At 35.3% G+C, this 144,179-nt stretch overlaps 3 protein-coding genes and 1 pseudogene across 4 annotated transcripts; 3 read left to right on the top strand and 1 right to left on the bottom strand.

The window, feature by feature from the left end:
* The first annotated feature begins 24,063 nt into the window (after positions 1–24,063).
* On the top strand, positions 24,064–25,068 carry LOC145805524 (uncharacterized). Its single transcript, XM_082900679.1, has 2 exons — positions 24,064–24,110; positions 24,555–25,068. Exons 1-2 carry the CDS (start codon positions 24,064–24,066, stop codon positions 25,066–25,068), a joined length of 561 nt encoding a protein of 186 aa, XP_082756805.1.
* A 32,274-nt stretch (positions 25,069–57,342) lies between these two features.
* Positions 57,343–58,140, top strand: LOC114278191 (ethylene-responsive transcription factor ERF023 pseudogene; annotated as a pseudogene). The gene has a single exon (XR_014348039.1). The product of XR_014348039.1 is annotated as an ethylene-responsive transcription factor ERF023 pseudogene (transcript).
* Positions 58,141–71,375: 13,235 nt separating this feature from the next.
* LOC145805525 (uncharacterized) lies at positions 71,376–71,980 on the bottom strand. The gene is made up of 2 exons (XM_082900680.1): positions 71,439–71,980; positions 71,376–71,388 (listed from the first exon to the last, which is right to left on the bottom strand). The coding sequence occupies exons 1-2, from the start codon at positions 71,978–71,980 to the stop codon at positions 71,376–71,378; spliced, it is 555 nt and encodes a 184-aa protein (XP_082756806.1).
* Positions 71,981–131,945: 59,965 nt separating this feature from the next.
* On the top strand, positions 131,946–135,708 carry LOC114321987 (3-oxoacyl-[acyl-carrier-protein] synthase I, chloroplastic). The gene is made up of 8 exons (XM_028269249.2): positions 131,946–132,554; positions 133,426–133,784; positions 133,889–134,320; positions 134,463–134,636; positions 134,749–134,862; positions 135,029–135,130; positions 135,217–135,283; positions 135,397–135,708. The coding sequence occupies exons 1-8, from the start codon at positions 132,392–132,394 to the stop codon at positions 135,462–135,464; spliced, it is 1,479 nt and encodes a 492-aa protein (XP_028125050.2). The 5' UTR covers positions 131,946–132,391; the 3' UTR covers positions 135,465–135,708.
* Positions 135,709–144,179: the final 8,471 nt, after the last annotated feature.

A 144,179-nucleotide genomic window follows, 5' to 3' on the forward strand; every position in this document is an offset into this window, starting at 1 on the left:
TACGATTATATTAGGAACCATTGTGGTTGTGTTATAAATATTTTTTAAAAAATGAACCCTTGTGATAAAAAAAATTATGATTTCATTTAAAACTATAACTAATATATTTTCCCAATGATACTTTAAATCAAAGATTAAAAATAAAAATAAAAATAAGCAAAAACTTAAGAATAATTTTTAAAAATTATACCAAATGGACTGATAATGTCATTTTAAATATTTAATTTTAGGTGCTATGTACAATCCCACATATCAATTTCTTTGTCTATTCAAAAAATAAGTCCTTAAAAGAAAGTGTACATTGATACAAATTAATAATTTAAGGTGAAAAAAGTATAGCATTTTTTGTTGAGGAGGTAAAATGATATTGAGTAATAGTTCAATGAGACAAGGTGTAAATTATCCTATTTCGATGTCTAAAATTTATAAAAAGTTAAGTTATTTATTCCTCTTATAAAAGAGAGAACACAAGTGATTGGCCTAAATAATTTAGTTAATTAAATTTTCATACAATTTTTTCATTATAATATTTAACCCATGCCTTGTACGAGTGTTTTGTAACTAGTATATAAATATTTATCACGATTTCTTAAGAAAAAACCCTATATCACTGAAGGAGGATGCTATTCAAGTTAATTGTTTGTGGTATATTCTTTATGTTATTATGTCATGGGTAGGGGTGTGCGCGGTGCGGATCGGTGCGGTTTGAGAGAAAAATAGAAATCATATGGTAGGTGGCAGATTGATAAAAGTGTCACTAGAATTTGCTATTTTCTTTATCAAAAATCGACAGTTCGGTTGGCAAATAATGGTGGATTTGCCTTGGCAGTTCGGACGGATTGGCGGTTTATAAAAAATATAATTCAAATTACAAAACTTAAATCAAAGAGTAAAAAAAAGACGAGAGATACTGTGATATTAAGCATCTTGCGAAGCTTTCTTCGGATGCAGCAAGTGTAGCAACAACATGATAATATCAACGATTATGCCATCAGTTCATTACAAGCATCTGTGGAGGCTAAAATGATCAAATACAATACATAAAATTAATATCATTCAGGGTTTACAATATATTGAAAATGTTTACTGTTGAAAAGTATTTAGATTGAAAAGTGAGTTGATGCAAGTTTGCAACATGGCCAGAAAAAAAAAAAAAGATTGAAAAGTGAATTGGAATCCAACTTTATTTTAGATTACTGACATCTTGAATTCCCCTCCAGCAGTAATGTAATACTATATTCTAAGGTATAGAACAACAAGCAAGCTTAAGTAAAAAAGAATTTTTAAAATCTTATAAAATATGATTTAATAGCGGTGCGGGTCGGTGCGGTTTGGAAGAAAAATAGAAACCGGCGGATTGATAAAAGTGTCACTAGAATTTACCGTTTTTCTTACCAAAAACCGGCAGTTCGATTGACAAATAATAACGAATTTACCTTGGCGGTGCAGTTTGGTGCGGTTTTGGCGGTTTCGACGGTTTCGGCGGTATTATGCACACCCCTAGTCATGGGCATGTCTTAGGGCTATTTTGGGAAGTTGGCTTTTAGCCACTTTTTTTGGTTTGTAGTAAAAGCTAAAAGTTGGCTTTTTTGCCTTTTTTTTCATTTGGAAAGTTGGTTTTTAGCCAACGGTGAAATTACAATTTTACCTTCATGGGTCAAAATGTGTTACATTGGTGAAGTTGTAAATATTTTAAATAAATGGGGGTAGTTTGGTCATTTTATTATGATTTGACATCATAAACAAACATTAATCAAAAAAATCAAAAGTCACTTTTTATTAACTTCCCAAATTATTTGTCTAAAAAAATCAAAAACTTAATTAAAAGCTAAAAAGTTACTTTTTATCATCTTCTCAAAATAAGCCTTAATCTGAACATATAAAACAACAGTATACCTAGTGACCACCCAAGTTTAAATGATAAGATGATATGCAGTCAGTCCAACTTTATGTTGTGCCAACACACGTCTTCAACAATTGCCATAATACTCCATCTAGTTGCATTAATTTATGAAATTCAATTAGGTCAAGTTTGGCATAATTGAAAAAAGATAAAAAGTCAAAAAGTCACTATCCTATTTAAGTCACATCATCTTATTTAAATTACATCACCTCTCTAACACATCACTTCAAACCCAATCCAAACCCAACTCATATTTCATAAAAAGTCAAAAAGTGCACTTATTTAGTCTTCTCAAACTAGGCTTAAATTAAAAAAAAGGCTTGGCTAGTTGGCAGAAAATCTAAGGCTCTATTTGATTAGAGTTTTGAATCATAGTTCCACTCATTGATTTGAGTGTATTATTTGTTTTAAACTTTCAAATCATAATTCTACACCTATTTCTCAAAACTTAATTTAAAACATAATCATTACTTTTCAAAACTCATAACAAACACATAATTCAAAACTCTTTTTAAAACTAAATTCAAATCAATATTTTGATTTTTTAAATATTTTAATTTTGTTACGATTTTTTCAATTTTTTGAATATTTTTAAATATTTTAATTTCAAAATATTATGATTTTAATTTTTTAAAATTTAAAATATTTTACAAAAATAAATTCAAACTCTAATTTATAAAAATATTTTTAAATATTTTAATTTTGTTGTTATGTATTTGGTTAAAATTTGAGTGTAGAGTTGTGAAAATAATATGAAATTTTGAGTTATGTGTTTGGTTATGAGTTTTAAAAATAATTTCTTAATTGAGTTTTGTTTTATGTGTTTGGTTACAATTTGAGTATATAGTTGTTTTTAAAATTAAAATATTAACATTTTAAATTATTTAAATTTTTATGATTTAAGTTTTTTGAATATTTATTTTAATTTTTTACTTATTAAAGTTTTTAGATTATTTAAATATTTATGATTTAAATTTTTTGAATATTTATTTTGAAAAAAAATTATTTCCTTTGTAGTATTTTCAATTAAAAAATTGATTAATGTTATTTTCTGTTAATAATAAATTTTTTTAATTGAATTTTAAAAAGAATTTGGTTATAAGTGTTGATCAGAATTGTTAATAGTGTGAAAGTAGTGTGTTTTGTTATGAGTTATAACAATTTGAATTAAGTTTTAAAAACTCTTTCTAAAACTCATAACCAAACAAATTTTCTTACTTTACATGTCAAATCAAACTTTCAAAACTCAATTCAACACTCTATTCAAAAATCATAATCAAACAAATTTTCTACACTCAAATCATAATTCTACAACTTACAAACTCAAAATACAACTCATACTCTAAACACATTACAACATGTAAGACTTTTAAGAACTAATTGATTTTGTCATTAAAACTAAAATATTTGTTGCTAATTACATTTTATCATCCGGAAAGCCACGTTCGGTAAAGTGAAATTACATTTCCAAAAGTAATTTTTTTTTGTTTCTATTTTTAGAAAAACATATCTGTAATCTTATATTTTGTCCTTAAAAGATATGATTTTTGGAGAGGGATGTTGATGGTGGCTATCTGTTGTGGTTGTGCGCATGAAGCTTAGCACTTTCTGTGAAATATCAGAACACCAAAGAACTGATCAACCTTAATGGAGGTATTTAAGATGCTATAAAGCCTATACTATACCTATACGTTAACCTAAATTATAAAAGGCGCCTACATATATAGGGAACACAAAGTACTAGGACGGTGATATCTCATGGTTTCCTCGGAAAGACAACAGAATTGGTACAGACCCCTACAAACGCTCAATTTTCACGATTTCACACACGTGTCAAACAGATAGAAAAAAATAAAAAATAAATAAAAGAACAAAAACATATATAACCAATTACAATTATTTAAAGATCATAAAGATCTCCTAAAAGAGGGGTCTTAAATATTTTCTTAAAGACAATGTAACCCTAATACGATAAAAAATGCTGTATATCATTAATTTTCTTTTTCTTGTGGATAAAATATACATATAATTTCTAAATATTATCTACAGATACATTGCTCACGTTTGAGAAATTACGCAGACCCTTTATAAGTGTTTGTCATTTAATAAACGTAACAAATTTCATAACAACTTTAATATCGTCCACTAAAGTTATGAATTTACAATTTTATTTTTTTTCTGTTTTCTTCCCACAGTAACACATTTCAGTTTATCTCCTATCCTTACCCTACCTTTCAACCACATTCTTATGCCACTATCATACTCATCAATCATCCATTCTAGTCATCGCCCCACCAACACCCCATTCCTCATCTACCATTCCCCTCCACCATACCACCCAACCTTGTCACTCCCTTAACTGTCAACAACTTTCTCTATCATTACTCCACCTCTAACTACTGCCCCACCCATAGTTCTAAAAATCGGCCGATACACTACATATCAGCTGGTTTGTATCAGAAAAAGGAGTACCGCAACGGATACAAGCCGATATAGCGCTAAGATCGAAATGTATCATGACCCTATTTTGTTTAAAGCTACCTTAATTGTATATTTTAGGTTTATCGCTTCCAAATCTGAGTTTTGAGACCTAAGAGCTATTGAATATTCATCTACAGAGCTTTGCTTCTATTTCCCATGATGATTTTGTGAGTGTGTTGCCTCACATGGATTGAATTGGTTATATAAAGGGGTTTGTTACTAATGAACCTTTTTAGAGCGTTCGTTGGTGGATTTCGAAGGGCTTGAGCTTAGAGGTTTTGAAGGTGTTCGAAATAGCTCATTGTCGTGGATTCGACATGGGTGTTGAATTGTGTTGTGGATTCAACACTGGGCTGATCAATTCTAAGACGAAAATGTTGATGGAAGAGGCACAAGGAATGAAAGTTAATTCTTGAGTGAGCATTGGGTAATTGTTTGTACTCTTGTGTAATTTCATTATTTTCATAGTGGATTATTTAGTGGCTTTTAGCTCATGATTTTTTTTTTCCCACGTTAAATCCTTTGTATTGATTTATCAATTATGAAACAACAAGTTAAATCACTTTCGTACGTGCTAGATGATTTAGATTGTTTGTGCTAGGTTTTTGTAATTGGCAATCCCGCTTGACAAAACTCATTTCAGTTGTAATTTTACTTGCTCTTATGTTTCAGTGCGGATGTGAGTGTTTAGATGCGAATCTAACCCCGAATTGTGTTTATGCAGAGGAGGCTATGATCTTGAGGCTTTCATGTTTGCCACTACGCTCCCAAAGCCAAAGTTGTTTGACCACTTGAGCGGTGAATGACATCATCCATTATTTTTGCAAAACAACCTGAACTTCTGAGAGAATCCATTTTGCGCTCGAGTGGTAAAGTCTTGGCTTGATCAAGGGGCACATGTTTTAAGGAGTTCGCTTGAGCGATGAAATGTGCGCTCGAGTGGTGAATGACATCATCCAGTATTTTTGCAGAGCAATCTGAACTTCTCAAAGAATCTGTTTTGCACTTGAGAGGTAGAGTCTTGGCTCGAGCGATGTGCACACGTTTTAGTGAGTTTGCCCGAGCGGTCATGGTGATTCAGTTTACTATAAAGTGTGTCGTTTGCTATTTTTAGGGTTTAAGCCGTCCAAATTCAGAGAGAGCAAAGCTACCAAGGTTTTCTATATTGGAGGATATTTTTATGAGTGTTTCCTTGATGATTTAAGAGTGATCAATGGATCTATGAACTTCATATTAACATCATCAAGGGGTTTATTTATTTTCTTTTATTCACAAAAGAAAGAGTTATTCTTCAGTAGATTTTGACGAACTTGAGCCTGAAGCTTTGGTGGATTCCAGGGTGGCTTATCATCATGGATTCGACATCAACATTGTAGATTCAACGTTTAGCAACACAATTTCGAGGTGAAAACGATGGTAAGAGAGGCACATCGGGATGGGTTTAATTTGGGCATGGATTCGCTAGGTAATTGAGGATACACATGTGTAATTCCTTTTTGTCTTAGTAGATTATTTTGTGGCTTTGGCCTGTGATGTTTTATCATAATTCAAAGCGCTCCAATTATGGTTTGTTCCACATTAAATCATTGTGTCGATTTGTCTTTGATTGTTTGATTGAGATTTTTATTCCTTGTTTGAAATTGAAACATAATTATGAATCAATATCTCATAATTTTAGATTTTTTAATTGGTATCAGAGCAGGTCACTCTATCTTTGTTTTGTTTCAAAACAATAGGAGGTAGATCTTGTTTGATTTGTGATAATGGATTCAATTCGTGAAGAGAATTCTATGATGCGACCACCTCTACCTGACTGATCTAATTGCCTTTTTTGAAAAGCTCAGCTAAGAGCGCTTTTGAAATCTTTTGATGAAAAATTTTGGCAATTCATCATGTGTGGGTGGACCAAACTGACGATTACCATTGATGGAGTAACATTCCCCAAACCAATTGATAAATGGGACACAGCCGATTACCAAAATATAGCTAGAATAGTAAAGCAATCAATTCTCTCTTTTGCGCCGTCACACCTGAAGAGTTTAGTCATATCTGTAATTATGAAGTCATAAAAGAGTCTTGGGATATCTTACAAACTATTCATGAGGGCACTTCTTCTATTTAATGCTCAAAACTTCAAAGGCTCACTTCTTGTTTTGAAAACCTTTCCGTGAAAAATAGTGAAACCTTTGATGAATTTTATGCGAAGTTAAGTGACATTGTAAATTTCATATTCAATTTAGGTGAAAAAAATATTAGAATCCAAGATTGTGGAAAAAATTTTGAGGTTTTTACCTGATCAATTTCAACCAAAAGTTACAGCTATTGAGGAGATTCAAAATGTTGAAAATCTCCAAACCTTTAAGGCTCATATGAATTTCAAAAAGAAACAAGAAAATGATCTTGCTGTTAGTAGTGCTCATAGAGTTGGAAAGGATTTCGATGAGGATTGTGAGGTTGATTCCATGATTACAGATGTTTTTGTTAAACAATTTAACAAGTCTATTCGAAAAATGAAACCTAATCTTGTGGAATCAACTCACAAATCCAAGAGAAAAGAAAAACTAGAAATTGATCCTAAATTAGAGAAGAAGAAAGGAAAAATATAACGGACCTCTCAAAGAGACCAATGCCATGAATTTCAAGGTCTTAGCCACTTTGCTCAAGAATGCCCTAATTGTTAAGGAAGAATGAAGCATTTGCTATCACTTAGGATGATGAGTCTGATAAAGATGAAAGTTACAATGAGGCTCAAGGCGAAGAGGAGCATTGTCACGACCCAAACCTAGTACCTAGGTGTCACGACCCTAACCCGCCCCTGTAGGTTTAGCACCGTAACCGGCCAGTAATCCGTGGATTACCAAAGGTCTCTGAACAGATTAGCAAATATTAAGGGGCTACGGAAGCAATAATACAAAATAGACAAGGTCCAATGAGCTGTGATAACGTACATGGGACAGAACATTTCAAAACTTACTTATAGATATATAAACAGGTTAGTCCAGATACACAATATTTACCAAATATTTACAGAAGTGAACTTCCCAAGATCTGACTTTACAAACAGTTACAGAGACTAGCATAAAATACAAAAACAGCCATGGCATTAGACATCGATCGGAACCTCCTCAGGAGGCACAATGGTTGGCTGACAAAACAGTACAAAAGGCCGTCAACTTTAGCCCTGGTCATGTGCCGGTTCACCTACATACATAATATAAACTGTGAGTGAAAGCCCAGTGAATAACAATAGCGTAAAGGGGTTATATGAATGATGTCCAGCACAAGTTAGAATCCATCATTTAAATCAGAGCATAATCAAACTTCCAAACAGAAACAAATTCATATACATTTTCATATTCAGATTTTGCATAAGATCATACGTGGTACACCTATTAGCTATCAGAACAGATTGGTCCAGAGACCCATATACATAGTTGGTACCAACGACCACAAAGGTCCATAACTTGCGCGCAAGTAGCCACGGTATTATTACCCCCAGGCAAGGGCCACGTGCAGATTAGCCGCGGTATTGTTACCCCCAGGCAAGGACCACGTGCAGATTAGCCGCGGTATTGTTACCCCCGGGCGAGGGCCACATGCAGATTGGCCGCGGTATTGTTACCCCCGGGCGAGGGCCACGTGAACTAAGGGTGCCACAAATACTTTTCAGAAAATTGGACATTCATTCATCATTAGTAAGATAGCATTTCAAAAAACAGATTATACCATACCAGTCAGAAAATACTTAGGTTAAACATAACTTTATAGAGTTATTACTCACAGTGGGTCTTGAGTCAGACAGACGAAGTAAACTTGGTCAAACGGTACGTGGCACGTGACCTACACAACACATAACAGATGCACACTTGAAACACACGTTCTAATTGTACAAAACTTATTTCATTGGCTCTTAGTGTGTTTTTAATCTCTTACCCTCACTATAGAGTCTTAAACATGGCTTAGGAATGCCTAGGATGGAATGAGGATGCAAAGATGCGCTTTAAAACACTTTTCAAAATTTTGCTGAAACAGGGGTCTCGCTCGAGCGTGGCCTTCTACCCTTGAGCGGACATGCAGACAAAAGGAATCCGCTCGAGCGTGGATTACTCCGCTCGAGCGAACTGCAAGCTACAGTAAAAGTACTGGATGCATGAAATTCACGCTCGATGGGCGCTCGATACCTGCTCGAGCGTGAGACATAAGTCCTCGCTCGAGCGTGCATTACCTTACTCGAGCAGACTGTAAACACAGGCAAAGTACTGGATACACGAAATTCCCGCTCGAGCGTCATTTTACCCGCTCGAGCGTACTGCATGAACTCAGTATGCATGCTCGAGCGTGGAGTTTCCCGCTCGAGCATAAGTCTAAAATCTGAAATTTCCAAATTTGAACCTCAAGCTCAAAACTCAACTACAATGCATCAAATTCGATCCTTTTAGGCTAATTTTCTGGAAAACTCTTGTAAACTCATAGTATGACATGTTTCAAAGATCAATTTGAGAAATCAAAGCCCACAGGTAGTTCAATTAAACACAATTTTCAAATAAACTTCAAGAACATGAAGAACAATGCAAATTCAACACATGCATGGGTTCTTTGAAACTCCAAAATTCTAAAACATGATCAAATGCAAGATTTAACTTCAAAACATGGTGAATTCATGGACTATAACAAAAATGTGGACATGCATGCAAGAATTTCTATGAAAACAACCTCAAACTTCATGATATACACATGCATGCATTATTTAAGCTTCAATTCAACAATCTAAACCAAAACTTGACTTTAAACTCTAATCTTCCATGAACCATGCAAGAATTAAACTTAAATGCACAATTGAAAGGGAAATCTCCTACCTTAAGCCTTGAATTCCAAGTCTAGGAGCTCAAATATGCAAAGCCTCTTCAATTCTCCTAAGTTCCAAGCCAAAACTCTAGATGAATTCAATTCCTCCCTCACTCCCTCTCTCTCATGGTTTTGTCTTCAAAGTGGTTAAGGAAATGTTGTATGATCAAGTGTAATAAGGCTTCAACATAGTCTTAGGTAGTGGCCCACTCAAGGGCAATTTCGTAAATAATTGGACTAATATAATTTAACATTATTTAATCTAATTTAATCGCTTCGAACTGAATTTTAATTAAACCTATCATAAAATTCTATAAATCCTAAATAGCACATAAATCAAGTCGATTTCTGATTCGGACGCCGATAAGGCTTTCAATTCGCAATTTAAAGTCAAAGACATGAACAGATCATTTTATCGCAAACAGATAGAAACACATAAATAATGCAATACACATGCAAATAAATCCCAAATCCTTCCTAAATTACTATTAAGCATAATTAATCATGAATTAGCATTAATCGGAGGTCGGGGTCATTACAGTCTTCCCCCCTTAAAAAAGTTTGGTCCTCCAAACTCGAATTACCTTCATTCTGAATCAACATTGGGTCCAATGGGAACAATTCCGGATATATTTTCATCATGTTTTCCTCGGTTTCCCAAGTTGCATAGGTTCCTCCGTGGTTTTGCCAATCAACTTTTACCAACGGTATTTCTTTATTTCTCAATCTTTTGATCCGGCGATTCACAATCTGGATAGGTCTTTCCTCATAAGTGTAGTCATCTTTCAAAAGTACATGTGTCGGTTCAATGACTTGGAGTGGATCTCTCAAATAGTCCCGAAGCATCGATACATGAAAGACGTTGTGCATATGTTCCATCACTGGAGGTAAGGCTACCCGATACGATACCGAATTGATCTTTTCGAGGACTTTATAAGGTCTAACATATCTTGGCGCCAATTTTCCCTTAACACCAAACCGAGTTTGACCCTTCGTCAAGGTCACCTTTATAAACACATGGTCCCCAACTTCATATTCCCTATCTCTTCTTCGGACATCGGCATAGCTTTTCTGCCAACTCTGTGTAGTTTTCAGGCGTTGCTAGATCAGTTTCACTTTCTCGGTTGTTTCTTGCACAAGTTCTGGTCCTAACAAAGGTCTATCACCTACTTCAGCCCAACATATCAGAGAACGACACTTTCTTCCATATAAAGCTTCGTAAGGAGCCACTTCAATACTTGAATGGTAACTGTTGTTGTACACAAATTCAGCTAATGACAAGTGGGTCTCCCAATTCCCTTAGAAGTCTAACACACACATTCTGAGCATATCCTCCAGAGTTTGGTTCGTTCGTTCAGTTTGACCATTTGTCTGTGGGTGATAGGCACTGCTCAGTCTCAATTCAGTCCCCAAAGCCTGTTGCAAACTCTGCCAAAATCTCGATACAAACTTTGAGTCCCTGTCAGACACAATAGATACTGGCACTCCATGCAATCTCACAATTTCAGTCATATAGATATTGGCCAATTTATCAGCATTATAAATGGTTTTGACAGGCAGAAAATGGGCAGACTTAGTTAAACGGTCAACTATAACCCAGATAGAGTCCATACCTCGAGAAGAACGAGGCAATCCCACAATGAAGTCCATGGTAATGTGCTCCCATTTCCATTCTGGTATTGGGAGTGGTTGTAGCAAACCAGCGGGTCGTTGATGCTCAGATTTAACCAGTTGGCAATGTAGACATCTAGCCACAAAGTCTGCAATACTCATTTTCATTCCAGGCCACCAAAAATTCTGTTTCAAATTATGATACATTTTCGTGTTCCCCGGATGCATAGCAAATTTACTACTGTGAGCTTCGGTCATAACCCGTTTCCTCAAATCACAACAATCGGGCACACAAAGACGGTTTTGAAATTTCAGCACACCATTCTCAAACACAAATCCTGGCCTTGGCTTCGAATTAGATTCCTCTATGATCTTTTTCAAGTATTCATCTTCACATTGTTTTTGTTTGATCTCATCAAGAACAGCAGGTTGAGCAGACATAGCAGATAACAGCCCATCTTGTTCTAGGTCCGTCAACAATTCCTTTCGGTTGAATAGCAAACATGACAAATTCGCACTGAATTTTCGGCTCAAGGCATCTGCTACAGTATTAGCCTTTCCCGGATGATACAAGATTTGCAAATCATAATCCTTGATTAGTTCTAACCATCGCCTCTGTCTCATGTTCAATTCCTTTTGGGTGAAGAAATACTTCAAGCTTTTATGATCGGTATACACCTCACAAGTTACCCCATACAAATAGTGACACTATATTTTCAAAGCAAACACCACAGCTGCTAATTCAAGATCGTGTGTTGGGTAATTCTTTTCATGAGGTCGAAGTTGTCTAGAAGCATAGGCAATCACCCTTCCGTTTTGCATCAGTACACACCCTAAGCCTTTATAAGAAGCATCACTATACACTTGAAACCCATCAGTACCATTAGGCAAGGTTAAGATTGGTGCAGTCACTAACCTGGTTTTCAACCCTTGGAAAGCTGCCTCCCTTTGTTCATTCCGGTCAAATGGCACATTTTTCTGAGTTAATTGAGTCAATGGCAGGGTAAGCTTGGAAAAGTCTTTCACAAACCTCCTGTAGTAACCTGCAAGTCCCAGAAAGCTTCGGACTTCTATCACATTTGTTGGTCTAGGCCAATCCACAACGGCTTCAATTTTCTGAGGGTCGACAGAAACTCCATCCTTGTTGATTACATGTCCCAAAAATGCCACATTGTCAAGCCAGAATTCACACTTCGACAATTTAGCATACAATTTCTTTTCTCTCAAAATCTGCAAGGTGATTCTCAGATGGTTCACATGTTCTTCCCTATCTTTAGAATAAATCAAAATGTCATCAATAAATACAACAATGAAATCATCCAGATATGATTTAAACACCCTATTCATTAGGTCCATGAAAGTTGCAGGTGCATTGGTCATCCCAAACTGCATTACTAAAAACTCATAATGTCCATATCTAGTTCGGAATGTAGTTTTCTCTATGTCCTCAGCTCTAACCTTTAGTTGATGATACACGGACCTGAGGTCAATTTTGGATAACACTTGGGCACCATGAAGTTGATCAAACAAGTCATCTATTCGGGGCAAAGAGTATTTGTTCTTGATAGTTACTTTATTCAGTTCTCGGTAATCTATACACAATCTCAAAGATCCATCCTTCCTTTTGACAAACAAAACTGAAGCACCCCAAGGTGAAGTATTCGGACGGATAAATTTCTTATCTAACAGTTCCTGCAGTTGGGTTTTCAATTTTTTCAATTCAGAGATAGACATTCTATAGGGAGTCTTGGAAATAGGTTGTGTCCCCGAAAACACTTCAACAGTGAATTCAATCTCCCTATCAACTAAGTTCCCAGGTAAGTCAGTTGGAAACACATCAGGAAAGTCACAAACAACAGGGATTGTTTCTACAGTAGTACTATCAGATGGTGCAGTCAGTATACAACACTGGTAACCCCTACATCCCTTCCTAAGGAGTTTTACAGCTTTTATAGCCGAAATCAAATACGGGGGAAGAACTACCCCATTCCCAATAAAAGTAAATTCAGGCATTCCCGGTGGTCTAAACACAACAGTTTTATTTGCACAGTCAATAGTAGCACAATATTTAGTCAACTAGTTCATCCCCAAAATACAATCAAAATGACTAATATCCAAGGGTAATAAATCCATATATAACACCATATCACCAATCATAATATCACACGTCGGATAAACATGAGTACACATCATAGAATCCCCAGACGGTGTGGATACAGATAACACATATGTCATTTGTTCTAGTGGTCTAGTCAATTTTCGAGAGAAAGCATGCGATACAAAGGAATGTGTAGAACCAGAATCTATTAGTCCACATGCATTTTGAGAACATACAGAGAGTGTACTTGATACCACAGTATAGGTGTTGGGTACGTCACCAGGTACTAAGGCGAACACTCTCCCTTGCCTTAATGTTTCATTGTTTGCATTCCCCCTAACATCGGCCCTTGCATTTGGTCTTGCTGCGGAAACAGACTCGGTGGAACTTGTCATAGGACGGTTAACCTCATTGGATCTCATTGGGCAATCCCTCACCATGTGGCCAGTTTTGCCACAGCGAAAACACGCACCTGATGCTCGAAAACAGGCACCCCTATGCTTCTTTCCGCAGTCGGGGTAGTTTGGAGTAGATCCGCCACTTTGGCTAGAGCTGCTGGAGGATCCTGTATATTGCCTTTTCGAAAACGACCGACCTTTCTTGAAACTGGATCCAGTCCTCTTTCCTCTCCATTCTGTTGTTGGTGTTGTTGTTTGTTTCTTAGCTGCTATTGTGGCTTCTGCCATCAATGCCCTGTCAAGTACCTCCACATAAGTAGGTAACTTTAGGACACCCACTCGGTCAAATATTTCTAGGTCCAGCCCTCCCTCAAACTTCCGTGCTTTCTTGTAATTAGTATCCACCATATGTGGAGCAAAACGTGCCAACTCGGTGAATTTAGCTTCATACTCTGCTACAGTCATTCTTCCCTGTTTAAGTTCTTGGAATTCCGATACTTTCCGATCCTTGAAACATTGGGGAAAGTACTTGTTGTAGAAGATAGCATTAAACTGTGCCCATGTCATATTCCCATTGCCATTTCGAATCAATAACCACCACCTGCGAGCTTCATCTTTCAAAGTGTAGGTGGCTAGGAGGACTTTCTGAGTTTCGGTACAAGGGAACACTTCATACAACTTCTCCTTTTCAAGTAGTCACGTCTCTGCTTTCAAAGGTTCAATTCCACCATAGAACGTTGGTGGTTTCATTTTCATAAATTTCTGTGTCAGATTGATGATGTCAGCATTATCTACCTCGGCTTGTGCCGATGGAGGCGGAGGGGCAAAGGTTGTTGTCTCTGTTGTTGTGTCCAGGCTTCAGTCAACGCTGTCAACATCTGTTCCATTTGGCCCATGCGGGCCTCCGAAGATTCACTTTCACCACTTCCCCTTGCATTGTCCATCTTACTATACAGACATCAAATGATAATAAACAAAGGCATAATCTTATTCGTTTCCTTCAATTTATTTGATTCAAATGTATATTCAGTTTTCAAATTCAGTTGCATTACCACACACTCACATATGCAGATGAAATGCCCTTAATGCTTACTAGGACATCCTAAGCTCATACGGACCTGTGTGTGCAGTAGATCACGTGCTCTAATACCACTCTGTCACGACCCAAACCCGCCCCTGTAGGTTTAGCACCGTAACCGGCCAGTAATCCGTGGATTACCAAAGGCCTCTGAACAGATTAACAAATATTAAGGGGCTGAGGAAACAATAATACAAAATAGACAAGGTCCAATGAGCTGTGATAACGTACATGGGACAAAACATTTCAAAACTTACTTATAGATATATAAACATGCCAGTCTAGATACACAATATTTACAGAAGTGAACTTCCCAAGATCTGACTTTACAAATAGTTACAGAGGCTAGCATGAAATACAAAAACAGCCATGGCATTAGACATCAATCGAAACCTGGCTGACAAAACAGTACAAAAGACCGTCAACTCTGGCCCTAGTCATGTGCCGGCTCACCTACATACATAATATAAACTGTGAGCGAAAGCCCAGTGAATAATAACAGCGTAAAGGGGTTATATGAATGATGTCCAGCACAAGTTAGAATCCATCATTTAAATCAGAGCATAATCAGACTTCAAAACAGAAACAAATTCATATACATTTTCATATTCAGATTTTGCATAAGATCATACGTGGTACACCCATTAGCTATCAGAACAGATTGGTCCAGAGACCCACATACATAGTTGGTACCAATGACCACAAAGGTCCATAACTTACGCGCAAGTAGCCATGGTATTGTTACCCCCAGGCAAGGGCCACGTGCAGATTAGCCGCGGTATTGTTACCCCTGGGCAAAGGCCACATGCAAATTGGCCGCGGTATTGTTACCCCCGGGCAAGGGCCACGTGAACTAAGGGTGCCACAAATACTTTTCAAAAAATTAGACATTCATTCATCATTAGTAAAATAGCATTTCAGAAAACAGATTATACCATACCAGTCAGAAAATACTTAGGTTAAACATAACTTTACAGAGTTATTACTCACAGTGGGCCTTGAGTCAGACAGACAGAGTAAACTTGGTCAAACGGTAAGTGGCATGTGACCTACACAACACATAACAGATGCACACTTGAAACACACGTTCTAATTGTACAAAACTTATTTCATTGGCTCTTAGTGTGTTTCTAATCTCTTACCCTCACTATAGAGTCTTAAACATGGCTTAGGAATGCTTAGGATGGAATGGGGATGCAAAGATGCGCTTTAAAACACTTTTCAAAATTTTGCTGAAATAGGGGTCCCGCTCGAGCGTGGCCTTCTACGCTCGAGCGGACATGCAGACAAAAGGAATCTGCTCGAACGTGGATTACTCCGCTTGAGCGGACTGTAAGCTACAGTAAAAGTACTGGATGCATGAAATTCACGCTCGATGGGCGCTCGATACCCGCTCGAGCGTGAGACACAAGTCCTCGCTCGAGCGTGCATTATCCCGCTCGAGCGGACTGTAAACACAAGTAAAGTACTGGATACACGAAATTCCCGTTCGAGCGTCATTTTACCCGCTCGAGCGTACTGCATGAACTCAGTATGTACGCTCGAGCGTGGAGTTTCCCACTCGAGCGTGAGTCCAAAATATGGAATTTCCAGATTTGAACCTCAAGCTCAAAACTCAACTACAATGCATCAAATTCGATCTTTTTGGGCTAATTTTCTGGAAAACTCTTGTGAACTCATAGTATGACATGTTTCAAAGATCAATTTGAGAAATCAAAGCCCAAAGGTAGTTCAATTAAACACAATTTTCAAATAAACTTCAAGAACATGAAGAACAATGCAAATTCAACACATGCATGGGTTCTTTGAAACTCCAAAGTTCTAAAACAAGATCAAATGCAAGATTTAACTTCAAAACATGGTGAGTTCATGGACTATAACAAAAATGTGGACATGCATGCAAGAATTTCTATGAAAACAACCACAAACTTCATGATATACACATGCATGCATTATTTAAGCTTCAATTCAACAATCTAAACCCAAACTTGACTTTAAACTCTAATCTTCCATGAACCATGAAAGAATTAAACTTAAATGTACAATTGAAAGGGAAATCTCCTACCTTAAGTCTTGAATTCCAAGTCTAGGAGCTCAAATATGTAAAGCCTCTTCAATTCTCCTAAGTTCCAAGCCAAAACTCTAGATGAATTCAATTCCTCCCTCACTCCCTCTCTCTCACGGTTTTGTCTTCAAAATGGCTGAGGAAATGTTGTATGATCAAGTGTAATAAGGGTTCAACATAGTCTTAGGTAGTGGCCCACTCAAAGGGCAATTTTGTAAATAATTGGACTAATGTAATTTAACGTTATTTAATATAATTTAATCGCTCCGAACCGAATTTTAATTAAACCTATCATAAAATTCTATAAATCCTAACTAGCACATAAATCAAGTCGATTTCTGATTCGGACGCCGATAAGGCTTTCAATTCGCAATTTAAAGTCAAAGACATGAACAGATCATTTTATCGCAAATAGATAGAAACACATAAATAATGCAATACACATGCAAATAAATCCCAAATCCTTCCTAAATTACTATTAAGCATAATTAATCATGAATTAGCATTAATCGGAGGCCGGGGTCATTACACTAGGGGTTAGGCATTACAACAAGACAATAACTGAGATCATAACAAATTAATAATGTAGTGGAGTAAAATAAAAGGGTACCCGAATATTTTTAAAAATATATACATTAATACTACAGCAAAAGTAACCCATGGTGACGAAAAGTAGTGATGAAAATAAATTTCGTCACTAAATAAGAATAATCTGTGACGAATTATAAAATTGTCACATATAATAAAAAAATAAAAATAATAGGTGAAGAAATTTATTTTCGTCAACAAATACTTCTTTTTAGGTGAGGAAAAAGTAAGTTTTGTCACTGAAGGTTTTCACTAATTTTGTTTTGGTGGCACCAAAATTTTGAGACTTTTGGTGAGAAAAAAATTTGCCACCAATTATAAAATTATTAGTGAGAAATATATTTTTGTTACAAATAATTTTTTATATATATTTTTTGAGAAACTTGATTTTAAATATTTTAAGACCATTTGGTGAGAAATATATATTTTTCACTAATAACTTTTAATATTTTGAGACTTTTTAGTGAGGAAATTATTTTTTCACTAATTTTGGAGGGAAAATTTTTACATTTTGGGCGGTAAAAAAAAAAATAGACTACTAAGTAATTAGCTCTCTAAGTTTTCCTCTCCCCGCCTTCTTTCTCTCCCTCAAAACAAAACACAAGTTAATCATCTTTCTAAGTAACCTATGGTGACGAAAGGTAGTGAAGAAAATAAATTTCGTCACTAACTAAGAATAATCTGTGATGAATTATAAAACTTTGTCACATATAATAAAAAAGTAAAAAATAGTAGGTGACGAAATTTATTTTCGTCAATAAATACTTCTTTTTAGGTGAGGAAAAATTAAATTTCGTCACCAAAGATTTTCCTTCTAATTTTTTTGGGTAGGGCCAAAATTTTGAGACTTTTGGTGAGAAAAAAATTTGTCACAAATTATAAAATTATTAGTGAGGAATATAATTTCGTCACCAATAATTTTAAATATTTTTTTTTTGAAAAATTTGATTTTAAATATTTTGAAACTATTTGTTGAATAATATATTTTTGTCGTCAATAATTTTAACATTTTAAAATTTTTGGTGAGAAAATTATTTTATCACTAATTTTGGAGGGAGAACTTTGTGATATTGGCGGTAATGGAAAAAAAATAATAAAAAAAAAACCCTATCCTTCAGCTTGTTCTCCTCCTTCAGTGCATACACTTAAACATTTAGCGACGACAAAACTATCATCGGCCAAAGTTTTGTTAGTGAAACATAATGGTTTGGTGATTTGCATTTTTATTACAACTTTCCAAGGGGTTTGGATTCTCTCAAGTTGGCCATCTAACTTAAAATAGGCTTGCTGGGTGCATTTTAGAGTTGACCTCGATGATTTGAACCATGTTTATTTTAAGACTTATCGAGTATAATTTCATGTAAAAAATTAAGATGATCGGACATTGATAGCTATATGTTTGAATCACATTTGTTTGAAGTGACCATGTTTAGTTTAATTTTTTAAAAGTTGTTTCAAATTTTTAAAAAAGAAATAAAATTAAAAAATAAAAATTTAATTATCAATTTTTCGTAATTTTACAAAGGATATAAGTAATTTTTAAACATTTAAAAATGAAATAAGAAAAAAAATTAGAAAACAAAACTCAAACCAAATATAGACCTTACTTTTTTACAATCCCTCCCAAATTCCCCTCTATTTTTTTGCTGGTAGGTAAAATCCCCTCATCGCTCTCCACAATTTTCACCCGTTCTTTCACGATTGGAAGTTCTCTCTCTCTCTCTCACGGTTTCCGCCGTTTGCCGTTGTTGTCATTGTGTTACAGCTCGCTACTTTATTATGCTTCGGTAGGTGGTCCTCTTTGCTCTGTATCTGTAACATGCCAGAGGGATACCCGTGCGCGTTAAATAGTTCGGACCCTCGATCTCTTTGATCTAGTCTCACGAGCGCAATGTGAAACGTAGACAAGAGTCTAGATTTGGCAACTTTTAGAAAAATCCGTTTTATTGCAAAACATTTTGTCAGAAATGGACTGCGTCATCAGAGCTTAGAGTCGCCATCTAATCTTTTTGGAAAATTGGGAAACCCATGACTCGTGCCAAGGCCACTGTTCGTCATAACCAAAGTTGTCTCGGTTCGGAACCTTAGGTATGAGAGGGGAAGGTCATTAATTGAGCACCCCCGCTCACCCAATCAAAAGATCGGCCTTTACTAAACCATGATATGAATTTTATTTACTTTATATGTTCATGTTCTGATTATTTAATAAATCCTAAATATTACGATGTGAAGCATACAAGTATAGACTATGTCATTTATTTTGGAGTAATTTGATTTCATGTATTTTGAAAGTGTTTTGAAGATGTACAACCCAAATAAATTGAGTTTACAAACATGAAAAATTAACATTATTCCAAATTAAACAACACAACCTCCATCCACTGGCATTCATACAGTTATATCAAATAAGCAAGTAGCCACATGATAGGATGCTTAAACATAATAAGAAAAACACACACAAACGGGATGCTAAAGCATAAAAACTTACATGTTTGACGTCCCGCGAATAAGCTACAAAACAAAGTTTGTAAATCATGCATGGTCTTATATACAAAATCCTAATGCAATTCACTCATGAGATACAACTAAAGATTCGGCTTCTAAAATATAACATGTGAATCATTTCAAGAACATGAGGTAGCGCACTTAATCACATAGGAATTGATTAAATCCACAAATGCAAAATTAGCCGAATGAAGATGCATGAAACATGGATGTAAAGCAAGGATATACTAAAAAAATAAAATAAAATAAACATGATGCATGTCCACAAATAAAGAAAGCAAGTAAAAGAACGGGATATAAAGAAGTGGGGATGGGAAATTATTACAACATTTTGAATAAATTATTACAGATCAAATGAGAGAGAGAGAGAGAGAGAGAGAGAGAGAGAGGAGGGAATATTTCAATAAAATAAAATAAAACCTCATGTTCCATAGAACCGTCGGCGAAAATTGGTCAACATTGGAAGATTACGCCATCTTATTCGAAAGAAACTAACCGACCGGCCAACTAGGCTGAGCAAAACTTGTCTTGTTACGAAGCCAAGAAAAGAAACAAACAAGAAATAAGTAGGTGGCTCAACTAACCACTACCGGTTAGCTTACAGCACAACTAATATGAAACAAGAGCAAGCAAATAAGTAAATAATAATAATAATAATAATAATAATAATAATAATAATAATAATAATAATAATAATAATAATAATTATGAGCTAAACAAACCACTTGGATTATAACAACACACTATGAAATATAAAGTATGAAAATAAATATGAGATAAACATACCACTTAGATTATAACAAAACACTATGAAATATAAAGTAAGAAAATAAATATGAGATAAACAAACTACTTGGATTATAACAAAACACTATGAAATAAGAAGTAAGAAAATAAATATGAGATAAACAAACCACTTGGATTATAACAAAACACTATGAAATAAAAAGTAAGAAAATAAATATGACATAAACAAACCACTTGGATTATAACAAAACACTATGAAAATAAATATGAGATAGAAAATACAAGAAAATGAAAGACTAGAAATTCACTTTCCAAAGAAAGATTGAACTTCTTGATTTCCAAACTTCCTCTTGATCACCCTCAAGTTTAGGAAGTGTGTTCTCAGTCCTCAATTCAAAACTAGAATTTAAGCTTGGAATGACGGTTTTGAACAAGGGTGTGATCACTCTTTTCTTGGCAAGAATACTCTCTCTTGTTTTTAAGACTTTCTTTTCTTTCAAATTCTAACACAATTTTAGCATTTTCTCCTTACACTTCTCTTCTTCAAAATTCCATCTCAAATTCAGGACTAAAGCTCTCATTATATAGCCAATGCAAGTAGGCAATGGTGGGAGACAAAGTCGAGGACCAAGTGGAAGACAAAGTGGAGGACAAAGTGGAAGACCAAGTGGAGCATTTTTGGGGAAGATAATGAAGTTAATGGGGGACAATGTCTAATGGAGGTGAATGATGAATGGTGATAGTGGTGTGTAATTATGAAAGTAGATGATGAGTTGGGATGGTAGGATGTGATTATGAAAGTAGATGGTGAATGGAGATAGTGTGTAATAACCCACATTCTTGTCTTAGTCATGTTCATGTGCATTCACATGATTTTGTCTTGTTAAGCTTGCATTTGTAGACTTTGACTTGTTTTGCCTAAGTAAAAGTTCCTGTCTTGTTTTGTGCTTATGTGTTTTGCCTAAGTGTTATATCCATGCTTTGTTCCTTGCTTGCTATCTCAAGCCTAGGTCATGTTAAGCCTAGGTCATGTCAAGCCTAGGTCATGTTAAGCCTAAGTTATCTTAAGCCTAGGTCAATCCTTTGAACCTCTTACACCTAGGACCATCTTGGAAACACCTTGGTTGACCTCCCCCGTCGCCTAGGCATATTGGCTGACATGTCATCATCTAGGCCGAGGTGTGCATCACCTAGGCCAAGATGTGTATCATCTAGGCGTCCTAGATCTTTGATCCTTGCACCTAGTGATCTTGTTCCTGGACTGGTATGACCTACCGAGGTGTGGCACGTCTAGGCCAAGTGTTATCCTTCCTAGCTGAGATTATTGAAACCTTTTTCCCGAAGCCTTGTCCTAATCCGAGATCATTACCTGCCAGAGTGCCCATGCCACCTTACTTGTTATACACACTTTGTCATACTCTTGTCTTGTCATTCTGGCACCTTTTTGAGGTTATCCAATCCGGCGTTGCCACGTGTCTCAGCAGAGGGTTAAGTCATGTGCTAGCTGAAAAACCCATATCATTTTGTCATATCCTAGCCTTGTAGAGAGAGAAGCTCTAGGAAGAAGAGGAAGAAGTTCTTAGAGAGAGAGAGCTAGATTTCTAAGCTTGATCCTTAGAGTTTGAACCGTTGGATTTGCATTTTGAGGTTAGATTCTTGATCTACTCTTGTCGTTCTTTATGTTGATCTGATCGCATTACATGATCTAGCATGATTCATAAGCCATGCATTGATTTAAAGTTTGGTTTTAGAAAGAGAAAATGATGTTCTTGTGTTCTTGAAGAAAAACCATGTTTTAATCCAAAAGTCTGTAACAAGTTCCATATTTTTGTGTTTGTTTTCATGAAATCTCCAAGTACGGGTACCCAGGTCCATGTTTTTGAACTCATCTCATGAAATCTCAAATTCTGGAATAAAAGTTATGGTTTTAGCATTCATATTCTTCATGTTCTTCATGTTTATGTTTTTCATGTTCTTCAAGAGGAAACCCAGATTTCCAGACTTCATTTGCCTAAGTGTGGTCACTGAGATCCACTCTTGCCTAGATCTCACACCTAGGCCAAGCATCGTATTTCACCTTGGCCTACCTTGCATGATTACTTGCACCATTAGTCTATCTTGCATGCACACCTAGGCCGACCATGGTACACCCTTGCCGACACCTTGTAACACCTCGGCAGGCAGCTGCACACCGAAGCCTAGGTAACCACACCTCAGCCAAGAGGTGTGAGACCTCGGCCAAGACCTCCTGAGTTCACCCAGCTAGGTCATTTTAGCCTAGATCATCTCTGTGCATCCATTCCAAGACCTGGTTGGTACCCAGCATGTTTTTCCTAGATGAAAAACAATGATTCATGTTTTGCTTTGTCTTGACTTGGTTTTGGAAAGAAATGCCGGGATCATTTTCATTCATGTAAAGCTTGTTTTAAGAATGTATTGCACAACCATCTTTGAGCATTTCTTCTTTTCTTCTTGAAATGCATTCAATAGACTTTGCTATATGATTGTAGGTCTTGGATTCTTACCTTAATCCCTACACCCGAAGATGTAAGTGAGTGGTAGTTTTAATAAAGCTATGTTATAATGTTTTGATAAAAGCTTTGCTTTACTTTGTTTTGGAAAAGTATTTGATCAAGCATGAATGATTATCCTCTAATTTTTGTATCAAGTATTATGTTTGTTTTGATGACATTCTTGGAAAGTCCTTAGTGCTAGAGGACTATAATGCAACTAGTACCCTTGTTTGAGATATCTCCCTTGCCACCGACGGTCTTGTACGGGTGGGTTTGTCTAATCGATTCCGGGTCGACTATTCCCTTGTTTTGCCACGGATGGTTTTCCGCGTGGATTGTCTAACCAATTCTGGGTCAGCCACCGACGGTCGTGAACGGGTGTGCTTGATTCGGGTCAGTTATTCCTTTGTTTTGTCAGGAATGTCATCCTTTGTAATATGTAGATGTTATTAAACATCCCAAGAAGCTTTGAAGGACTTTGATTGATGGACTTGATTCATCCCATGTTTTGTTACAAGCTATGATATGTATTGTCTAAATAAAGATCTTGGATATCATTTATTCAAACCTTTATTACTAATATCATTCACTGAGTATCCAAGCTCACCATTCCCTTTATATCTATGTAGGTGGCAAGCAAGAAGGCGGTGAAGCCTAAGATGTTATTTGCAAGATGTTTTGATTCATGTTTTGTATCATCTTGAAGATTATATTTCTTAGTTTGTAATTCATTTCTTTTGTATATTTCGGCTTGAGAAGCCTTTTGATCAAGATGTAATATGTACTCCATTTTATTTTGTATTCAAGTTGTAAAACCATGTTAAGATGTATGTTATTTCATTTGATCTATGCACAGCTCTTATGGACTACTTAGATTTAAATTTATTACTTCTGCACATGTAAGCCCCATATGTATACTCTGATTGTGTGTGAATCTTTGTAAGTTGGCCTTTGGTAATCTCGGATTACTGGCCATCACGACACTATTCTACTAGGGGCGGAATGGGGTCGTGACAAAATGATATCAAAGCACAAGTTCCTTATAATACGTTATTCGCACACACTTTGAGTCCTAAAGAGCATAGGATTTCCTTTAGAATGATGTTAGGACTGCATTACATTGCTTGCTACTTGACAAGATGTGCATCATTTCGGCATGATCATATTTACTTGCATATATGTCTCTTTGTTCATTTTGTTTTAAAGTCACATTTTGCATACTCCTAGCATCATGAGAAGGGGAAGACCTTCAATTAGCCAAGATCAATCTGAGGACAGGTTAGACAGATTAGAAAGGATGGTAGAGGGTTTGGCCCATGAGTTGAGGCAAGCAAGGCAACAGAACACTAGTACTACATCTACTTAGGCTGAGCAGACAGATGGCCGACATACAGTTCCACCTCCACCTCCTCCAGTACCACAAATGCCTCCGCAACCAGCTTTGTATGGGGATGGCACGCTGACCTTAGTCAAAGAATTCAAGAAGATGAATCCACCAAAATTCCATGGAGGTATAGAGCCAATGAAGGCAGAAGCATGGGTTCTTGAAATGGAGAAGTTGTTTGAGATCTTTCCTAGCACCGACGCTCAGAAGGTGTCATTGGCAGCATTCACACTGGACGGCGATGCTCATAGGTGGTGGATGATGATCCGAGAAGGTAATCCAGACTTGACTTGGGCCAGATTTTTGGAGTTATTCTATGACAAGCATTTCCCTCTTAGTATCCGAGATCGCAAGACCACAGAATTCCAGACTTTGACACAGGGTAACAAAACAGTGGCTGAATATGATCGTGCTTTCACCGAGTTGGCAAGGTATGCACCCCACATGGTCAATAACGAATACAGGAAAGCTAAGAAGTTTGAGAGTGGACTTCGGGGACCAATACAAGATCGGGTTAATATGCTCAACATGCTGACTTATGCCGGAGTGTTAGATAAAGCTATACTGGCAGAAGCTAACTTGAACAGAAGTCAGAGTTTGAGAGAGAATAAGAGAAAGAGGCAGACCTATGACAATCGCCAAGACCCGTGTGATGTCGAGAAAAAGGCAAATGTGGGCAATTCCAATAACACGAATCAGGAAGGTGGCACTAGGCCGACATGTACAAGTTACGGGAAGCAACATTTTGGGGTTTGTTATCGGGTATCTGGAGCATGTTTTGAATGCAGTGAGATGGGTCATCGTATTAAGGATTGTCCCAAGGAAAAGGCTAAAGATGATAAGAAGAGATGAGAATCTGACATCCGGAGTTGTTTTGGGGCAAGGTAACTTAAGTTTGGGGACCAAACTTCTCTAAGGAGGGTAGACTGTAATAACCCACATTCTTGTCTTAGTCATGTTCATGTGCATTCGTATGATTTTGTCTTGTTAAGCTTGTATTTGTAGACTTTGACTTGTTTTGCCTAACTAAAAGTTCCTGTCTTGTTTTGTGCTTATGTGTTTTGCCTAAGTGTTATATGCATGCTTTGTTCCTTGCTTGCTGTCTCAAGCCTAGATCATATTAAGCCTAGGTCATGTTAAGCCTAAGTCATCTCAAGCCTAGGTCATACCTTTGAACCTCTTACACCTAAGACCATCTTGGAACCACCTTGGTTGACCTCCCCCGTCACCTAGGCATATTGGCCGAGATGTCATCATCTAGGCTGAAGTGTGCATCACCTAGTCCGAGGTGTGTATTATCTAGGCCGAGATGTTATCATCTAAGCGTTCTAGATCTTTGATCCTTGCACCTAGTGATCTTGTTCCTGGACTTGTATGACCTAGACCGAGGTGTGGCACAACTAGGCCAAGTGTTATCCTTCCTAGCCGAGATTATTGAAACCTTTTGCCTGAAGCCTTGTCCTAATCTGAGATCATTACTTGCCAGAGTGCCCATGCCACCTTACTTGTTATACACACTTTGTCATACTCTTGTCTTGTCATTCTGGCACCTTTTTGAGGTTATCCAATCCGGCGTTGCCACGTGTCCCAGCAGAGGGTTAAGTTAGGTGCTAGCTAAGAAACTCATATCATTTTGTCATATCCTAGCCTTGTAGAGAGAGAAGCTCTAGGAAGAAGAGGAAGAAGTTCTTAGAGAGAGAGCTAGATTTCCAAGCTTGATCCTTAGAGTTTGAACTGATGGATTTGCATTTTGAGGTTAGATTCTTGATCTACTCTTGTCGTTCTTTATGTTGATGTAATCGCATTGCATGATCTAGCATGATTCATAAGCCATGCATTGATTTAAAGTTTGGTTTTAGAAAGAGAAAATGATGTTCTTGTGTTCTTGAAGAAAAACCATGTTTTGATCCGAAAGTTTGTAACAAGTTCCATATTTTTGTGTTTGTTTTCATGAAATCTCCAAGTACGGGTACCCAGGTCCATGTTTTTGAACTCATCTCATGAAATCTCAGATTTTGGAATAAAAGTTATGATTTTAGCATTCATGTTCTTCATGTTTATGTTCTTCATGTTCTTCAAGAGGAAACCCAGATTTCCAGACTTCATTTGCCTAAGTGTGGTCACTGAGACCCACTTTTGCCTAGATCTCACACCTAGGCCAAGCATTGTATCTCATCTTGGCCTACCTTGCATGATCACTTGCACCATTAGTCTATCTTGCATGCATACCTAGGCTAACCACTGCACACCTAGGCCGACCATGGTACACCCTTGCCGGCACCTTGTAACACCTTGGCAGACAGCTGCACACCGAAGCCTAGGTAACCACACCTCGGCCAAGACCTCCTGAGTTCACCCAGCTAGGTCATTTTAGCCTAGATCACCTCTGTGCATCCATTCCAAGACCTGGTTGGTACCCATCATGTTTTCTCTAGATGAAAAACAGTGATTTAACTCCCAGCATGTTTTTCTTTGTCTTGACTTGGTTTTGGAAAGAAATGCCAGGATCATTTTCATTATGTAAAGCTTGTTTTAAAAATGCATTGCACAACCATCTTTGAGCATTTCTTCTTATCTTCTTGAAATGCATTCAATAGACTTTGCTATCTGATTGTAAGTCTTGGATTCTTACCTTAATCCCTACACCCGAAGAGGTAAGTGGGTGGTATTTTTAATAAAGCTATGTTATAATGTTTTGATAAAAGCTTTGCTTTGCTTTGTTTTGAAAAAGTATTTGATCAAGCATGAATGATTATTCTCTAATTTTTGTATCAAGTATTACTTTCGTTTTGATGACATTCTTGGAAAGTCCTTAGTGCTAGGGAACTATAATGCAACTAGTACCCTTGTTTGAGATATCTCCCTTGCCACCGACGGTCTTGTACGGGTAGGTTTGTCTAATCGATTCCGGGTCGACTATTCCCTTGTTTTGCCACTGACTATTTTCCGCGTGGGTTGTCTAACCGATTCTGGGTCGGCCACCGACGGTCGTGAACGAGTGTGCTTGATTCGGGTCAGTTATTCCTTTGTTTTGTCAGGAATGTCATCCTTTGTAATATGTAGATGTTATTAAACATCCCAAGAAGCTTTGAAGGACTTTGATTGATGGACTTGATTCATCCCATGTTTTGTTACAAGCTATGATATGTATTGTTTTGATAAAGATCTCGGATATCATTCATTCAAACCTTTATTACTAATATCATTCACTGAGTATCCAAGCTCACCCTTCCCTTTATATCTATGTAGGTGGCAAGCAAGAAGGCAGTGAAGCCTAAGATGTTATTTGCAAGATGTTTTGTATCATCTTGAAGATTATGTTTCTTAGTTTGTAATTCATTTCTTTTGTATATTTCAGCTTGAGAAGCCTTTTAATCAAGATATAATATGTACTCTATTTTATTTTGTATTCAAGTTGTGAAACCATGTTAAGATGTATGTCATTTCATTTGATCTATACACAGCTCTTATGGACTACTTAGATTTAAATTTATTACTTCCGCACATGTAAGCCCCATATGTATACTCTGATTGTGTGTGAATCTTTGTAAGTTGGCCTTTGGTAATTTTGGATTAATGGCCATCACGGCATCATTCTACTAGGGGCGGAATGGGGTCGTGACATAGTGGGATGTGATTATAAAAGCAGATGGTGAGTAGGGATGGTAGGGTGTAATTACGAAAGTGGTTAGTGAGTGGGGATGGTGGGGTGTGATTAGGAAAGTAGATGGTGAGTGGGGATGGTGGGATGTGATTATGAAAGTGGATGGTGAGTATAGATGGTGGGGTGTAATTATGAAAGTAGATGGCGAGTGGGGATGGTGATGTGTGATTATGAAAGTAAATGGTGAGTAGAGATGGTGGGGTGTGATTATGAAACTAGATGGTGAGTGGGGATGTTGGGGGATGAGTAGGTGCACTTGACTGGATCAAAAAATGGCTCAATGGGGTGTCTCAACCAAACCAAAACCAAGAAAAACGAGGTTGCTGCTGTTTTGGGCCTAGTCAACAAAATCTGCTATTAAGCCCAACTTCAAATGGATATATCTCTCTTATCCGGACATGGTTTTAGGTGATTATTGGGACTAAATTGAAGCCCCAAAAGTCCACTTTCCAATGGTGGTGGCCTCACATTCAAATTTCAAGTGTACAAAGAGATATGCCTAATTTAGTGAAAGCTATTCATTTCTCTGGGGCCATGTCAACAAAATCTGCTCTTAAGCCCAATTTCAAATGGGCATATCGCCCTTATCTAGACTTGGTTTTAGGTGGTTCTTGGGTCTAAATTGAAACCCCAAAAGTCTACTTTCCAATGGTGGTGGTCTCATATTTAAATTCCAAGTGTACAAAGAGATATGCCTAATTTAGTAAAGGTTGTTCAGTTCTCTCGGGCCAGGTCAACAAAATCTGCTCTTAAGCCTAACTTCAAATGGCATGTCTCCCTTATCCAGACTTGATTTTAGGTGGTTCTTGAGTCTAAATTGAAGCCTCAGAAGTTTACTTTCCAATGGTTGTGGCCTCACATTTAAATTCTAAGTATACAAAGAGATATGCCTAATTTAGTGAAGTCTGTTCACTTCCCTCGAGCCAGGACAACAAAATCTGCTCTTAAGCCCAACTTCAAATGGGCATATCTCCTTTATCCGGACTTGATTTTAGGTGGTTCTTGGGTATAAATTGAAGCCTCAGAAGTCTACTTTCCAATGATTGTGGCCTCACATTTAAAATTCAAGTGTACAAAGAGACATGTCTAATTTAGTGAAGGCTGTTCATTTCCTTCTTAACAATTTGATGCTCATCCTTTCCCTAAACTAGTTTTCTTCTATCCCCTCTTGTTTCCTTCAAATCCAAACCTATCCAAACCTATAAAGAAGATGTTTTAAATATTTTTTTAAAGAGTTCACCTCCCTTCCATTTATTTCTATTTTGTCCTTACTCGGTTTACTGAAAAGTGCAATATTTTTATTGAAATGGGAGCCTCGGAACATCGTAGAAACATTGAGAAAAATATTTTGAAAAGAGGGTTTTAAGGTCTAAAATAGTTTGGCCAAAAATGTATGAAGGTTGGGATTAAAGCTGAAATTCCATTTTTCTTGTTGAGGACTTTGTGAGAAATACATTCTAATTGTCATCATCGGGTAATCAAAAGAAAGTGCCCAAGTCTTAGGGCGTCAAATTGGGGTGTCTACAGTATCCCACCCAAGGAATTTTGGGTTGGTTTTATTTATATTAATACATTGTTCCTCCACTCAGTTTTGGGTTGGAATTCTAGCATTGACCCAGGTTTGTCTAGTTCTAGATTTGATAAGAATTTGTATGGAACTGAGTTGGTGCAATCTTATCCTTAAGCAAGAGATCACCCATGAAGATGGATTAATGGCTCTCTGTTTAGGAAATACATTAACTTGTTATATATCATACAAAAATTAAAAAGAATGTAGTAAATTGAAAAGGATATACGATGACAATGATTTCTACGGTTTTAAATGCCCAAAATTGCTATTCTATATTTGAAGAATATAGGGTCATGGGTGCGAGAAATTGATTTAAAAAAAAAGGCTACAAAATATTTTTAGCTATTATATTAGTCCATAACAAAATCCACCTAAATTTAAAAGGACTCAACAAAATTCAATAAAGATTCAAAACTAATAAATGGCTGATGTGGTGAATTATTTAAACTAATAGATGATTGTCTTTACCTCAAAAACTCAAAAAGCCTATTTATTTGATGAGTTATTTGAAATTAATGGATGGTTGTTTGCCAAAGTTATGAATTGTATATAGACTATGATTAATTATACCAATTACAATTATTTCTAAAGGGAAAAAAAAATCAAATTTAAAATTAAATAAATCTTATCTATGTCAGTTCTAAATATGTTATTATTTTATTAAAAAAATTGAATTTAATATTTTAAATAAATCTTACCCTTGTTGTATTATTTTATTCAACGGCTAGTTAGTTCTAAATATTTTGTTCAACCTTTGATTTATTTATTTTTTATATGATTTTGTGTGGATTATGAATCTCCTAAATTTTCCCAGTTTTATTTGATTTGAATGTGTTATGGTAGGAAAAGGATACAAGGTTTGCATGTTTAATTTGCAAGTTTAAGTTCAAAATTTACCATATATTTTTATTTAATTTTATCCTTTATAAATTTATATATTGTATAATAAATTTTATTTTTTTTTGAATTTCCTGAATAAAATTAATTTATACAGTGATGTAGTGGCTTTTATTTACCCCATCAGTACATTAGGGTACGTAGCATTGTTCCTTACTCTATATGAAGTCTTCTTATGCCATCTTATAACTTACCATATTTGATTTCTAATGCCCAGCGGCATTTTGAGGTTTGCCTTTCATTAGCCGATTGGTAAATGTATGCTTTAGAATCTTCTCTCTTTTCGCATATGTTATTGTGCTTTATGTACACAATTTTTCTTGTAGTTACTTGGCTTAAAACTATCATGTTTATTTTCTTGGACTTCTCATCTTATTTTTTAAATTAGCTGCAATGTCCACCATATATTTGAATCCCTCCACAAGGAAGGTTGTTTGCATACATACCCAACAATTTCTATGTGGTTATTCATATTCTATAATGCTTGTGAAAGTGAAAAAAATGAATAGATCTAGCAAGCATTCCGGGGTTAGTTCCAAGCAACAGTGTTGGGGAGGATGCATCGGGTGTAAAGGAGGATGAAACTTCTCTCGGTTGAAATAGAGGTAAATTTGACACCTCATTAAACTGATTTATTTTATTTAACTTGAATAACATGTGTCAACAACCTAAGATTATATAAACTTACAATATGCAATACATTTCTATAACAATGTAAAACATAACACTTTAGGTTTAAAAATAGAACACAAATCTAGACTACGAAAAGATTCACACCACTTAAACACAGCCCCCAAAGTAGCCCTTACTCACACTACCTAAACACAACCCCCCAAAGCAAGCCCCATCAATTGCTAGAACCCTTTAAAATCTGTCAGTTATGTCTTTAGCATTATATGTGCTTATTGGTAGTTTAAATTGTAGATGGTGGTCAAATTTTCATGTTTGCAAATCTTATATCTCTGACTTCCCTTTTTGTCCTTTTGTTTTCCACTATTACAACTTTATTATTTGGAATCAATATATCATCCACTTTGTGAAGAAAATAACCAAATAAAATAAAATAAAAGTAGTTTTAGTACTACTTCAAGGGTAATGACATTGAGATTATGCTAACATCAAGTTCAATATTAATCTTGATTTTTGCTAATAAAATCTCTTAATCGCTTATGTATATGGTCAATTAAAATAAGAAAAAAATTTAAGAGAAGTAAGAAATCAAGAAACTAAAAGGAAATTAATAGAATGCAAGTTAGAACTATGTATCAAGACACAACACATATGTAGCCACTTCTAACAAATGGTCCAACACATGGCACTCTAACCTTATTCTTGTGCAGTCCATAGTAGCCTTTAGTATAGACCCAACCTAGCTGGGAATAAACAAAACTAGATGCTTGATGTTACCAGCAACAGTACCAAAAATATCCAAGTAGCATTAAACACTTTGTGGCATGATTGCTACTGCATTGGGGCTGGTTTGATTGTTGTGTTTGGGTGCTAATTTATGGTGCTTATATGGCAGGTTTGATGTTGTTGGTTTAGGTCTTAAGTATTGTTTGTTGCTTTTAGCTCGACTTTGAAACAGGGGAAGCAAGGTTTTGTTAGTGTTTGTTGTTTTGATTGTCTTTTGTTGTTGTTGGCTTCTTGCCAACCAAAAGTAAGCATATAAGTAAGAACAAAATATTTTTTTTAGTATTTATGCTTGAAAATAAACATTTAGAGGGTAAAATCGTGAAATAGTCACGGAAAATGCCCAAGAATCAGTACGAACAACTTAGTGAGGATCAAACTAACTTGTAGAAACTCATGGAACAATCATAGGATTCCCTATTTTAAAATTAAGCTCAAATCTGCATTTTTTAAACACTTTTTTTGGGTGGGTACATTTTTTGAACACTTAAGGTTGAAAATTGGCATCCAGAGGGAAAATTTTGAATTAGCCATAGAAATACCCAATGATTAGTTCAAACACCTTAGTAAGGACCAAAGTGACTTACACAAACTCACCGAACAAGCACTAGACTCCCGATTTAAAAAGTAAGCTCAAACTTACATTTTTTGAACTCTTTAGCTTTAAAATAGGGAAAATAGTGTAATAATCATGAAAAATGCCTAGGAATTGGTTTGAACACCTTATTAAGGACAAAAGTGACTTGTAGAAACTCACAGTATAAGCACGAGACTTTTGGTTTGGAAACTCACAGTACGAATGGAATATATGCTAGTTCAAGGGATGACAACTTAGGGGGTGTACATTGGTTTCATTCCTTCCTATGTTTATTTGTAGTTGTTTTATTATGTTTTTGGTTAGTTGCTCACCACCTGAGTATGATGCTTTCATAATAGTGGACCACCTTTGATTCCAATTTTCAAGTTTCATTAAACAATTCTATATAACAATAAAAATCATCATGTTGCTTGATTGTTTTCAACATTGGCAAGTTCATATGTGTTAGGTTTTTATTCTTGGCAATCCTAGTTGACAAAACTCCTTTCAGTTGTACTTGCTTTCGCATTTTTTATTTCAATGAGGATATGAGTTTTTAGATGCGAATCCAACCCGAATTATGCCTTGCAGAGAAGTTTGTGATGTTAATACTTTCAAGATTGCCACTTCGCTGATTATGACGGGGATCAAGATGCCCGGTCAGCTCGCGGGGGTCGAGGGGGCAGCGCCCCTTGGCGGGTCCGGGGCAGCGGCCAGGCGGGGTCGAGGGGCAGCGCCCCCGAAGAAAAATGCAAAATTGCATTCGAAGTTGCCTATCCACCCTTGCTCGCTCGAGCGAAGGCTGCGTCCGTATAAAAACCTGAAAGAGATGATTTCACGCTCGAGCACGGGTTGTTTGGCTCGAGCGAAGCCACTTATGGAAAACACGCGTTTTTGGTTCCTCGCTCGAGCAAGAGAGTCTTTGCTCGAGCGAGCTTTGCAGTCCCAGATTTCTATAAGTATTTGTTTTAGTCCAAAACTAGGATTACGCCTCCAGATCTTCTTCTATTGGGTTCTAGGGTTTATATCTGGGGCTATTTTGCTAGTTTTCTTTGATGTTTCATTGAGTATTCAACTCATTGTTAAAGAAGCATACATCAAAGGTTTGTTTGTTTATTCTACACAAAAGAGAGTTGTTCTTCAGTAGATTCTGGGGAATTCGAGCTTGAAGCTTTGGTGGATTCTAGAGTGGCTCATCGTCAAGACAATTCCGAGGTGAAGACGGGGTTGGAAGAGGCACATAGGGGTTGGTTCAATTCGGGCGTGGATTCACTAGGTAATTGAGAATATACATGTGTAATTCCTTTATATCTTCTTAGTGGATTGTTTTGTGGCTGTTGCCCGTGGTTTTTTTTTTTATCACAATTGGAGGTGCTCCAATTGTGGTTTTTTCACGTTAAAATCGTTGTTTTGATTTGTCTTGATTGTTTAAATGGGATTGTTATATACTGCTTAAAATTGATACAAAATCACAAATCAATATCTAGGGGATTTCTAGATTTTTCAATATGTGTTTATTTCACATGATTCACTTGCCCCTAGTTAGATCAACTGTTTTTTGTGATTTAGGACAGATGAAAGTCCAATATTAAAAAAAGAATGCATTTTTGCTAAATTGATTTATAAAATAAAATTATTTATATATTAGTTTAGATGTAATTGATAATATATTAATGTTTTTCTTTTTTGTTTTCTTTGCAAATTGGGTTTTGATGACATTTGGAAGCATACTTACAAATCAAGATCAACTGTTGATATTTTTTATGGATTGATACTTAGTTCTACTTGTAAATCAAGATCAAGTGTTATTTTTTTTGTCGACTAATACTTAGTTCATTTTGAGATTAGTTGTGATGGTGTTTTTGTTATACTTAATGAATTATTATTAAATTTGTTTGATGGATATATTTTGATTTATAATATAAATTGGTTACTGAATTGTTTTGTGGAGTGATGTATAATAGCTAATGATTTCTTAGTATATTTGAAGGCTATTGAGATATGAGTAGAGATATTTATGAAATAATAATTTAAATTGAATTATAAAATAGGGAACAATAAGTTTTGTGATGAAATTTATCGCAACTTATATATGAAAAGTTTTGTTGATTTTGTTGTTTGGTGACTAAAAATTTTGTCACGTATACATCTTTTTGCCATGAAATATATTTCGTCACCCATGTCTAACTTTTGGAGATGAAAAATTTCGTCAACTTTACGTCTTACTGTGACAAAATTATTTCCTCACCAATGATCAACATATGTGACAAATTTATTCGTCAACTAAAGTTTTATATACGGTACTGAGTAATTGTTTGGTGACAAAAATGATGATTTTTGGCGATAAAATGTTGTCTTATTGGTGATAAAAAATTTCGTCACTAAAGTAATGTTATTGGTGACGAAATTATTTTTTGTCACAGTCATTTTTAGTGACAGATTCAATGACGAAACTGGTGAGGAAAATATTTCCTCATAAATATATATAATGACGAAATTAGTTCTTCGGAGACAAAAAAAAAAAAATGTCATTCAAGACCCAATTTGTTGTAGTTAGAGCTTTTATTTATTTACATAGTTAGGGCTAGACTAAGTTCACAAATTGTCATGTGCCTACTCCACGCCTTGGTCCTGCAACTTCCAACTTATGAACAAGGGGTTAAAACCCCTCCCTAAGCCTTATCACATTAAAGTATTTAACAGCTATAATCATATGGCAGAGTGAGAAATATTATACTGAGAGTATAAGGGTATAAAAGTCACAATGGATAATATTTAGGCTAAATAGCGAATAATTTGGTATAAATCATTTTAAATAACAAAAGCATAATACAAAAATCATATAAGTAAAATAATCATAACCACGGTACAAAACAAAATAGAGGGTCAATGGATATTTGAGTCCCCCAGACATGGGACCTTTAGAGGGCCAGATATTTAAGTCCCCAAGCATGGAACTTTTAGAGGGTCGCAAAGGTGACAACAGAACAGAACAAAACAGAGGATTAGTGGATCTATAACAAACAGAGGGTCATATAAAGTGACTAATTAGAAAGCCAATGGTTATTTTAAGTCCCCAAGGCATAGGACAGTAAGAGGGTCACTAAAGTGACAATTCAGAGGGCCAATAGTTATTTAAGTCCCCCAAGATATAGGACCTCCGTGGTGGTACTTACAAAATACATTTTCAAATATCAATGCTCCAAAATCATAAACAGTTTATATCAATGGGTTTCTTCTTTTAAACAAATAGAGTTCATAAAATAAATGACATAGTTGAAATGTTAATATAATTTATAAAACATGATTTACATAAAATAATTCATAAAACAATAAAGTAATTTATAATTACTCAAGATATAATATAACTCACCTTAGCGTTGACTCTTACTATTTATTTTCTGTTTCCGCCGATTCTCTGAGCCCCACTCCTTGCTTCTACTTTCTTTTCTTTATTATTTTGTTGTTGCCTTCGTTTATTACCTCACCCTTTTATATACTTGGCCAAAGTGCTAATGCCTCTAAGCCTAATTATCCCTTAATCATTACCTTCACAGCTGGCATATTTTGGGTGCCTCCAGCAATGTCCTCTTAAAGCATTTGTCCAACATCCAGCAAGTTATACTTATCTTATTAGTGCCACCTGCCAATTTCTTGTTAAATAATTACACTTGGGCCCAAATAATATAATAATCACATCATCATCTTTTGATAACATACAATGATCTCTAATTTTAAATTAAATTACATTTTATCACATATATCTATAAAATTAAATATTCTTTTCCAAGTGTCAACTTAACTATTTTTTTTATAAGGTAACTAATTTAGCTTAGGGGATTCAAAAATAGATTGTCGTATAATTTCTATAAAAAGGTATTATTCGGGGTGTTACAAGTATGGACAATTTCTTGCTTTCATGGCAACTTCTAGAGCTAAAGAACGAATGAAGTATCCCAAGAGGCAGATTGAGAATGTCACTGATAATGAATCCTAAGAGAGCTGTTAGGTTTTTATTCTTGGCAATCCTGTTTGACAAAACTCCTTTCAGTTGTACTTATTTTCGCACTTTTTATTTCAGTGAGGCTATGAGTGTTTAGATGCGAATCCAACCCGAATTGTGCATTGCAGAGAAGTTTGTGATGTTAATACTTTCAAGATTGCCACTTCGCTGATTATGACGGGGATCGAGCTGCCCGGTCAGCTCGCGGGGGTCTAGGGGGCAGCACCCCTTGGCGGGTCCGAGGCAGCGCCACAGCGGGTCGAGGGGCAGCGCCTCCGAAGCACAATGCAATTTTGCATTCGAAGTTGCATGTTGCTCGCTCGAGCGAATGAGTGCTCGCTCGAGCGAAGGCTGCGTCTATGTAAAAGCCTAAAAGAGATGAATGTACACTCGAGCGAAGGGTGCGTGGCTCGAGCGAAGCCACTTATGGAAAACACGCGTCTTTGGTTTCTCGCTCGAGCGAGAGAGTCTTCGCTCGAGTGAGCATCGCAATTTAGATTTCTATAAGTACGTGTTTCAGTCAGGTTTTAGGATTACTTCTCCAGATCTTCTTCTTGGGTTCTAGGGTTTATATCTAGGGATATTTTGCTAGTTTTTTTGATGTTTTGATTGAGTATTCAACTCATGGTTTAAAGAGTATACATCAAAGGATTATTTGTTTGTTCTACACAAAAGAGAGAGTTGTTCTTCGGTGGATTCTGAAGTATTCGAGCCTGAAGCTTTGGTGGATTCCGGAGTGGCTCATCGTCAAGACAATTCCGAGGTGAAGACGGGGTTGGAAGAGGTACATAGAGGTTGGTTCAATTCGGGCGTGGATTCACTAGGTAATTGAAAGTATACCTGTGTGATTCCTTTATATCTTCTTAGTGGATTGTTTTGTGGCTGTTGCCCGTAGTTGTTTTATCACAATTGGAGGTTTCCAATTGTGGTTTTTGCACATAAAATCGTTGTGTCGATTTTTCTTGATTGTTTAATTGGGACTGCTTAATATTGATACATAATCACAAATCATCATCTAGGGAATTTCTAGATTTTTCAGTGATGATGAAGTAGATAATAAAGAGCTTCAACAAGGTTACGAAAAGTTGTACAAGGAATCTCTTAATTTATTTAAGTTGAATGACAAACTCACTATCAAACTCAAAGCTTATGAAATTGAGAATGTCAAATTAAAGAAGGAGATTTCCGAGGTAAAAAATGATGCCATCAAGATCTCTAATGATCGACAAGCTTTTTGTGCAAAACTCTTGACTTGTGAGATAGAGAATAATGAGCTACAACAAATCTATGCAACATATGAAGAAAATATTGAAACTCTCAAGATTTCTTAAGCTACCTTGGAAGAGCTAGTCATCAAGAAAGAGGAAGAGCTCGAGTGTGCTATAGCTATTATTGGTCTTTGGAACAAAGGATCAAAGACTTTGGACAATATCATTGGGTCTCAACAAATGTGTTATGACAAGAGTGGCACTGGCTTTTGTGGTGACAAAGAACAAAAATGGAGTGCATTGACATCTGATAATACAAGAACTCAAAGAAAGGAAGAGTAAGCGATTCAACATAAGGATAGACTTTTCAATCTTCCTAGAGTTAGTAAGGTCAAAGAAAATAAGGTACACCTTGTTTTTACTTGTCATCATTGTAGTATGTATGATCATATTCGCCCTTATTGTTATGAGTTGTATGGGAGAGTGTCTCATAGATGTAAAAGAAATTCTAATACCTCATGGGGTAGGAGACATTTTATTGGTTTGATTTGCTCGAGACTAAACATGAAGCTAGTTTGCATTTGCCTAGACCTTGGAGTAGAAGGTTGGAAACCAAATCGAGATAGGTTCACATTGAAGGGGAAGGGAACAATAACATCAAGACATCACCTAAGAGCCACAATACTCACTACATTGTTCATACTAAAGCGGTATGGGTGAGAAAGCTTGACTTGGGTTAATTTGATTATTCAATTTTTATTATTTTTTTTGAGTTTATTTTTGTTTGTCTTTCTTATTTTTGGGTCGTTTGTGTGTGCTTGTTCGTTTTCTTTCTTACTTTGTTTTATTCAAAAAAATTCAATTTTTTTTCTTAGTATGGTTTTGCAAGCTTGAAATTTTTGAGAAGTTCTTGGTGCATACTGAAATTGATGAGAATATCTATTACTTGTTAATGTATGTGCGCTATCTATGTCATTGCTCATTTCGGATTGTGTGTACTTTGATCAATATATCTCATTCTATACATACTATTGGATTAGCAAATACCGGACCCTTCTGCATAAGTGAGTAAAGTTCTTTATGGACTACTAGCAGTGTTTCATATGTTTTTCTTGAGAAATTGGCCAATGCTAGCATATCTTGAGTGATATTGAGTTTCTTAACCCTCTATCATTTTTTTGCATCTCCATGGCATTCCCCTCGGGTCATTGTAGTCAAAATATGAGGAAAAAAACTACCTTAGAGTTACCAACCAAGCTATCCTTATTTTCTCCATGCATCTCTAGTTAGGTTTCCATACTCTTGAGCGTAAAAGCTGCCAGTGAGTGCGCAAAAGAAAGAAAGATAAAAAAAATAAAATTATTCATTGACTGAGGGGGAGTCTTCGTCTGTACTGAACAAATATCCCTTGATCACTAAAGGTTTGACTTTTCTCAGTCATTCGAATATTCTCTTACCGGAGGTCCAGCCATCAAATCACTACTAGGATTTGAATCTAGTGTTTGTCGAACTGCAGGAACCACACATACACTTTTATCATGGGATCTATGTTTTTCACATGTTGTATCATATTCTTTCATGAGGGATCTTCTATAAGTTGTGCACATTATGTTTTCAAGTATATGTATTTCTTGGATATTCTTGTGTGTTTTAAGGTATAAATATGAAATTCCTTACTTACTCCACCATATTGTTTTTGTCTTTTTCTTTTTGTTCATTATTTTTGTTGCTTGTGATTGCTTTTAGTGAGGAGGAGCTTGGTTAATCATTGCATGGGAGTTCTTTTAGCATGGACTTATATTGATTGGTTTTGGTTTGCATGTTGCTATGCATTGCTTATTTCTCGCATGCTATTGATTATTACATCAACATGTCCTTACCTGTGTGGTTTATTCTCTTGTTTTAATTGACTGAGCTTCCTTTGACAATTCATGACAAAAAGGGGAAGAATTTTGAGGGAGAGTTTTTTTTTTTTAGTATGTCTGCATGTTCTTAAAATTTCCATCTATTCATGCTGCATGTTACTAAAATTTCCATCTATTCATATTTCAAGATAATCTTATCATATGTCTATTGCTTTCATATACTCTTGTGAGGGAATCCATTTTGTGCTTGAGCAGTAGAGTCTTGGCTCGAGTGATGGGCACGCGTTCTATTGAGTTCGCTTGAGCAGTGAAATGTGCGCTCGAGTGGTCTTCGCAATTCAATTTACTATAAAGTACACCATTTGTCATTTTTTAGGGTTTAAGCCGCCCAAATTCTAGGAGAGCAAAGGTACCAAGGTTTTCTATATTGGAGGGTATTTTTTATAAGTGTTTCCTTCATGATTTGAGAGTGGTCAATGGATCTATAAACTTCATATTAACATTAATAAGGGGTTTGTTTCTTTTCTTTTATTTACAAAAGATAGAGTTGTTCTTCGATGGATTTCGGAGAACTTGGGTCTGAAGTTTTGGTGGATTCTAGGATGGTTCATCGTCATGGATTTGATATCAGAGTTATGGATTCAACGTTTGGCAAGACAATTTCGAGGTGAAGACGGTGGTAGAAAAGGTACATCGGGGTTGGTTCAATTCGAGTATGGATTCGCTAGGAAATTGAGAGTACACATGTATAATTCTTTTTTGTTTTCTTAGTAGCTTGTTTTGTGATTTTGACCTGTGATTTTTTATCACAATTGGAAACGTTCCAATTGTAATTTTTTCTACGTTAAATTGTTGTATCGATTTGTTTTTGATTGTTTGATTAAGATTGTTATTTCTTGTTTAAACTTGAAATATAATTACGAATCAATATCTCAAAATTTTAGATTTTTTAATTTGTTTTGTGTGGTTTTAAAATTTATAATAATTAAATCTATTTTGAATCATGAAATCACATAACTTAGAGTTTTTCAATTTGCCAATTGTGATTTGGGTTTGCCAATGCAGCTGCCGGTGTAAGTGGGGTAGTCCCTCCTGAATCAGTAATGGGAATTGTTGTCGATGCTTTAGGTGAGTTGAAGTTGGGAAGCTTGAATGGTTGAATGAGTGGGAATTTTTGGATCAAAGGAGTTTAGAATAGTTGTATTAAAGATAATTTTTTATATTTTTCATTTGCTAAATTCCAATAAAGTTATATATAAATGCATATATTTATATTTATATTATCTATATTATTATTAAAAGTAAAAAACAAACTTAATTTTCATGAATCTCATTCTCTCATTTTGTTAAGTTGCATTCTCTTCTTGTGTCAATTTTTTCATCTAAAAAGAAAAAAATAGTAATTATAAAAGAGACACAAAACTTGAACATATGACCATTTGAGTAATGAAGAATGCTTTCACCATTTAAATAACATAAAGGGCACATTTTTAATTTAAAATTAAAATTTATATTTTAAATACACTTATCTAGTGGACTCACACCCCTAATATATATATATATATATATGAGTTATGTATCTGCATCTCTTTTCTTTTTGGTAGTGGCTACTGATGCCCTAGTAATGATGAATGGGAGAAACAATAGTGGTTGTCTTGTGGCTGCCTTGCCAAAAAACAAAAAAAAAACAAAAAAAAACATAAAAAATCTAGTGGTTTAGCTTTAGAATTATAATTTTAATTAAAAAAATTAAAATTATTTTTAAAATTTATAACTAAACACATAATTCAAAACTATTCAAAACTAAATTCAAAAATTATTTTTGAAACTCATAACCAAATACAAAACTCAAAACTCTTTTCAAAATTTAAAATCAAACTTTTTTTAAAACTCTATTTAAAAAAAATCAAAAAACTATTTTTATTTTGTGATTTAAAATCATGATTTGAGTGTAGAGTCATATTTTGAGTTATGAGTTATGAGTTTTGAAAAGAGAAAATTTGTTTAGTTATAAGTTTTGAAAAAGGTTTTGAATTGTATTTTGAGTTTTGAGTTGTATTTTGAATTTATTTTTGTTAAATATTTAAAAAAAAATTTAGTGTAAATATTTTATATTTTAAATATTTATTTATTTATTTATTTAATATGCACTGTATTTTATACATTTGTATACTATATTTTTTAAAAATATTTTAAATATATTTTGTAAATATTTAAAAATTTACAAAATTTTATTATTTTATTTTAAATACTTTATTTTATTTTATAAATATATTCTAAAATATTTTAATTATTTAATATTTTAAATATTTATTTTTTTAAAATTAAAAAAAAAAATTGGATCGTCATATATATCTAAATCATAACAAATTATTTGGTCAATACTTAAAAAATAACAAAATTTATTTTTTGAAAAAATAAAAAGTAATATTTTTCTTCAAAAATAAAAAAAAAATATTTTTTGAAAAAAAAATATAAAATAAAAAATAATTTTAAAGGACAAAATTAAAAATATTTTTTTTGAAATTTTTTTAATAGAATTTTGAAATTTTGAAAAGAGTTTGGTTGTAAGTTTTGAGTTATGTGTTTGGTTATGAGTTTTGAAATTTGTTTTTGAATTGAGTTTTGAGTTATGCGTGTGGTTACGATTTGAATGTGAAGTTGTGTTTTAAGTTTAAAATATTAAAAAGAATAAAATATTTACAAAACAAAATAAAGTATTTAAAATTAAAAAATTAAAAAATATTTAAATAACCATTATACATTTAAAATAAAAAAAATAAAATTTTCTTAAACATTTTTAAATATTAAAAAAATAAATATAAAAAATTTCAAAATACAACTCAAAATTCTAAAACTCAAAACTCTTTTCAAAATTCAACTCATAATTCTACACTTAAATCACAACTCTACTGTCAAATCATAATTTCAAAACTAAACCAAACGAAACCATAGTGGCTACGTTTGACTATTTAAGTAAATTGTTTTAATTTTTGACTATTTTAATAGGTTAAAATAGTTGTGTTTGAAAATATGATTAAATTTTTTTATAATCGGATATGATATTTGTGAAAGAAAAAGTAAAATGATTATGGCTTTAATGTGATATTTTGTGTCATTGAATATTTTAATTTATTTTTTCTTTTAATACTATTTTAGCCTAAAAAATAAAATTAGAAAAAACCTTTCAAACACCCCCAAATGTACAAGAGAAAGGAAATCAAATGAGTGTAAAATTGATATTTAAGAAAACCAAATTACTGACATCAATAAAATTTAATTAACTTGACGGCCAATAATAGAGAGGACAATTTGTAATGTGGTTTTAAATTTTAAAAAGAAAAACAAAATTTTTAAAACATAAAAAGAATATTTGTATTAAAGGTAAACTTACGAGGGGCAAAAGTAATTTACCCTAAAAACAATAATAAAATGTTTCTTGGGTGATCAACTTCCTGACGTTTCAATGTGATTTTTTAAGTATAAAAAATTTAAGAACACAAATTTTCTTTCTCTTTCTTATCACTTCAAAACCCACTAAAAACAGACCTAAATAGGCAGATGAGGATTACCAGAAAGGAAAGGAAACTATAGAGGAACATGAAAAAAAGAAATTGTGTAATGGAGGAAATTCTTACGTGATTAGGTAGGATAGGTGTCATTTCAATTTCATCTCTTCTATAGAGTTGAAACAAATGTCCTTTTGATGTGATTTCAATATAATGCAAACATCACATTAATCTAGTACGGTTGGTACTTTTTATATTTATTCCTAAGACAAATACAGCTGGTATCTCAAATTTGGAGAATGCGTATACATCTTAAAAAAAAGTTGTCCTACAAATATTATATCAATAATGACAGAAAAATTTAATTTTAAAATTTAACAAAAACTCTAATAATATGTAAAGAAAAAAATAAAAAAATAAAAATATAAGCATATATATCGCATTACATGTAAGCCTCATTTCTTGTCACATCACTAAAATTCTATTTAGAGTTTTAAAATTAGAATTTTCAATCTTTATCCATATTATACTCATTTGGTTGTATTTTTTTTTGTTTTTTTGTTTTTTTCATCTTTTCGTTCTGGTCTGTCTCAAAACATTTATTCATTTTTTGTTTTGAGTATTAGATTTTTTTTTTTAATTTGAAAATTACCCATTTATACACAAATACAAACACATTTTAAAATTTAAAATCAAAAGGTATTATGATAAAAATATTTTAGATTTTAAATTTTTAATTGATGTGTAATAATTGCTTATCTCCTTAATAAATTGGATTCTCCAAAATGAACAAATAAATTGAGATCGAGGGAGTAATTCAATTATATGAGTTTTAACTTAAAATTAAAAAAATAATTATACTCAAACATTCATAAGACATAATGAAAGAGTTCTTTTATCATAATTAAAATAATATAATAATTAATATAAAAATATGTCATAATTAATAGGGTAAATTACGAATACATCCTTTGAGATTTACTTAAATTACAAATTATCCCCTGAGATTTTAGAAATTATATTATACCCTTTAAGGTTTTTAATTTCATAACAAATGTGTCATTTATTAATAAATCATCAAGATAATTATCAGTTTTTAATAATGTTAAAATTTTATTTCAATTAATAATTCAAATAATTTTATTATTGTATGGGTGAACAGTTAGAAATTTTATTTTTTTAATTAATTCTGTTAAATAAGAAATTCAGACAGGAAGGTATTTGTAATTTTTCAAACTACAAAGAATAATTTATATTTTAACCAAATCTCAAGAGGTGTATATATAATTTATCCTAATTAATAATACAATAAATTTTAACTAAATACCATAAAAATCATAACCAATTTCTCCTCAAATTTTATTTATTGAAACTGTAAAATTCATATTTTTATATTTCTTTTTACGAAACAGCGTAATAAGTGTCCTATCATTGGGAGTATATAAGAACGAAATTATTTAATAATTTCGAAATATTACGTGATTATGTTCCAAGTTAATCACTAATTACTTAGTTTCTATGTTATTATCCATCTCCAACATAAATCGTGGTCTCTATCCCTCTCTACCAATTAAAACCTTATAAAGTACCACGTATCTATACTTCGGAAATACTGAATAATCACCTATATAATAATACCTCACAATATCACTAAATTTTAGGAAGACACTTCGCTTCAGTCCAAATCGAATTAGAGAGAGTTGTTGGGTCTCTGTGGACCCATAACGGAGGTCGCGTTGATGATCCAGACAATATGTGAAGCTTGTCGAGTAATTCATTTCTGTAAAAAATTACATTAATCAGATATCTATAATCATATGATCAAATCACATTTGTGTTAACGATAAATATAATTAAAAAAATAAATTATTAGCACAAATGTGATATGATTAAGTGTTTATCGATATTCGATTAATATAATTTTTTATATAGATAAAATAATCAACAAATTTTACCTATTGAACGATTTAAATTATCGATGCACTCTTTGTAATAGACCTACAAAGCCTAACAACACCGTCTAAGAGCTGTGCTTCGGACCCCCAGTGGGGATCGCACCCCCAAGACGTGGCAGCATGGGATTGGCGAAAAACATAAAAAAAAAAATAATAATAAATTTTTTTTTAAACCAATCACATGCGACCCCAATACCTCCACTGGGGTCCGTAGCCTTTTCCCACCATCTAATTAGATTTTCCAACTAGGGAGAATCCAGGTCAAAATTTTAGTATCAGCCGGCTGCCTTGCTCAATTAACAAAGCACGTGTAATTTGTTTCACTCTAATGGTTAAGTTAATAACCTTTTTAACCTTGTAACGGCAACTAGCCATCTCACGAAGGAAGAGAGGAGAGAGAGAGAGCACTTGTGGCAGGTTGATACCCATGAGGCAGACTTCACAAATGAGACGAGGGAGAGTATAATATAAAATATTATTTTAATTTTTATATTCTATTAATCTATATATTACATTTTAATTATATCATTAGAGTATATATTCTTTTTTAAATTAACAAAAGCTTATGTTTGGTTTGAGTTTTAGAGATGAGTTTTAAAAAAAAAATTTCAAAAACTTATTTGGTTTGAGATTTTTTTCAAAAAATTTCCAAAATCACTTTTTCTCTCTTACACATCAATCAATCACTTTTTCTCTCTCCTCTCTCCTTCTCAATCATTTTTTCTCTCATACACACCTACTCAATTATAACAAAATATCAAATCATCCCAAACTCCCAAACTCCAAAACTACTTTCAAAATATACAACCAAACAAACTAAAAAAATTTCTAAAATAACTCTCCCAAATTTTTTTCAAAAATAATTATCCCAAAAACAAACCAAACAAGCCCTTAACATACGTAAATGAAATTTACTTTTTACATTTTTTATCCTATAACACTAGGGGTGCAACTCGGGCGGGTTCGGTCGGGTTGGGGGTCTGCCCAAGCCCGACCCGAATTGTATTTGGCAGTGCCCAAGCCCGCCCAAGCCCGACCATGAACCCGAGCATTGCTGCCCAAGCCCGGCCCGAGCTTTGTATTTTGAGCTCGGGTTAGCCCGAATTGCCCGAATTACCCGAATTGCCCGAGTCCAGAAACCTATAGGTAGATCTAAGGGTAGACATAAAAGATGCTAATCTAATGGTAGAAGACTAACAAAAAAAAAATAAAAAATAAAAATTAAGACTAACTCTTTTACTTAATAGAAGACTAACCAAAAAATAAATAAAAAATAAAAAATAAAAATTAAGACTAACTCTTTTACTTAATTTATATATATTATATAATTTATTAAATTATATATATATTATATATTATATAATTTATATAATATATTAAATTCAATTTGGGTTCGGGTTGCTCGGGTTGGCCATTGGTTCTGGCCAAGCCCGGCCCGAATTGCAATTCGGGCATCAAAATTTTGCCCAAGCCCGTCCAGATTGCAAGATATAGTTGCCCAAGCCCTAAAAAAACTCGAGCTGGACTCGGGTTGCTCGGGTTGAGCCCGCCCGAGTTGCACCCCTATATAACACACTTTAACACTTAATTTTAATAGCACCATTGAACATACACTAACTCCTTGATAATTTGAGTGATGCTAGCCGAAAGTGACTATTGTAAGGTGTGTTTTCATTTAGATAGTGACATTAACATGAAGATAATTATATGAATAAAAAAATATATAAAGAAAATTATAAATAAAAATGTTAAAAATAACGCTTCAAATTGTTGTTATTATTGAAAAAATATATAAAAATAATTTAAAATATATGAAAGTGTTGTAAAATATATAAAAAATTTATTAAAATTATAATTTTTTTGACATTTAATACTTCTTATAAATAATCCTTAAAACTATCATTAACAAGATCTAATTATATATTCACGACCACACACAATGAGATAATATTTAATAATTTCTCAAGCAAGCAAATTGATTACACAGATGATTTGAATAATTTATTGTACAATCTACCTTTATTTGCACCCTTAAATCATTTGTTTCCCCCATCAGTTGACAATTAAATGCATGTATAGAAGATGAAATAAGAGAAAAGCCAAAAACACAGAACAATTTCATAGATGAAAAATGATATATAAGTTTATTTTTAATTTATTTTCTAAATTTAATGATGTGTTAAGAAATAATTTATTAATAATTGATAATATTTAATTATTAATTAATTATTTTTTTTACACAACATTAAATTTAAAAAGTAAGTCAAATTTTTTAACTGAATATTTCTTTCATAGGATTGGTCAAAGAACAATTTCACATTTTTGTCTCATTCTTTCATAGAATTGGTCAAAGAACAATTTCACCTTCTTTTGTCTCATCTGTGAACATTAGGGTGAAATTGTTTTGTGTTTGTAGCACAGCTCATCTTATAATAATAATAATAATAATAATAATAACAATAATAACAAAACTATTTATAAATAGGTGAGAATTATCCATTGAATCTATCAAAATGCCGCCATCTTCATCTTCATCTTCTTTTTCTTTCTTTTCTTTTCTTACCTCAGTAACTCTGGCCGCTGGTTCCAACTGCCAATGCCAGCTGCCAGCCATGATATTACAAAAGGAAGTGTCAAAGCCATCAGGGAGTTGTTAATTTATCATTTGTATTTTAATGTGACATATTCCATTACGATTGATACAATAGTTCTCATATACAAAAACGAAAATTTGTACACTACTTTTTGTTTTTGGTGTGTTGACTCTAAGACCAAGTTTGGCATGATTAAAAAAAGATAAAAGGTCAAAAAGTTACTATCCTATTTAAGTCACATCATCTTATTTAAGTCACATCACCTCTCTAACACATCACTTCAAACCCAACCCAAACCCAACCCATATTTCATAAAAAATCAAAAAGTATACTTATTTAGTATTCCCAAACTAGGCCTAAATAGTAAAGGAAAAGCTCAAATATGTTTTATAGGTTTCGTTTGGGAAGTAAGTTAATTTTTTTAATTTTTTAATTATTTTAATTTAAGTTTAAAAAGTGCGCTTAGATTTTTTTTTTTTTTTTTTGTGAAAGAAAAAGTGAAATGACTACGATTTAGACGTGACATTTTGTTTATTGAGTTCTTAACCTATTTTATCTAACCACCAACCTCATTTTAGTCTATTGCCAAATTAGAGCATAAGCAATTTAAATATGTCATGGCATTTTTTTTAATGAAAATGATATTAATATAATTAGGCCAAGTTTGGCAAGTTGTCAAAAAGTCAAAATGTTATTCAAAAAGTTAAAAATTTATCACTATTCACCAAAAGTCAAAAATTACGGCTGCACAACTCTCAATCCTAATTTTCCCCTATACACTAATTTATACAATTTTTTAATACACATTTTTTTTATAAAAAGTCAAAAAGTTAACCCAAACATCCATATTTTTTTCCTCAATTTTTTAGTCCAAAAAGACAAAAAAGTGCACTTATTTAGGACACCCCAAACAACCCTTTAATTTTCCAGTAATTGAGTTTTTTTGTCAAATTTGCTTAATGTGGATTGGACAAATAATTTTACCTTACTAGGTCCTTTTGAGTTGTCAATTCCGCAAACAAACACATTTGTAATGTAATTCAGTGCCCTATTCTTACTTGGACCGCTCGAGCACACAATTGATCTCTCGAATGAAGATACGTATCCCTCAGTTGTTTAGTTACACCCATAAAAATACTGAGAGCTCTCTTTTTACACTTGAGCGCACTTTTAATCGCTCAAACGAAGGCACTTATGGTTTTTCCGCTTGCAAGACACACCGGTCGAATGACCATTCATTCGCTCGAGTGGTCATTGCGACCCCATTTCTATAAAAGCTGTGCAAAAGACAAATTTTAGGATTACGAAGTCTAGATCTAAAACTTGTGAGTTTGTATTTGTTTCTGGTGTTCTTTTCCTTGTTTCACTTGATGTCTTTGTGAGATTGATCGCATCTCATGAGTTAAGTTGATCAGATCAAGGGGGTTTGTTTAATTCTTCTATTCAAAGAGAGTTTGATCAGTGGATTCTGAAGGTTTGAGTGTAAAGGTTTTGAAGGAGTTCAAAGCGGCTCATTGTCGTGGACTCAACATGGGTGTTGTGCATTCAATATCGGACTAATCAATTTTGAGATGAAGACATTAGTGAAAGAGGCACAAGAGGCGAAAGACAATTCTTCAGCGTGTTGGGTAATTGTTGGTAATCTTGTGTATATTCATTATCTTCATATTGGATTGATTAGTGGCGTTTCACCCGTGATTTTTTTATCACAATTAGAGGTGCTCCAACTGTGATTTTTTTCACGTTAAAATCGTTTGTATCAATTTATTAATTGTGAGACAACAATTTAAATCACTTTGTACGTGCTAAATGGTTTAGATTGTTAGTTTTGTTTGTTTGGAAATTGTTGCAATTCAATCTATTTCGAATCACGAATCACTTAGATTTTTCAATTAGCATCAAAGCAGCTCGCTTGTTCTTGTTTTTATAAAAACTATAAGAGTGTGGTTTTGCGAGATTTGTGTTAATGGATTCGATTCGCATAGGTAACTCGACCCATAGACCTCCTTTACTTAATGGAACAAGCTATTCATATTGCGGAGAATATGAATTAAAAAAATTAGCCCATATGCAAACTCAACTGGCCTGGAAGCTAATTGACAAAAGCTAGAGTAGAATGCCATAAAAGTATTATCTCCATCTTCACTGGATTCGGCTTTATTAGGTTCTTGCTTTAACTCGTTTTTATCATCCCAAGTCACTATGTAGACTTCCGGTTCTTCTTAGAAGGACACTTGATATAGCGATCCCGTTTTTCCCTTTCGATATCTGTTGTATTCCGGACTTTGGTTCCGTGGAGTTGGTAGTTGTATCTATCTTATTGTCATCCTTTGATTCCATTTGTTTGAGTTTTAGGATGTGTTGGGTATGTTTCGAGCAAGTGGGTTGAGCCTTGGTCTAAAATCTTGCTGCCAGGTTTTTGGTCTTTCTGCTCGAGCGGGTCGTCTAGCGCTCGAGCGGAGATTGCACACTCCCAGTATTTTTGGTGCTCTGCAAAACTTCTGCAGGAGTGATTTTTACGCTCGAGCGGATTTCCTGCGCTCGAGCGAGTCGCACTCGAACGGGCTTGTTGGAGCTCGAGTGGGTAATACATTTTTGATGTAAGTTCTGGGAGGGGGAAATCTACGCTTGAGCGGACTGGTTTTCGCGCTCAAGCAGATGTACTTTATTCTTGTGTCTTGGTTCTCGAGCAGGCCTTCTTGCGCTTGAGCGTGTCCAGATTTTTGTGCTTGACGCTCGAGCGTCCTATTCGCCGCTCAAGCGGGAATGTCGTATATCAGAAGGCAGTTAGGCATTTTTGAATCATTTTTTACATTCACTCTCTCTCTCTTACTTTCCCCAAAACCGATTTTGAGAGCCTCTCTCTCTAGAAACTCCATTCTCTCTAGGGTTTGATCTAGTTAGAGTGCTTCCCTTTCCTTTGGCCTTTGTAAAAGTTGTGTTGATCGTCGAGGGCTTCGTTTTGATCCGTGGATCTTGGAGTTTGGAGCATTTTGGTTTTCTTCATCTCCTTCCCTTAGGCTCTGAATTTGAGGTAGGGATTTTTACTCACTCTTATGGGTTTTGACCTAGATGTTCAGTTTTTGTATAAATGGTTTTGGGTTTTGGAAACCAGGGTTTCAAATGTATAATTTTGAAAAGAGGGTTTTGTTTATTTTGGACCATAAATATGTATTTGGGTTTCAAAATGAGTATATTGATGTTGTTGGTAATATATGGACTCTTGGAGTCAATATTGGGAATCAATGGGAAAATGCCATGTTTGGGTATTTTTGGGTCACTAGTGTAATTAATGACAAGTGTTGAGAAAATATGGAATTGAGTTGAATATAATGAAATTGGCTCATTATGAGATGGATTAGTGAAGTTGGATTTATTAATCGCTCACTTTTGGAAATATAGATAAATTATCTGTTGACGCATTTATTATTTGTTTAGAAATAATTGCCTTGGGCTACCGGTGGAGGGTAGTCGTGATTGTTGTAGACAATGCATGATGATTAGGCAAACTAAAACTAATCAATGGAATGTGTCATCGTATATGACAGTTGAAAGAATACAGTAACTTTATATATTGTTTGATAATGTATATGATAACTGTTTATATGCACTGTGTTGTGTAAAAGGAGATAGGAGATGTACTCCACGGTTTAGGGGAAGATAGGGAATGGACCTCTAAATTGGTTAATGTTTAGGAAAAGATAGGGGATGAACTCCGGTGATACAACTCATATGCTTATCTGTTGAAGTGTTGATATAGCTCATATGCTTATCTATGAAAATGTTTGTATAACTCATATGCTTATCTGTTGAGATGGTGATACAGCTAGTATGCTTATCTATTGTGAAATGGAAAACGTTTAATATAAATCATTATCTCATTTAGAGTGTTTGGCCAGGTTCTGAGCCATGGTTGTGAATTGAGAATTGAATAAGAAATGGAAAATGAAATGAAACATGGTCACAGTTGTCATGTAATGGAAATGGTGTATGAATTGGTTTATGAGAGTCAAATATTTATCAATTGCTAATGTCTTAGTTACTGCTCATATTGTGTTTAGCATATCTCTACTGGGCGTTGGCTCACCCTTTATGGGACATCATTTTCAGGTACAGGTAGCATGCCACCTCCAAGGACATAGCTTGGATGGTTATGGGAGTTGAAGACTCTTTTTGATTCTTTTGTTTGTATTACATGTATATCAAGCCAAGGGCTTATTTTGTATAGAGTTAGTACTCTTCTTTTTGTAACCAAGTGTTGACTTGGAAAGCTGTAAGCCCGTAGGGCATTTGCTTTTGTTGTTAACATGTAATACTGTTGTAAGAACTACTCTGATGAATAGAAAGGTGTTGATTTCTCTTGTATCATGGCATGTCTAAAATGATGGGTTCTATGTATTATTTTGAGGGCATTACACTTGAGAGCAATATGCCCAAACCCTTAGCATTCATAGCACTTGACTACCTGTTCTCTCATAGTCTTCTTTTCAGTTTTTGGAGCAGCTTTAGGTTTATCATTACTCTTATCTTTAGAACTAATGTACTTGAAATTAGGCTTTTTTTCTTTAATTTTTTTTAATTATAAAAGTGAACAAAAAGGACGGTGATAGGCTTTTAAAACCACACATACTACATAATTCTTCAAAACATGATCACTGTCTTTGGAGGTAAAAAGTCTTTAGGTTTTCCGTATGGGTGTCTCATCAACTGTATTCTCACGTCTGTTGATGTTCCATCAGCCAATGATGATAAGTTTGCTACTCCCGTGAAACTTTTTACCAAAAAGATTGTCTTCCAAAGTCAGGCACATATTAAGGGGGAGTCTTCGAGGGCCGGTCATTCTGATGCAGGTGAAGACCAGTTGGAAGAGAAAGCCGAGCTTGATACTGCAGCCACCGATGAGGATAAGCAGGTTGTCCGCCCTCGGTATATTCGTGACCAGCTATTTCAATTTGAGCAGACCATAACCCAGCACCTTAATCGGCTTGATGCTTATTTCAATGCCTTTGATGGACGCCTTGGACGTATTGAGCGTACGGTGGACTAGTCATCTCTACAGCTTGCTCAGATTCTTTCTCTCCTCCAAATGTAGTAGTCTCCACCTCCTCCACCATACTAGTGACTAGTTGTTTCTTTTTCTCTCTACATGGACATGTTTTTTGATGTTTTTTTTATCTTGGGTATTTTTTTTTTTTAATCTTTGGCCTATTTTCTTTTGGTTCGACTGTTCTTTTGGAGATTTTTTTTTTTTTGTTTTTGGCCTTGTTTTATGTTGGGTTGTTTATATTGGGATGTTTATTGGACCATTGGCCTTAACTGCTTTGTCTCTTCCGGTCAAAAAGGGGGCAGTGGTATTTATGATGTTTATGTATTGTTTTTGGATTATTTGGATTATGCTAGCTATTTCTGTTTTCTAGTTTCTTTGTGTGATCTTTACAATCCTTGCAGGTGGCTCGTTTCACACAGTGTTTAGAGTGGTTAGGGGTTTGTGTCTAGTGTGTGTGTTTGTTAGGAATTAATGTTAGAAGTGTTTTGTCCAGGATTGGCAAAGGGGGAGATTGTTAGGTCCCTTTGGGCTGTCAATTCCGCAAACAAACACATTTGTAATGTACTTTAGTGCCATCTTCTTACTTGAACCGCTCGAGCGCACAATTGGTTGCCCGAGCGAAGATATGTATCTCCCAATAGTTCAGTCAAGCCTACAAAGATACTGACAACTCTCTTTTTATGCTCGAACACACTTTTAATTGCTTGAGTAAAGGCACTTATGGTTTCTTCACGTGCAAGACACACCGCTCGAGCGACCATTTTTTCGCTCGAGTGGTCATTGCAACCCCGTTTCTATAAAAGCTATGCGAAAAACAAAATTTAGGGTTATGACGTTCAGATTTAAAACTTGTGAGTTTGTGTTTGCTTTTGTTGTTCTTTTCTTTGTTTCCCTTGATGTCTTTGTGAGATTGATCGCATCTCATGAGTTAAGTTGATCACATCAAGGGGGTTTGTTTGATTCTTCTATTCAAAGAGAGTTTGATCGGTGGATTCTGAAGGTTCAAGCGTGAAGGTTTTGAAGGAGTTCAAAGCGGCTCGTTGTCGTGGACTCGGCGGGTGTGTTGTGGATTCAACATCGGGCTAGTCAATTCTAAGATGAAGGTGTTGGTGAAAGAGGCACAAAAGGTGGAAAACAATTCTTCAGTGTGTTGGGTAATTGTTGGTAATCTTGTGTATGTTCATTATCTTTATAGTGGTGTCTTGTCTGTGATTTTTTATCACAATTCGAGATGCTTTAACTGTGATTTTTTTCACGTTAAAATCGTTTGTGTCGATTTATTAATTGTGAAACAACAATCTAAATCACTTTCATATGTGTTAGATGGTTTAGATTGTTAGTTTTATTTGTTAGAAAATTGTTGCAATTCAATTTGTTTCAAATCACAAATCACTTAGATTTTTTTGTCAACTTTGTTTAATGTGGATTGGACAAAGTTGGAATTCAATTTGCTTCAAAACACGAAGCACTTGGGTTTTTTTGTCAACTTTGTTTAATGTGGACTAGACAAATAATTTTACCCGTATTACCGCATCATATTTTAATGAAGTTTGTATAAAATTGGTCAATCCTAACCCGCTACTAATATATATATATATATATATATTTGGAAATTTGGTAGTAAATCCCTTTTCATAAACTTGTAACCCAATAAGTATATATGGATATTTTTGTATCCCAATTAGTCCACACGTTTGGAAAATTTACCCCAGTAGATCCCATATCCCACATTTTTTTGTTTTTCCATAGATATCAATTCCCTTTGCAATATGGTATCTACTACGTTTCTATTATGTATTTTATAATATATCGTATATATAAGTATTGATAGTGTTTTTTCCCGCAACAATCCGGCAATTTGTCAAGTTCACAATAATATGGAATTTCAAAACATATACATATATGTGAATGTTCACAAAATATATACATGAATATCTTGAATATGTTCAACATTAAATTTTTTATGTGAATATTAACATGTGTGTTAGGTTTTGTAACCAACAATCCTATTTAACAAAACTCGTTTCAGTTGTAATTTTATTTGCTTTTATGTTTCAGTGAGGCTGTGAGTGTTTAGATACGAATCCAAATCGAATTGCGCCTGTTAGAGGAGTTTGTGCTAACCTTCTGTATCTTGAGCAATCCTTATTTGCCACTTTGCTGACTATGTACGGGGATCGAGCTACCCGGTCAGGTTGTGGGGGTCAAGGGGCAGCGCCCTCTGGGGGATCTAGAGCAACGCCTTCGAATCCAAAACAATAGTTAAAGTGGTTTGACCGCTCGACCGGTCATTTGTGCACTCGAGCGGTAAAGTGGATCTTCTAGTATTTCAGTATGTAGTCAGAACTTCTGAAAAAATTGTTTTACCGCTCAAATGGTGGATGTTGTGATCGAGCGGTTGGCTTATATAATTTGCACTGCTTTTACTCACACAGCTCAAGCGGTGAAGTGTGAGCTCAAGCCATCTTCACGACTCTGTTTTTTTATAAAGTGTGTTGTTTGCTTTTTTAGGATTTAACTCATGTAGATTCTCAGAGATGAGTAAAATACAAAGGTGCTGTTTGGTAACACTTACGTTTTCAGTTTTCTGTTTATATTTACAAAAATTTAAAAAACTCAAATAAAAACTTGTTTGGTAAAATTTTTGATTTATAAATCAGTGGTCTCAGTTTATAAATTTAGCCAAAAAATGAAAACACAAAAAATGTGTTTCCATTTTCAGTTTTCAGTTTTTTTTTTTTTTTTTTTTTACCACCAAACACTAGCCACCACCCGTCACCATTTTCCACCACCGTCTTCCGCCACCACCACCCACCTCCCACCCCCCACCACCACCTCCCACCACCACTCACCACCCACCTGCCACCACCACCCACCGCCCGCCACTACCATCCACCGCCCGCCACCTACTTGCAATCACCACCCACCACCCACCTGCCACCACCACCCACCCACCACCACTAGCCAGCTGTCACCCACTTACCCGCCATCGCCACCACCTGTCACCCGCCACCACCACCACCACCACCATCACCCACCGCCACCTACCTACCACTACTCACCACCACCCACTTGCTACCACCTACCACTCGCCACCGTCACCTACCTACCCACCCACCACCACCACCACCCGCCACCGCCCACCACCACCCGCCATCCGCCACCCACTTGCCACCACCACCCACCACCCGCCGCCGCCACCACCACCACTACCCATTCGCTACCACCCACCACCGTCACCCACCCAACCACCATCACCACCCACCACCCACCCGCCACCACCCACCACCACCTGTCATCCGCCACCCACCTGCCACCACCACCCGCCGCCACCACCACCACCACCACCACCACCACCACCCACTCACCACCCGCCACCGTCACCCACTACCACCACCTGCCACCACCACCTACTCGCCACCACCCACCACCACCCGCCATCTGCCATTCGCCACCCACCTGCCACCATCACCACCATCCGTCATCGCCACCGCCACCGCCACCGCCACCGCCACCGCTACCACCCACTCGCTACCACCCACCACCCGCCACCGTCACCCACTCACCTGCTACCGTCATCCACCACTAGCTACCCACCACCCGCCGTCACCACTTTCCACCACCGTCTTGCGCCGCCACTTGCCACCACTTGCCATTTTTCACTCTTTTTATATTTTTAAAATTTTTTAAACATTTTGTCAATTACCAAACGCGTTTGTGGTTTATGTTTTTCTAAAAATAAACAAAAAATAAACAAAAATCAGTTTATAAAATTTTTGTAAATATAAACTGAAAACGTAAACGTTACCAAACACACCCAAAGTGTTTACATTTGAGGGTGTTTTTATATGAGTTTCTTTGATATATAGAAGGTGATCGATTGATCAAAGAATTACAAAGTGTCAAACATCAAGGGTTGACTTGTTTCTTTTATTCACATAAAGAGAGGTATTCTTCGTTAGATTCTGGAAAACTTGGATCCGAAGCCTTGGTAGATTTCGGAGTGACTCATCGTTGTGGATTCGACATTGGCGTTGTAGATTCAACGTTGGGTAAGACAGTTTTGAGGTAAAAACGGTGTTGGAAGGGGTACATTAGGTTTGGTTTAATTCGGGCATAGATTCGTCTAGTAATTGAGAGTACTTATGTGTAATTCTTTTTTATTTTTTTAGTGGATTGTTTTGTGGTTTTAGCCCGTGATTTTTTATCACAATTGGAGGTGCTCCAATTATGATTTTTTTTAGTTTAAATTGTTGTACCAATATGTCTTGATTGTTTGATTAGGATTGTTATTTATTATTTTAAATTAAAATATAATTACGAATCAATATCTTGAGGGTTATTTAAATTTTTAAATATGAACTTTGATAAGACGAGAGTTTGGCCAGGACTACGAGCAATGTGGGCAACTTGCCTAGCGGACTCGTCGCATTGTTTTAGCGATGAAGATGATATGAAATATGCTGAGACAATATTCACATTACCATTTTTGGTAACTTTCTTTCTGTGCAAAAGATAAATATTTAACTACTAGAAAAAAAAGCGCGTGTTAACTAATAAAAGAGTTTTCTTGGAAAATTTTCTGACTCACAGGACTAATTGGGTTATAAAAAATTAATTAGGACTAATAAGTGTTGATAAGTACTTAGATATCCCATTTTTTAAAATACATATTTTTTAATGTACGTACTAATAATAATAATGCAATGCACAATGTCTTGATTACAACATTTCATTACTATAGTGTCACTGGCAGTACTAAAGGTTCACTCTACACTCACTTAATGCCTTTATAAAAAGGCTATACATTACAAAGGTTGAAATACAAAACAAGTGAAGCATAAATGGCAACACCACCAACACCAGCAGTGTACTCAGAAGAAACCCTGAGGAAGTTGCCAAAGCCATCATCATCATCATCATCACCACCACCACCACCACCACCACCACCATCATCTTCGAGTGCAAAACAATCCGAAAGTAGTAGAAGCCAGAAGGCATACAGAGGAGTGAGAAAACGGCAGTGGGGGAAATGGGTATCGGAGATTCGAGAGCCCAGAAAACACAACAGAATATGGCTGGGATCCTTCAACACTCCCGAGATGGCGGCCAGGGCTCACGACGTGGCATCGTATTGTCTCAAAGGTAACAAAGCTTTGCTTAATTTTCCCGAAGAGATTGAGCTTCTGCCTAGGCCTTCCACTTCAACTCCCAAAGATATTCAGGCTGCAGCTGCTGCTGCTGCTGCTGCGGCTGCTCATGTTGGGACTTCAGACGAGAAAAAGGGAAGATCGAAGACATCGAATGAGGATGATTTTTGGAGTGAGATAGAGCTGCCGGAGTTGATGGAATTTCGGAGGGAATTTTGGCTGCCGGAGAGTCAGTGGGAGGATATGCTGAAATGAAACTTGGTATGTGTTGGTTGTATGGGGATTTTTTAATTCGATGGGGATTATCCCAAGTTCAAAATTTGAACTTAACCGTTTAGGATTCAGCTATTGTTTTAATAATTTGAACCGTTTATTTTTATAGAGTTTTGTATGTATATTATCTTTAGAAAAAAAAGTTAAGTCGGTATGGTAATTATATCATTTTTATTTTATCACATTTATCATTTATTTATTTGTTCGGAGACAAATGAGCTAAAATAGAAAGGTTACAATTATCAGATAAAATTATTTATTTTTCATAAATAATATATAGAGAAGATTTTATAAAATGAACGATTTAAATTATTGAAACGAAATCTACGATATATCTCAAAGGACCTCACATTACGGTCAAATTCAGATTTTAAGTTTGAGACAAGCAAATTCTTCTTAACACTGTGTTTGGTTAGGGGATTTGGATAATGATTTGGAAAGGGAAATGAAAAAAGAATGTGAAATGTGAATAAAATATACCTACATTTCACATAATTTCACACACATTTTTTTTTCTTTTTTCAAATCCATCCCTAAATTCCCAACCAAACACAACATAATTAAAGCATGGAGGACAATTATACCAGCTAGCAGTTAATGTGTTTGCAAGGCTCAAATGTGACAAAAGTTAAATAAAAAACATTTCCATGTGCGGCCAATTATTATTATTTTTTTCAATTCAGTTTCATTTTACAGGTGTTTTTTTTTTTTTTTTAGGTTCCTAATATTACAATTTTAAGAGATAAAAGACGTTTCAAACTTTCATACTATCTCAAGTCTCTCAAAAACATGCGCTTCTTCCCTCTAAAATTATTTGACCAAAATATCTTTACATTTTACATTCAAACATCTTTCACTTTTTGAAAATTGTCAATTTTTAATAATATATATATATATATATATATATATTTGAAATACTCTCGTAGAGATCTATCAAACAAGATCCATAATGAATATGAAATTCAAAAAAAAAAAAATTTGACAATATTTCATTGAGTTTGAAATCAACATAAAAGTAATACATTTGCAGAGAAATTTTAAAGAAGTCAAATGTGTTGGGAGTGTAAAATTAGTCCGCGGCCTATGGACGGCCTGAAGCCCGCCCACGGCATTTAGTCCCGTTTGGGCCCGAGCCCAAGCCCAGCCCGAAGCCTTGGGCCAAGGCCTGGGCCATCGCTTTGAAGCCCAGCCTGGACCGTGGGCCAGCTCAAGACCCACTCAAAAACTCTACCGGAGGCCCGGCCCGCCCAACCCGCTTGAGGCGCAATGTTATTTTTAATGAAAAATAATAAAATTTTTGTAGAAAAAATTTAAAAATTTGTTTAGGTCCGTCCAAGCCCGCCCAAAGCCCAAATACCCCTGGGCCTGGGCTTGGGCCTGGGCCTATTTTTTGGCCCGTGGACCGACCTGGTCTAGCTCGATTTTTTATGGGAGCCCTCAAGGCCCGACATGGGCCGAGCCCGACCCGAGCCCGTATGGGCCGGGCCAAAATTACACCCCTAAAATGTGTTAAGAGAAAATCAACATGCAAGTAAATTTCTCTAATTTCATTTGCAAAGAAATTTCAGAGAAAACCAAATGTGTTAGAGAAAATAAACATACAAGTAAATTTCTCTGACTACATTTACAGAGAAATTTCAGAGAAAAGTCAAATGTGATAGAAAAAATCAACATGCAAGTAAATTTCTCTGACTACGTTTGTAGAAAAAATTCAAAGAAATTAACATGACAAAGAAATTTCAAATATAGGTCCAGTGAAATTTTGTATTGCAAGTGTGTGATGGCCAAAGAAGATCAATATGACAGAGAAATTTCAAATATAGGTCTAGTGAAATTTCTCTAGTATAGATCTAGTGAAATTTAAAAAAAGTTTCTCTTCACGAATAAATTTCTTTGGTATAGGTGTAGTAAAATTTTAGACAAATTTTACACAAATTACTCTATGAAGAAAAATTCAGATTAATTTTACCTGGTATAGGTCTAGAGAAATTTCAGTAGGTTTTCCAAACTCTCTGGCAAAAATCTAGAGAAATTTTTGGTATAGGTGCAGTGAAATTTCCAAATTTCTCTGGAAATTTCAATAGGTCCTCCAAATTCTCTGGTATAGGTCCAGAAAATTTTTTGGTAAAGGTCTAATGAAATTTCTCTAGTATAGGTCCAGAAAAATTTCAGCAGGACTTCTAAATTCTTTGGTAGAAGTCTAGAGAAATTTCTGGTAAAAGTCCAGTTAAATTTCTCTGATATAGGTTCAGAGAAATTTTAACAAGTCCTCCAAATTCCTCCAAATTCGCGAGTTTATTGTTATCCATGATCACCCGCTCCTTATTCTTCAGCAAATAGATCAAGGACCCATACTTATGATAGTGGACTAGGTCAATTGGGCAAACATGGCCACAAAGGCAGCAGAAAGGGGTTCGAAACTTGGCGTCGAAGATATGGACAAAGTCGACGTTCATGAAATAGTCATCGGAGTGGAAGGAGGCGAAGGTGGCAGAGAATGAGAAGATGGTCGATTTGGGTTCTAAGGTTTGGGAAGAGAAGATTGTGAGGTGGTAGAGAAATCCAAATCTATAAAGAAAAAGAGAAGAAGAATATGACAGTGTCGGAGAGTGAGGAAATTGTGGATTTGGGTTTTAGGGTTTAGGAAGAGAGAGACCAGAGAGATGGATGAGAGAAAGAGAGACGAATATGGCAGCGTCGGAGAGTGAGGAAATGGTGGATTTGGGTTTTAGGGTTTAGAAAGAGAGAGACTAGAGAGATGGATGAAAGAGAGAGAGAGAGAGACCTAAATAGGTAAAGAGAGAGAAGACAGACACAAATATACAGAGAGAGAAGAGAGAAGAGTGTGGGTAACGTTTGTATTTTTTTTTAAATAAAACAAAAGTAAAGGATATGAGGGATTTTATCTAACAGAAAAAATATTTGTGGATCTTTTCTACTACGCAAAGTTAGAGAATGATGTTAGACTAATTTTCCCTTCATTTTACCCACCTACATAAGAAACTCCTTTTTTATTTATTTTATTTTTTGAGTAAATGTAATATATATAATCTCATTTTTTAATTTATTTTTTTACTCTTAGATATGTAAGTAAGTGTAAGTCATATTAATAAATGTATATAAAACTTAATTTATTTATGTCTAACAATGAGAAAATTAATTAAAAAAACGGAATTATGTGTAACATATACCATTTTTTATGAGCAAAATCTCTTGAATATTCCTAATTCTCCATCTCTCCCAACCCTCTCCCCAAACTCACGTCCCTGCCAGAACTTGAACCCCAACCTCCTCTATGGAAGTGTTTGGAGGGGAGGGGGGGTTTGTTGATGCCATTCCTCCCCTCGAAATTGAACAAAGAAGTTCATCATCTTTATTTGTTATTCTTTTGTATGGCAGCCACTTTTAGTTTACACACTAAATTGTTTTTCCCATGGAGATGAAATTCAAACAATACACTGGGAAAAAAGGATTATACTTTTCTCAAATTCAAATCTTAACTTGAGAGAATTTAAGGGGCTTATCACATATCCTGTTTTGATTATTTGAACCATTCATTTTCACTAAAATATACAAGAGTTTTAGAAATCAAATTTTTTTGTTCTCAAAAGTGAAAACCAATTCCTATTGTTGCGAAAATAATCGCTAAAAGATTGTCATGAAAAGTTAAAAAATGATCTTTTAGCGACAAATTTTTCAAAATGTCACTAACAAATATACTTTTGGAGACAAAATTATTAGGTCACAAAAATATTTATTTTTGTAGACAAAAAAAATTTGATCCTAAAAAGATAATAATTCATAACTAAATGTCGAATTTTGTTGCAACAAATATATTTGGTTCTTAAAAAGTGTTTTTGTTCTTAACTTTTTGTCTCCAAAACCTTAATATTTGTAGTGGTTGTAGGACCCTTCACGTATATCATTCATGTAGAAATTAGCTCGATTCAATAATTATAACCTTTTTCATTTTATTATGTTTTTTTTCAAAAAAAAAAATGAATGAGAAATATATTTTTGAAAACTAATGAAAAAGCACGTGCTTTGCAAGGGTAGTTTTGCGCACCTTCAAGTCGTTTTAGTTTTATCAATTTTTTTTTGAAACTAAACAAAAATTGTAGGGATTTATACCACATCCCACCAACAAGAATAGAAGCACACCATAAACACACCAAAGGAAAAAAAACAATCATACTCAAATTTATGTGGTTCAGTACCAATTGTTTACATTCACAGAAGAGAGAACTTATGATAAAAATAAAAAATACATATGAGATAGCCAAAACACTCAAAACTCACACCACTACCCGAACCACATACTCAAGGATACTTGAGCCCTTGCTCACCTTAGTGTCCACGATATTTTTTCTCTCATCCCTTATATCTCTATTTTTCCTTTACCCCCTCCCCCCAATCCCACCCCACCCCGCCCCACCCCACCCCATACACCCTCTAACTTTGATATCTTGGTTTGCATTAGACTCTACTTCACCTAGAATATATTGTACCCCCTGAATCGAGTGCCCCATCTTATTTTCACCTCACACAATAGTGCTCAAACGTGTCTTTCATGACTTCCTTGGTCCTCATACTCGAGCCCATGAGATCTATTGCACCTTCCTAAGGTGTCTTCTTTACCATGAACCAAACCCCCATAGAAAAGAGACTCGACTTCCTTCGATGTACACTTTCTTGTTGCGACGTCTCAAGTTCTATACTTAAAGCTTCCTTCTATGAGCATCCAACAAACTGCTGTCTTCCTCTTTGTGGTCACTAAATATCCTTACAACTGTTGTTCACCACTGTTTACACATGACTCATGGTACTCGTCAAATGATTAATAACAATTCCTCTCTTGTTATAACATATACTCCACGAGCCTATACAAATTGCCAATCATAATGTCCAAAAAAAAAAAAAAAACTGTATGATTGACCTGCATTGACTGAACTTCCTTGTCGATTGAATCAAATTACTCATTGATCACTTAGATCACATACAATCACCTTTGATCATCCTTGAATCTATCCAATCCCATCAAATCATTTAAAATCTGAAAATTCTAACTATACCAATGAATCTATAGCACCTGAAAACCATAAAGATCACCCTTGCCTTGAATTTTTATCAACCTATTAGTCATTTCACCAACTTTAACTATATATATGTGGCATGCTTCTTCAATTGGAATTTCACATTTTTTTCTTGCCATCTGTCACGACCCAAACCTGCCCCTATAGGTTTAGCGTCGTAACCGGCCAGTAATCTTTGGATTACCGAAGACCTCTGAACTGATTAACAAAATTAAAGGGGCTAACGGAAGCAAATACATAAATATAGTTGTCCAATGAGCTGTGTAGACTTACATGAAACAGAATATTTAAAACTTTATATACATAACCAAAAAGCACTTTCACATTATACCCACACACTTAGCTATAACATCTTAAGTACAGGAAGCAAAAACAAAACGAGTCTTATATACAGAAATAACAGAGCTTAAAACACGTGACACTTCAGGAACCTCCACGTGAGGCACAATGGTTAGCTGACAACAAGACATAGATCCAGACAAAAGTCTTCAGGCCTGATCTCCAAAACGCTCACCTATACATATATATATATATACACACTGTGAGCTAAAACCCAGTGAATAACATCAATATAAAGAGGTTAGTGAACGAATTCTGAACATTTCATAATCATAGAACAGATCATAACATAATCATCCTCATATCCGAACATAATAATGGTACATCCCATAGAACACATCACATATCATCTTCTGACTAGAGTAATCGGTTTCGGATACCGATTAAACATACATATCACTACAATGAAGTGGCTAACGAGATCTTGTAATTACATATATGTCATGGACCCACATTAATATGCCGTCCCCCATGACTTGGGACTATCTATGGATGCCATAATAGATTTCAAACATAGGACATTCGTTCACGTAAACAAATATTATTTTAGAAATCATAACTTATCAAATCACATTTGGAACATAAGTCATATAAACATACCTTTACAATAACGTTACTCATAGTGGGCTTCTAGAAACGGTTCGTCAGTCTTCGAGTCTTGACCTACAAACATAAATGTACATAGCACAAAACATGTCTCATTATTACTCATTCATGTGGCCATTCATGGCTTAGCTTTCTTGCTTTAACTTCCTATTCATTCCATGTCACATATCTTGTTCATATAGAACCACATACTCGGATTCGACACATAATTTCTAATTCACTTACGTATGTTGTTTCTTAGCTTGTTAAAACTTGATGAAATCATGATGCATGGAGTGAAGATATGTACTTAAATCATGCCTAAGAATGCTCGAAAAGAGATGGGAGTGAAGATATGTACTTAAAACATCTTTTGAAAACATGCTGAAAATAAGCTGGTGGCTAGAGCCAGCTTTTCGTGGCTAGAGTCAGCTGAAGGCAAAACCTGATCTCGCTCGAGCCACCACTCCTTCGCTCGAGCCAGCTTTTGCAGAGTTCAAAATACTGGGAGCTCGTAATGTTGGCTCGAGCCACCACTTCTTCGCTCGAGCCATATATGAATTTCTGAGCGTCAAGCTTAACAAAAATGGCTTCCAAACAACTTTCAAAATTTGGGGTCTTGCATGATTTGATCAAACACATAAAAATAGTTTTAGAAAACTTCAATACAAGACCCTTAAAACATCTTTTATTCAAAAACTCATCAATTCTTGAAAGATTTGAATCAAAACTCCTTCATGCAAGATTTTTCAACTCTTTTCATGGTTTTTCATATCATGCAAATGGTGATCAACAAACCCATAAATTTATGAAACAATGGACATGATTTAAACTCACATGCATGCAAGGACTTTAAAACTCAAACTCAAAATGATAAAATCAAAGATGATCTACCATGAATACACATGAAAGTAAGCTACATGTTCAAAGACCCATTTCTTGCACTCTCATGAAAGTAGCTTAAAACTTGATGAAATCATGATGCATGGAGGAATAGCTACAGAAATTAGACATAGAATCCTTACCCAAGGCTTTAATTTCAGGAATGTGAGATAAATTTTCGTAGTTTTCTTCTTCTTCTTCAAACTTTTGAGCTCTCTCTCACTAAAGCCAAACTCTCTCTCTCTCTCTTAAGCTTGAACTCTCAACTCAATGAAGTAGAATGAGCTAAGGAATGTTGCCTACATTTCCTCATATCTCATCAGAAACTACACAACACACACTCTCACATTTGAATACACAACACGTGCACACACATGCATTATTCCAACACACCCACAAGAGTTGTAATCCCTTACATTCAATATCACCAAATGCCTAACTTAGATTTCTCAATACACCCACACAGATTTCTCAACACACACCCACTAAAGGATTTTAATCCTCCACACCCAACATTACAAAATGCCTTAGCACATCATACACTTAATCACATCTTGGATCATTAATAGGATTAGATTAGGTACCAATCATGTATCATTTAAATCAAACACAAGAAACGTTAATTAGTCGAGGTTAGCACAAAATTTAATTAATCAAAAATAGTTCTAATTAAGGCTCAATTTAATCACATGCGATTTTATTGAACTAAATCAATTTTTAACAAAATTTCTCATATGGTTCCAAGTATTCTAGTTAGTCAATTCATAAACTCAAATTCGGTTTCTGAAAGCATTTAGGCTAACAATTTCAGATTCAAAGCCGAAATCATGACAAATAGTTTTCAAATCAGATAGATATGCACAAATTATCACAAAGCACATATCACAATTAATAATAACACATAATTCCATTATGAACACTTAATTAGCATTCTTAATTACGAATTAGTAGTTATTTACGGATCGGGGTTGTTACACCATCACACTGATTTCTTTCTCTTGAATCATGAATTTTCTTATTCCGATCATGCCTCTGCCAACCACACCTAGGATCGACAACATAAATCTTTCATATCACTTGGTAGGATTTATTCTGTATCCACCAATGCAAAAGGAAGTATACCCACGAACACAGTAAAGAGAAGAATAATTACACAAATTTATGTGATTCGATCCAAATTGATTACATCCGAGAGAGAGAGAGAGAGCTTCTATTATCAATAAAATAAAGAATATATGTGACATGGCTAATACACTGAAAACGCACACTACTACCTGAACCCCAGTAGTTGAACCCTTGCTCATCCCGATGCCTTCATGGGATTTTTTTTTTTAATCTCATTATTTACATCTTATTTTTTTCTCTTCTTAATCTCTCAATCTCTCTCGGAAAATCTTATAATCCACATAGCTATTTATGATAATCTATCCAAAAAAATCCTAATTTCATACAATTAAGTAACCAAATCTTACACAATGAGTTTTCTATAATCTTGTACTCTACTATCTTAATCTAAATATGTATATAAACCAACGTAATAACTGTTATGTATTAATCCTGACAATACATAACAGGTCTCTTAGCTTAACATTTATTAGGTTGGTTGCCCGTAAAGTAAGGAGGTTACAGATAAGTGGAAAATAACTTAATTCATGTTAACACCAATTGTACATGTTTATATACGCAATGTTGATCCCTTCATGCTGCACCATATATACGTATAAGAAAGCCGCTTTCGCTGACTTGCATCAGTCGTGCAGATTCGTTGCCATACTACAAAATTCACACACAAGTTATGCATTAAAGGTGGCTCGTCTGAGGTCTTCTAGTCTTAGACGTCACTATCGCTGACTCTTAGAAGTGCAATTGTGGCTGTGCGGATGACAAACAAAACAATCAAGCAACTACTTGTTTTTTTTTTCCCCTCTCTCTCTTTCCTTCTTCTATGACATCATATCAATGACATATAATATATAATAAATGCAAGTTATAATTTTTTAATTTTATGACTTTCTATTATTTCGTATTGTAAATAATATTCTAATAACGGCATATCAATTGTCTATACTATCAATGCTAATAATGACATTTTTTTACAACTTCTTATGTTAGCTATAAATAATGAACCTTTCTATGACATGCGTAGGGCATGGTATTAATACATCAAATTGTTGAATTTGGATGATATTGAAAGTACTGTTGCTTTTTATCAACTTTGACTTCGAGTAGATTTCTATAATCTATGAACAGGTTTGAATATGATTTTGATGAATGGTTTTTTATAACCTCTGAATAATTTTGGGCATGTTTAGAAACTTAGATATGGATAGTTTTTGGATAATTTAGAACTTAAGAATTTCTTTATAATCGTTTCGAACGTTTTGGACAATTTTGAACTTGAGAATAGTTTTTGATATTTAAAAACATAATTTTGGATAATTTGAAATGTATAGATAGTTTTTGGATGTTCAAAACTTATGGATAATTTTATTTTATTTTTTATGTTTAAAACAATATTTCGGTAGTTGATTGAGACTTATATATATGTTTGTGAATTATATATATGTTTGTGAAACTTGTTTGTAATATTTTCTTAGATTGTACAAAACATGTGAAATAAAATTTACTGAATTTTAAATATATATATATATATATACATATTCTACAACATGTAAAAAATGTTGTGAAACTAGGGTTATCTACGACAGGCAAAATAGGTTGTTGTATTAAATATTCAACAATTAATAATGAACGTCATGATTTGTCTCTTGAATTAACAGCGTGCAAAAGTAATTATAGAAAAATCAAATATGACGTATAAGATCCGTTGTTAAAAGGTTTTTAACGACATACAATGAAATGTACTTGAAGTAAACGACTTTTCATGACATGTCATAATACGACTTCATATCGTGCGTTGTAGAATGATATCTTCAATGTGCATTTTATTTCATTAAAAGTGAGTTTTGTTGTAATGGAACAAACGAGCAACAGTATGAGTCTTCGTAAAAAAATCGGCCAATTGAAGAGATGAGGGAACAAAAGGGAGAGTAATAGTGCCAACCTGAAGATGCTGTCTGACAAAGTGACAATCTATTTCAACATGCTTGGTCCGCTCATGAAAGACGGAATTATGGGTAATCTGGACAGCACTCTGATTATCACAATACAACGGAGTCGGATCAGAAAGAGAGACACCCATATCAGAAAGAAGCCAGCGAAGCCAAACGATCTTGGAAGTAGCATGAGCCATGGCACGATACTCAGCCTCAACAATAGAACGAGCAACGACAGACTGTTTCTTACTCTTCCAGGATATGAGGGAATCGCCAAGGAAAACACAAAGACCAGAAGTGGATTCGCGATCAGAGATGTCACCTGCCCAATCAGCGTCAACATAGGCACGGAGAGTCAAGTCCGAAGAGGCAGATAACAGTAAACACTGCAACAAAGTGCCACGAAGGTAGCGCAAAGTACGAAGTAAGGCAGCCCAGTATGTGGAACGAGGAGCAGAAACAAACTGACTGAGAATGTGCACAGCATAAGAGATATCCGGACGAGTAACGGTGAGATAAACAAGGCACCCAACCAACTCGCGATACAGAGTGGGATCTTCAAGAGGAACGCCATTAGAAGCAGAAAACTTAGCATGCAACTCAAGAGGAGTGTCAACAATTTTCTCATCAGTGAGATTGGCACGAGAAAGAATATCACGGGCATATTTAGTCTGAGAGAGAAGATACCCAGTAGGAGAAGTAACAACCTCAATACTAAGAAAATACCGAAGAAACCCCAAATCCTTCATCTCGAACTTCTGAAACAACTGATGCTTAACCTCCTCAATAATACTATAATCAGAGCCAGTGATGATCATATCATCCACATATAAGAGAAGGAGAACAAGCCCAACAGAAGTGTGCCGAACAAAGAGAGCACAATCATGATGACTAGGGTGAAAACCAAGCTGAAGGGCAATAGAGTGAAATCGCTCATACCAAGCACGAGGAGACTGCTTGAGACCATATAGAGCACGGCGAAGATGACAAACAACACCAAGGGGGTGAGAGAGACCCGGTGGAAGGCGCATATACACTTCTTCAGCAAGATGCCCATTCAGAAAAGCATTTTTGACATCTAGTTGAAACAGGGGCCAATGATGGGCAGCGGCAACAGAGATAAGAGTACGAACAGTAGTCATCTTGGCAATGGGGGCAAAGTCTCATCGTAATCAATCCCATACTCCTAAGAAAAGCCTTGGGCAACTAGACGAGCTTTGTACCATTCCAAAGACCCATCAGAAAGGGTTTTGACCTTATAGACCCATTTACAGCCTACAACATTCCTATCAGTAGGTAATAGAACCAAATCCCAAGTCTGAGTGTTAGCCAAAGCAGTTAACTCATCATTCATAGCGGCAATCCAATTGGGATCATGACAAGCTTCCTTGTAAGACCTGGGCTCAAAATATATATAAAGACAAGAAAGAAAAGACTGATAGGAAAGAGAAAAACATGTATTACCAAAACCATACCAGTTCGGAGGATGACGATCTCGCTTTGGGAAGCGATGTGCAGGAGGAGCGAGATCCAAAGAAATAGTTGGAGGGACAGTAGAGCTACAGACAGGTGAGCTCGGAAGTGCTTTGCGGCGTTGATAAACAATAAGAGGAGCAGGAGAAGCGGGAGCTGGAGATAAGGTAGCTGGAGAGGTATTAGAAGTGCTAGTAAGAGGCAAAATAGAGACCTCAAGGTCAGAAACAAACTCATTAGGAGAAACATTAGGACGAAATGGGTCAACATGAACCAATTCATCCTTAGTAATAGGAACAGGGGTGGAAGGTACAGTGTAGTAGGGTAGTTTTTCTAAAAAAGTGACATGCCTAGACACATATAGCTTTTTGGTGACAGGATCATAGCACCGATAACCTTTCTGATTAATGTCATACCCTAAAAAGACACATAGGACACAACGAGAACTAAGCTTAGAGCGTGCCCGTTTAGGTAGGAGAACAAAGCATGCAGAACCAAAAATACGAAGAAGAGAATAATTGAGAGTAACACCAAAAAGACGCTCATACGGAGATGAGCCTGAGAAAAGAGGAGTAGGCATCCGATTGAGAAGATATGCAGCAGTAAGCACAGCTTCTCCCCAGAAAACAGAATGGACAAAAGATGAGAGCAACAAAGAGCGAGTTGTATCAAGGAGATGGCGATGTTTGCGTTCAGCTCGACCATTTTGTGCAGGAGTGTCAGAACACGAAGACTGATGAATAGTTCCATGAATAGCTAAACACTCCTCAAATTCAGACAAGTAATACTCACCTCCCAAATCAGAACGAAGAATTTTAATGATGGTAGAAAACTGAATGCGAATCATGAAGTGAAAATTAGAATATATTTTGTAAAAATCAGATTTTTGAGTCATTAAATAAACCCAAGTAAACCGACTGTAATCATCCACAAAAGCTACATAATATTGTGAACCACCATTGGTAACTATAGGGAAAGGACCCCAAACATCAGTATGGACCAATTGAAAAAGAGAAGATGAAATAGAACTACTTTTATTAAAAGGAAGAGCAGACATTTTAGCCAGCTTACAACCACGACACTCAGAAATATCACTAATGGGAAAATTGCCTAAATATCCAGACCTAACTAACATCCTCAACCGATCACTCGACAGATGACCTAACCTAGAATGCCAAATATAAAACAAAGAGGACTTATTATTTAAACAAAAAGAAGACAATGCAGTAGAAGACACTTCTAGAGGAACATATAAGCTGTCCAAGATATATAGTTCTCCAACTCTACGCCCGATCCCAATCTACCTCTTGGATACCCGGTCCTGTACAACACAATGAGAAGAAGAGAAAAAAACATCAAAACCGGAATCAAATAATTGACTAATAGAAATAAGACTGAGGGAGAGGTTAGGCACATAAAATACAGGAGAAAGAGACAAATGGGAACAAGAAATAGAACCAACAGAGTGTACAGGCATAGAAGAACCATTAGCAGTAGCAATAGTGATAGAAGAAGAAGGAGAGACACAATTACTGAGGAGAGATGCAACCGGGGTCATATGATGTGAACAACCAGAATCAAAGATCCACGAAGTATAGATATTACCTGAAGAGGATGAACCAGACAAACCGAACTGAGTGGTAGTCATAGCGGAGGCTTGGGACGAAAGATTTGGATTGGCCACCATGAAAGACTTGAACTGCTCAAACATAGACTGCATATTGGAAGATGGATCATTCTCAGAAACTGGTGCAGAAAAGGCGGCAGATGAGCGAGATCCTAAAAATGTCGGCTTAGCGAATGGTGAACCAGATGAACGACCCTTGGGCTGCAAAAGTTTAGGACATGCATGTTTCCAATGGCCTTTCTGATGACAGAAGCTGCACTCATCCATGGAAACCCGAGACTTGGGCTTACCAATAACTTGAAATAAACGAGAAGATGGGGTGGGCAAGAGCGGAGGAGTGGCAGAAACTGGCTGGGAAGTAGGAGTACCATGAGCCACCTTAAACCGAGTTTCTTCCGCAATAAGCTCACGGACAGCACCATCCACAGAAGGCAAGGGAAACCGATGAAGAATAGCTTCCCGAAGTGGCTCAAATTGATTACGAAGGGCCATGAGAAATTGAACAAGATGTTGTTTCTCCCGATACTTGATATAACTGTCAAGTAACTGCAAATCGGACAGTTCCATCAAAACAAGCTGATCCCAATAAGTAGTCATCTCATTGTAGAACTCTTGAGTGGACTTATCTTTCTGACTAACACTGCGAATAGACATCTCAAGTTCATACTGTTTTGCAAAGTTAGACTCAAGGTACATAGTCTTCAAATAGTTCCAAACTTGTTTAGAAGTAGAATACTTGGAAAAATTCATACCAATGGTAGTTTGAACTGAATTATGAAACCAAGTAAGAATTTGTGCATTTTCCTTATCCCATTTAGCAACATCGGCCACAGTTTCTTGAGATTCCACAAGTCTAATAGTTATACCAATAACATAATTCCACATGCCTTTACCCATTATAAAATTTTTCATCACATGAGACCAATAAGAATAATTGGTACCATCTAATTTAGTAGTAATAGCTTGCAATTTATCATTAGCCATATTGTATACCCAAACTACAATGCATTCAAACTAGAGTAAAAGGCAGCAGAGAAGAGAGAGAGAGAGAGATGCTCGACCTGTGAAGAGTAGCGATGTTTGGTCCTCGTCCTCAACTGAACCAGACAAAGATCGAGACCAGCGATGAAGGCAAATGGACCAGCGATGAAGACAAAGATAGAGACCAGCGATGAAGGACCACCGACCAGAGCGATGAAGGACTACAGATCAGTAAGATACCCAACCTAGGTCTTCGAATGGACCAGAGACCAGTGACGAAGGACCACAGACCAGCGATGACGGCTTCCTAGGGTTTCGATTGAACCAGAACCAACTGCTTCGGTGATGACCTACGAATGCGACAGATCATCGAAGCCTTGTAACGAAGCCTTGCGAAGAGGAAGAAAGAGCTGCGACAACAACCTTGCGAAGAATGACTGCGACAGGTATGCTAATGTTTGAAAATTAACTCTGATACCATGTTAACAGATGACAAAACTTGTGTTCATTGATTAATCAAAAGAAGTACAAATATATAAGCAATAGAATGAAACCCTAATAACCTAAAGTACTAAACTATCCTTAATGAATAATATAAACTACATAATTCACAGGTTGGATGTGATGTTTTGTTTTTTGTGACTAAAATAACTTATTTTGTATTTTATGGCTAAAATAGCCAAAAAAAAACCCCCAAATATCTCTTCCCCAACGGAGCCCTAGAGTCTTCGCATTTTTTCAGTAGTAATAGTTTGTTAGCAAACTCGACAACTCTTGGAAATGCAATTGTGATTGTGCGGATGACAAACAATCAAACAACTAACTTAAATATATGAGGACATTTTGGTAAGTTAAAAATTACTAAACAATGGCCTCGTTTGGGAAGTGACTATTTTAGTAGACTTTTTGACTTTTTAACTATTTTAGTAGGCTATTTTAATTTGTGTGTTTGGGAAGTTGGGTTAAATTTTTGGGTTGATTGTTGTATTGAAAAATATGTTTGAAATTATGTTTAAATTGAAATGACAAATTTACCCTTGACTTTATTTTTTCCAAAATTGATATATAGGGGTAATATTGTAATTTAACAAACCTGCAGCCTACACTGTTGGTGGCAGTGTAGGCTGCGCTGCTGCAGCAGCCGGTCAAAAGTCAAATTTTTTTTTTAAAAAAAAATTAATGGTAGGTGTGGCTTTTTGGCTATTTTTCCATTTGAGACTAAAATAGCCTCTGTCAAGGCTTTCCAAACACCCCCAATAAGGTGGTGTTTGGTTTACATTTGGAATCGCAATTTCAATAAAAAAAAAATTTAAACTTATAATCAAATATATAATTCAATTTTTTTTTCAAACCTCATACTAAATATATAACTCAAAACTCAATTCAAAATTCTTCTCAAAACTCATAACCAAACTCTTTTTAAAACTCTATTTTAAAAAAAAAAATTCAAAAAAATATATATATATTTTTTCAATTTTTTTTTTGAATCATGATTTAAAATCATAATTTGAGTATGGAGTCATATTTTGAGCTATGGATTTTGAGTTGAGTTTTGAAAAGAGAAATTGTTTAATTATAAGTTTTGAAAAGAATTTTGAGTTGCATTTTGAAATTTTTTTTAAAAAAAATTAAGTATTTAAAAATTTCTTACTTTTATTTTTTTAGGGTAAATATTTTATATTGTAAATATTTATTTATTTATTTATTTATTTTAATGTGCATTGTATTTTTTGTGCGTTGAATTGTTTTTAAATATATAATTTTTATTTTAAATATTTTATTTTATTTTATAAAGATTTAAAATTTTTTAATTTTTTAAAAAAATTACTTTTTTTAAATTTAAAAAAAAATTAGATCGTCATATATATCTAAATCATAACAAATTATTTGACCAATACTTAAAAAAAAATAACAAAAAATATTTTCAAAAAAAATTAAAAAAATATTTTTCAAAAAATAAAAATGAAAAAACTATTTTTTTAAGAAAATATAAAATAAAAAATAATTTTAAAGAGCAAAATAAAAAATATTTTTTTGAATTTTTTTTAATAGAATTTTAAAATGAGTTTCAATAAGAGTTTGTTTCTGAGTTTTGAAATGAGTTTTTGAATTGAGTGTTGAATAATGTGTTTGGTTATAAGTTTTAAAAATAATTTTTGAATTGAATTTTGAGTTTTATGTTTGGTTATGATTTGAGTGTGGAGTTGTGTTTTGAGTTTAAACTATTTAAACAATAAAATAAAAAATAAAAAATATTTAAAATAAAACTTATATATTTAAAATAAAATGAAAATATTTAAAAATTAAAAAAAATTAAAAATACTACTCAAAACTCAAAATTCTTTTCAAAATTTAAATTGTTTTTCAAAATTCAAAATTTAAAACTCAAAACTCAAATTCTTAACTCTTTTCAAATTTCTTTTCAAAACTCATAACCAAACAAATTTTCTCTTTTCAAAACTCAACTCACAATAACACATGTAAAACACAACTCTATACTCAAATTATGATTTTTAAATTAAACCGAGCAGAAGAGTTTTCACACTTTTTAGAATGGTAATAGATTTATTATCAAACACCGCAACTCTTGGAGATGCAATTGTGGCCGTGCGGGGATGACAAACAATCAAGCATCTAAGCCTTCGTTTGGGATGTTGGTTAATTTTTTAATTTTTTAATATTTTGACTATTTTAATTTGGGGTTAAAAAGTCTTATTTGGGATGGAGAGATTTTTTTATTTTTTTAACTTTTGTGAGAGAAAAAATGAAATGATTATAGTTTAGATGTGACATTTTTATTGAATTTTTAGCCTATTTTATTTTTTTGTGGCTAAAATAGCAAAAAAAAATCTTATACCAAACAAAGTCTAACTAAAACGAATGAGGGCATTTTGGTAAGTTAAAACGCAGAGTAAAATAATAATAGTAGTAGGTAAATAGTAGATAGACTATCTATTTGTTTAGAGATAAATACAATAACAAAAATGGAGTTCAAATGCATATATTATAAATTAGGTTAATTACACTTAGCGTTGTTGCATTTTTATTAAATTTTTACTCTGGCCCTCTAATTTTGATTGTGACAATCAATATTTTATATTTTTAGTCAAATTACGATATCACTCTTCTGTCTATCCAACATTAATGAATCTAATGGAAAATAGGATATGAGTCACACGTGATATTTTTTTCTTGCCTCATTAGAACTGTTGTACTTTTTAAAATTCATTGAGATAATTACTCAAAGTCTTATTTTTAAGGTCGATGTTCCATTAAGTAATGTTTCATTATTTTTAACCAATAAGGTCTTATTTTCAAAAGATTTATATACATATACATATATATATATATAGGAACATTCATTAAAATGTTATTCTTTTCTTAATAACATAATCAATTATAGAATTTTTTGCATGTATAGGATTATATGAAAATAATTACAAATGTGTTGACTTTTTGGCTTTCGAAGGTTATTATTATAATTGCGAGCGTGTCAGCAAGGATCAATCAGTCCTTACAGAAAATTAATTGCTAACCAATTATCAGACGATTGTGTTTTAGTTCTTTCAGCCTCAATGAAAAGGACTTTTACTGGTGGCTTGATTTAGGAGAATTAAGCAATATAACAATCAAATGAAGAACAGTTGAAGTATTTCATTAAAATGAAAAACTTACAATGATCCAAACTCAGCCTCGTAGAGGTTTACAGCAACAATTTACTTGAAATTACTCCTATGAACGAAGTGCAGTGCAGGAATTTAAAGTACAGGAAATGTAAGACTGGAAATGTAAAACTGCAATGGAAAATAAGTATAATAAGACTATTTTTTTTTATCTGAGTCTGGGGGTCTTTTTCTAGGCCTTCTCTGCTATTTATACTTCTCGAGGATGACCATCGAACTGTACTTTCAACCGTCGAACTGCTCCTCCATGATCGCTGATTATGTTGCCTTATAATTAGTTCCACTGTGCCATCACTTGCAGTTAGGCTTCCCTCCTAAATTTGAATTTAAATGTGAGTAACCGTTGAAACCACATCACCTTGTATCTCTTTGTTGATTCACTGCTACTCAGATCTCGTAATAACCAATACTAACTGCCACGTGTACGATCAGGATCGAAAACTTGAATAGTCTTCCTGTATTACCCTTATTCTGCCACGTGTCGAATTGTAATTGGCTTGTACAAAATATGTAGCCAACATTACGCCCCGCACTAATATACCCAATACTTGGTGATATTAGTGGATCAAGATCTTTTATCCACATCTTAGAACGTGCATGGGCTTTGCATTCTCCCAAAGATGCAACTGGCATTCATCACCTGCATTAAAACTCCTCTTCAATCTTTTGAACATTCCCACCACCTTAGTATTCGAACAGACTGATACACTTCCTATGGCCGAATCAGCTTTCTCCTTCATTGATCGAGCACATGAAGAGTCATCTGATGATGATGTTCCTCCTCGAAAGAACCTTCATGCATTAATTAGCCACCTTTACCCACCTTTCTATATTCAGGTCATGGATGCCTTTGCAAATTATCAACCTTTGGACTACGAACACATTGCCCTTAATCCTTTGATTCATAAACTTACAAATATGGACATGGGAAGCTCTTTTTCTGATTCACCCTTGGACTGCGAACAAACTGCTCTCAATCCTTTGATTCAGAAAGTCGCAAATATGGACATGGGAAGTTCTTCTTCACAACCCTCTGCATGGGATAATGTTGCAGCTTCTTCTTCCTCTGGGGCTTCTGACTGGACAAGCTGGTCAAAACCTGAGGTCTGCGATTTAAGGGAGTGAATCAACCATCACTTTGTCGAGTTTACTAACCCATTAGAATTCCCTTCCTATGCGCGAAGCTCGGTGGTCTATCCTTACGTGCCTATCGACCGTCGACGCAGTTTAGAGGAGAATCTACTTGTAGCATGGTACACATCCTTCATGCCTACAAAGATAGTGCACACTGCCCGACGCTCTGAAGAGGCACAAGGGTACAATCCGTCGTTCTTAGCTCAGAAGGTGAAACATTGCTTTTCTGACTGGCTCGATTATATTAATGCCCTCGTTCCTTCTGCCCTTGCTCCTCCTCCTGAAGTGGAGACTTTTATACCTTCTTCTCCGCCAACTCCTTGCTGGAAAGAGAAACTAAGGCTTGCCCTCTCTGAGGATAAGGTCTTTCCTCCCTACAAGCCTCCACCTACTCCTACTCCAGCTGAGCGGAAGCAAGCCCAACTTCTGCTTGCGGCCTTCTCTTACTTGCCTTTTAATGTCCTTGAGGACGACATCCCTCTCAAGAACCTTCAATGGGCTTGTGACATTCTAACTCGGGGTCATGTCCTCAATCTTCTTGCCTAAGCAGAGCTTCACATGTTTTTGGACCAACTTCCATTGCTCCTCCACTGGCATCGGACCTCTGTGGCCACTACTCAATCTTTGGACCAACTCTTATCCCTTCGAGTTCATGCCCAGTACGAAGCAGAGAACTTCATTGAAGAATTTGAAAGCTTCAAGAATAAAGATTCTGCGTACTGGGATGACTTGGATATAGACGAGTTGGAACAAGAATTGAGAGAAACAGCATTCGAAATAAAGGCCGAATAGCTCTTTTATGAAGTAAGAGCACATCAACTTATGCAGCCAATCTTAGAAAAAATAGAGGATAGAATAAAGAAAGAACAGAAATTCATTGATCATAGTTGGACCAAATTTCATGATCTTGTTATTTATTCTATTCCCTACTTTTATGAGCTTGAATTTGTACCCAAAGAGGGCCATTCAATGTAATTGTTTTTGCTTTAATACAACAAGACTTTTCTTTGTTCGGCATTGTTTTATCTTATCTCCATTTGTCTTTAAAAGCAAATTTAATGCTTCGAACTAGACAATCTTATCCTTCGAAACTGGACTCAATCGTTTTAAACAAAACACTACAGAAAACCAACATGAACTTTTCCAATTTGTGGAATAAAGTTGACAATTTTTGCTGATTTTATTTGGACTCAGTGCTTCTAATTTTAACAATCTTACCCCTTAAAGCTTGTTTTCATCATAACCAACATATGGCCATGGTTAGAATGATCAATTAATTTTAAATTGTCCTTTTTTCCTTCGAACAACAGTTCAAAAAATATGGAAGCTCCTTTTGAGGGCTGCACTGTTTTAGTTCGAAAAGACAATTTCTTTTTGTATATATCTATAAACCAACTAACGGTTTTGATGTTTCGAATACCAATTCCCATCCTGAAGGAGTCTCAAGTTTTGCTTCGAATGACGTCACTCTCATTTAAGAAACCAAAAACAGGTCTTTAATCCCTTTAAAGTAAACAAATACTTGAGCATTCTTACATCCTTAGATATGGAATGTGTTTCGAAGTCGGCTTCTCTGTTTCAAAGCCGTTGTTATTTGACTTTTGGCGCCAAAATCTGGTTTCGAAGCCAATATTTTACTTCGAAGCTGGCATCAACATCTGGGATGTGTTTCTTTCTTCCACAAATACCAATATTGAAGGAAATTCTTCGTATTTGTTCTTTGAGCACTTAACGAATTACGCGAACAAATACTTGAGCGTTCTTTCATCCTTCGGTATGGAATGTTTTTTGAAGTCGGCTTCTCTGCTTCGAAGCCGTTGTTATTTGATTTTTCGCGCCAAAATATGGTTTTGAAGCCAAATATTTTACTTCGAAGCTGGCGTCAACATCTGGGATGTATTTTTCCCTCCAAAAGTACCAATATTGAAGGAAACTCTTCGTATCTGTACTTTCAATACTTAACGAATTACGTGACACATTTCCCAGACACAAAGGTTTTTAAAGCCCTTTTACTTTGTGTTTTGAAATCACTTGCTCGTTTAAGACACAAACCCTTTTTTTTCTATTGACTCTTTACTCCCTTTCCCAACTTCGTCCTCTGAGAAAGCTTTCAATCAATAGCTTCTTCTTCATTGAAAGTACCAGTTGTAGAGCGCGCAAGCCCGTCTGTAACCCTAAAAAGGATCATTGAGGCAGAATGTGAAAAGTACAAGACCGATGAGAAAAGCGCCATCGATGGACGCATTTTCATCCCTCGACATCATGAGCAATAGGACTATGTGCTTGAGCCCATCTTCAAGGAGATTCTTATTGAGCTTCCAGCGTTATATCCACGTCTAGAAGACCACTATCTTCTTTACGAAGGTGGTCTGGACTGGGGAACCTGGAGGATGAACCGTCCCCACCGATGCTGGCCCACGGTGAGACCGGAGTGGCAAGAATGGTATGATCGGGTTGTCCCTGCTAGGACTTTGGACCTTTAAAAGCTCTGCCTTCTCGATGCCCTTCAACTATCCAGGTTTACCATCTCAGAGGACTCTTTCCTAATTCCTGCTGCCCTTTGTTTCTGGAATTCTGCTTTTAATTTTTTCCAATTCAGATGTGGGATGATGGTCCCTACTGTTCTTGATATTTGCCATCTATTAGGATTATCTCCCATTGGTACCCCCATTGGACCAAATTATCCTGACTTATCAGTCCCCTTTTCTCTCCCCTCCCTTAACTCATCCTACAGTGACTTTGTCAAGGCTGAGAACAAAAGGGAGGGCCCTGTAACTGATAGGGAATTCTTTTCTTTCATATTATATTGGCTTTGCAAATTCCTTTTTTGCACTTCTTCTCAAAGAATTGTGCCTGAATTTGCCCCTCTTACCAAAGCTCTTGTCTTACAGAAAAAGGTGGCCCTAGCTCCATATGTTTTAGGTCATGTATATAGAGCTTGTTCTCTTTTTTGTGAGAAACCCTTGGATGCCAATCAGGGGGGTCCATTTTGGATACTTCAGCTTTGGCTTTTTGCTTATTTCGCTGAATTACAATCTAAGTGCCTTAAATTTTTTGAGCCAAGCCCTTCTACTCATGGCATGAGGTTAGCCAATGCTTCACTTTATCCTTCTACTTTTGCTTTTTACTTCTATTTCTTTCACCAACTTCCAGCTTCTCTTCCTTCTTTTAGTTTTCGTCCCTTCGAACCCATTACTATTGGCCCATCTTGGTTGAAGAATTTTCTGAGTGATAGGTTATGTGCCTCACCTCCTCACAAAGATATATGGGCTTCTATTCTAATCCCCAGAGCCTATAAATACATTGCTGAGCCCTATTGTCCTGCTCAATTTGCTAGACAATTTGGCTTCTCACAAGGGGTCCCAATACCTCTCTGCAGTAACACCAATCTAAGTCTTACTAGCAGGGATTTAAAGGTTCGAAGGTCCAGACTAGAAGGGGCAACTTCTAAGTTTATACAGGACTTGATCGATTTTGAATACATCACTTTCCTTCCTCAAGGTAACTCATTGAAGAGGTACCAAAACTGGTGGGTGACCAACATAGAAGTACATTTGGCCATTGCTCCTCAAGACTTATTAATGGTGTTGGATGTGCCCCAATCTAAATCCAAAGGAGTTGGAGTTGCCACTTCTCCCACTGCTCTTACCACTTCAGTTCCTATGCCTGCCACCACATAGTCTACTCATGCTGCTTCTACTCCTTCTAGAGTTACTCGGGCTGCTTCTAAGCAAGGTAGATACCCTTGTTTCTTCTCTTTTTATTTTTTTTATAATGCTTCTTAGCCTTATCCTTAATTCTTCTTTTGTGAAGGTGGTGCGAGTGCTTCACAGAGAGATTCTCCTCAGAAGACCCAGCTCCTTAGGAGCAAACAGCAAAAGAAGAAAAGGAAACTCTTGCCTGATGCTCAAAAGGAAGCACTTGTAGTTCAATTGGTAGAAGAAGAAGAAGAAGAAGCTCAAGAGCAAGAGACACTCTTACAAAGAAAAAGGCGAATAACTGTCTCTTCTTCTAATTTGGCTCAAGATCCTACTCATGAGACAACTGCCAAGGTGATAGTAGAGGAACTCACTTCTGAGGAATCTGAATCCCAGATTGAAGAGAAAGAAATTGAGAAGGAACAGGCAGTACCAACACAGAGAAAAAAGAAAAGGAAGATGACTGTTTCCCCTTTTGATTTGGTCGAAGACCCTATTCATGAGGCAACTACCAAGACAGTGGAGCAAGAACATCCTAAGGCCATGATTGCTTTCGAGAGAGCTAAGAAGAGACGACAGCAACAATTCTTAAGAGATGAAGCTGCTGCTGCTGATGCAATCCAAAGGGAAACTGCAAGAAGGCAACATATTACTGAGCACTATTCCCTTCATAGCTCTCTTATTATTGCTATCACTTCTGAAACAAGTAACTTCTTTCAAGCCTCTACTGTTTTTCCTTGTTAGATTTTAGGTACTAAGACTTGACATTACTTTGTACTTCTTCTTTTGCAGCAACAACTACTGAGTATGTTCTTCCAATAAGAACTACCTCAGTTTCAGTTGAAGTGGAACAAACTCAAGATGTGGAGAACATTCAAATAATTCTGCCACTTCCAGGCCCTATATTTTCTATACCTTTCATAAGGCCAAGTATTCCCGCATCACTTTCTTTTGGCTTAATTCTATATCTTCCTTACATGTCTTTTGACCTATCTCAATTTAATTCTCTTTTGAGCCTTGTTCTTCCTTCTCCTCCTAAGGAAGTTACAGCTATTACCTTCTCTTCGATGGTAGCTGATTCCCCTGTAGAGGGTGCTGGCGGCTCTTCAACTCATAGTTTATTACCTTTGCCTAGTTCCAGCCCTTCTTCCCTTGATTTATTGGTGGCTAGAACCATAGAGACTGCTGAAGATGCTCCACCCATTTCTCCTATCCCTATACAGTCCTTTGTGCCTTCCACCAAAGCCCTTTCTGCCCCCTTCATGTCCACAGATGAGATAGACATTTTTTAAGCAAGACTAGCTAGTCTCTTCGACCTGCCTTCTACCTCTCCAATGGCTAGTGATGAGATTGAGCCATTAGTTTTGGCTGATTCCTTACTAGAAATTTTTTAGAGCTCTTCTTCCAGTAGTAAGCCTTCTTCACCTCTGATAGACTTGGACAACTGTCTGGAGCTATTGACATCTTTTTCGAAGATTCCCTTCGAGGCCTTAGATAGACCTATACTAAGGAATGGCTTCCTTCAATGCCACAAAATTGTTGAGCAATCTGGCATAACTGTCTCAAGCCATTTATCCCAGGCTGCAGCCACTATTGACTTCTATATCAACATTTGCCATGCTGCCAAGGCTACAGAGGAGAAATTGGTTGAAGATTAGAACTTTGTTTCCACTGTGCATACTGAAGTATCAGAACTAAAGGAATAACATTCTTCTGTTTCCCACTTTCGAACTCAACTATTGGAGAAGAAAGCTTGACTTGAGTAGGACCTATCTACAGTGAACCAGGCTTTAATCTGAACTGACACCAAACTGCAGATCACCAACCAAGGACTGGCTGACTGAAAGGAAAAAATGACCACAACCATCCAGTTGTTCTTATCATTTAAGAATAGGACATCCATTGTAAAAGAACAACTGAGACATTGTAATGATTTCTGGGCCAGTTTATGGCAGAATGTATTCAATTCTTTGTGAAGAAAAAAATCTTATTTATCATTTGAGTATTCTCATGTTCTTGTACTTAATGTTTATTTTATTCCTTGTGTTTCCCAAATGGTTGGAAAATAAGACTTCAAATAGCTGCCATTAAACTTTTTGGGATATATGTATCCATTCAAATTTCTCAAATGGTATGCTCCAAAACGCAGGACTCTATGAACTTGATATGGTCCTTCCCAATTAGGTGACCATTTGCCAAACTTATGGCTTTTAATCCCTATTGGGAGTATTGTCTTCCATACCAAATCACCTTCATCAAAGCCAATGTATTTGACTTTTTTGTTATAATTTTTGGCTGCTTTCTTCTTTTGAAAAAGAATGATATGTAATGCCAGAATTCTAGCTTCATCTATGCTTTCTAATTCCAAGCACATACTGTGATGGTATTGCTCAACATCTAACTGGTCTTGGCATCTTACCCTCAAGGACCTGACATTAATTTCCACAGGTAACACTACATCATGCCCATATACTAAGGCATAAGGAGTGACTCATGTACTTGACCTTGGGGAAGTTCTATAAGCCCACAATACATCCAACAATAAGTTATGCCAATCCCTAGGATTGTCTTCCATAACCTTTTGTATTCCTTTTTTCAAGGATTTATTGGATGATTCAGCTTGACCATTGGCTTGTGCATAATAGGGGGTGGAATTAACAAGGCTAATTCCAAATTCTGCCACAAAAGACTTCACCATTTTCCCATCGAATACCGTCCCATTATCAACAGTTATAGTTTGTGGGATACCAAATCTATGGATTAAATCCTTAATGAATCCAATGACTTCAGTTTGGTCTACAGCTTTGTATGGATTAACTTCGACCCACTTAGTAAAATAATCAGTGGCCACCAAAATGAAACAATGATGCTTCGAAGAAGGTGGGTGTATTTTCCCCCATCATGTCCATGGCCCATCCTCTAAATGGCCAGGGCTTCACTACTGTATGCAAGTCAGTTATGGGCACATGCCTTATTGTGCCATGCTTTTGACATGCCTGACAACCCTTTGCATATTCTATGCAATCTTTAAGGATAGTTGGCCAATAGTAGGAATGCCTTCGAAGCAACCATCTCATTTTCACCCCAGGCCGATGAGCACTACAAATACCTTCATGAACCTCAGCCATAGCTGTTAATGCTTCTTTTGGGCTTAAACATTCCATTAATAAACCATCTCCCCCTCTTTTGTAGAGAGCATTACCATACATCATGTATTGCATAGATTGCAATTTAATTTTTCTGCTGGCCTTCGGCCAGCCAAGTACTGCATTATTGGATGCCTGAAATCTTGTTCTTGTAAGTCATTGTAGTTGACTTCCAAAACCACATTCCTTTTATTCAAGGGTGGAATTAATCTCTGATATGTTGTTTGGCTTATGTCCCTTTGAACATTATCCCTTCTCTTGAAATTTGAAGCTTTCTAAGCCACATCATTAGCTCTATTATTCAAAAATCTCGGGATATGAGTTACATTTGCTATTTGAAATTGAGAAAGCAAATGTAATGCAACAACATAGTATGGCAACATACTTATACTTTGACATTTGAAAATCCCTTTCACTTGGTTAACCACCAATTGAGAATCTCCAAATATGTCAATTGCATGAACTTGTAATCCAATAAGAATTTCTAGTCCCACTATTAAGGCTTCATATTCAGCTTGATTATTAGAACAAGTAATTTCATCCACTCTGAAACCATGTGTGGTTTCTACTCCTTGTGGTGACTTAATCACTATACCAATTCCAGTTAGGCCATTAGCTTTTGATCCATCGAACCACATTTGCCATGGCTCAACACTAGTCATACCAAGTTCCATTATCTCTTGGCTTTCTGTTTGAGATGGATGGTCTGCCAAAAAATTAGTTAAAACTTGTCATTTTACTGCCTTTTGGGGAACATATTCTAAATGAAATTTTGATAAGGCTAGTATCTATTTGCCAATTCTTCTCCTCAACATAGGTCTAGATAACATGTACTTAACCAAATCTGTGGTTGCAATTACCAAGACAGTTGTAGGCAAAAGATAGTATCTTAATTTCATTGCAGCAAAATACAATGCAAGGCACAGTTTTTTTACAGCTGAGTATTTACATTCACAAGAATTTAAAAACCTACTAAGGTAATAAACAGCTTGCTCCTTGCCTTCTTCATTGTCTTGGGCTAAGAAAGCTCCCAATGAATCTTCTGCTACAGCTATGTACAATTTCAAGGGCTTATCACCCTTTGGTGGCATCAAGGTTGGCCAAGTAGGCTTTGATACCTTCGAAAGCAATTTGATGCTCTGCTGTCCACACAAATTCCTCTTCATCTTTCAACCTTAACAAGGAAGAAAATACTTTAGTTTTCCCTACAATGTTAGAAATGAATCTTTGAAGAAAATTAACCTGTCCAAGGAACTTTTATAATTCTTTCTTACTTGATGGAGGTCTAGCTTCAATGATAGCCTTGGCTTTATTCCGGTCAATCTGTATTCTTTTCTTGTGTACTACATAGATCAAGAAGTTTCTAGATGATATGCCAAAAACACATTTAAGAGGATTGAGTTTTAACTTGAACTTTCTCATTCTTTCAAAAGCTGCTTCTAAGTGAAACAGATGCTCCTCCATGGATTGGGATTTAACTACAATGTCACCAATATAACACTCTAAATACCCTTCAATGAGGTCATGAAAGATAGTGTTCATAGCCCTCTGATATGTAACCCCAGCATTCTTCAGGCCAAATGGCAATTTAACCCATTCGAAGGAGTCAATATTCCCAGGACATCTGAATGCTATCTTGTGAACATCCTCCTCTGCAATGCAGATTTGGTTATAACCAGAGTGCCCATCCATCATTGATAAAATTTGATGCTCTGTTGAACTGTCTACCAATAAATCTACTATAGGCATGGGATACTCATCTTTTGGAGTTGCTAGATTTAAGTTTTTGAAATCAATGCACACCCTCATTTTACCATTCTTCTTAACTACAAGCACAATATTAGATAACCATTCAACATACCTGGCTATCCTAATAAAGCCTGCCTTGAGTAGTCTAAGAATCTCCTCCTTAACTTTCTGAATCACTTCTAAACTCATTCTTCTTGGTTTTTACTTGTATGGCTTGAAATTAGGCCTCATAGAGAGCCTATGTTTCACTAATGACCTATCCAATCCTGGTAGTTCATTATAAGACCATGCAAAACAATCTTTATATTTTTTCAGAACAACCAACAACTGGTCCCTGTCCAAAGCATTCAAACAAGCACTTATATAGATGGGCTGTTGTATAGAACCTTCCCCTAAATTTACTTCTTCTAAGGGGTCTTGTATCTGAGAACTTACTGAAGCTCCTTCTTTGATCCCTTCTGGCTTCGAGCCAATCTTCTTGCTTTGTTCTGCTCCCAGATTCTTTGATTCAACATCTTTACCTTCCTCCTCATAGACAAATTTTGTCCATAAGGCTTCTTCTTCCTGTATCTCCTGGACTTTTGTTTCAATGTCCAATGCACAGTATTTATCAAGGGCCAAAATTCTGGCCTGTTGCTGTTTTTGCTTGCAGCCAATTATCATGGCTTCTTTCTCTTACTCTTGCACTTTCTGGACTATTGATTTTACATCCAATATTGAAAACTTAATTAGAGCCAAAGACTTGGCTTCTTGTGCTTCGTCTCTTTGCCTACAACCAGGCATCATTGTCATCCTTAACGACAACCTCATCATCAGCACTCTCCTGGACTAAGTGCTTCAGGTGTGTCACCTCCTCATCAGCCGTCACTTCGGCTGAGCCATCAGGTTTCCTTAGTATACTGAGTGGTGTCACTCCCTCAATGTACAACTTGGCCTCTGCGAAGTCTACTCAGGCTATGAAGGGTTGAGGATCTGCATCAATTTCCTCTGTCTCCCCATTGCCCAAGGCCATCATTATTTTCTGATACAAAGAGGAAGGCACACATTTGTTAGTGTGGATCCAATCTCTGCCAAGTAAAGCATTGTACTTAGCATTGTTGTCGATCACGAAAAATGCCGTCATGCAATCCCTGGTTCCCACACTCAGGTTGATGGGTAGAATTCCCTGAGCCATCTATTTGTCTCCAGCGAAACCAGCAATGGTTGTGCTGGTCGGGATTAACCTAGGGTTCCTTTTCCCTAGTTTCTTCAAGGAAGATTTCGGTAGTAATAAGTTCACTGCTGCCCCATTATCCACCAAGACTCGGTTCAATTGTATCCCATCGAAGAAGGCCTTGATATATAAAGGCTTGACATGTTGTGTCATAGAATTCGGGGGATACTCAAAAGGATATGAGAGGTTAATACTCACCTCTTCTTCACTCTCATATTCAATTTCTATTGGGGTAGCCATTCCGGAATTATCTTGCACCATACTTACTTGTGAGTCTTCGCTAGAGACCGGAATTGGGTCATATTCTTGCCCCTCTTGGTCCTCATCTCCAACTTGGAATTCATGTGGTAGTATATGTACCATATTCACTGATACTGAGCCAAATTGAATGGCCGGCTGTGCCTATTTCTTCTCTTGGCTACCTTGTGCAGTCACTTCAGAAGCATCTTCCATGTTGCATTCTAGCACCTCCTTACTAACAGACTCCTTCGAATGGTCTTTTCCGGCTGGTTTTTCAACCAAAAATGTTTGTTCAGCCATGAAAACTTCGAACATTTCTTCCTCAACCATTCATTTCTTTTGGCCTAGGCCAACTTCTTCTTCTGTCTCGCTATCACTCTCCATCAAAGCCTTCTCCAATCCTGCTAGACTGGACTTCTCTCTGGCTTTTAGTTCAGAATGAACTTTGGCCAATTGTTCTCTGCTACAACCCATTTTGTCTTGTAGGGTTGGTTTTGGAGTATGGTCTAACTTTGAATTCTTCTTTCCTTCTGTTTGGACCAATGAGGAGCTTTCTCCACTTTCTTTCAGGTCTTTCTGGTACTGAGTGTACCTACGTTGAATTTTCCTTCTTTGTGATCTAGAAATCACGGGGACCATATCTGGTTCTTTTGTTTTTGGGTGTTTAAGCAATACCCAATTGTTTGGAGCCATCAAAGGAGGTTTGATCATCCTGCCTTGGTTTCCAATAACATCTCTCTGGGTGGACACTTCCTTAGGTTTGTTCTCTATCACAAACCAATCTGGAACTCTAGGTACCCACGAACTTACTGAAACAGCTGTTGAACTGTTTCTTTCCTCCTTCGAAGCCATCTTCGATGCTGGTTGTGAAGGCCACTGCTTGGCCTTGGCTTCATGTTTTGGGCCTAACTCAAACTTTTGATGAAGGTAGCCACTTTTTGTCCTGCGTGATGCTGGTCTAAGGGGCCACTCTCTAGCTCTGATCCCACAAACTGAGCCCCTCTCCAACCTTCTTTCAGAATGACTGCTCTCCATTATGTAATAGTTAGGTGGCCTGGACTCATATAAAGGCCTCTTGCCTTTAGAATGCATTCTGTCAGTTGTTGGCTCAACCATTAATGGCTGCTGCCTAACACTAGTTGGGTATGGCCTTTTGTTGTGAGCACCGATTGGTTTAGGACGTCTCTGCATGTCCCTGTAGTATTGCTTCCCATCAATCGAGAGCCCTTTCAGCTACTTATAGCTCAACCTACACCTGGGACACATTCTTTGGATAACTGCTGCCTCCAAGGAATCATCATCCAGTGTTTCTTCATCAGAGTCTTTTCCCTGACTTGTAGAGCCTTGTCCAACAACTGGCAGACTTCTAGGGTCTTTTTTAATAGTAGCCTAGCTAGCAACATGCATTTGCACATTGACCTCTTCCAATTCCTGCAGAGACAAATTCTGGAAGTTCGGTACAACAACATTAGCTGCACTTTCTCCAAGTTCTGGAAATGGATTACTGTCGATCCCCATGGATTTTTCTACTTTAACTAGGAATTTTAGGCTTCCTTTTCGAATTTGTTCCTGGATCCTGTCTCGAAAAACAATACAGTTTTTAGTCAAGTGAGACCAAGAATTATGCCATTTACAATATATTTTTCCTTTAAGTTCATTTGGAGACGGAATTTTGACTCCTTTTGGTAACTTAAGGAAGTTGGCCGCAAGCAAATGATCAAAAATGTCATTTGCCTTAGTTAAATCGAAAGAGTATTTCCTACGAAGGTCTTTCTTTTTAAACTGTTGGTCAATTGTTGTATCCTTATGAATTAATGCTTCACAGATCACAGGTTCTTTCCCCACAAACTCTGCTGCATCAATCTCATAATTAGGATCTCTATAATATGTCTTGTACGATGCATTGTTTCGATCTTGCTCCTCCTCTAATAATGCTTCGTACCTAGACACCTTATAAGTAAGTTCCACTAAGTCTCTGAACTCCGTTGAGTCAAACTTCTTTCGAAGCCTAAACTCTAAGCTATTTTGAGCCAATCTCACGAATTCTAGCTCTGGTAGGATGACTCTGCATTTATTTCGAGCCCTTTTACATCTGGCAATAAACTGAGTAGCTTTCTCATCAGGCCTTTGACTCAACCTTGCCAAGTCTGCCATGGAAACCTCTGGCTCCGATTGGAAGAATTGGGCATGAAATGCCTCTTCCATTTATTGCCACGTTTGGATAGAGTCAGGTGTAAGGTTAATATACCACACAAATGCTCCCCCAGTTAAGGAATTTGGGAATAACCTTAACTTCATATAGTCATTATTAGTAAATTCGCCGCATTGAGCAGCAAATCTAGCAATATGCTCCACTATTGATTGGTTTCCATTTCCATAAAAAAAAAGGGCAAAATTTGGTATCCTGAACCCTCTTGGGTATTCATGTACCCTATCTACCCATTCTGGGTATGGTTTCCCGTAGACAGGAGTCTGGACCCCCCGAGCCATCGGTCCACACATCTCTCTAACAATGTCAGCAATTTGATCCCTATGGACCATATTTTGTGCCTGTTGAACCACTATTGGAGGGACAAATGCAGGATTTGGTGGACAACCTTGTGCCTGTAGTCCTCTTGGTCCATAAGGTGGTATATTTGGGACTGGTTGTCCCTGTGGTGTAGGTTGCTGTTGGGGGTGTAGGTAACCCCTCTGAGCCTGTCCTGAGAAAGGACCTGCGAAAGGTGCTGGAACAGGTGTTGTGTCTCTTCCATTTATAGGAAAACCTTCCAACCCCCCGGGTATAAATTCGAATAAGGGATAAGTGAACCCCCTCATACCAGGTATGGCTTCGAACATGGGATTTGGAATCATCCTTACACCATTTTCTTGTACTGAGCCAGACCCACCAATTTGCATGGCTTCGCTGTTAAGTACTGAGGCATTTTGGCCTGCTATAGGCCTCGAAATAGGCTCGTACCAAGACTGAGGTGATGGTCTTTCATAGTTCTGATTACTAGTTTGACCATTAGAATGTCCATCAACTTGCATAGGCTATTTATCTCTAGCCAATCTTTGCTGAGGGACATTTAAAACTTCCTCCATGTGTCTTGCGTTTGTTGGTTGGTGGTTATTCATTCGATCCAAAAAGGATGTTGCCCACCTTTCCATCATGTTCATTAACTGCTGTCTCATGGTATCTACTAGGCCACCCCATGGATTTATTGACTAAGTAGATGGAACAGTGGATGATCCAATTCCTTGGTCTCGTCCAATATTACGAACATGTGGTACTTGTTCTGAAGTGCTGGTCTGTTCGACCATAGGTTCTGATAAAATGGGAGTTTCCACAAGATGTGTTATCACATTATCCTCTGGATTAGGTATCTCTATCTCTCATTCCACGCCCTCTTCCAAGCGTTCATTTTCTCCTTGTCTCCTACGTCTAGCCATTTTAATTAGTCCCACCGGGCGTGCCAAAAATATATGTTGACTTTTTGACTTTCGAAGGTTATTATTGTAATTACGAGCGTGCCAGCAAGGATCAATCAGTCCTTACAGGAAATTAATTGCCAACCAATTATCAGACGATTATGTTTTAGTTCTTTCAGCCTCAATGAAGAGGACTTTTACCGGTGGCTTGATTTAGAAGAATTAAGCAATATAACAATCAAATGAAGAACAGTTGAAGTATTTCATTAAAATGAAAAACTTACAATGATCCAAACTCAGTCTCGTAGGGGTTTACAGCAACAATCTACTTGAAACAACTCCTATGAACGAAGTGCAGTGCAGGAATTTAAAGTACAGGAAATGTAAGACTGGAAATGTAAAACTGCAATGGAAAATAAGTATAATAAGACTGGCTTTTTGGATCTGAATCTGGGGGTCTTTTTCTGGGCCTTCTCTGCTATTTATACTTCTCGAGGATGACCATCGAACTGTACTTTCAATCGTCGAACTGCTCCTCCATGATCGTTGATCATGTTGCCTTATAATTAGCTCCACTGTGCCATCACTTGCAGTTAGGCTTCCCTCCTAAATTTGAATTTAAATGTGAGTAACCGTTGAAGCCACATCACCTTGCATCTCTTTGTTGATTCACTGCTACTCAGATCTCGTAATAACCAATACTAACTGCCACGTGTACGATCAGGATCGAAGACTTGAATAGTCTTCCTATATTATCCTTATTCTGCCACGCGTCAAATTGTAATTGGCTTGTACAAAATATGTAGCCAACAAAATGACTAGTTGATGAAGCCCCTAATTGTATTTAATTTCTAATATCAGGCTGTTGACTTTGTAAATGTTTGTTAACATGCCTTTTTAAATGACTAATACCCCCTGTAAATGTAATACTAAGTAAATGTACACAATATTTACATTCTGCTTGAAATATAATTGTACTATCAGGATTACTTATAGATATTTTTTTGAAATAATCTCAAACACTATTAGTCGTGTCCCTAGATGATGATTTAGTTGTTGGAAGAGGGATATTAGGTACATTAGAAAAAAAATCAACAGATTCATGTTGTGTAGTATATGCATCAATATTGACATAAACATTAGGAATATTAAGATCCATAGTAATGTAAGTAAAATAATATATAAGAACTAACAATTAATTTAAATAATGAGTAAACAATGACAACTAATATATGTTAAGAAATAATTAATGTAGCAAAATGAGTAAATAATAAATTTAATTCAAATAATTAATGTTACCGACTGCCGAATACGATACAAAAATTAATTTCTTCTGATAAAAATTTTTTCTTGCACAATTGTAATTGCCACTTAAGTATGAGACTTTAAAATTAATTGAGAGAGTTGAGAGTTTGAGAGAGAGAATTATTTGTGAGAAATAAAATGTGAAAGGGATAGTGTGAAATGGATAGTATTTATAGGAGTTTGAGACGAGGGGTTAATTTGTAAAAAAAAAATTAGACTGTTGGGTGTAAATGGTCAGATGACAGTTTGATTTTTTGATTTTTTTTGAATTTTCTGTCTATTGACAGAGAGAAACGTTTGAGGGGTGTGAGCCGCGAGTTGGGCTGGGCTAGGATGTGCTGGTCGCAGGGCAAAAAAAATTTTGGATCGGGCCGGTGGGCTGTGCTTCCAAACAAAGGGCCAGGCCTAAGATCTCAGGATGCTTAGCTGGGCTGGGCCCACCCAAGATGGAGGTAGGTTTCGGACGATTCACGGAACATTTTTACACTCTTACCCATTGTCAAATGAAACCTTAGTTTAGTTTAATTTTTGTTTTTTGTTTTTTTAAGGTAATAAGGAAAGTTAAAAAACAGAAAAAAGAAAAGAAAAGAGAGGGTTAATCCCTCTCATACACAATTCCAACCATATCAGCCACTAGAATGGGCCATAACAAAATAGGAGGGTCTTCATAGATCTTCAAATCTTCCACTTGGTTTTCTACCATATGAGCAAGGGCATCTGCGCACTGATTGGCTTCTCAAAAAATGTGTTTGATAGTGCAGTCCATACGAGAAGTAAGGAATTTAATGTCTTCCACAAGAGCACGGTAAGGGCAATTTGGATGAGCTCTATCATTGATGAGGTTAACAGCATCTTGACAGCCTGTTTCAATTATCACATTTCTCCAACCTTTTTCATGAATGATGGTTGTTCTGCGATAAATAGCCCATATTTCTGCTTCGAGGCTTGTTGCTACATCCAACTTTCCAGAGTATTCCAGAATCCAAGAACTTTTTGCATCTCTAAAGAGTCCTCAAAAACCAGCTTTTCCCAAACTTTCCTTGACACATCCATCAGCATTTAGCTTAATATTACCTGTAGGAAGAGGCAACCAATTGATTAGTTTAATTCTTTGATGATCAGAGCTTAGGGGGCATTGGAAAGCCTCATGGATCTCTTGAGTATACTGGAACACTAGGCATAAGCTATCACTAATGTGAACATCACAATTATCAAAAATAGTTTTATTCCTACCTTTCCAGATGAACCAAAGGGTGACAGTGAACCATATGTTCCAGTTGATACTTGCAAGTTTAGTTTTATCACAAAGATTGAAAGAAAGCCAAACATCCAGAGGCTTATCAATGCTATCCCTAATCCATTGATCATTTTTCAAATTTTTCCACCACTCCCTTGAGTAATAGCAATCTCTAAGGAGGTGGCTCATGTTTTCCCCATTAGAATGGCATCTAGGACAAAGATCATTGCAGTCAAAACCTCTGTTGACTTTGAGTTGGTTTGTGAGGAGTCGGCCATGCATAACAAGCCATAAGAAGCCTTTGAGTTTTTGAGAAATTTTTAATTTCCAAATCCAATTCCAACAAAAGTTATGATCTTCAACATTAATGATGAGGTCATAAGAAGATTTGGAAGAGAATCTACCTTGGGGAGAACCTGTCCAGTGGGGTTTATCAGGAAAAGTCACAAATTGGGGAAGTTTGACTTTATGGATGTTAGCAATATCAGTAGGTGAAAGGTGACTAGCAATCGGGTTCAAATTCTAGTCCCCCTCCTCATTAATGATAGTGTTGACAGTGTTATGAGTGTTAGTGTGAGGGCCAGGAGAAGTATTAGCTAAAGGTTGGGTTCCGCACCACCAGTTATTCCAAAGAGAAGCTTTTTTTACCATCCCCAATAGTCCATTTGGTACCTAGTCTAAGAGTATCTCTAGTTTTGACAATGCTTTTCCACAAGGGAGAGCCTCTCTTACCCAAAGGCCAGTCAAAAAGGGAGTGTTTATGAAGGTACTTCTTTTTCAAGATAACAGTCCATAGGCTATGATCATCATTAAGGATCTTCCAACCTAGTTTGGCAATGAGGGCATGATTATGGTGGCTAGCTTTTCTAAAGCCAAGCCCCCTTTTATTTTTAGGTAAGCAAACCTGGTCCCAATTAATGAGGTGAATTTTTTTCTTGAAAGTAGAGTCGCCCCAAAGAAAATTTCTGTTTAATTTGTCAATGTTATTGCAAACGTTTTTGGGGATCTCAATGTTTTACATAGCATAGGAGGGCATGGCTAAGGTGACAAATTGGATAAGGGTTGCTCTACCGGCCAAGGAGAGTGTATTAGTTTTCCAACAAGAGAGCTTTTTGTGTATTTTTTCAATGATGAATTGGAATTGAGCTCTATTGACACGGTTGTGAAGAAGAGGAGTGCCAAGGTATTTACCAAGATCTTGAGTGAGAGGAATACCACAATGGTGGCTAAGATTTCGAGCCTTATTCCTAGAGACATTAGCAGAGATAAAAAGCTTGGACTTATGAAAATTGATTTTTTGGCCAGAAATATCACAAAAATCATTCAAAACTTCCATCACCACATCACAATGAACCATATTCTCTTAGGCAAAAAGAATGAGGTCATCAGCAAAGAAAAGGTGAGTTAGAGGAGGGCAGTTATTAGAGGCTTTTATCCCTTTCCAATCACCAAAATCAACCTTAAGATTGATCATGTTAGAGAGCCTTTCCATGCAAAGGACAAAAATATAGGGAGAAAGGGGATCGCCCTGTCTGATGCCTCTACCAGTGTGAAAAGCTGGCAAGGCTTCACCTTTCCATAAAATAGCAGTGTTCACAGAAGAGATACAGCTCATAATAAGATCAATCAAGTCTTTATTAAAATTAAATTCAACAAGGGTATTAAAAATAAAGTCCCAAGAGATCCTATCAAAAGCTTTTTCAAGGTCAATTTTAAGAATCATACCGCCAAGTTTGCCTTTTTTATGTCTCAAAATGTGCAGAATTTCTTAGGTAATAATGATGTTATCAGTGGTTGATCTACCAGAAATAAAGTTACTTTGATTAGGGTTGATAATCTAATCGAGGAGAGGTCTAATTCTGTTAACAGAATTTTAGTGATAATCTGATCAAGGAGAGGTCTAATTCTAATTCTGCCTTTTTATTTTTTAATTTTTGTTTTAGATAGAAGTGTTAAGTACTTAATAAAATATTCCAAGCACTATGTATTATTTACCAAATTTAAAATAATGCCAGGAATTATCATATAGCTTGATTTGTTTGTTCATATTTAAGTAATTTTTAAATTTGTATTTTTGATAATTTTATGAAAATTTACAAAACAATATAATTGCGAAGAAACAAAGACCAAATCCAATTCATGCCAAGTTTATTCCATCAAAGAGAAAACAAACAACATAACCATTGAAATTGAAAAACACTCTTTCAGATTAGTCCAATTTACGTTCACATAAGAGAAATACATTACACATATGGCAATGATATGAGAGAGACTTCAGCTCTTCTGAAAATTACAAACAAAGGCTTAAAATAAATTTAAAAAATTAAAAAATAAAAAGATATAGGAGCATAACTTGGGTCAACCCATCGACCGAGTCAACAGTACAAGTACACACTCACTTCATCACACCATTATGAGCTTGTTACGGCACAGAACTTCTCTTGTGTTGCTGTCATGATTGCTACCGCGTACAACCATTGATACCGCCACCACTCCCCAATTGCTAGGGAAAGCTTCACCAACCCCAGCTTCGCATAACCTGGGCTCAGTCTGAAATAAATCTAAGGGTAAATTATAATTTAACCCCTTGTAGTTTACCTAAAAAACACGAAACTCCCCTATAGTTTCATTTGTAGCACTTAAACCCCTATACTTTATACCAGAGTGTAATTTCTGACTGACGTAACAAAAATTTTAAAAGGTCATAAATGCCCCTAGATATTTTATAAGAACATGTCCAGAGAACAAATAAAAATATGGAAAATGCATGAGACCCCCAGTGGGGGTACTGGGGGTCTCTCCTGATTGGTCCAAAAATATATATATATATATATATATTTTTTTTTTTTTTTGGTTTTCATCCATTGCCAGCCCCCCACGTGGAGGTGGGGGTGCTGGGGGTCCTTCCCTGCTGGGGGTCACCAGCAGGGCCGTAAAAATATAAGGCAAGATAGAATTGTGCCCGTGTCATCATGCACACTGGCAAACAAGGAAATCTCACCTCTCTCTCTCTCTCTCTCTCTCTCTCTCTCTCTCTCTCTCTCTCACAGAGTACCTTCTCCCCCAGGGAGGTATTTTAAAGCATTCCTTGCACAGAACATTGCAACTGCAATGTCGACAAAATTACATTTTAAGAGAAGCCATATGCTCTACAAGTATCAACTCCAAGTTTGAGCATGGAAAAAAACCTTATTACCAGCTGGAAACATTTTTCCTCACAAAATGTTTGCAGGCCTTCATTTATCGAGTCTGTTACAGTTTTTTCGCTATGTTATGTCACATAGGGGAAGTAGAGATAGCAGAGCCCAAAACACCACCTCCAAATGGCCATATAGCTTCAAGCTGAAACAATCATATTATTTACTTTTATACACTACAATAATGTACTGCTATGCCTTGTCCTAATTACAAATATTCCCACAAATTTCGACTCACAACTATAACGAAAGAATTCTAAATACTAGTAAATTTTCATTGCGGCTAAAATTACAACAATTTTTCGAAAAAATGAATTAACTGGAAAGAAAGTGAGCAAAAATTAAATGGAATATCCACTAGAAGTAGACTTTTGCAGAGCTAAAATAGACATAACATGTACGAATAGGAACATATGAGAAGCATTTGTAGGGCTGTTTATGTCTGAGAGAGTGCAAGTCACCACCGAAACAATACTCCATCACTACGCAAGAGAAATGGGAGGCTTCAAACTCGGTGTAGGGCGTTGGCAAAAATGGGTGGTCCAGCATCTTTAGAATCTTCTTCTCCATCTCCGCCCTCTAAATCTTCTTCTTCACAGCCAAAACCTCTCTGTCCACCACTTTCAGGGTGTAAAAGTCACCGCTGCCCCTGCGGAGGTAGCAGAGGAAGACCCTCCCGATGTCGCCGCTCCCGATTTGGCGTACGAGGCCAAAGTCCCTGAAACCAAGCCCCACTTTCTGCCGGAACGTCAACGATCGTATGGCTTGCCACGAGGAGTCCGACGATCAGTGTGGCTTTAGTGACAAAGTCTTCGGCAACTCCGATCTCAGTTCTAGATTTTCAAAGGACAATCGGCTAAAACTAACGCAACTGTCACTACTACTCATCGAGCTGTAGCTTGAATTTAGGGTTTGAACAAGTTCTCAAAAATGTCAAGAATGGTTGGAAATAGTTGGATTTGAACTTTTTTTCGACACATTTTTGGAATCAAATATGAAGAAAATACTAGGGATTGCGACAACAGAGAACGAGTGAACAGTAACTCAATGGAGAGAGAGAGAGAGAGAGAGAGAGAGAGAGAGAGAATAAGTACCCCTTCTTGTGGATTCATATTTTTTTTGTTCTTTGTTTAAGATTTGTGTGCATATATAAGATATTTTGGTCATTTGCCATATATTTTTAGGCGGAAAAAATTGCTCCACTCACCATTCATAGTCGTGTAATACACGCTCTGTTTAAACAAACAGTTCCGTCAGAAATTACACTTTGGTATGAAGTATAGGGGTTTAAGTGTTACAAATGAAACTATAGGGGGCTCCGTGTTTTTTGGACAAACTACAAGGGGTTAAATTATAATTTACCCTAAATCTAAATTAAAAAAGATTTACCAAACTGTGTAGACTAGACAGAGCAAAAGAGAAATCCAATGTAGTGAAGTTGGTATCATGGCTGAAAAACTTGGCTGGCATGCGAAAGTTGATGTCATGAGATGGTTTGTAGTTCTCTGTTCAAACCAAAAGATAGATGAACTGGTTTTGTGATTTGTTGTTTTCTTTGAATCAATTATATTCAAAATTTAAAATTTGAAATTTTGGGTTGAAAATTTGAAATTTGCCAGTTTGCTTTGCAGAGAGAGAGAATAGTACTAATCAGTGTGTTTACTTTCAGTTTTTTGAATTCAATTTTTTGAAAATTAAGATTGTGTTTGGTTGTATTTTTTAAATATATTTCTACCCTTTATTTGCATTTAACATTTGTTTACGATTTTCAAAAGTTAATTTCACGTTCAATTTTGAAAAGCGAAATTTAGCTATAAACCCTTTTTACCTTCATTTCATTGTTAAAAGGACTAAGAAAAAAACTATACTTTCTAAACCCCCTCATAATTATAAAGTCTTGCATAAAGGACAAAATTTATTATTTAAATATTTTATAGGACTATTATACCCTCAACTTCTGCATATATAATCAGTTTCGTCATCAACTGTATCATAATCACCATAGTTGCATCTTCCAAGCTTCAGCAGAAGGTCGTCGACAAGCTACCGCCATAGTCGCGTCTTCCAAGCTTCAGCAGAAGATCCTCTCTTCATCTTCATAATCAGCAACGATGTGACTTTGAGTATGTTGAAATTGAATGAGGATGTCATTGGAGATTCGAAAGCTAGGGTTTCGGAGCAGATGGAGATTCGGAGTGCGGTGGAGATGGCTCAATTGGAAGCGGAGAAGAAACATGATGAGGTTGTTGATGAGATGCTGGCGATGTTGAATGCGAAGGCTGAAACTTCAAGATTGAAAGAAGTTGAATAGGAGGTTGGGAAGGATGTGGATGAGGAACAGTAGAATATGTATATATATATATATATATATTTGTGTGTATGAGTGTTGTTGAACACAAGTATTCTTTTTCATTGAGATGTGTGATTGTTGATCGAGTTTTAGAAGTTTTTCGTTTCAATTAGATATGTGGATTTGTTGATTAATTTGTTTTGTTTTTGTTTGTTTGTTTTTTTTTTTTTGAAGTTTTTTTTCTTAATTAGATATGTTGATTTGTTGATTAATTTGTTTTGTTTTTGTTTGTTTGTTTGTTTTTCATTTATTTTTGTTGTTCTTTATCTATTTTCATTTGACAGAACCAGAGTAAAATTTTACTCTGGTTCTGTTGCTCTGTTTTTTTCATTTGACAGAATCAGAGTAAAATTTTACTTTTATACAGAGTAAAATTTTACTTATTTTTCAGAGTAAAATTTTACTTTTATACAGAGTAAAATTTTACTTTTGTGTAGAGTCTAACATTTTACTAGTTTTTCAGAGTAAAATTTTACTTTTAGTTTCAGAGTGTAACATTTTACTCTTATTCAGAGTAAAATTTTACTTTTATACAGAGTAAAATTTTACTTTCATACAGAGTAAAATTTTACTTTTAGTTTCAGAATGTAAAATTTTACTTTTATACAGAGTAAAATTTTACTTTCATACAGAGTAAAATTTTACTCTGAAATATATAGTGAATATGGCTTAATAAGAGAGCTGATAGATATGAGGGTAATATAGTAAAAAAAACAAGTTCTAAAATATTAGGGAGTTTTGAAAGTACTTATATAATTCTTGTCCTTTTGAAAGACAAATTAGATAGTGAGGGGATTATCACCAAATCTCCCTTCTCTATCTAAGGCGAGAAAATTTGGGCGAACCAGTCGTCTGGCCAGTTGATCGACTGGTTGACCGGAACAGTACATTTTTTTTTTTCAATTGACACATGTTAATTTTTATATATTCAATAAAAAATATTTTCTAAATTTTTTAAAATTTTTTATGAGCTTTGAATAGAATTTTGAGTTGTGTGTTTGGTTATGAGTTGTAAGTTTTTGTATCAAATATCATATGTCATATCAAAAATTCTCCACTCAATTCAAAACTCTTTTCAAAACTCATTCACCAAACAAATTTTTCACACTCAAATCATAATTTCAAAACTCACAAACTCAAAATACAACTCCTATTCTCAAATCATATTTAGAAAACTCTACCAAACACTACCTAAGTTTTTTGGTTTTCATGTTTTTTTGTTTTTAGTGAATATTTTTTAAATTTTAAGTAATTTTTTTTACTTTTTTAGATGCATTTTACTTAGATGTATCTAAATAGTAAAATATTTTATGAAAAAATATTTTAAAAAATTAATAAATATACAAAAATACGAAAAATATACTAAATTTTCATATTTTTTTGGTATTTAGTATAATGTTTAAATATTTTTTCACAAATATGATACTTTTAAGTGTATTTATGTTAGGTGTGTTTACAAATTAAAAAAAAATACTTAAAATATTAAAAATATCATTGAAAACATTAAAATACGAAAAATAAAAAAGTAGAATTTTCTGAAAACTATAACCAAACAAGCTTAATAATATGGTTTCTTGGGAATAATGAACAAAAGAGAGGAGAGAAAAAAAAATTAAGGGCTAGACTTATCTCTAGTCTGAGATCGGATTGAAGCATGTTGTTGGATTTGTGGAGGCCTACCACAAGTCTTGACCAGAACTGTTTAATATGTAAAATTCGTTGAGTACTTTATCGCTGCAAAAAATCAAATTGATGAGATACGGATAATTATTTGATCGGATCAGATTTCTGTCAACAGTGAATATAATTTTCAAAATGGAAAATATTTTGGAGCTCTAATTTATGAGTTTTAATAACTCTAATGTGTGTATGGGGTCCATATGATGTGATGTTTTGGTCTCGTGTTTTTTTTTTTATTTTATTTTCCACCTCACTAGAGCTCAATTAGAGCTCTAGTTTTAGAGAGATGTATCATTGTTGTTTCAAAATAAATTATTGACAAAAATATGATCCAATCAAGTAGTTATCGATATCCAATCAATGTGAATTTTTACAGAAATAAAGTACTCGACGAGTTGTACACATTGAACAGTTCAAATTATCGAAACAAACCCCATAGTAAATCCCATGAATCCAACAGCACCGTCCACTTCACGAAGTGGACTGGAAAAAAAAAAAAAAAAAAGAGAAGCCAAGCTTGTAAAGAGTCCATGTGAACTCTCCGTTTATTTTTAAGAGTCGATTGTTGATGTGGCAATTTACTGACATAATCAGACTTGTAGGGTATTTGTCCATCTCTCATTGGTGATGAGTACCACCCCTGTGGTGCCATCTTGGTACCCTATTCGTACCTAAAAATTTCTCCTCTTCTCCTGGGCAACACCTAAATCCAAGTGCACTAGATAACTTCTTCTACGTCAAGTAGGCAATACTTAATGTGATAATACTTTTATTATTATTATTATTTTGGGTAATAAAGACCAAAATTAGATAAATATAGAGTTAAACAGTTACATTCCTAGGGTAAAAAGCACCCCTAGCGTCTTTAAATACTTAAAAGGAAATACAATTAGGAATAGAAGAAAAAACAAGTAGGCCCTCATGATTAAATCCTTCATTGGAAAGCAAGTCCGCGTATTTGTTTCCCTCGCGATAGGTATGGCTAATAGTCGAGGTTCCGAGCTAGTCCAAGAGCTACCTGTAATCATGAATTAGATTACTAAGTTGATGACAATGGTTGGAGTTACCAAGAATGAGGTTTTCCATGATGGTTGCGTCTGTTTCCTTCTATTCCTGTGAGATTCAAGTTAAGAGCAAGTTTTAGTCCATCTAGCAAAGCCCATAGTTTGGCTTCGATACTGGACCAGTGGCCAATGTTACGGCAAAAACCAAAAATCTATTTACCCATCCAGTCTTTAATGATACCACCAGCAATGGTAGGCCTAAGATTTTTATTTATTTTTTTTTTTTGAGGTGCCATCGCTATTGAGTTTGAACAGGCCAAGTTTGGGGGGTAGCCAAGAGACAAGAGTTGGTAAAGAGGAGTAAGGTTGCTTGGTTGGAAAGAGATGTTGCTATTCGATGGCGGAGATAATGGCCAAAGAGTTTTTAAAAATGCGAGGGTTAGGGGTGGAGAGACATCAAAAAAATTTCTTTTTTCTAAATGAACCAGCAAGAGATTGGAAAGAGGACAGCCCAATCAGCAGTCGAGTGGTGGGTTAGGTTGGAGGTACAGTTGAATTTAATACAGTTGGTTAAAGGGTGGGCAAAAGAAAGTAAGGCATGGGCTGGGATTTTGAGAGCATCCCAGAAGTGTTTGGCGAATTTGCAATCCCTAAGGACATGAATGGCGGTTTCAGGATGGATGTGGCAACGAAGGCAAGAATAGTTGCTGTTAATTCAGCAAAGGAAGAGGTTGTTTTTCGTACAAGGCGTTGGTAAAGAGTGAGCCAGAGGAAATGAGATATTCTAGGTGACATTCGACTCTTCCAAAGCCAAGACCAGTTATAGAAGATGAGAGATGAGGGAAAAGGTTTAGAGTGGAGGTAAACGGAGCTAGAGATAAACGACCCATCTAGGGAGAGTTTCCAAGTGAGGCAATCATCAGTGGGATTAAACCATTGGAGAGTGATGCAAGAAATAAGGTTAGTGATACAACTTGGGAGAGAGAATGAGAGGTTAGCGAGGTTCCACGAATTTTTGGCCCAACAATCTCTAACCAAAAGGTTTTGGTCAGATAGGGTGAGGGGCCTTCAATGAGTGATCTAAGTGGTCCTGGGCTTACCCAATTGTCAAACCAGAAGGAGGTATGGAGCCCATTACGAACAAGAGTTTTGTAGCCCAATTTAAAGAGATCGACCCCTTTATTAATTCCTTTCTGAGTGGGAGAGAGGATTAAGGACTTGGATCGAGGCTTAGAGTTAAGCACTTTAGCCCAAAGTTTATGTTTTACAAAGTGTAGTCTCCAGTTGAGCTTGGCCATGCAGACGTTGTTAACAAGGCTTGCTTGTCTAATACTCAACCCTCCAACTTTTTTAGGTTTGGTTACGTTATCCCAGCTAATAAAGTGGATTTTCTTTTCTTTTTTTTGGAGGTGGTATCCCAAAGAAAGTCGCTATTAAGTTTGTCAATTTTATTGGTAACAGACTTAGGGATGTGATTGCATTGCATAACATAGGTGGGAATGGCTGAATTAGCTGCTTTGATGAGGGTAACTTTACCTAGGAGGGATAATAGTTTGGATTTCCAACCGGACAATTTATTTTGGATTTGTTCCGCAATGAAGGAAAAAGGAGTTGGCAGATGGACAAGTGTGGTGAATAGGCAACCAAGATATTCCCCAAGGTTGGTGGTAACTGGGATTTGGAATTTGTTGGCAAGATGGGTCCTGGAGTTACCGTCCATGTTGGCGGACAAGAAAACCTTTGATTCTCTCAAAATGATTTTTTGGCCTGATTTGTAACAGAAGCCGTTGAGGAAAGAGGCTATGGTTAAGCAATTTTCCTTAATGGCTTTCCCGAAAAGGATTAAAAACTAAGAAAATTTTCAATTTTATTGGATAGTTTTACAAATTGAGAAATTATCAATTTCGTACAACTAAAAAAATAATATTTTATTTTTATAAAATTTTATATTCAATATTGATCTTATTTGATATATCTCCTTGTATATACTCTAAAAATATAAATTTTATTAAAAATAAATATTTATAATAAAAGTTATAAAGTTTGAAGTTTTGGAGATAATAAAAATTTACATACATATCGAACAATTATTAGAGTAGACAGAATGTTAGAGAGAGAGAGAGGGGGGGTTCTGCTGCTCAACGGGAAGAGGACCCCCCGGCGTCAATAGGAAAATCCATAGCAATTGGTCGCCATCAAGCCCAACTTGATGGCAACCCAGTGGACACCTCAACTAAAGAAATTGATCAGCAAGAGCGTCATCACCACAAATCCATCCCTACCCCAGGTATTGACCCCTCCCCCCTCTCCTTCAAGAATGCCCTAACTACCTATATTTTCTCAAACTCCACCCCCAATCCCTCGTCCCTTGATACCTTCTCCAATGATGAGAAACTGGATAAAGACGAACTTGTTCATGTCGTCACTCTCACCAACGAAGACAAGGTACGCATTAAATGCCATGACCCACTCCCCGTACCCAAGGGTTAAGCATCGTGATGGTCAGTAATTGAAGTTACCTCTGGCCAATTCTTGAACAAATAAATAAACGCGAGCAGAAAAATATTTAAGTGAGAGTACCAAAATAATCATTGGAGTTTTTACTTTTATAAAAAAATTATTGACCAAAAAAGACGATATAATATTTACATATGAAGAATAGAATTATAAATACTATAAAAGTGCTATGTTTGTCTATTCCGCAGCCCCGCGTCTAAGAATCTCCAAAGCTATATCTGAATTACATTGTTTCTTGAAAATTGGCAAACAGTTATAAGCACATGCCACAGTGAGAAATATTACACTAAGAGCATAAAGGCATAAAATCACCGTGGATAATTATGGGGCTAAACAGAGCTTGATATAAAAATACAGAAATCATTTGACGTATAATACAAAAATCATATAAACAAAATAATCATAACCATAGTACAGAACGAAACAGAACAGATGTATGCACTCAAGAGGTGGCTCGTACGAACTCTAGAGGTGGTTTCCACCATAGTATAGCATTTAGCTCCGTACAGCACTTTGCTCCACACTAGAAATCATAACCATGGTACAGAACGGAACGGAACAGAACAGATGCATGGACTCAAGAGGTGGCTCGTACGAACTCTAGAGGTGGCTCCCACCATAGTGTAACACTTAGCTCCGTACAACACTTTACTCCACACTAAAAATCACAACCACGATACAGAACAGAACAGATGTATGGACTCAAAAGGTGGCTCGTACGAACTCTAGAGGTGGCTCTCACAATCGTGTAGCACTTAACTCCGTACAACACTTTGCTCCATACTAGAAATCAGAGTGTCAGTGAATCCATGACAGACAAAGGGTCGCAAAGTGACTAATCAGAGAGCCAATGGTTATTTAAGTCCCCTAAGACATGGGACCTCTGTGGTGGTACTTATAAAATAATTACTCAAAACACATTTTAATAAACAGTTATATCCATGGGTTTTCCTTATTATATAAAATAAGGTTCATAAATTCAAAATGCTAATATAATTTATAAAATACAAATTGCGTAAAATAAATTTTGGTAATTCAAAACATACATAAAATATATGATGGTGACTCAAGGTATAATATAACTCACCTTAATATTATTTTCAACTTTTACCTTTTTGTGACCTACTAAATACTCCAAACTAAACTCAAAATTTTATATATAAAAAAACACTAAAGAGCAGAGAAAGAGAGAATAAGAGAGCTTGGATTTGGAACTGGTGATAATGCATACGGTGAACATCCCTATGTATAGGGGAGGAGGCATGGTCAACAAGTGAATTGGGGGGCACGCTTCTTTGTTGTACAGAAAATGTTACGATTTTGTGTATTTTGGCCTAAGAAAAATGTAACGCCCTGAAAAATTGGGCAGACTATATCTATTTATACAACAAACCCACCTAATAGACAAACACATACATTTTCATTTAATCCCAAATGCCAAATACATGTTGTTCACATCTCAATGTCCTAATTCCAATCCCAAGCATGCATTTTACAACAAGTATGAAATTGAAGCCAAACAGATAATAAGTGCCCCACAGGTTTACAAATTTATCCAATAACATTCTTGGTTACACAAAATGGAGTTTCAACTCAATGCGAATACAGCATTGGGCTTACACTCAATAAATAACAATAAAACAAAAATGAAGCCTCAGCTCCGAGTCCTCCCAAGTCAGTGCCTTGGCGGAGGCATAGCACCTGTACTTGATAGTTTCTCTTATAGGGTGAGCCACAGCTCAGTAGAGATATACTACACAACATATGGACCAGGACAAGACTAAAGAGGAGTATGGTTATGCCATGCTCATGATAAAATAGTTTATCTCTCTTTTCATAAAGCATGCAATGTTGAGATGCAACAACAGATATAAAACCATTTCCATTTTAAACCACATCTGTTACATGAATACAAGCTCTGTGAATCTCTAGGTAAGTGTCTGCAAGTAGGCCCTAATGCACTACCACTGTCATTTTTACCAGTAAACTGGAAGGCTCGACACCTAACCGCGCGGTTCTACACCCTCTACCCAGTATGAAAAAAACAAATAAATAAAGTCTAAACAAATATCTAACTAAACAAATATATATATATATATATATAGATATATCAATTTAAAAATATCTAACCACAACAAATATCTAACCATATATATACACACACACACATATATATATATATATATATATATATATCAATTTAAAAATACATTTCAGCATCTTTAATGACAAAAGTAAATATACTATTTTCTCACTACAACACATTTTTCGTTTAATGGTACACACTATAAATATTCACAACTCTTTTATGGTAATCAAATAATAATGATAAAATCACAACAATATTACATGGTTACTAACAGGTCACGATTTAATCAATTGGGTCCAAAACGAATGGAGTTTAATAATTTAAAATAAATCCCCAACTGAGATTAAAGTATAAATTCAATTTGATTCAACTCATTACAAAAAATATAGAGAAAAATATAATAAAAATACCATAACACTCAGAAAATAATATTAAATAATAATATAAAGTTAAAATTATTTTTTTTAAATCATTTATAATTAAATAATACTATTTAAGAGACAACTTAAATTTTCAGGTCGTTACAATCTTTGTCACGACCCAAACCCGATACCCAAAGGTTCGGCGTCGCAACAAGATAAAAATAAAATAATTCTAAAATTTTTATAGTAGTAGCAGAACGGATAAATTAAATAAATTAAAATAAAATAAATGGGTAAAAAAGTTTATTAAAATGAGACAAAAATAGTCCTTTGGGCTTTTATTTTATTACAAGAGTTCAATAAAAAATACAGATAGCACAAAAAAAGAAAATACTGTGATTTATCCCCCATCTTGATCCTGCTAAATCTTATCACCTGAAATGTGTAACAGCTATAAGCACAAAGCAGAGTGAGAAATATTATACTGTGAGTATAGGGGCACAAAATAGCCATGGATAGTTATTTAAGCTAAAAATTAACATAACTTAAGTTGCATAAAAAAATTATTTAAGTAGCAGAAACTGGAATAAAAATTACGTAAATAACTATAACCACGGTACAGAATAGAAAAGAACATGGGTCACTGGAGTGACAATCAGGATAAGGGTCAATGGATCTATGACAAACAGAAGACTACAAAGTGGCCAAACAGGGGCCAATGATTATTTAAGTCGCCCAAGGCATGGGACTTCCATGGTAGTACTTACAGAAAAAAATGTTTACAAAATCATTGTCAAATAATTATTAAAAGTTAAACAGGCATATCAATGGGTTTCAATTAGAGTTCAGAAAATAATCTACGTACTTGAAACATTAACGTAACCATAAAACATAAATTATATAAAATAAATTGTGGTAACTCAAAATATTCATAAAATATATTATGGTAACTCAAGACATATTTAAAACATATTATGGTAACTCAAGGTATAATATAATTGTCACGACCCAAACTCGCCCCTAAAGGTTTAGCATCGTAACCGGCCAATAATTCGTGATTACCGAAGGCCTGAATGACAGTAAAAACAGTAATACAATATAAAAGGGACTAGCGGAAGCTAAACAGTAATAACAAGGTGTCCAATGAGCTGTGAAAATCTGAATGGAAAAGGACTTTCATGGACATAACTACATTCATAGCCATATACATATACACATAATATGTAGGTTAGGGATCCAATCCCTTCACCATAACTGTACAATCAAGTCTTAAACATTCGATACATAACAGAGACAAAAGAGTGAATCTGAAACACCCTAAAAGCAGCCTCGGCTCGAGCAGACTCAGAACCTCGAAGTGAGGCACAACGGTTGGCTGGACAAAACATGAGCTTAACTCGACGCTTCTAGCTTTGGTCTGGTGCCTGGCCACCTACATATAAATATAAACAGTGAACTAAAGCCCAGTGGATAACAAATGTGTAAAGGGGTCAAAAATGAATGTCCTTTCAGTAATTAAAACAGTCACTTGCATCAGTAGATCAGTTATTCAATCAGTGATTCATATTTCATGCCATATCAGTCATTTAGAAATCATAGCAGTCATACGTGGTACATCCAATAGCAAAACAGTACAATAGGTCTTAATAGACCGAACAGTCAGTTGATGACCATCAAAATAGTAAACAGTAGTAGTTCCAAACATTGGAACCGATAGAGATCTCTGTAATAGTAGCAGTAACAGTAGCAGTAGCAGTAACAGTAACAGTCAATTACTATGGATGCCACGGGTACAGTTCATAAAATAGGACAAACATCCATTCAGTATATAGCGATCCCAATTTTCTCTGGTGTTGTTGAACTGTAATCTGGACTTGGTTCCGTAGATCGGTTGTTGTCTTATCCTCATTTCTATCCCTTACTCTTTGTTTTAGAGTTTTGGGTTGTATTGGGTGTGTTTGGAACAGGTTGGTTGAGCCTTAGTCCCATTCCTTGTCGCCCAGATTTTTGGTGGTACACTCGAGCGGCTCTCCTTACGCTCGAGCGGGGTTTTCACAGTTCCAGTATTTCGTGCCTCTGCAAAACTTCTGCAGGTGTGTTATTCACGCTCGAGCGGGTTTCCTTACGATCGAGCGGGTCGCACTCAAGCGGGTCTGTTGGCGCTCGAGCGAGGTGAGCATTGTCGGTGAAGATACTGAGAGATAAGAATCTACGCTCGAGCGGACTGGTTTTCGCCCTCGAGCGGGTGTGTTTCGTTCTTGTGTCTTGGAGCTCAAGCGAAACTTCTTGCGCTCGAGCAGGTTCAGTTTTTGTGCTTGACGCTCGAGCGTCCTTTTATCCGCTCGAGCGGGAGAGTCATATATCAGTTGACAGCTAGGTTATTTTAGATCACTTTTTACATCCTCTCTCTCTCTCTTATTTTTCGAAAACTCCATTGGAGAGCCTCTCTCACTAGAAACCCACCTTCTCTCTAGGGATTGATCTAGTTAGAGTATTCTCCTACCCTTTGGCCTTTACAAAAAGTGTGTTGATCATTGAGGGCTACATTTTGATCCGAGAAATTTGGTATTTGGAGCACTTCCGAGTTTAGCTCTTCTTCTCCTTGGGTTCTATATTTGAGGTAGGGATTTCCTTGTTCTTTTCAATACTTCGCATATAGATAGACATGTGGTAATTTTGTATTGCATGAAAATCATATCCATGTTGGATTTGTTTGAAATCATGAGAAGGAACCTAGGGTTGGGTGTTTGAAAAATGGTTATGTTATCATTGATGGTTGTTTTGGGCTAATTGGAGTGTAAATTAGCATGTTGTAGTTGAAAGAAGAAAAAGCCCTAAATTATATTTTGATTTGGTAAATTAAAATGGAGGATAGTTAACCTATATTGTAAATCTCTATTGTTAATGTGAGTTGGGTGAAGGTGTTAATGCCTAAGGGGTTAACTTTGGCTTTGAAATGGTTTTGAAATAAATGTAGTGGACTAATGTGAGTTATGGCTTTATTATCAATGGAATTGGTTTTATAAAACAAAAGGAATGGATTTGGTTTTGTGACAACAAAAGGGACGGAGTTGGTTTTTTGAAAACAAAAGAGAAATGGAACTTGTTTTGTGAAATGAGAAAAGTATTTTTGAAACACGTATGAAAATTGGATTGTTGTTTCTTGAGTGTTGAACACACACATGTGAGGCATTGTATCTTTAACTACTATATTAATGTTGTTGTTGGGTTTGTGGTCTCATAGTAATTGATTCTTTGATAGATGTACTAAATATTTGCATCTAGAGGTTTTGTCCTTGGTCATCGGTGGAGGATGACACGGTTATGTTGAATTGTCGTGTTTGCATTATACTTTTGTTGATTGAACATCGTATGTGATGAAGTGTTGAGATACATTATATATGTGTACTTGCTCAGGAGGAGGTAGTTATGTGTTCATATACTTTAACAAATTGCTTGTGTCTTGATGGTTTATGTATATGTGTTATACATGTTAGTTATGCCCTGTTGTATTTTGGTTGGTGGTGTTATACCTTGCGCTCAAAATCAGAGGTACCGTGACCTTCTAGCTAGCGCCTAGAGAACTGACTGTGCTGAAAATCGAAGGCACCATACCCTTCCAGCTAGCGCCTGGTAAACTGGAAGGTCGTTGTGTGAGGTGTATCTTTGACTCACTATGCACATAGCTGGTAGAGCAAAGTTTTGTTGTTGTTGTTCCATTGTATCTGAGGATGTCATGGATTTGGTTGGTTACAGTTTCGGAGGACCAAGTTACCTCATTGGTTGATTATATACATATTAGTGAGTTGTTATCTCCCTTTTTATATAAGGTATGCATGTATAGATTTGATTGTATCGGGAAGAAGCCAAAATGTCATTTTTGTCTTTTGGAAAGTGTGAAGGAGAACGGATTTTTTAAAGAAATATATGTTTTGAAAAGGCACATCTGTGTATGTTTGGAAAAAAGAAGAGAGCAGTGGGCTTAGTGAATTTATTTTCTAAGGAATTGTTAATGTTATGAAAGATTGGGAATGGGGATTAATAAAAGGAAAAAAGGAAAGAAGAATCACCTATGGCGTTGATTAAAATGGTTGTTTTCGAGAAAAGTTCATACTTATGTATATTTTGTGTAAACTATCACATTACTATCCTAGTATGAGATTGAGCATTCATGAACATAGCTATCTGTGAGTTGTTATTGTTGAGGGCCATGTTGAGATCCCTACTGGACTATATGTTCATCCCACGTTGTTGAATCTTTTTCAGGTGTTGAGCTGAATGTGCTGCAAGATTTGGATCTTCTTATTTGTTGGCCACGGGGCCTTTCTTGTATTTGAGGAATGCCATATGTGTAAAGGGTTGCACCCTTCTTCTTGATTCATTAAAGATGTAAGCCCAAGGGCAATTCATTTATTATACTCATGTTGTATTTACTTGCATACGAATGAGAGCAATGTTATTCACTTCTACGAGTTGAATATACGAGTTTATTTCCACATGTTATCTCTGAAATGGAATTAAGTAAATGAAATTGGTAATACTTCGAGTAATAAAAAGTGGGGCTTGACACAGTAAACAATGTCGTTTCAGAAACAGTACAGTCAATTGTTCAAAAAATAATTGTAATTAAACATAGCTTTGCAACATTGTTACTCACAGATTACTGGGTTATAGGCAGGCTAATCAGCGTCCTTGGGTGCCAAACCTACACAATTGTAGAACGAATACACACTAAATCACACACTTCGGATTAATAACTTAGCCCCTAACTTGATTTGGTATGGTTCTAGAACAGTATCCTCATTATGATGCCTTAAACATGGCCTAGGAATGCCTAGAATAGAATGAGGATGCAAAAATATACTTAACTATATTTTTTAAAACTTGCTGAAAACAGGGGTCTCGCTCGAGCGTAGCTTTCTTTACTTGAGCGAGCTTACTGAATGAGAGAGGTCGCTCGAGCGTAGACTCCCTCGCTCGAGCGATTTGCAAAAAAGTGAAAAGTACTGGTTGCTAAAATTCTCCGCTCGATGCTTGCTCGAGCGTGAGACATAGTTCCTCGCTCGAGTGTAGGTCTCGTCGCTCGAGCGTGCGTCTGCACACGCAAAAACCTGAGAGCTTGCAATTTACGCTAGAGCCAGCATTCCGTCACTCGAGCAGAATTCTGAAAACAAAGGTGGTAGCTCGAGCGAGGAAGCCAAATTCTGGGTTTTCCAGATTTGCTCCCAAAGCTCAAACCACGGATCAAACATTTCAAAACTCATCATTTTGGGCCAATTTTCTGGAAAATACTTAGAAACTCATAATACCTCATGATTTAAAGACTATTTCATAAAATCAAGGCCCCAAGGTATGCCAATTGAACCAAATTTCAATTAAAACTTTATGAACATAACAAGAACATTACATGCATGAGTTCTCATGAACTCTAAAACTTCAAAGCATGATCAAATGTAAGATTGAACTCAAAAACATGATAAATTCTAGAGTACAACCATAATATGGGCATGCATGTAAAAATTTCATGAAAACAACTTCAAAATTCCATGATATGGATATACATGCATGAATTAATGTTTCTTAAGCTTAAATCTCATATCTCATAATTCAATTCACTTGAAATCATAGGTGATACCACTTAAATTCAAGACTAGGGACTTGGTTTCCTTACCTTAGACGTTCAATTGGGCTTAGGACACTAAAATCTTGAGCTAGATGAACTAATCTCCAAAACTCCTTCAATTTCCTCTCAAATTCAAGCAATACACTCGTTGAATTAAATTTTCTCCTATTCTCCCTCTCTCTCACGTTTTGGGCAAGGCAGTGGATGGAGAATGGTGTCAACAAAAATGAAATCAAACAAATGGCCTTGTAAAGGCCCACCAATGGCAAATGTGTAATAAACTCAAGCTAAAGTAATTTAACATTATTTATTCTAATTTAATCATTCCAAATCGAATTTTAATTAAACTTACCATAAAATCATATAAATCCTAATTAGCATATAACACAAATCAATTTCTGAATCGGTCGCCGATAAGGCTTTCAATTCGCAATTCGAAATTAAAACATGAACAGATCATTCTGTAACAAACAGATAGAAATACAACTAAACAGCACACTCACACAATCAATTTGGGGTTTCACCTTAATTAATTACTTATCATGCTTAATCATGAATTAACGCTAATCAGAGGTGAGGGTTGTCACAATAACTCACCTCTAATATAAATTTATCCCTATTTTCTCATGCTCCAATGCCTCACTTGCTACACTCCTCCTTACACTTACTTCGTTTTTGTGCTTCCTCAATCTGCTTCACTTCACTATTTATACTCACACAATGTGTGAGGCCCAAGCAAGAGTCACACACGTGGAACATACGTGGCAGCATTTCACTTTGCCTCCCCCTGATTTACCCCTTGGCTTTGATTTACCCTTTGGCTTTGACCTTTATCTTTTACTAAGGGTCACCTAGGCCTTTAGCTAATGAGAATTGAATTACAAATTTAAGGGTTATTATCCTCTTTCGTAATTCACAATGATCTCTAAAAATTACGTATGATTATAAGTTAGGTTCCCGTCTAAAAACTTCACCACCCATCTAGAGAACATCACTTACCGCTCACTAAAATATTTAATATTAAAAATACGGTGTCCCACAATAATAATAATAATAATAATAATAATAATAATAATAATAATAATAATTATTATTATTATTATTATTATTATTATTATTATTATTATTATTATTATTATTATTATTTATTTTGTTTTGTTTTGTTTTTTTTATTGTGTATATATATTCTATTCATAAGCAATTGATCTAATCACGGTATTGAATTAAAAATTCGGATGTCACATTTCTTCCCTCCTTCAAAGAAGTTTGTCCTCAAACTTGTCATATCTTGCTTTTCAAAGAGGTATGGGTACTTGGCTCGCATTTGGCTTTCAGTTTCCCATGTTGCTTCTTCGACATAATGATTTCTCCATAAGACTTTTACAAGAGGTATAGTCTTGTTGCGAAGAACTTGATCATGATGATCGAGAATCTGTATATGTTGCTCTTCATAAGAGAGGACTTCTTGAAACTATTTCCCATTAATGGAAGTTCATCTCAAATTCCTTCAACTCCTGCATATAATTCTGTCATTTTATTTCCAGTCTCTTGTTTAATTGTGTTCTCATTTTATTTTATTTTCATTTTTGGAAACAAAACCAATAAAAAAAATTTTAAGTCACCCATTGTTTTTCATTTTGGCCCAAAATAGTTTTTAACAAATAAACACTGAGTTATTTTTTGTAAAGTTTTTTGAGGTAATATTTTATATCAGATTAATCATTTAATGTATATTTATCAGAGTGCGCAGTAGATAGCTTACACATATGAAAAATTTCGAGAACGAAATTTTTAAAAGAAGGGAAGATTGTAACAACCCGAAAATTTAAGTTGTCCCTTAAATAGTATTATTTAATTATAAATGATTTAAAAATAATAATTTTAACTTTATATTATTATTCAATATTATTTTCTGAGTATTATGTTATTTTTATTATATTTTTCTCTATATTTTTCTTAGGCCAAAATACACTGAATCGTAACATTTTCTGTACAATAAAGAAGCGTGCCCCCCGATTCACTTGCTGACCACGCCTCCTCCCCTATATATGGGGATGTTCACCATATGCATCATCACCAGTTCCAATTCCAAGCTCTCTTATTCTCTCTCTCTCAGCTCTTTAGTGTTTTTTCATATATAAAATTTTAAGTTTAGTTTGGAGTATTTAGTAAGTCACAGTGAACGAAAAGTAAAAGTTGGAAATAATATTAAGGTGAGTTATATTATACCTTGAGTCACCATCATATATTTTACGTATGTTTTGAATTACCATAATTTATTTTACACAATTTGTGTTTTATAAATTATATTAGCATTTTGAATTTATGAACCTTATTTTATATAATAAGAAAAACTCATGGATATAATTGTTTATTAAAATGTGTTTTGAGTAATTATTTTATAAGTACCACTACGGAGGTCCTATGTCTTAGGGGACTTAAATAACCATTGGCCCTCTGATTAGTCACTTTGTGGCCCTCTGTCTGTCATGGATCCACTGACACTCTGATTTCTGGTGTGGAGCAAAGTGTTGTACGAAGCTAAGTATTACACTATTATGGGAGCCACCTCTAAAGTTCGTGCAAGCCACTTCTTAAGTCCATACATCTATTCTGTTATGTACCGTGGTTGTGATTTCTGGTGTGGAGCAAAGTGTTGTACGAAGTTAAGTGCTACACTATGGTGGGAGCCACCTCTAGAGTTCGTACGAGCCACCTTTTGAGTCCATACATCTATTCTGTTACGTTCTATACCGTGGTTATGATTATTTTGTTTATATAATTTCTATATTATATGTCAAATGATTTCTATATTTTAATATCAAGCTCTGTTTAGCCTCATAATTATTCATGGTGATTTTATGCCCTTATACTCTTATTATAATATTTCTCACTCTGCCATGTGCTTATAACTGTTTACCAATTTTCAGGAAACAATGCAATTCAGAAATAGCTTTTGGGGAGTCTTAGACGCGGGGCTGCAAAATAGACAAACATAGCACTCTTATAGTATTTATAATTTCTAATTTTCATATATAAATATCAGTCTTTTTGGTCAATAAATTTTGTTATAAAAATAAAAGCTCCAATGATTATTTTGGTATCCTCACTTAAATATTATTTCCGCTCGTGTTTATTTATTTGTTCAAGAATTGGCCAAAGGTAACTTCCCATACCCAAGGGTTAAGTATCATGATGGCCAGTAACTAAAGTTACCTCCGGTCAATTCTTGAAAAAATAAATAAACGCGAGAGGAAATACTATTTAAGTGAGAGTACCAAAATAATCATTAGAGTTTCTATTTTTATAAACCAAATTTATTGACCAAAAAGACCGATATTTACATATGAAAATTAGAAATTATAAATACTATAAGAGTGCTATATGTGTCTATTCCGCAACCCCGCATTTAAGAATCTCCAAAAGATATTTCTGAATTGCATTGTTTCTAGAAAATTGGTAAACAACTATAAGTACATGACAGAGTAAGAAATATTATACTAAGAGCACAAGGGCGTAAAATCACCATGGATAATTATGGGGCTAAACAGAGCTTGATATTAAAATACAGAAATCATTTGACATATAATATAGAAATTATATAAACAAAATAATCATAACCACGGTACAAAACAAAACATAACAGATATATGGACTCAAGAGGTGGCTCGTACAAGCTCTAGAGGTGGCTCCCACAATAGTGTAGCACTTAGCTCCGTACAGCACTTTGCTTCACACCAGAAATCATAACCACGGTACAGAACATAATAGATGTATGGACTCAAGAGATGGCTCAGACGAACTCTAGAGGTGGTGTAACGTCCCTAAAATTTGGGCAGGATATATCTATTTATGCTACAAAACCCACCTGATAGACAAACACATATATATTACTAAGTAATCCATATACCCATATCCATTAAATCCCAAATGCCAATTACATGTTGTTCACATCTCAATGCCCCAGTTCCAATTCCAAACATGCATTTGATAACAAGTATGAAATGGAAGCCAAATAGGTAATAAGTGCCCTACAGGCTTACAAATTTATCCAAGAACATTCTTGGTTACACAAATTGAGTCTCGTTCATTACATCTTAAGTCCTTGGCTTTACAAATAACAAACATACACACATAAGGCATATTTAAGAAGCTCTTGCTTCCCAAAACTCCATCCACGCTATTGCCTTAGAGGAAGCATCTCACCTGTACCTGAAAATGGTATTCCCATATAGGGTGAGCCAATAGCCCAGTGGAATAATCTAACACAATTTATGAGGTTTAGTAAAGGTATAAATACCACATACATAAACAATACTGATCCTAAAACATCCACAAGACCTGCATATCCATATGCCACTAAGACCAACCTTATTCCATTTTCCTTTAATTTCATTTCCAGTTCATATAAGTTACTCAATTCATGAGTTAAATTCGTTATCTTTCAACAATCAAAATGAGACTACAACTCAATGATTTTCCAATTATGCAAATCTCACATAAACACTTCAAACCTACTATTTTACGATATTTCGTCCGAAGGAATCGGCACCCATTTATATATAAAATTCCAGGTCTTTCACCCAGGACACTCCGGCCAACTTGCTTTAAATGGAGTCCATCCCCTTTCTCCTCCCAAACAGATATACGTATGCAATGTATTTATAAATATAATCACATATGGAGTACATCCCCTTTCTCCTCCCAATAAACATACATATATAATGTATCTATAACATGGTCATATTTAATGACACCAACAATGGATTAGCATTAAATCGCCTAATCTTCATGTAATTTCTACAACAATCATAGCTATCCTCCACCGATAGCCCAATGCAATTATTTCTAAAGAAATGTTCATTATCAAAATAAATAGTTTATTCAAAACTTCCATAGGTGAGATAATACATATCCAATATCATCATTTATAATCACAACCTTCCAATTTCACGTTTTCAATGTTAATCCCAATTATTTATGCAAAATAATAATTTAATCAAAATTTGGGCAGAATCCCCCTTTCACCAAATATCAAGCCAAACACCAAAATCAACTATTTTGGCACAACATGATCTTATATTCAAGCCTCAAACTCGTTTACCTCATATTCATCAAAACCCCTCTTTTCATTTCACACCCAAATCCTAGATTTGTCCAAACCACAACCAAATCTTATAATCTATACACAATAGCAAATAACTAAGCTAAAAACCATATTAGAGTGTAGAAAATCCTTACCTCAAGTTTTGAAGAGAATCTGAGATGAAATCCCAAAATCTACGGTGTCGAAATTCGATCTCCACTGCACACAATGAAGCCCTCGAGGTGATGACCAACTTTGGTGAAGAACTTAGGCCTAAATCCCAATGGATTTGGAGAAATCAAAGAGAGAAGATGACTTCTAGATAGAGAAGCTCTAGACCTGGATATTTGGAGAGTTTTAGAGAGAGAGGGGGCTGCAAAAAGTGATCTGAAACCCTAATTTACAGACTGATATAACAAGGTCACTCGAGCGTGAAATGCACTTTCCCTTAAGCAATTTCGAATGCATTTTGCATTTTTGCTTTCGGTGAGTTGACCGGGCAGCTCGACCCCTGAAGTTGACCGGGTCAAAATCGGGATCGCGACAGGTGGCTCCCACAATAGTGTAGCACTTAGCTCCATACAGCACTTTGTTCCACACCAAAAATCAGAGTGTCAGTGGATCCATGACAGATGGAGGGTCACAAAGTGACTAATCAAAGAGCCATTGGTTATTTAAGTCCCTCAAGGCATGGGACCTTCGTGATGGCACTTATAAAATAATTACTCAAAACACATTTTAATAAACAGTTATATCCATGGGTTTTTTTTTCGTATATCAAATAAGGTTCATAAATAAATAACATAATTAAAAATGCTAATATAATTTATTAAATATAATTTATAAAACACGAATGACGTAAAGTAAATTATGGTAACTCAAAATATACGTAAAATATATTATGGTAACTCAAGGTATAATATAGCTTATCTTAATGTTAATTCCAACTTTTATCCTTCGCTCACTGTGACCTACTAAATATTCCAAACTAAACTCAAAGTTTTATTTATAAAACTTGGATGCCTGAGAGAGAGAGAGTAAGAGAGTTTGGTGATGATGATGATGCTGATATATTGCTATTTATATAGCAAAGGAGACGTGAGCAGCAAGCAGTCTTGGGGGCACGTATGTTTGTTGTACAGAAAATGTTGTATTTCAGTATATTTTGGTCTAGAAAAAATATAGAGAAAAATATAATAAAAATACCATAATACTCAAAAAATAATACCGAATAATAATATAAAATTTAAGGGACAACTTAAATTTTCGAGTTGTTACAATCTTCTCTCCTTTTAAAAATTTCGTCCTCAAAATTTGTCATATGTATAAGCTATCCGCTGCGCACTCTGATAAATATATATTTTATGATTAATCTGATATAAAATATTGCTAAATCATTACCTCAAAAAAATTATCAAGAATTCTAATTTGAACCTACGTGATCCGAATCAAATTTCTCGAGTCATCCACAAGAGTGTGATTTTCTTAAGGTTTAATATTTTAAATTATTTTTTACAACATAAAATATAACTTTATTACTATCATACTACTACTAAAGAACAACTCACTGTTTATTCATCAAAAAACAGTTTTGGGGCCAAAATGAGAAACAATAGGTGATTTTAAAACTTTTCATTGGTTTTGTGAAAAATTATAGATTTGAATCCACTTCTAAAAAGCCTTTTTTTTGTATAGAAAAATATATACAATATATATATAGTGACAAATAACTCATTTTTAATTATAAAATTTAATGAAGTACCATATTTATATATATTACAAATATTGCTACACAAATATTTAATTTAAATATAACTTGTAATCTAGTTTAACGCTTCCCCCATTCTATTTGTACATGTGTCTTATGTTTCAATGTTTTTATAAAAATTTTAAAAACCTAGGCTCTGATACCACTTGTCACGACCCGCTCCCCGTACCCAAGGGTTAAGCATCATGATGGCCAGTAATTGAAGTTACCACCAACCAATTCTTGAACAAATAAATAAACACGAGTGAAAAAATATTTAAGCGAGGGTACCAAAATAATCATTGGAGCTTTTACTTTTATAACAAAATTTATTGACCAAAAAAGCCGATATAATATTTACATATGAAGAATAGAATTATAAATACTATAAAAGTATGTTTGTCTATTCCGCAGCCCCGCGTCTAAGAATTTCCAAAAACTATTTCTGAATTGCATTATTTCTTGAAAATTGGTAAACAGCTATAAGCACACGGCAGAGAGAGAAATATTATACTAAGAGCATAAGGGCATAAAATTCATCATGGATAATTATTGGCTAAACAGAGTTTGATATTAAAATACAGAATATATAATACAGAGATTATTTGATATATAATGCAGAAATCATATAAACAAAATAATCATAACCATGGTATATAACGAAATAGAGCAGATGTATGAACTCAAGAGGTGGCTCGTATGAACTCTAGGGGCGGCTCCCACCATAGTGTAGCACTTAACTCCGTACAGCACTTTGCCCTATACCAGAAATCATAACTATGGTACAGAATAGAACAGATGTATGGACTTAAGAAGTGACTCGTACGAACTCTAGAGGTAGCTCCCACAATAGTGTAGCACTTAGTTCCGTGCAGCACTTTGCTCCACACTAGAAATCAGAGGGTCAATGGATCCACGATAGATAGAGGGTCACAAAGTGACTAATCAAAGGGCCAATGGTTATTTAAGTCTCCAAGGCATGGGACCTCCGTGGTTGTACTTATAAAATAATTACTCAAAACATAATTTAATAAACAGTTATATCCATGGGTTTTCTTTCGTATTTTAAATAAGGTTCAAAAACAAATAACATAATTAAAAATGCTAATATAATATATAAAATATAATTTATAAAACACAAATGACATAAAGTAAATTATGGTAACTCAAAATATACGTAAAATATATTATGGTGACTCAAAGTATAATATAACTCACTTTAATGTTAATTTCAACTTTTACCCTTCGCTCACTGTGACCCACTAAATATTCAAAACTAAACTCAAAGTTTTATTTATAAAACTTGGATGCAAGAGAGAGATTGTCACGACCCGCTCCCCGTACCTAAGGGTTAAGTATTGTGATGGCCAGTAACCGAAGTTACCTTCGGCCAATTCTTGAACAAATAAATAAATGTGAGCGGAAATAATATTTAAGGGACAACTTAAATTTTCGGGTTGTTACAATCTTCCCTCTTTTTAAAAATTCCGTCCTCGAAATTTGTCATATGTGTAAGCTATCTGTTGTGCACTCTGATAAATATATATTTTATGATTAATCTGATATAAAATATTACCTCAAAAAAAATTTACCAAAAACAACTCACTGTTTATTTGTCAAAATTTGTTTTGGGAGAAAATGAGAAACAATAAGTGAGTTTAAAAAATTTATTGGTTTTGTTTCCGAAAATAAAAATAAAATGAGAACACAATTAAACAAGCGACCTGAAATGAAATTGAAAAATCTAGAAATTCCCTAAATGTTGATTTGTGATTATGTATCAATTTAAAGCAGTATATAACAATCCCAATCAAACAATCAAGACAAATCGACACAACGATTTTACGTGAAAAAATCACAATTGGAGCACCTCCAACTACGGGAACAAAAACCACAGGCAACAGCCACAAAACAATCCACTAAGAAGATATAAAGGAATTACACAGGTATACTCTCAATTACCTAGCGAATCCACGCCCGAATTGAACCAACCCTTATGTGCCTCTTCCAACCCCGTCTTCACCTCGGAATTGTCTTGACGATAAGCCACTCCAGAATCCACCAAAGCTTCAAGCTCGAATTTTTCAGAATCCACCGAAGAACAGCTCTCTCTTTTGTGTAGAACAAACAAATAATCCTTTGATGTATACTCTTTAAACCATGAGTTGAATACTCAATCAAAACATCAAAGAAAACTAGCAAAATATCTCCAGATACAAACCTTAATATCCAAGAAGAAGATCTGGAGGAGTAATCCTAAAAACTAACAGAAACACGTACTTATAGAAATCTGAATCGCGATGCTCGCTCGAGCGAAGACTCTCTCGCTCGAGCGAGGAACCAAAAACGCGTGTTTTCCATAAGTGGCTTCACTCGAGCCAAACAACCTGCGCTCGAGCGTAAAATCATCTCTTTCGGGTTTTTATACGAACGCAGCCATCGCTCAAGCGAGAACTCCTTCGCTCGAGCGAGCAAGGACGGACAGGCAACTTCGAATGCAATTTTGCATTTTGCTTCGAGGGCGCTGCCTCGGACCCTCCAAGGGGCGCTGCCCCTTGGACCCTCGCGAGCTGACCGGGCAGCTCGATCCCCCTCATAGTCAGCGAAGTGGCAATCTTGAAAGAATTAGCACCACAAACTTCTCTGCAAAGCACAATTCGGGTTGGATTCGCATCTAAAAACTCATAGCCTCACTGAAATAAAAAATGCGAATAAAATTACATCTCAAAGGAGTTTTGTCAAACGGCTTTGCCAAGAATAAAAACCTAACAATCTCCCCCTTTGGCAATGCCGTGACAAAACACACCTAACAAATAAAATCCTAAACACCCCAACCCATTATAGCCAATAAAAACAAGCTTCTTTCTCATGGTCATGATCTACAAAACAGTTATTAGTGCCACAATCTCCAAAACAACTGTTAGTCCCACAAGAGTATATGAAAAAGCAATAAAGCATATGACAAGATTATCTAGAAGTATGAGATGGAAAACATGAATAGATGCGACTTGGAGATGATTTTAAGAGCATGTAGTACGAATAGATGAAAATTAAGACACATGCACCCGACACATGACATGAATACATGAAATCCTAAGACACATGAAAAACAACTTTCTCTCCCTTTGTGTCACGAATTGACAAAGGAAGCTCAAACAACAAAAGCAAGATCATAAACCACACAAGCAATGATATGATGATGTAAATATCAGGAGCATGCAAGAAGAAAATAATGAAGAAGCACTGCATAGCATCATGCAAACCAACTAAAGCCAATCTCCCTTTCACTCAAAGCAACCACAAACTGTATAGAAAATAATGAACAAGAAGAAACCGACAAAAATAATATGATGGAGCAAGCAAGAAATTTCAGATTTGTACCTTAGAACACACAAGATTATCCAAGAAGCATAATTACTTGAAAACACAATGTGCACAGCCTCTAGAAGATTCCTCATAAAAGAAAGTGATGCATTATGTGAAAAGCATAGATCCCATGATAAAAGTGTGTGTGTGACTCTTAGAGTTCGACAAACACAAGATTTAAATCCTAGCAGTGATCTAAAAGCTGGACCTCCAGATAGAGAATCTTAGCACAACAAAGGAAAGTCAAACCACTAGGAAACAAGGGGTATTTGGTGAGTAAAAGCGGAGGCTCCCCCTCAATCAATGAATCTTTTCTTTTTTTCTTTCTTTCTTTTGCACTTTTTTTTTCTTTCTTTTGCATATTTTTTCTTCTTCTTTTTCTTTTCCTTTTGCTTTTTCTTTTGCACACTCATTGGCGGCTGACACGCTTTAGAGTTTGGAAACCGAACCAGAGAAGCATGGATATAATAAAGATGGCCTAGTTGGTGACTCTGAGGTAGCATTTTCCTCATGACTGGACTACAAAGAACAGAGGGGAAAGCCGTGGAGATGCAAAAAGATGGAAGATGGTTAAGAGACTCAATATCACCCATGATGTGCTAGTATAGGTCAATTCCTCTAGAAAAGCAAAAGATCAATGCCAGAAGTCCATAGAGAAAAATAATCACTAAGGCGGAAGACTCCAAAATTTACTAATCCAAGAGTGTGTACAGAATGAGACATACTAATCAAATAACACACACTCCAAAAAGAGTAATGACCACAGAAAGCACACACATATTAACATGTAATGCATATTCTCATCAATTCCAATATGCACCAAGGACTACTCAAAAATTTCAAGCTTGCAAAACCATACTAAGAAAATCTTTTTGTTTTTTTTTTTTTTTTGTTCTCTTTTTTTTCTTTCAAAAATAAAGCAAGACAAAAAAATGAACAAGCACATATTTAATGACTCAAAAAAAACACACAGAAACTCAAAAACTAAAACGACTAAACAAATTAACACAAGTCAAGTTTTCTCACCCAGACTGCTTTAGTATGAACAAAGTTGTGAGAATTGCGGTTTTTGGGTGGTGTCTTGACGTTATGTTTCCCTTCCCCTTCAATGGGAACCCGTCTTGACTTGGTTTTCAACTTCCTATTTCTAGGTCTAGGCAAATACAAACTTGCTCCATGTTTGGTCTTAAGCAAATCAAAATAGCAAGGTTTATTATGACCCTTAACCTCCTTACGACCAATGAAGTGTCTCCTACCCATAAGATGTTAGAATTTCTTCCATCTCTATGAGACACTCTCCCATGCAACTTAAAACAATAAGGCCAAATGTGACCATACATACCACAATGATGACAAATAAAAACAGAATGTACCTTCTTTTCTTTGGCCTTACCAACTCTAGGAAGTTTGAGAAGTCCATCATCATGTTGAATTTTTTGTTCTCCTTTTTCTTGAGTTCTTGTATCATGAGATGTGGAAGCACTCGGTTTTTGCTCTTTCTTACCACCACAGCCAATGCCACTCTTGTCAGAACAAATTTGTTGAGACCTAATGATATTGTCCAAAGTCTTTGATCCTCTGTTCCAAAGACCACTGGTAGCCATAGCACACTTGAGTTCTTCCTCTTTCTTGATCATTAGTTCTTCCAAAGCAACTTGAGACATCTCGAGAGTCTCAATCTTTTCTTCATATGTTGCATAGATTTGCTGTAGCTCATTCCTCTTTGTCTCACAAATCAAGAGTTTTGCACAAAGAGCTTGTCGATCATTAGCTATCTTGATGGCATCAATCCTAGCCTCGAAAATCTCCTCCTTTAGTTTGACATTCTCACTTTCATATGCTTTGAGTTTCATAGTGAGTTTGTCATTAAATTTGGCTAAGTAAAGAGATTCCTTAAACAACTTTTCATAAGCTTGTTCAAGCTCTTCATCATCACTTCCCGAGGATTCATCATCAGTGACATTCTCAACCGGCCTCTTCAGATACTCTATTCATCCTTTAGTTTCAGAAGCTACCATGAAAGCAATGAATTTTTTATGTCTCTCTTCACCTTGATCTTCATTGTCACTTTCATCTTTATCAGATTCTGATTCATCATCCCAAGTGATAGCAAAGGCTTTCTTCTTCCTCAAACGAGTGGGGCATTCTTGAGCAAAGTGACCAAATCCTTGACATTCATAACATTGGACTCTTTCAGAGTTCCCTTGTATCTTTCCTTTCTCCTTCTTAGCTATAGAATTAATTTTGAGTTTATCTTTGCCTTTGGATTTATGAGTATGAGTAGATTCCAAAAGATTATGATTCTTTTTCAGAAAAGATTTTTTAAATTGTTTTACAAAAACATCTGTAATCTTGGAATCTATCTCACAATCCTCATCAGAATCCTCTCCAGCTCTATGAGCACTACTAAAAGTAACATCTTTTTGTTTCTTTTTGAAATTCCCATGTGCCTCATAAGTTTGGAGATTTCCAACCAAATGATCTAGCTTGAGGTTGTCAACATCTTGAGCCTCCTCAATAGCCGTAACTTTTGGTTGGAACCGATCGGGCAAGGACCTCAAAATTTTTCCTACAATCTTGGATTCCGGTATTTTTTCACCTAAATTGAAGCTGAAATTTACAATGTCACTCAACTTCGCATAAAATTCATCAAATGTCTCACTATCTTTCATTGAAAGATTTTCTAAACTAGACGTGAACCTTTGAAGTGTTGAGCGTTTAACAGAAGGAGTGCCCTCATGAATAGTTTGTAAGATATCCCAAGCCTCTTTTACGACTTTACAATTACAAATACAACTAAACTCTTCAGGAGTGACAGCGCAAAAGAGAGAATTGATAGCTTTACTATTCCAGCTATTATTTTGGTAATCAATTGTGTCCCACTTATCAATTGGTTTGGGGAAAGTTACTCCATCAATGGTGATCGTTGGTTCGGTCCACCCATACATAACAGATTGCCAAACTTTTTCATCAATAGATTTTAAAAATGATCTCATACGAGCTTTCCAAAAATAATAATAGGATCCGTCAAGTAGGGGTGGTCGAATCATAGAATTTCCCTCACGTATTGAATCCATTATCACAAATCAAACAAGATCTCGCTCAAAAGTTTTAAAAAAACAAAAGACCGACCCGCTCTGATACCAATTGAAAAATCTAGAAATCCCCTAGATGTTGATTTGTGATTATGTATCAATTTAAAGCAGTATATAACAATCCCAATCAAACAATCAAGACAAATCGACACAACGATTTTACGTGAAAAAATCACAATTGGAGCACCTCCAACTGCGGTAACAAAAACCACAGGCAACAGCCACAAAACAATCCACTAAGAAGATATAAAGGAATTACACAGGTATACTCTCAATTACCTAGCGAATCCACGCCCGAATTGAACCAACCCTTATGTGCCTCTTCCAACCCCGTCTTCACCTCGGAATTGTCTTGACGATGAGCCACTCCAGAATCCACCAAAGCTTCAAGCTCGAATTTTTCAGAATCCACCGAAGAACAGCTCTCTCTTTTGTGTAGAACAAACAAATAATCCTTTGATGTATACTCTTTAAACCATGAGTTGAATACTCAATCAAAACATCAAAGAAAACTAGCAAAATATCCTCAGATATAAACCTTAATATCCAAGAAGAAGATCTGGAGGAGTAATCCTAAAAACTGACAGAAACACGTACTTATAGAAATCTGAATCGCGATGCTCGCTCGAGCGAAGACTCTCTCGTTCGAGCGAGGAACCAAAAACGTGTGTTTTCCATAAGTGGCTTTGCTCTAGCCAAACAACCTGCGCTCGAGCGTAAAATCATCTCTTTCAGGTTTTTATACGGACGCAACCTTCGCTCGAGCGAGAACTCCTTCGCTCGAGCGAGAGCGAGCAAGGGCGGACAGGCAACTTCGAATGCAATTATGCATTTTGCTTCGGGGGCGCTGCCCCTCGACCCCGCCTGGGCGCTGCCCCGGACCCTCCAAGGGGCGCTACCCCCTGGACCCCCGCGAGCTGACCGGGCAGCTCGATCCCCGTCATAGTCAGCGAAGTGGCAATCTTGAAAGAATTAGCACCACAAACTTCTCCGTAAAGCACAATTCGGGTTGGATTCGCATCTAAAAACTCATAGCCTCACTGAAATAAAAAGTACAAACAAAATTATAACCCAAAGGAGTTTTGTCAAACGGGATTGCCAAGAATAAAAACCTAACAGAAATGACAGAACATGCAAGAGTTAAAGGAATTTGAGATGAACTCCCATTTCTTTTATCCGTGAATTTTCCATTGATGGGAAATAGTTTCAAAATCTGCATCTCTATAATTTTTTTTATAAATTTTTAAAGATTATAGATTTGAACCCACTTCTAAAAAGTCAAAATGAATTTTTTTTTTTTTTTTTCTTTTGTCAAATGCTATAGAACATATAATACGGAATTTTTTTTTTTTTTGTAATTGTTTTTTTTCTTCAAATTATTCAGTATGAAAGATACATACAATTATATATAAAGTAACAAATAACTCATCTTAATTACCATAATTGTCTATACCACTATTATTGCTACACAAATATTTAATTTAAATACAACTTGTAATCTAACTCAACATGTCCCCCATCCTATTTGTGCATGTGTCTTATGCTCCGATGCTTTTATAAAAATAATTTTAAAAACCTAGGTTCTGATATCACTTGTCATGACTCGCTCCCTGTACTCAAGAGTTAAACATCGTGATGGCGAGTAAATAAATAAATGCGAGCGAAAATAATATTTAAGGGAGAACTTAAATTTTCGGATTGTTACATTAGAACTCCCTAATTGAAAGCTATCATCGTCAAACTCACGGGTCGCAATATTGGTTTCAACTATTTTATGACAAGAATGAAAGCTGTATGGAAACCCATTGGAGCTATCCATGGCCTAGATTTGGGCAACCATTTCTACGTCATTAAATTCCTCAATGACGAAGGCCTCTCTAGGGTATTAAATGAAGGCCCCTAGTTCATTGGAGCTCATTTTATCGTGGTGCAAAAATGGAAACTGGAGTTTCAAGCGACCTACTCCCTTACCCACTCCACAATTGTTTGGGCTAGACTCTCTGGCTTCTCAATTGAATCTTTTGACAGATCCATTCTCCAAAGGATTGATGTCATATTGGGTATACTTCTGAAAATTGATGTTCACAAAAAGAACGACAACAAAGGGAGATTCGCAAGATTATGTCCAAGTTGACCTCTCCAAACCCCTTATTGCAAAAATAAAGATCAGATTTATTACTCAAAAGGCCCGTTTATTTTCAAAGGTAGAATGGAGGGGATTTATAGTAAGGGGATTGATAGTGAGGGGATTAAGTAAAATTGTGTTTGTTTTGATGATAGTTGTTAGTGTAGGAATTGTTAAATTATTTATATATAAAATAATAAAACAAATATAAAAAATTAAACATTAATATTTATAAAAAAATTCCCAATATATAAAAAATAAAAAAAATTTCTAATCCCCTCACTATTTTTCTAATACCATCTCCTCAACCTCTATCTCAATCCCCTCCCCAACCTCCATCTATATCACCTCCACCATCCTAATCCTCTCCCCAACTTTACAAACAAACACAATACTAAATAACACCTCCACCATCCTAATCCTCTTCCATCTACATAACCCAAAACAAAGGGGCCCAAAGAGTCTCTTATGAAGGCATATCATCAGTCTGCTTTGACTGTGATAAACTGGGCCACAAAAGAGGTAACTGTAACCCACATCCTCCACTAAACTCACATTCTGCCAATCATCCACTCAACTCACCAACAAACACCACATCTATCTCTCTCGAAACCCACTTTGGACCTTAGATACTTGTTGACCGTTACCACAAAACCACCAACCGACCTCCAAACCACCCTTTTTTCTCGCTATAAAACCAACACCTCTGTATACCACCCTGTCTGGCATAAAAATACAAAACCACATTCTCTGGAGCCTTCTGTTGACTAGGTACAAGCAACCTTTTCCTCTGACCCCTATGTATTATCTGTCTCTTTTGATTCCTTGCCACCTACACCCCCAAAAGCCACAATTATCCTTGATTCAAATAACTTCTCTATCCTTGCAAACCTTTCTAAAAACTGTCATACCTCAAACCCTCCGCGACCCACCGAGGTCTGCCCTCCTTTGACCTCGTCCTTTAAACATTTTATCCTTATATCCTCTGTTACACCTGACAGTGCTTCCTTAAGGATAATCCCCCATCCCAAAATGATCCCCTTTGTCTTCACATTACCATTATTCCCCATAAACCTTACAATACTCTCATTCCTCACTCTCATCCCACTAAACTCATACCACTTTTACCTCTCTATGTTACTTGCTCAACCAATGCCTCGTCATTGCACTCGTCTCCGGCGAAACAACATGACCTCCAGAAACCTAAAATGCCAAAGAAATCTCAACTCAGAAGCCCAAATAGATACCCAGATTCCTTTCAGAGGCCACAACCTCACCAGAGAACCTTTGTATTTGAAGGGCACTGTTACCAAGCCGAGATGATCGTGGCAGAACCAAAGCTACACCTCATTCGCGTCTCCGTCGAGTCCTTCATGACGCAAGGAAACTCAAATCTAACTCACAACATAGGTCTCATACCAACGCTGACATTCAATCTAATGCCATTAGAGGATAACCCTCTTGGTCCGGGATGGATCACGAACAGCGAGGAAGTGATCAACGGGGAGGCAATCACACCCCGCTTTCTTTCCCACTTTAACCCTCAAATGAAAGTCCTACTATTGAACTGTCGTAGTGCTGCTAGCCCGCATTTCTGCCACCATTTCTTCACTCTTGTAAATGAATACCACCATTAGCTTGTCATCCTCACCAAAACTAGAATAGGTGGAACTAGAGGCAAAGCCCTCAGCAAAAACTTGGGTTTTTCTAATGTCCATCTCTCCAATTCCATCGGATTTGTCGGAGGCATTTGGTTGCTATGGAATAACCTCGAGATAAACTGTGAAGTCCTCTTGACCACCGAGCAGGAGATCCACGCTTGGATTAAGGTCCCTTCTAACCCCTTTCCTCGACTTTTTTTAACTATATGTCCTTATTTAATCAAAGATGCATTTTATGGGATAATCTTGTGTTGCTTTCTGAAACACACTCCTCTCCATGGCTCATGGTTGGAGATTTCAATGAGATACTAACTAGTGCAAACAAATTTGGTGGTCGTGCAATCCAACCCCACCGTGCTAAGAGGTTCAAGGAATGTATGGATGAATGTGGCATGATTGACTTAGGATTTGTAGGCCCTCGCTACACCTGGTCCAACCTCCATATCACCAGAGCCTTAATTCGTGAAAGGCTTGACAAATGCTGGTGCAATAATTCCTGGCAGCTCCTCTACCCCGAGCCAAAGTCCTTCACCTCCCTGGAGTACACTCCGACCACTGTCTCAGCCTCCTCGACACCGACCCACTCCCCACCCTTAGGCCTACCTATCTATTTCGTTTCAAAATGAAGTGGTTCTCTGACCCTAGCATCTTCTCTATTATCCAAAATAGTTGGCAAGACAATACCATCCCTTTCTTAGCTTCTGTCAACCTCTTTGTAACCAATGTCAAACTTTGGAACAAGCTCTCCTTTGGTAATATTTTCCATAGAAAAAAACATCTATCCTCCCGCATTCTTGGTGTCCAAAAAAGCCTAGAAACTCATCCCTCCCCCTTTCTTTTCAATCTGGAAAGAACTCTTGTTAAGGACTTTATTGACATCCTCAAGCTTGAGGAGGAGTTTTGGGCTGTGAAATCCCATATAAATGTTGTCCTTGATGGCAACAAAAATACAAAAAAATTTCCACCAATCCATACTCACTCGTCGTCGCAAAAACAAAATTCTAGCCATCCGTGACTCCAACAACAACTGGATCTATGACGAGCCTAGTATCAAATCCTCCTTCATCTCCTTCTACTCCTCACTATTCTCTACCTCCTCCACCTCCTCCACCTCCGTTACCCTCACCTCCCTCCACAGCAATGTTCCATATAGTTGTTTCACCAAATAAGAAATTTCTCTTAGTTTCGTAATTGAAATATTTCTATTTTTTTTTCATGTATGTTTATGTATGAAGGAGATACTTTTTTTTGTTTAAAATTTTAATTTATGATTAGAAATTGAAAAAAATGTAAACTAGCTTATTTTCTAATTTTTTTAACTGAAAATTTTATTCAAATTGAGAAATTTCTTAGTATTAGGAATCATATATTTTACATGAATTTCATAGTTGCAATCTAATTTTTTAATTTTTGAATAAAATTTATAATTTTTTAGTTTAACTTCCTCATTTAAGTATTTGTTTTTCAATTTTGTATGGCATTTTCTCCTAATTAACTCAACCGACTCCATATATTTTATAATAAAAAAAATTAAACCATGTAAATATTGTTAGTTCTAAGAAATTCAATAAGTGAAGAAGATTTACTATTAAAAATAGTCTAAATTGTAAATTTAAAATTAAAAAATATATTTTTTAATTTTTACATAATTTTATATTTAATATTAGTCTTATTTGACAGATCTCGTTGTGTTTATTCTAAAAATATAAATTTTATCAAAAACAAACATACATTGTAAAAATTATAATGTTTTAAAGTTTTAAAAATCAAAATAAATATCATATCATCATACTCTTTTATAGATAATCACAAATGATGAACAATCATTATTTGAAAGGTAATTCTGACTATCAAAAATTTAATGGGACTTGAAGGTAAAAAAATCTTAATTAGAACATAATATAGTATAAGTCTCTAAAATGAAATTTGTGGTTAAATGTCTCAAATTCATTTTAGTCTTCATCAATTTTACCAAAATCTCACTTTAATTTAAAAAATAAATAAGAATAAAGCTTGAGACCCCCACTCCCAGTGACCCCCAATGGCCCCCCAGTGCCACGTGGCACCGCGTGATTGGAAAGAAAGGAAAAAAAAAATTATTTTTGGCCTACTGGTGGTCCCTAGCACCACTGAATAAATAAATAAATAAAAATTGTTGCAGTGTGGCACACATGTCAATTTTTGTTAACCTAAAAGTTGATATTACAATTTGAATTAAAGTATGAAAAATTGACAACCACAATCAAAAGTTTAGACTCAAGGAGGTATGATCTTTCTAGGGAAAATATCATTTTAGTGGAAGATGGGAAAATTATTTACAAAATAAGGAAAGACTTTGCTATATTAAAAATAAAACTTGTAATTTTTTCCACTGATTTGGTATCCCCATCTTTCTATGGGTAGTAACACTATATTATTGCCTAGGACTTGTGATCTTACGGTGCTTTGCATGACATCTTTTCCACTAGTGTTTGGTAAATAGAAAGGGTGTACATGGATTGGATTGGTCCGATTTAGAGTAAATCAAGAATTAAATCATTTTTTATGGTTCTAAAAAAATCAGACCAGAACTGAACCATAAAACCTAGTTCGATTCGGTTTAGTTTGATTTATGATTTTATAAATTTTATATAACAATAAATATAGTAGGTATTTTATGTTAGTAAACAAATTAATAATTTGTTGATAAAAAAAAACAAATTAATAATAATTAGTTTTGGCTAAGTTTGTTAGAGTTTATCAATTTTACAAAGATGATTTGTGTTTAAATATTTTAAGAAACATTTTATATTTTAATTTTTTTATATAAAAATATATAAAATAATAAATAAATATGTCACAGTCTGATTCGATTCAGAACCAAGAATTGGACCGATTTGAACAGTTTCACTATTTTCAAAACCAAAATCATAACTAAAAAAATCAAATCAAACCAACAGTTTAGATTGGATTAAATCGATTTATCAATTCTCCGATTTTTTTAAACACCCTATTAGATACTGATGTTGCCAACTAATTGGAATTAATTGGAAGACATTGTTGGAAGTAGTAATCATTCCGCATTATTAGTAGATTAATGATCAATGAAGTTTTGTGTATCAAAATTTTTTATTTGATGTGTATATTTTAATGGTATAATGAATCCAACCCTCCATACATTATACAAAGACATGATTAATATATCAAATAAAGAAAATTAATATAAAACTTGGCATTGTAGCATTAAACTATGTGCATGTGTGTGAAACCCAATGACATATTTAGTAATTGATTATACAAGCAGCCAAATGAATAGGATAGGAGTATCCAAGCCTAGTTGAAACCAAAAATTTGTAGTTAGAATGTCTTTTCATAAGCTTCAAAGTGTCTGTAAAAGTGATTGTTCGTAATAAAAAGGGTTCTTCACTAGTTTTTATTTTTTTCCTTCAATTTTACTTCCATTTGGGTCCAAATGGTTTGCAATCAAAATCAAAATCATCGCCCATTTTGTTCTGTAATGATAGAAAAATTTTGGGCGGACTAAACAACCAAAACAAAGTCCAAAGAAAACCCAAAAAGGTTCATTGTTTAATTCTCCTACCACTTCTTTGTGTCTCCCTCACCCCCATTCCTCTCTATATGTATCTATGAAATCAGTCTTTTTTTAAAGAGAGAGAGAGAGAGAGAGAGAGAGAGAAGATTCAAAAAGGAAGAGAGATGGCAGGCATAGCTGGTGCTTGTTCTGCTGGTTTGGTGTTCAAGACCAAAGAGTCATGTAACAATGGAGCTTCTCTGTTTCAATACAATGGGTTGAGACCAGTTGAGAGCAAGCAAGCGACTTCAGTTAGGTCTAGAACTAATGGGTTCATTTCTCCTTCAGGTTTTGATCATCCTTTTCACTTTCCAATTTATATTTACTTTAAATGCTATTTTCAGTCCTGGGTTCAGTTTCTTCCTACTTTTTATTTTGTTCACATCCAAAATTCTCCTTGAAAACCAAGCCTAAAATCAACATGGGCATTGATACAAAATGGTGATAAAAATCCAGTGATGCATAACTTTTTTATGTAGTTTATATGTGTATTAATTTATCATTGGATTTCTTGCGACTGTTTGTAGTATGGAATGACTCAATTGTCAACTTTAGTATCTTATTGAATAAAAATTGTGATATTGTTCCTCCAATTCACTTGACAATGCTGCAAAATTGGCAATAGGACTCTGCCTATCCATAACAAATAGTTAAGAGAAGATGGTCTAGTAATCAGATTTGTAGCACCCAGAAACTAAACTTAGTGACAACTTCAAATTTCTATTCATATATTGTTGAATTCAAAATTTGAGCAGTACACAGAATCAATCTCCTTATGAAAATACATCGTCATTTCACAGAATTTATATACCTTAAACATGAATCTTGACCTCTGTGTTTAACAGCAGGTTCCATTTTCATGTGCCTTTTTTTCATGTCAATCTTTTCCATAATTTTCCATTGGTTCAGAAAGTAAGGCTCCACAATTGTTAAGAGAGCCCACTTTTTAGCACCATTGAATGCAATAACAGAGTTTTCCGAGTTGCTCCTTTGATGCTGATCTTTACTGAAAGTACTTCTAGGTTCTTTCAAATATGTTGTTCTTCAATCTTTCTAATAATGCACACCTGGTTAATTAATTTGAGTTTACAATAGAGTACTCAATTTTTTATTTTACTTTTATATTTGTTCTCATTAAAACAAAATTTCATATTCTCAGCCTCGAAATGCAGTAGAATCAAGGCCATGTCCTCTCCATCTGTTTCAGCTCCCAAACGGGAAACAGATCCCAAGAAAAGGATTGTCATAACAGGAATGGGCCTTGTTTCAGTTTTTGGCAATGACATTGATACATTCTACAATAAACTTCTTGATGGAGTAAGTGGCATCACTCTTATTGATAAATTCGATGCTTCGACTTTCTCTGTTCGATTCGCTGGTCAGATTCGCAACTTCTCTTCCAAAGGCTACATTGATGGCAAGAATGATCGACGTCTAGATGATTGCTGGAGGTACTGCTTGGTTGCCGGGAAAAGAGCCCTTGAAGATGCCAAGCTCAGACCTGAAGTCCTTGAAACTGTATATCCCATAACCCCCATCAAAAAAATAAAAACAAAAATTGTAGTTCGCCTAAAATAAATAGATAATTTCATATACTTAAGTTTCTCAATTTTATGTTGCAGATGGACAAAACAAAAATTGGGGTTCTAGTGGGGACAGGAATGGGAGGTTTGACAGCATTCAGCAATGGGGTTGAGGCTCTTATTCAGAAGGGATATAAGAAGATATCTCCATTTTTCATCCCTTATTCGATCACCAACATGGGATCAGCATTATTAGCTATAGATACCGGCTTAATGGGACCCAATTACTCAATTTCAACGGCTTGTGCAACTGCAAACTACTGCTTTTACGCAGCTGCAAATCACATTAGAAGAGGCGAAGCAGATATCATGGTTGCTGGTGGAACTGAGGCTGCTGTCATGCCTTCTGGGATTGGTGGCTTTATTGCTTGTCGGGCTTTGTCTCAAAGGAACGATGAACCCCACAGAGCTTCCAGGCCGTGGGATAAAGATCGTGATGGTTTTGTCATGGGAGAAGGCTCTGGTGTTCTGGTATTTTAAATTAAGACCCAATCTGTCATTTGATACTTGGTTGTGACTACATTTGTGACTTGGCCTATTTGTGTTTATCCTATATTATTATCATTTGCATCTGAAATTCATGTCTGTCTGTCTTTGTTTTGGTTGAGGAAAGATTATGGAGAGCTTAGAGCATGCAATGAAAAGAGGAGCGAATATAATTGGAGAGTACTTGGGAGGTGCAGTAACATGTGATGCTCATCACATGACTGATCCTCGGGCAGATGGCCTTGGAGTTTCATCTTGTATAACCAAGGCTTTGGAAGATGCTGGAGTTTCCCCCGAGGAGGTAAAAAAATGTATACTAAAATCTATCGACAAGATAGAAGCATATTTTTATAAGTTGTAATGTAATAAATCATAAATTCCGACGCTAATATTCGCGAATTGATAAAACACAGGTGAACTATGTGAATGCTCACGCAACGTCTACCCTCGCTGGGGATTTAGCAGAGGTTAATGCTCTCAAGAAAGTCTTTAAGGACACATCTGAGATGAAGATGAATGGAACTAAGGCAAGAAAACCTAAACCCCATTCACATATACAAAAAATTATTCACAATTGTAGATAGAAAATTTCAGAACAAAATAACAGTTTATTTATCAAATCGATTGAATGTTGAACTAAAAATGATGATCATGGTTGATGCGTTTGAGTTTCTGATTTTATTGGTTTTTCAGTCTATGATTGGGCATGGGCTCGGAGCTGCTGGTGGATTGGAAGCCATTGCAACCATTAAAGCAATCAACACTGGCTGGCTTCATCCAACCATTAACCAAAATGTAATGCACCAAAAACCCAATTCTCCAATTATGCTATACATTTTGTTAGTTTCATTAACTGTATGTTTGTTTCCTTATATTTGTAGAACTTGGAGCCTGATGTCACAGTCGACACTGTCCCAAATGTGAAAAAACAGCACGAAGTCAATGTTGGTACGTGTTTCCAAGAAACTTTCAATTAATTGCTCTTGTGCACAAACCATGCAAGAAAAACAAGAAATATTGCATACATTCCTATAGTTGCTAATCAAATTTCTTTCTTGCAGCTATCTCCAACTCATTTGGCTTTGGCGGGCATAATTCAGTGGTTGCTTTCACCTCCTTCAAGCCCTAAACGAAGCATAATCAAATTAGCTTCTCTCCTTCCATTTTTGCTTTAGAGAAGATTGATTTTGGGATCATACAACTGTCGGAAATGTAATAAAGAAAATTTGAGCATCAGAATCATTTATGTTGTATGAGTGGTGGTATCGGTGTAGCCTTATTTCTTCATTTTCTTCACAACCCATAGTCTATTTGATGAGAACTGATTCACAATCTATCAATGAATAAAATTGTCTTGCTATTTTCTTGATCTATTCTTGTCTTCACTCTCTTGCAATCACCTATCAGTTTTGGTCAGGGAACAAAAAAACAGTATAGTGACATAAAATGAATTCTTGAAATTGAGGCTACAAGCATGTTTTTCATTTATTTATTTATTTTTGCATGATATCATGAGCAACACAGCTGCCATCTCTTGATTAAACTGCTAAATGCTTGCAACTGCAGAGGAAAGAAATAGTTTGCAGAATAGAATAAAAAAATTAAAGCAATGCCATGAGATTGATGATCAACTTTATAGTCTAGAAGGCACTATCTTAAATATGAACATGCCAGCTTGATGCAACAATTAATTGGATAGCATCACTAGCTAAAATATTGGAATCTGTAGAAATTATGCCTATTTGGGGAGGTGATTAGGCTAACACGAAGATGAATATGTTTTTAAAAGATTTTGGGTAATTAAAAATTCAATTTCAATTATAGATCGAGGGTGATCAGATACATTACTGAATAAATAGACAGGGTGATTTGATATGAAGATCCTACAAGAAAACTCCCTCATGTGATGAAAATCATGATCCCAACATGCTAAATAATTCACTAAACAAATCAAAATTTAGAAGACTCAGACAAAAAATAAAATTACAACCATACCCTACTTCACTTAACTCTGAAATCCTTGCCACGCTCTACAAAGTCACACTGACTTGGCCAGCTTTCTTTATTTGCTAGATGCTAGATCACCACAAAACTTTGACTCGACCTTCGTACTCTGACAATTCTGTTTACCCAAATGATCACGGGATGTCAAAAAAATGCAATGCAATGTGTGCAGGTTTTTTTTATTTATTTATTTATGGAAAAACTCAAAAGAGTATTTTCATAAAGATGTAAAGATAAATGCTCAAAACTCCTTAGAAAACTTTTAGTTGTTCAAAATATACAAGACAAGGGGAATTCAAAAACCTAAAACAGATCGAATTAGGCCTTTCCCACTACGGTGATCGGTCACTACACTATGAAAGTAGAGTGATTGATCACCTAGCAATTCCTTAGCAATCTCTCATCTCTAAAGTAAAAATTGACATTTTAACACTGCAACATTTTCTTAGTTTAGTGACATTTGAAAGTGTCACAAAACTATTCTTCTAATGACATTTTTTGGTCTTGTGGCATTTTAAACAAGTGTCACTTCTATCGGTGTCACGGTAGATACGAGTGCCACGGTAGATACTTGCAAGTGCCACTGCACCATCATGGCTGAAAACTTTCAATGACATTTTAATGTCATGGTAGATATTATTTGTGTCACTATCAAGCGCCATTAAAAAAAGAGTTAGTGACACTTGTAAGTGTCATTACACCATCAAGACTAAAACCTTTCAGTGACATTTTAATGTCATGGTAGGCACTATTCGTGACGCTATCAAGTGCCATTCATGACGATAATTCGTTGTAGAACAATTTGATCCGCTCTTGCGGAGACTCGAACCGCCAACCTTCCGCGCCATAAACCTTATACACCACACTCTTCCCACTACACCTCTATAGCACCACATGATTATATATGCAACATATATTATTTATATAGTACATACATCCATATTAATATAAAAGTATATGCATAAACATAATTATTTTATTGAACATAATTTATGTAAAATAAACTATTTACTACCAAAATAAAAAAAGACCACTTTTGGCGACTAAAAAAATTTTATACTTTTGGCTACTAATTATTTTTTAGTTGCTAAAAAACTTAACTTTTGTCGACCAAAATCGGATTTGGTCGCCGAAGATGCACTTTCAGCTACCAAAATTTTGGTCACCAAAAAATTTTATTCCCGCCTTAGGATTTTAGTTCTCCCGCGCTAAAAATGACCACTTTTGGCTACTAAAATTTTTTTTTGGCACCAAAAAGCTTTACTTTTGGCTACTAAAATTTTTTTAGTCGGTAAAACCCATATAATCAGCGACCAAACTTATTTTTAGTCGCCAATTGTAGACTTTTGGCTACTAAATTTTTTTAGTTGCCAAAAAGCTTTACTTTGGGCTACTAAAAATTTTTTAGTCACTAAAACCCATATAATCAGCGACCAAACTTAGTTTTAGTCGCCAATTGTAGACTTTTGGCTACTAAAATTGTTTAGTCGCCAAAAAGCTTTACTTTTGGCAACTTATGCTGTTTTGGTCGCGACCAAATTTTTTTTGTCAGGAAATTTAGTCGCCAAATATGCTTTTTCCTGTAGTGTATATTGAGTTTAATTCATTTATTTTTAATCATTTACTGTATTTTAAAAATTTAGAAAATATATTGGCATTTTTTGTTTTTTCAAAAATGTCATTATAAGCTTAGAAAGTTTTTGGCTTAGTGGCATTTCTCAAAATGCTATAAAATATTTGTTTATGACACTTTTCACCTAAGTGCCATAAAAAATAATTTGCACCTACCTAGTGTCCTGACATTTTTTAAAAAATGCCGTTGCAACTAAAGTTTAGTGGCATATGTTGGTAAATGTCACGAACATAATTTTATGTGTCATTATTTTATAAAATGTCATAAAATTGATGTGACATTTCTTTATTGAAATGTCACTAGAGCCTTATATGTCTTGTGGTTCTGTGGCATTTTTCTAAAACATTTAATGCCAATTTTTATTTTTGTGACATTTTCTAAAAACATGTTACTAGTGTAGTGTCACTAAAGTGTAAATTTGTTGTAGTAACATTTTTGTTGTAGTGAAGTGACACTTTTTTTAATTGAAATGCCACTAGAGCCTTGTATGTTTGTGGCTCTATGACATTTTTCTAAAAAATGCCACCAAATATTCTTTTTGTGACATTTTTTAAGAACATGCCACCAGTATGGTGTCACTAAAATATGTTTTTGTTGTAGTGTTGTGACACTTGTTCATTGAAATGTCACTAGAGCCTTTTATGTTTGTCATTTTGTGGCATTTTTCAAAAACGTGCCACTAAATATCATTTTTGCGGCATTTTCTAAAAATATGCCACTAGTGTAGTGCCACTAAAGTATGTTTTTGTTGTAGTTTTGTGACACTTGTTCATTGAAATGTCACTAGAGCCTTTTATGTTTGTCGTTTTGTGGCATTTTTCAAAAACGTGCCACTAAATATTATTTTTTGTGGCATTTTCTAAAAATATGCTACTAGTATAGTGCCACTAAAGTATGTTTTTGTTGTAGTGTAATGCGAATTGGCAATCAATTCCTTACCGTGACGCTCAATTGCTTAGAAATCCCTTGCTAGTCAATTGTTTAGCAATTTCTTATCGATCTAATGTCTAGACTATGGAAATGTGCAAACTCACTAATTTTGCTTGAAAAATACCACGAGACCAATGTACTGCGCATCTAATGATAAAAATATAAAAAAATTTACACCGTGATGTAACAAGTAAAATATTTTGCGCGAAATTCAAATTTACCTGTGAGTGTAAAGGAGCAATGCCTACATTTGTGATTTGAATCTTTCAATTTGAACAATCTCAACACTCTATCTAGAGTACCAAGACCCGTTACAATGCATTCACAAGACTCAATCCTAGATCGTGTCTCACCAGCCTGTGTAACAATGTACTTCGTACCTTACATGCCCAAGGTTTTGAAAAACTGACTATATATGTTTTACTAAGATAGTAGGATTAATCGCCAATGCACGTGCAGCGTGCTCGAGGTTTTGTTTTTTCTTCTTCCTCAAAAGAACTTTCTAATGAGTTTTTCATTGAAAAAGCATGCATGATCATGGTTTATCCATTATCCCATACGTCATCGCCCTCTTCTTCCTAGTTATTAAGAAACATATGTTCATAAAACAAAAGAAAAAAAAAAATTGCTATATATAAATGAAAGAGCTTAAAGAAATTTTGCTTATCTGGCCAACTAAAGTTGCTTGCTAGGGTTTCATGTATATTTTGTACATATTATTAGCACTTGCTTTGATCAGATATATCTTTTATGCCGACATTAAAGTCCAGCACACTATCTTTCACAATTTTCATTCCCAAGTTTGTTTAGGGGATAACACTACTGACAGTTCCGGAATGAGGGTAGGATACTAAAATACCATGGAACTACGGTTATTATACCATTTAGTCCATATCAAAATAATTCCAAACAAACATGAAATGAGATGAAGATTTTACTAATCGTGCTCCCTAATTTAAGGATATTCTGAACTTCGAATATGATATGCAATCTTAAGAGATTGATAAACCTAAAACTACTAGTCTTGGAAGTAATAGTCTCATATAATTTAGTCCAAGAAAACAAACATTTATTTGATGAAATCGAATTCACAATCTACCAACGGAAAAAGAACAAACTGTTTTGCAATTTTCTTGGTGTTGTTATTGTCTATTTATGGCTTTCTTTAAGTGGTTAGAATGCAATCCCCTATGGTAAGCTAACTTTCTTTCTTGACTTGCTTCATTTTGTGCCAAAAACTCCATAAAACCCCTGAAATTCAAGATATTAAATCAATGAGGACCTGTTGTTGATGTCTAAGTGTTTTCTAGCCGATCAAGTCACCAACAATAACAAAGAGGGTTTCTGTAGATATCCAATTTTTTAGTAACAAACACGATAAATTGATATAATTATCCAATCGATTTAATTTTTATTTTTGAATTATGTAGGTCCAACAAAATAAATAGTTCAAATTATCGAAATAGTATCTATAGTGAGCGTCACGGACATAGACATCACCTTGAAGAGAAGCCCAATCTATATCTCAGCCCACTAGACTAGGACACATCGTAAGCCTTACGAATCAACCCACGAATCAAACTGCAGTGTCGGGTCCATTAATAAGCCAGAGACAATGATGTCCCTCAGTCAAAATTCAATAAGAAGAGTGCTTCCAATTACAATTAATAAATGACTAAGCTTTATTATGTGGGTAACCTTTTAAATTAAAAATGAAAAAGGACATGGTTTTGTATGTCATCCCATACGTCAACCTCTATATTCTATTCTATTTGAGTGATATAAATATATAAGAAACCAAACCTATCACAAATAGGGAATTAAGTTGAATTATCAGAGAGTACAGATACATCATATATATGCAGTAGTATCTGTACTTGGCCTAACCCAACCACTGAAACTTTCCAGCCATATAAGAAAGTTTGCATGAACAAATGAGGTTCAAGAAGTTTGCTTATCTGGCTAAGAATAAAGTTCCTTTTTTCCTAGTTAGATGTTCTTTCTGTACTGATTATAGATTGTTAATTAGCACTCAGATTAAATTATATTAAAGTTTGTGAACCAAAGCTACTATGTATATCTCAGTGCTGATATAATTGATGAACACAAAGCACATGCATAGATGTTGGCTGATATGTTTACTCACATTTAGTTACTTAGATAATTGATATATGGTTATGCTATAAAGCTACCTTTAGTACACTAATATAATATACACTACTAGGTTTAAAATTCTCAATATTCATATTTATGTCACAGATTGAATTGAATACGCGCTATATATGTTCCTCTGGATTATTGAGTCTCCATCAATTTTCGGGGATCAATTTTTTTTCCAATGTGTTGTTGTTATACTCCCTACAATATTATGTTCATATATGTATATATCAATTTCATATATAGAATGTAAATAGCACCCAATTCTATTTCTTCGCTATATATCTATTTTTTCTGATCAATTTGAAATAATCAAAAGAGAACTTGAACATTTTCGTTAATCCATGGATCCATACATCTCAATCGGAAAAAAATCAAGAAAAAAAAGAAAGAATCGAAATTTACCGATATATTTCTTGTTCATCAAATTATCGACAATTTATATTTTAATTGTATAGAATCTATAAAAATCAACTTCTAAATAACATGTAGACGCTCGGAAAAATTATTTAAAAATTATATCAATTTTCCAAGTAAATTTATTTTATAATTAGTTCAAAAAAACTCTTCACAAATCTATGAATTTAGTAAGAAAGATGAAAAATAATTTGAACTAACCTGATATAGACTGGGCAATAATGATTATAAAAACAAAAATGTTCTTATTATTATACTTGGCTAAGCTGTACAATTCATTATCTCCATTTGTTGCAACCTTTTGTAAATCAAGAGTTGAAAACATAAAATTGGAAACTAAAAGTGGTCCCCAACATTCTTGTAATTAGTTTTTTAAGTTGGGTAAATTACAAACACACCCTCTGAGGTTTGTTTAAAATACAAATTGTCCTATGTGATTTTAAAAATTACATCATGTCTCCTAGAGTTTCTAATTTCATAACATATGGCCCCTTTTATTAATAAATCATTAAATTAATTAATAATTTTTTAATGATGTCAGAAATTTATTTCAATTAATAATTCAAGTAATTTTATTATTGTATAGGAAAATAGTTAGGAATTTCATTTTTTCAATTAATTTTATTAAATAAAAAATTCTGATAGAGAAGTATTTGTATTTTTTCAAACTATAAGGGACAATCTGTGTTTTAAATAAATTTCAAGGAGTGTATTTGTAATTTACCCTTTTAAGTTTAATAAAGTAATTTTTCGCTAATAAATAAAAAATAAAAATAAACTGCATCAACTACTTTGGGGTCAATGTGTCTGGAACCTGTTGGTATAATTAAAACCCAAAATGTTAATTTTTAAAATAAAAATACATAATTTTTTTGTTTGATTGAGATTAGATTAGGAAGAATGGGTTAAATTAATTGATATAGAATTTTGTCATTGAATATATTAAATTAGAGCTTAGGGATTGTTTGGCAATGCACTAAATATTTACTTATTTACTATAAAGGATAAATTACACTGACATCCCTTAAGATTTCTGTTTAATACAAATCTCCCCTCATATTTGAAAAATTACATTTATCCTCTCTGTCAGAGTAAAATGACATATTTGCCCCTTAACCTTTATACATATAAATAATAATATAATACAAATATTTTGTTCATATCATTTCAAAGGAAATAACAATCATTTTCTTTAGTTTTAACTCACACAAAAAATTCAATTTTTTTATTTTTCGTATTTTTTTATTTTTATTGAATTTTTAAAAATATTTTAATCAATTTTTTTTATTTTTTAGACACACCTAATCTAGATATACTTAAGAAGTATAATATTTTATTATTTTTTTTAAAATTCACCAAATACAAAAAATATATATATAAAAATTCAGTACATTATCTTATTTTGTTGTATTCAATAGATTTTTTAAAAGTTTTTTGTACAAGTTTTATACTTTCTAAATATATTTAGATTAAATTGATCTAAAAAGTAAAAATAAATTGATTAAAATATTTCAAAAATTATTAAAAATACAAAAATATAAATTAAAAACTCAAAAAGGGCAAAATGGTCATTTAAAAAATTTTAAGGTATGGCATCAGCAATTCAGGAGGTAATTTGTAATGAGATTACAAACATCAGGAGAGAAATGTAATTTTTCAAATGTGAGGGAGAATCTGTATTAAACAAAAACCTCATGTGGGTGTCAATGTAATTTACCCTATTATTAAATTGTCATATCATCTTTATACTTTTCTGCATATCTTTTCATAAAAAATTAAAAAATCAATAAATAAGTAAACCCTAATATGAATCAAAAATTATAATTTGGATAATAAATAAGTGAATACATCGAGCTAATTTTAAGCGATCAGTTTGTCTCCAATTCATAATGTGAACTAAACCATGTCGTTTGGGCCCATAGGGCCCAGCACGGGTCCTCTCTCGATTATCCGAATCGTTTATTTTTTTAAAATTACAATGTATAGATCATTTAAGAAAAAAAATCAATTAGATCTGATAACTATAGTCACATTGGTTTATTACATTTGCCTCTCAAAAAATAAATGATCTAGTTTTTAAATAATATTTGTCATTTATTTATTTATTTATTTTTGGTAAATAAATGTCACAAAATAACATATCAATGGATCGGATCAACCTGATATTTTTCATAGATGATTTATACATTGTGGTTCTAAAAACTAAATTATTTAGAATATCAAAACCGGACTCCCATGAACCCGAACAACACGATCCAATCCACTTTGTAAACCGAAACAACCTGCTACCTAATTTTAAGTACACAAAATGGATAAATTTAAGTTTCATGGTTTTATCACTTCAAAAATGTTATGAACCCATCCTTATGAATCTATAATTTATCCTAAATATATTTATATAGTGGAGATTAAATTGATGAAATATGAAATTTATAAGTAAAATAAATTTGAACCATTCTTTTTTTTTTTGTCACTTTGACCTTTTTACATTTATAATTTTTTCTTATTCACTCTCAAAACTAATATTTTGTGGACATAAAATGTTATGTTGGGTACCCCGTGGCGCCATATTACATAAAATTGATAAATTATACTTTGGCCTCTTAATTTCATTATTTTTCCACTTTTGACCCTTACTATTTTTTTTATTTATATTGGCCTCTAATGTTTGTAATTTTCTCAATTTACTCACAAAACCAAATT

The sequence above is a fragment of the Camellia sinensis genome, chromosome 13 (genome assembly GCF_055761805.1).
Source record: "Camellia sinensis isolate YWXY chromosome 13, ASM5576180v1, whole genome shotgun sequence".
In the NCBI taxonomy this organism is placed as follows: domain Eukaryota; kingdom Viridiplantae; phylum Streptophyta; class Magnoliopsida; order Ericales; family Theaceae; genus Camellia; species Camellia sinensis.

Bases quoted from the DNA above. Each gene is read 5' to 3' on its own strand.
- LOC145805525 (XM_082900680.1), bottom strand. From the start codon at position 71,980: ATGGCTAATGATAAATTGCAAGCTATTACTACTAAATTAGATGGTACC.
- LOC114321987 (XM_028269249.2), top strand. From the start codon at position 132,392: ATGGCAGGCATAGCTGGTGCTTGTTCTGCTGGTTTGGTGTTCAAGACC. The intron at 133,785-133,888 runs GTATATCCCATA...TTTATGTTGCAG, and splicing joins GACCTGAAGTCCTTGAAACT to ATGGACAAAACAAAAATTGG. The intron at 134,863-135,028 runs GCAAGAAAACCT...TTGGTTTTTCAG, and splicing joins TGAAGATGAATGGAACTAAG to TCTATGATTGGGCATGGGCT.
- LOC145805524 (XM_082900679.1), top strand. From the start codon at position 24,064: ATGAGAAGGGGAAGACCTTCAATTAGCCAAGATCAATCTGAGGACAG. The intron at 24,111-24,554 runs GTTAGACAGATT...TTTCCCTCTTAG, and splicing joins CAAGATCAATCTGAGGACAG to TATCCGAGATCGCAAGACCA.